The sequence below is a fragment of the Vigna unguiculata genome, chromosome 3 (genome assembly GCF_037176805.1).
Source record: "Vigna unguiculata cultivar grain cowpea cultivar isolate G323 ecotype 2 chromosome 3, ASM3717680v1, whole genome shotgun sequence".
In the NCBI taxonomy this organism is placed as follows: domain Eukaryota; kingdom Viridiplantae; phylum Streptophyta; class Magnoliopsida; order Fabales; family Fabaceae; genus Vigna; species Vigna unguiculata.
In genome coordinates, this window is record NC_140794.1 from 59,573,456 (window position 1) to 59,717,634 (window position 144,179).

Below are 144,179 nucleotides of genomic sequence, written 5' to 3' on the forward strand. Positions count from 1 at the left end.
CCATGAATTAGCCACAAAAAATGTCACTGAAGGGGTTGCAAACAGAAGCTGGTTTGGTGAAGCCAAAGTTCGTGTCGACCGTAGTACAACACACTCCTGATGTTTTAGTGGTTTCATGATTCGTGATGCAATAGGACTGGAGTTTACACACTCATTGGAGGCAACTGTACATTTTGCTTTTTCTCTGTACGACTGTACCCAAATAAGTGATACACTTCCATAGTGCAAAAAATAATGTCATCATGCATAGGCTTTGAGTGATGAGAATTGTGCATACTTGAAGAATCGGTAAACAAATACTCTAGTTTTCAACTTAAAAATCAACTCTTATTCCATCAGGTGGAAAGTAAATAGATTACACTGCTATCCCCTAACTCCTCCGACTTGAATTTTACAATGGAGAACAATAATCAAAGCAATAGATAGAAGCACAAAATGTAGACAGAGAGAAGAAAAAAAAAATGGCAGATCAAGCACAACCCACTTTCTCCATAATGGTGGAACTGACAACGTTGTTTACAAAGGCGTAAAAGCATTGCCTGCAACAATTAGGCATTAAAGTAGATTTCTGAAACTGAGGAGTATTGTCAGAATGACAGCATACTGAGCAAGAGGAGGATGTGCTGCACTTTTGCTGCTCAGAACTGCAAGCAGCCAAGATGGTATGGGTGGCCTGCCTAGCAACTACCTTGAAGGTATCAAAACCTGCATCACCAACAGTTTCGAGTGAAATACTTTCATTCAAGTAACAATTATCATTTGCATTCGGCCACATGAGTGATTATTTCTCCAGAACAAGCTGAACTATGCACACACGCTACCTAATTAAAGATCACATATGGATTGTAAAATGTGTACACAAAGCACCTATAAATATTTCAGCCAATAACGATAATGTAAATCTAGGACAAAAGACTGAATTTTGATAACCAATTACCTAATTTTTTATCTCTGGTTAAGAGCTTCAGATTCAATTTGACAAGAGACTGGATCTCAGTTTTTGCATCGCTAGTTTTTCCTGTGCTTCCATCCTCGCGACTACTAGCTAATCTCTTTTCTTCATTGGCAAGATCCAAGTCCTTACAAGAGGAGAGGTCACTAACAAACTTGCCACGCGAGGAAGCTAAATCTGCCGAAGTTACCTGGCAAGCATTTCTCTTTTCTTCACGACAGGGAGTACCACCCTGGATATTAGTAGGGACCTTTCTAGACAATGGACTTTCACAGTATCCTTCTGAATGAGTAGTATGGTCCCTTACACGGTGTATCATCTCCTCACATCTAACTCTACTTTTCTTTTTGTCTTCCAACTTTAAAGTTGAGCAATTTTTGATATTCTGGAAGAGTCTAGAATGGTCACACTGCTTCTCTTTCTTAGTGTTCCTTAAGTCCAATTCTTTCGAATGTTGATCTTTCAGTTCTGGGAAATTAGAGTGTTCAACTGATGTTTTACGAGCTCCTCTACTGCATGAGGGTCTATCTACTCCCTGCCGATTGCTGCTAATTCTTTGATGAGTTAGTTGCACCCTCTTTGCTCTGTCCACCATTTTCCAAGCCTTGTCAACATCATCTTTAATGACTCTCTCATTCAACGTTTTGCTAGAAGGACCACCTTGGACGGTGGATTGCTGCACGCTTGTGGAAGCCCCAGAATGTGAATCATATAGTTTTCCATGTGATAAGGATCTAGAATCTTGCTTTTGACTAACTGAACTGCTAGGTTGATCTGCATCACAATGGAACCGTAATGAACCACTCCTCAAAGCATTCCAGTTTTCACGAAATGCCTGTATATTACGCTGCATACTATTGACACCTTTGGCAGGACTTTTTCCTTTAAATCTACTTAACCTATCTGATAAAGGAATAGCAGAAGGAGATGACAGGTTCTGTTGTAAAGGAGATGTCCTTGGTCTTTTAACCAACCGACTGCCTGTTTCACGCACAATATCAAAGATATCAACGACTTCTCTTGGCTCAGCCTCTGGCACAACACGTTGTTGGTCTGGATCTTCATTGGCATTGGTCTCCCGTGAAATAGCACAATCGTGACAAAACCAATCCCCTTCAGGAACAGTATATCCCAGGCCAACACAGTATGTGTGTGAAGCAGTATCACAAAGATCACAAAGTAGTAGAAGATGTTCATCTGTCCCAGCACGACAAACACCACATTTGGTTTCAGCATAAGAATCGGCAGGACCAATTGACACATTCCCATGAGGATGATAAGCCTACAAACAGAAGAGCTTATTTGCATATTAACATTAGTTCATCTACTAAATAAATACTAGCTCTTCATTCTTCAAGTTCATTGAATCACCAGCTAGAATTAATTTATAAATTAAGAATTATGATTTCTTCTGGTTCAGACAGAGAATTATGATTTCTTTGAACTTTGTGATTCCCTTTTTGGTATAAAAGAAGTTTTTATACTAACATCTAATTTTGCCATTCACTTGTGACATTATTTAATAAGTTTGACAATTCGAGATGTCAAAATCCCATTTTGGTTTAAAAGAAGTTTTTATACTAACATCTAATTTTGCCATTCACTAGTGACATCATTTAATAAGTTTGACAATTGGAGATGTCAAAATCATTAAATGGTATGACATGTTAGATAATGTAAATTGTATATAAACAACCAACTTTTGGTGGGATAATGTATAGCCACAAACTAAAACGTACAATGGAATGGAATGATGTATAGGACAGTGAGGCAATAGCAGTTCCAAATTTATACTTGTTTTGATTAAGTGATGGCAAGTGGGAGAGTGGAAAAGAAAAGAAAAAAGATAAATAGAGTGCATAGTATAATGTTTGGATTATGAAAAAGATAGTGAAAAAGATAGTAGAATGTTTGTAAGTGATTATTATGATTGATTTCAAAGATATAAAGATATGTGATAATTTCTTAATTTAAACAAATATCATAGGGATTGATTTACCAAATTTCTTAATTTGGTAAAAATATTTGGTGATTAGAGCATAAACAAATACTTGCAATGACAATGAAAAGGGTTAAACATAAGAGCATGTTGGTAAGGGTCCAAACATTGTTATTTTGGCACATACATAGACATAATTGGTTATCATTAGGGCATAATCGATTATGTTCTTCAAAACATAAGCATTATGATGATTTTTACCCTGCATAATCAATTATGGATATAGCATAACTAATTATGTAGGTCTATGGTGCAACCATGAAGTGAATGAGGATGAGTATAATCAATTATGCCCCATATATAATTGATTATGATTAGGGAATAATTGATTATGGATTTAAATGTGTTTTTGGTCCATCAACATAATGCAAAATTGGAATTGGTCTCTGCTCAAAACTTTTATTCTATTTGGTCCCTGCTCCATTCTTCCTCTAATTTTCCATCTCCATTTCCATCCTCTCAATTTTTCCATCTCTTCCATCATCCATACACAATTTCATCACAGCTTCCCCCTCTAGCTATCACATATCCTACATAACCACACTGCCACAACATCCAGGGTCTTACTTTCATCTATCTTCTTCCATTCATCACCTGCATTTCCAATACTCACAACACAAAAACCCATAACACAGTTACAAAGGTACTCCTTCATAACCATCTCTATCATCCACCCCCAATTTTCTTCAATTACTTGAATTAGACCAGAATCTTCCAATTCTATCTCCATTTCCCCTTTCAGTCTCCAATATCACACACCGCCACCCAACATCATTCACAAAGACAAAAGAACCATTACAATAGGAAATGAAATTGGAAGAGGGGAGAGCAAGAACGAATAGATAGTATTCTTTGGAGCAAATCTGAAATGGAAAATATCCAAACGACAAAGCAATGCCGGTGGTTTCTGCATTGAAACTTGTTTCAGAAAGGACAAGGCAAGAACCAAGGATGGGAGATGCGGCGACGCCAACGAGACCTTCGGTGGTGGCTGACTTTGTCACCGACAGCTCTATGACAGGTAGCTGCAAGACTTAGTGCTGGAGTGACGAGCCTTGCGGAGATGGAGGAAACCCTTAGGGGTTTCATTTTGAAGGAGAAGAAGCAGCTACGAGACCAAGTGTGGCCCGTTTTCAAAATCTATTGCTTTCTAAAGTAAGGGGACCAAACAGAATCAAAGTTTTAAACAGGGACTAATTCCAATTTTGCATTATAGTTTAGAGACCAAAAACATATTTAATCTTTATACAAGAGATAGAGCCGGATAGATTAAGACACATTGGGCCAGGAACTTATTAGTCAGGCCCATACCTTGGCAAAGAGCTGCAAGACGAGAACATCTCGGTTTGAGAATGTTGATTACAATAACCAGCATTTAGGGGATTACGACAGTTAGGACAAAGCATTCATGAACATTTATGAAATGAATCTTAATGCTCTTAAAGATAGTAAATGAGACTCAAATATATAAAGGTGATTGGAACTAAGGTAAAGGATATCTTAACTTTTATATTATCACCAAAATTACCAGATACTTTTTGTTACTGACTTGATCGTCAGAATACTTGAGGTATCACTCCCCCTATTCTTTCAAGGGGCATGTTGAGGACACCTTGTATATACACGCAGAGGACATCCTAGACATATTAGCCGGAGTGATCAAGATCTTCTAGATCAGTTTGGCTCCATACACAAACATCAACATCATAACATAATGATGCTTCACTTGTTAACTTGTGTCTATAAATAATTTGGACGTTCTAAATTTGCAATAAATTCTTCAAGTGATATCAAATCCATGTAGATCCAATTCTGAGGAGTTCAAGTGATGCCGACTCACAAGCTAGCGCACAACTAGGTGTGTGGGCCCATCTAAAGGGCAAATTTATATACCTTTTGAAAAATATTTACTTTATAATCTTGTAATTTTGGTGGGTTTTCAAGATTTTTATACACCGGATGATATTTTTTGTATGAATCGGAAACCCTATTTTCTGAATAGCAAATCAAATCCTACCTTGAACTGTACGATTCATGATCACTAATTAAACATGGCTTATAAATGACAAATAACTAAAAGCATATCTCTTGGATCATTTTAACCTAAGGAAACATATGACATGGAAAAAAAAAAATTAACATAATTCCAAATGCTATCTGTAAATAAGACAATAAGACAAGTTTAAGCTATCTGATGGGCTTTCAAGTTTAAAATTGCACCCGAATTGTCTATTTAAAATAAACAAAATAAAACATAAGAAACAGAGTTTTAAAAACTCATACGACGCACTTAACTTTCTATGTGAGTTCTTAAAAACATGTAAATTTTGAAACCAGCAAGGCCCATACCCAATGCCCACACCCGACCTAGTTTTCTTTCCTTTCTTTTCTTCGTAAACCCTGAACACCCTGACCCAATGGCTGGATTTAGCCTATGTATCTCATCAGAATACCCTTGACAAAAATACATAGCCTAGGACGCAATTCAAACCGCTGATGCATAAGGCAGCTGCAATTGCTTCTGTTGCAGACTTCACTACGTCATCACACTGCACTCCCATTCATGTAGAAACCCGCAAAGTTGTGCCAAAATCGTTGAACTTGGAGATCGAAAATTGCATCATAAGGCTTCCAAATCATGTCAAATCAATAGTACCGTATGTTGATGCGTTCGATACTAACTACCATGTTTATTTTTATCAATCTAAGACTATTTTAATCATAAATATTATACTTCTAGGTAGCTCTGCTGTTGGGAGTAAGCAGTAAGATTAATGAGACATCTTTTACGCTACTGAATATGTTAAAAGCGTATCCCTATTCCCTAAATTAAGACACCGATTAGGGAAGGTATTCTTCATCATCTTCACTAAACAAAAACCATATATAAGAAAGGTATATGACAAGAACCTGGTCACGATGAGGGACCTTCACGTCCCGGGAGGAAGAAAAGACGCCATGCATGGGGAGCCTGCGAACGTTGGAGAATCTCTGGCGACAAATTGGGCATCGAGACTCATGCTTAGCCCATTCCATGATGCATACGAAGCAAAAGTAGTGGCTGCAGGAATCGATTTCCCCGGCAATCGAAACCCCTCGCTCCGCGTAGCAAATCCCGCAACAAACGCCCTCTTCGTCGTCCTCATCCTCCTCTACTTGGGATTTCGCTCTCTTCTTTGGAGAACTCAACGACGCCGACGACGACCCCATCCTCGCCGGATCTCTCAACTCCGAAGCCTGCACCACTTCTCCTTCCGATTCCGAATCACCCACTGTTCAGAACCATTGGTGAAGAAGATGACAAGCTCCACCGCACCAAAACTTTGTTGCTCTGGCCCAACTCATCACTGTCTCGTCTAACTATTGGGCCAGAGGCCCAATTTCACATATGCATGAGAGGTGGGCGTTAGAACTTGCCCAGAGTAAATTTTCTAGAAGAAAACATAGTCATATTTTATTTTTGTTAATTCAATTTATCAATTATAACTATTTATTATCTTAATTATGTATGAAAAATTATTATAGTATTAGTAATTAATAGTTAAATCATTTTGTGTACATATTTTGAAAACATAACTAGTTGTTAGTTTGGGGTTTAAATATATTTTATCTCTCAAAGTTTTTTGTTTTATTTATATAATAAAAATAAAATGTTAGTTTTTTAGTCCGAACGTCTTCCCCTAAACTTGTAGAAAAATAATTTGAAACATAAAAAATAGGGTGAAATATGTTTTTAACCTTAAAATTTTAGTTAAAATTGAAATTAGTCTTTTTTAAAAATTTTGAACCAATTTAGTCATTCATCTTTAGAAATGCATGGATTTAGTCTTTTAAACAAAAATTTTGTAAGTTTATTTGACGTTTTAAACGCGTTTTTCAGCTAATATTGAAACAAAAATGTGTCAAACGGTATAAACAAACTAAAATATTATAATGAAATATGTTCGAAACGTTAAATAAACTTAAAAGAATTTGGTTAAAAAAATTAAATCCACGTATCTACAAAATTGAGAGGCTAGATTGATTCAAGGTTTTCAAGAGAAACTAATTCTAATTTTCACTTAAAGTTCAAAGACCAAAAACATATTTATCTATAAAAAGTAAATAGGTAACTTGTTTGATAAAGAAAATGTAAAATTAAAGTAATGAGATCAAGTTGTAGTTATGAGACAATTTTCCTTTTCAAAAGCTAAAAGTATATGTAATTTTTAAATCAATATTAACTTTTAATCCAATAATGAAGTATTCATTTAAAATATATTTAATAACGTTAGAATTAATATATCTACAATCCCTCAGGTAGAAGACACGTGTTAAAGAATCAAAATAAATAAAGCAAATGCTCGAAGTGGTAGGAACCTTAGTTTTCCTTATTTAAATTGCAGACAAGTTAGATGAGCAGAAAAAAAAAAGTGTCGGGAGAATTTTATTCTTTTAAATGAGTTCAGTAATGGAGTTGTTAAATGTCGGGTTTAACCAAAGAATACTAATTATATATTTAAACCAAATCTTATATAAGTAGTAGAAAAGCTCCTTTTGGGAACACTAGCTGAGTTCACAATTAAAGCCTCAATTTACATACATGTATAAATCACCTATAATTTACTTGTAATACAAAACTGAGAGCAAAGACAAAGCAAATATGGTTAGAGGTAGGTAAAAACTAACCAAACTAAAAAATACACTACATATATATATGTCAAAATTCCTTATATATGCTTCAAACTCTGTGATTCAGTTGTTCTTGGGAGGGTGAGGTCTTGGAACATAATAATCAGCATTCAGAGGCACCAAACCAGACATACTAGAATGCCCATTAATATTCCTTTTACCAACTTTATGCTGTTTCTGTTTCACCTTCAAAACTTCTTCATGGTTGTTGCAGTTTCCAACCACACAAGTGGTTAAGCCCTTTGCCTTCAACTTCGAGTGCACTTCATTAGACATCATCTTTCTCCCAGAAAGAAACCTCGTTCTCTGATCCGTCTCAGCAACTGCTGGAACACCATGATAAACCTTTGTTGTGGAAAAAACAAATGTTGTCACATTAGTTAACTCACTGTTTGAATCATCACTTCATAGCATATATATACAGTATCATCACACATACCTCTAAGTCCACTCGACTTTTTGTTGTTTGAATATCGTCAACCACCATGGTCTTCTTACCTGAACAATATTCAACACAATCAATCAGCAACAGAAAAGAAAAGAGAGGAACATGATTGGGAAAGTGAAAAGTTAGCGAACCTTGGTTTTGGGTGTGTGCGCTGGAGAATCTTAGAGGAAGCAAAATGAAAAGAAGGAGAAAGGTGGTGGACCTTAAGCTTGCCGACACCATTATTGCGAATGGAATAACAGAACGGTAAGGGTATGTCGTTGAACAAAAAGAGGAGAGGAATCGTGCGGAAGAGAAATTAAGGGTCTTTCCTTATAGGGTCCACCTTAATAATCCACATGCATCTCAAATTCTTTTAGCTCTTTGTGAACAAATTACAGAAAAAAGGATTAATTTATTACTGGGTCGTTACTTGGGAAAAGGAATTAACGAGTAGCGAGAACAATGTTGAAAAAGGGGTTTGTTTTGTTTGTGGGAGTGAAACTAGGGTTGAAGTCAAAGTGAAGAAAAAGGTGTATGATCGCGTGAAATGGAAGATACGAGATGTTCAGCTCCTGTCGGCCGTCATGCATGCAACGAGGAGAACTTGTTCGGTCCATTTTCCATCACTCCATGCTCCACTTCCTATGAAACTTCACACACCTTTTTCGATTCCCCAAACATACAAATGAGACAAGAGATTAGTGGCTATATATAATAAGTGTTCGATTCTATTCGATTCAGTCTATGTGTAAATAGAGTTGTTTCTTAGTTAGAACCTATGTTTATAAAAGATTGGTCTCGGATTCAGCTTTTAGAGACAACCCTTTGAGTCCAATATGTATGTTTGTTTGTTCGTTCATATCAATATACTATTATTATACAGTGATGTTCAAAGCTTGAACTTTATATACAATTACCTAAAAGTGAGTGGGGATAGGGAAAATAAACTAGGGCACCCTTTGTGGTAAATTGTGTATAATGTGAATTATTATATGAAATAAAAGGTAGTTAGTGTAGACTTACAGTTGTATCTCCTTCTTGGGGTTTTAAGTATGGAGCAATCCCTTGCATATATATAGCTTTAAGCCTGTTCTCATTTTGACCAAGATTATAGGGTGCTTTGAAAGAAGTGTTCTGATTTGACCATTACCATTGGCCTACAATGTTATATAATTCAGAATATTTAATTCTTACACAACAATAATAATGTCATTACAAAAGTGATTAAATAATGACGGTGACCACAAATGATCGTTAAATATAAAAAGGAAAACATTTATTTTTGTTATCTTTGTATTGGCAGACAAGAAAGAATAAAGAAATGTTGTTTTTTCTTGCTTCGAAATTTTTAAGGCTAATTTATGTGTTTTAGTAATAAGGTGAAAATGAGGAATAATTAAAATTTAGAACTAGCATGATGATGTTTTATTTGACCCGCCTTATCTTTTACATATTTAGAACTTGTAAACCTAGGTTGTTGATAAATAATTTGTGTATTTTAGCAATATAGTAGAATGAACATTATATTGTATCCGTTTTAGAAATTGTGACTTTTGTAGTGAGTAACCTAATGCTTTCGAAACAACGTTTGGTTGTTTAGCCATGGGTGTATGTTTTAAACATTACTTAATTATTTTGTTAGAAGTAATTAAGTTTCAAACATTACTTGGTTATTTAGACAATAGTAATTGAGGTCCAACGAATATTTCTCTTATGTTAAATATACACATTTTATTAAATATAGTACCATATTTTATACACATTTTTATGACAAATAAATTCACCTTTTTAGTTAGCAAAACCTAGTTGTTATGGAAACTAATTAAAATGATCTTAAATGGTTGTTATTAAATTTAAATTGTATTTTTGAATTGATTTCTTCATTGTCTTGTTACCAGAATGATTTTCAATAACGACATTTCAATTTTAAAATTATAATTTTTTATTCAAAATTACATTTAAATATATAAAATCTTTAAAATGAATAAAATATTTAGGAGCGAAATGTAACAAAACAGGAAGAAAAAAAACTTGGGTGGTAATAACATCTTCCTTAGGAAAGGAAAGTGCCAAAGGAGAGCATTTAAGTCCACTGGACTAGTTAGCAGTGACCCATATAAGGCTTTTACTTCCTGAACCCCCATAATTTTAAGGCTCACCACTCAAATTTTTGAAATAACCACTTTTACTTTCCGTAAAAATAATTTTTGGATTATATATTTTGGAAAATTTTTAATGTTTCGAAATTTAGAAGATGATTTTTGAAATAAGATTTTTAAAATAAGATTTTCATAACATATACATTTTAGAACAAATTTCTCGAAATGGGATTTTGGAACAAACTTTTCAGAATACATGTAATGTAATTTTTTTCCGAAGCTCTTCTACATTAAATATGTTTTAATAATACTTTCCAGAATATATGAAATATGTTTCCAAAAAATAATCTAGAAGATTTTTCCTGTATTTTCTCTCTTCTTTCTCTACATTCTTTCTCTGAAGCGCAATAATAACACTTATTTAAGTCTTAAAGAAAATTATAACAACTGAATCGCCAAATACCTTTAATTGAAGGCTATAATACATATACAATAGAAAAATACATTATAAGTTTTTTGAAGATATTATTACAAAAGATTGACTTAACAATTAATTTGTTGAAATATTTGATTTATCAATTTTTAACTGAATTCTTCTTCGACGTAAGAAATATATATATATATATATATATATATAATTACATTTTTTTTCTTCGTTGATATATTGTATTTATTAACAAATTTTATTGAAAATTATATTTAATGGGATATTCTTTCAATTGTATACTTTTAGTGATTAGTGATAAAGTTGAGAGTTTAAACTTACGTAAATATGAATGAAATTGATGTAATGAAGACCAATAGCGTAAAAGGTTGAGAAAAAAGCATTTATGGATCATAAAGATGCTAATAATTATCCCATTCCATCTTTTATGAAAGAAGGAAGCAACTAATGCCACAACCAGTAACATTTTTAATGTTCCTTGAAGTGAGGGGAATCTTTCCTTCACATCTAAGTACCCTTTCTTAGGCAAATTGATATATTATAATAATCCACTTTTATTATACTCTTATTTTCATGTTAATACTATATAATAATATTACTTTAGTTTTGTTCTCTAGTATATCTTTTTTATTCCCAAAGTGAACTGAATAAAAAGATAATAGATGTCAAATAAACTCATGGAATGGGTATGGTCTAAATTCATAGACATTTTACTTTTAAAATTCTATATTTGGAAAGTATGAATGTGTATTTAATTTTTAAACTTATGTAATCTAAATAATTTATATTTATTTTTTTACATCATTTTTTTTTCTATTATTATCCATTATTAATAATGATTGTTGTAACGTCCCATTTAATTATTAAACGAAATTAAAGAAAACGTCACACAGAGATAATCAACAATGCAGTCCTGGAGTTCATAACGTCACCCCTACAAAACCAGGCACACCACGATGCCAACTAAAAGCAGGATAACCGTTTACTTAAGAGTTTACAATCTACCGACTACGAATACAGGGGCCATAGCCCTAAAGAAAACATGAAAAGAAGAAGCGTGAGATCTAGCCCAGATGGCTAAGCTGCTGGATCACCGTTTCCCTGCTGACCACGAGAACTTCGTCCATCTGCTCCCATCAACCAAGTCGATGATCATCGCAAGAAAGAACAGCCACATACATCACAACCATGCAACAAAACGGGTAAGCTAGAGCCAATCAACATATTCAACATGCAATCATATATATTCTCATCATCTCATCCACATAACAACCAAACATGTTATGACTCTTCATTCAATACACTACGACTCGACTCGACTCATCCGGATACGTATAACTCGGTCGGATTCAGCGGATGCTTGCACTTGTGGTGGATACCCCTGCTCGACCCTGAGCTGCTCGACCCTGAGCTGCTCGATCCTGAGCTATGTGTTACCAGTGTTACGATGAATCAAAAATCTCTCCCACCACAAGGTTAGCCCTTAATGAGTTTCAGGCCTCCTGCTACTCCCACCACAAGAGTCAGTCCGCTCTAAGTGAGACTAACTGGCTCCTCGGAGCGTCAGGATGCAACCTTACCTTGAATCCTTACCTAGTTATACAGATGGGGCACCACCATGAACACCCACTAGCAGGGGCCATGGAATTACGTCCCGACCACTAAAGCGCGACCCCGGAGGTCTCACCTAGAGACCCCAAGGAATTACACGCTGACACGGACCAACGTTCATAAATTAGCAATAAGAGAATATTGAATTATGTTTTTCAATTCCATATGAACCCTTGAGGTTTGATCCTCATGTCAATCACATCTCAAATCCATACCCCTGATCATCACCACCCCCAATGAGTCTGGGGTTTAGTCTCGTATTTATACCATGATCCTTGAGTTCCAAACCGCATACTCATTTCACATGCTAAGTCCCCACTACACTCATCATTCATCATTCATGAATCATGTCACGCACATATAGCAACCCATTAGGCATATATTCATACATCAGTACATGCATCTTGTCATAGCGTTCATACCCAAACAAGTCCAAGCACAAAAGAACAAATATGCAACCCAACACCGCACTGTCTCGCCCAAACCCCTCGCTCAGGCTGAAGGGTCTCGCTCAGGCGAGACAGGCTCGCTCAGGCGAGCCCCCCTTCGCCTAGGCGAGGGCTCAAGGAAAACAGGGCCTGGGCAACACGGGATCTCGCTTAAGCGAGATCCCTCTCGCTTTGGCGAGTTGCCTGCTCGCTCAAAAGTTGAGCGAGGCGCCTGGGCGACTTTTCGCACAATAAACCTAGGCGAGCTCCCTGTTTCATCTCGCCTAGGCGAGATGGACTCGCTTGGGCGAGATTAACAGGTCTCGCCACTGTTCTTCACTGCCACAACCATGTTTATCAAATCCATCAAGCATAACAAGCATTTAATCATACCAAAACGAAGGATTCATTCATGAAATCATTAACTCACTCAAGAACAGCCAAGACAACACCTAAAAGACTGAAACCCTAACTTCCCGTACCTGGAAAGCGGCTAACAGAACTTCGACGCGGAACCTTGGAGCACAGCAGCTCGAGTGATGGACCTCGGAACTGACGGAACAGCGAAGGACACGATTATTTTCGGGCTTTAATCGGTGGAAAACGAATGCAAAGCTTTAGGAGGTAAGTACAATAGGGTTAGAGTTACTTACGTGGAGCAGGAATCGTTAGTTGGGACGAACTGGTTCGAGACAAGAACAAACCCTAGCAGAGCTCTAGTGCGGAAGGGCGACGGCTGCTGATTTCTGCAAGTGTGAGAGTAAATTGTGAAATTAGGACAGACTTAGTGACTTTATACGTTGGGCCGGCCTTAGGCCCACTAACTTTAGGGCAGAAAAGTTAACGTATTTTAAATGGGCCTTACAATTGTGACTTTATTATATAAAAGATAATGATACTATTTTTGTTATTTATATTTATTTAATTTTTTTTATAATAATAGATCTTTATCAATAATTTTGAGAGGCCAAAATAATTTTTTTAAAATTAATCGTAATTTTAGTTATTAATTTTTATACAAAATTAATAGAGTTCATTCTTAAGGTATTACAAGTAGCATTAACTTGTTTATTCCTCTCACACAGTGACTACATTACCCTCTCTCATATCGCAAACAAATTATATATAAAAAAAGTGTATTATTCTTAATCACCAACAACATTGATCTCTTCTTGAAAGTTGTAAATTTCAATAATATCACGTTTTTTTTTTTGTGCAATTTTCTTTGTTGTAAAAAAACATTTAATTAATATTTGCAACAATAAGTAAATATATATGAGTGTCCCTATTCTCAAATATCGATGAAGCAAGATTTCATATCTATTAGATGTGTAGACAAAGAATGTTAATAATTTTTTACTTCAAGAATGTCACTATAGATACATACAAGTTTTGTGGATCATTGTCATCTCTCGTATACTTTTTTTTTTGTACATTTCCTAATTATGTAATTAAAATTGTACAAGGAAATATTCTCTGCAACATTAATTAAAGGATTCTGACACTCCCCTCAAGTTGGTGAGTGGATGTGATTTATTCCCAACTTGCCAACAATAGAATGAAATGTAACATGAATTAGTCCTTCTACCAATACATTTGCAAATTGTTTTATAAAGGATACAGGCATAGATATTGTATGATTATTCAATTTCTCCTTTATAAAATGTTTATCTACTTCAATGTACTAGTTCCACCATGTTGCATAGTATCATCCACGATATTTATCATTGATTTGTTATCATAATAGAGTCTGTAGACTTCTTTTAATCAATTTTTGGGTCTTTTAAAATTATCTTTGACATTAGTATTTCTTAAATTCCTAACATTTTGTTTTTTACTCTTCTAAGAGACTAAATTTTCTTCAAGAAAAGTGCAAGATTTAGGGATAGATATTTTGTCATCTATAAAACCTACATAGTCAAATTCTTCTAAGATAATTTCATTCCCCTTTATAAATGAAATTCTTTGTCCACAAATTCCTGTCAAGTATTGTAGAATGTGATGAGTCTCATTTCCCGTCAATATTTGATAAGATCGTCTATTTCCAACAACATCTTCAATTAATTTACTGGTGATTTTGTTCAATAGGTGTCTCTATTATTTTGCATTCTAATCTACTAATCTCAGATAATAAATTCAACACATGTTTTTCTTAAGTCACTTTAATGGCAAAGAAATATTTTAATTTGCCTAAATCCTTAATTTAAATTTTTTCATCGAACATATTTTTAAGGCTTCATTTTTGTCTCATAATTTCATGTTATAAGTATATAATCTACATGTATAGATAATTAGTGCAATAAATCTCCTTAAAGCTAGATGCTAAATAAATGGTGTATGGTCACCTTGATTTTGCCTGTATACTATGTTCTTCATTAGTAGTAAACTTGTCGAACCATACTCTACAAGACTATTTCAATCCATAGGTGATTTTCACGGTTTACACACATATTCCTATTCAACTTTAAACCTAGGTGATACCTCTATGTAAAAAGGTATTTGTGACATTAGATTGTCGCAAACTCCCTCGATAGTTAGTTGGTAAAAACAATAAATCACATGCACTAAGGCGTGCGAAATTCATCCACTAAATCACACACTAAGACGCACACGCACTAAGGCGCACAGATTTTATCTAAATCACCAAACACTAAGGTTTTGTAGTTAAGTATAAAAAAATATTTAACATCAAACTTTTATTTATTCACTTACTATTAATTAATAGTTCTGTGGTTAAATTGCTAATATCATATTCAATAGAAAAATATTTTTAAATTTTAACTTCAGTATTTTATTATTAATACTTTTAATTATTCAAATTTGTAAAATCTATCTATCATCTTTAAATTATATCAATATTTGACAAGAATAAAAAGTATATTTTTACTTGAACATTTTTTTTATCAAACAAGATTGTGAAATAAATTAGGAAATAATTTTTTTGTACACAATATAATTATTTACATTGAAAAAATGTAACTAAAACTTTTAGTTTTGACTTTATTATTGATGGATTCAATAATTTCTTTTGTAGTTATAATTATGTTGAATTATGTATTAATTTTTGTTGTATTAGTAATAATGATAAGATATATAAATTTCAAATATGTTATTTTGACTCTCCCAAAGTTAATGGTAGAGTGGGGTCTTTATAAACATTAAATATCAATCTTAATAAACTCAACAAATAATAGAAACACTGAGGTCCTATGATTGAACTACAACCACAAGACTAAATTTCATTTCTATCAGACATATGAGAAGTGATTAGGTAGTTGAGTATTTTTCATTAAAATATTGGTACAAACATAATTATTTCATTCTTAAAAATATTAATCATTTATCAGCCCATAGAAGTAATATGTACTCACTACCAAACTTGGCGATGCCGAGCAAGTATCAGATAGTCTCAAAATTGGCCTATAAATATCCTAGTCCATGCTTTGTAGTATACCAAACTGTGACTTGACATTGGTTTGATCAGCTCATTGAAACCAAATTTAATACGCTTTCTTAACTAACATAATTTTGGACATTTTCAAAAATCACAAAATATTATTACTATCCAGTTATGTCATTCTTGACCAATAATATGTACATCACACACAAAGAATATAAAATAGCAATAAAACATTAGGTAACTTTCTTTTATTCAAGCTCACTGAATAAAATAATATTTACTTTAACTTTATTTTTATATTTTAAATATAAAATAATGATAGAATAAAATAAGAATTAAAAGCAAAAAATTTAAATAAGTAATTAGAATGTTATAAACAAATATAATAAAAAAATATAAGTTAATTTAAAGGACCCATGCATAATTGGTGATCAATGAAATGACTAAATGGAATTAATGTGTGGTTAGATATAAATTGAAATAAATAATTAAGGAGGATAGTACGTAACTAAAGATAAAATAAAATAAATTAAAATAAACAAATTCGTGTATTGGTAAATAAATAAGATCAATGCATAATTGGAAGTAAAATAAATCAGATTGAATAAATAAAACCAATGCGTAATTGAGATAAATTAGATAAAATAGGTGTCTTGGTAATCTGTGTCCGAAGGGATACTGGTTAAAGATAATTAATATGCATTGAATCCTGTAAAAGTTTATAGTTAATTATGATATTAAACGAAATCTCACATGATAATCATTAATGCAATTTTATTTTATTTAAAGTACAAAAATGTCTGAGTGTTGTACAACTATGTTTAATATTTTATTTAATGCTCACTAATAAAAGTTAAAAAACAATTAAATAATAAAATATTTATATTTTAATGTTGCTAAACAATGAAATATAATTAAACCTAAAAAATATAAATTAACAGAAAAAAAGTGTTAAAATATATAAAAAGAAAAAAAAGAAAAACAATTAAACAATTAAAGTGTTTATTTGTATTAGAGAATTATTACTTACAATTTTCCAAGGATATTTTTGTTTTTGTAAAATTTGTTATATGCATTTATAATATTTTAATTAATGAACTTAATTATTCTAACTTTCTATGTAAAAATAATAGAACCAATGCGCATTAATTACTCGTTAACAGTGTCCTAAGGGCACCGGTTAGCATTCTCCATAAAGTAAATATACATAAATAAAGATGATAACGATAACAAATGAAATAAGTTACAATAACCATTCGCTTAAGTCTACATTTTGATATTGAGAGTTTGATGCGGATTTTATTGGTGTGTTCTTCACCCTTCAGCACATCTTACACAATTGTCAATCGACAATCTCATGTGAATGAATTGAAAATAGTTGTCAACTAATTTTACGTGATTTTTCCTGAAAATAAAGTCACAAAATTATTGATTCTAGAATTTTTCCTTTCGAGATGCGGACTTAAGGAAATGTTTGTTGTAAATTAAAGTAAAAAAATAATATATAATTCATAATAAACTCTCTCTCTCTCTCTCTCATAAATGTAGCACATGTGCATTAATGTTGTGTTTGGGTATAATTAGTATTATGAAGTGTAGACACAAAACAAGGAATTTCTTTATATATTGTCATAGATATACATATAATGATTATTATATATGTTATCTTTATAATATATCCTATTATTATAATATACATGTAATTAATATATATATATATATATATATATATATATATAATAAATCAGTTTTTATATGGACAATGAAGTAATTTAAATGTGATGAGCTGTCTTTTCCTGCATTCCCCTTCATTTTAGAGAGTGCCAAAATCTGCAACTTATGTGCAAATCTGCTCTCTTAAATCAGCGGAAATCAGTAGAACCAAACACATTCACAACTCACTTTCCATCCGCATGAACAGTACTCATACGGATCCAAACACAATATAAGTCATCTTTTCTTTATCATGATTTTCATTCATCTATTTTACAAGTCATGCATGAGTCATTATCCACCAAATTCGAGTTCATTATGACTTGTATTAAATAAAGAGATAAATCTTATCTTCTTCTTCTTTTTACTTAACTTACATTCTCTTATTTCTTTTGCACATTCTTATGCCATCTTATCTTCTTATTTCTTATATTGAAGATTAGAAGGTTCATTTAGTTAGCTTTCTTCATACATACATACATACATACATACATACATACATACATACATACATATATATATATATATATATATATATATATATATATATATATATATATATATATATATGTATGTGTGTAAACCGTGAAAATTACCTATGGATTGAAATAGTCTTGTAGAGTATGGTTCGACAAGTTTACTACTAATGAAGAACATAGTATACAGACAAAATCAAGGTGACCATACACCATTTATTTAGCATCTAGCTTTAAGGAGATTTATTGCACTAATTATCTATACATGTAGATTATATACTTATAACATGAAATTATGAGACAAAAATGAAGCCTTAAAAATATGTTCGATGAAAATCTTTTTTAAGTGTATCTATTTTTACTTCATGATAATCTTTTTTCTAATTGTTATTAATGAAAAAGGTTATCAAATTTATTTAAAAAATAATTATAAAATTTTAAAAGTAAAATAATTAATAAAATAGTTTATATAAATAAAGATAAATTTTGTAATGAAATATATACACCAAAAAAGTAGGAGTTAACAAAAACCATGCCGTTCATTAATATAAGATTAATAGAAAAAATATCCATAATTACACATTCTAAATAAATATTAATACAATAATAAGTGTATTTTATTTTAGATTAGCAAAAGTACAGGTGATATGGGGTTTATATGTTCTTATTTTTTAATTTTTATAAAATTTAAGTTAAAATCAATAAAAAATATATAATTAATTTTTAAAATAATTATTAAATATAAAAATAAAAAAATAAAATATGAACGAAATTTTTTTAAATAATTATTACATTCTTAAAATAACTTATTTATATAATAATTAAAGATAAAATTAAAATAATAAATTATGAACATAAAAGATGATATATCTTCGTAAATTGTTATATAAAAACTAAAAAATTCAAAGGTTAAGTTAAAAATAAAAATTTATTTATTTACTTAAAAAAATTACAATATTTGAATAAAAGAAATGTCAATTACTATATAATTTTCCTGGTAACGGATTAGATTGAACATTTTCTAATAAATACAAAAAAGAAAAAGTGAAAAATTAATTAATTTGTGTGGCGTAGAAAAGGAAAGGAGACACATTCAGAACGTGTGAGCAAAGAGAGCGGAACACGGTGTGCTTCCCCGTATTCCGGAGGCGAGAAGACACGGAATTACAATAGTCAGGGTCATTTCCGTCATTCCATATTGCAACCCATTATAGGCCCAAAAGTCCCACACTTTCCATCCACACCACACTTTCTTCCTCCATCAAACGACAATGGCAGATGTAACCACCTACCCCCGCCACCACCGCCACTCCCGCCACCCCGACGATGACCAAACTCTGATTCCTTTCCCTTATTGGGACTTAGATTTTGATTTTGACCCCGAATTCCACCCCAACCCTTTCTCCATCACCGACCGCGAGAACCAGGTCAATTTCGTAATGGATCTCTTTCACCAGCGCGTTGAACAGTCGCAGCTCACCGATCCCCTCTCTAACGACGCCTTTTTAGGCGTTATCGACGCCCTAGACGCCATCGACCTTGGCTTTCCAGCCGCCGACGACCTATTTGTCGGACGTCGGCTCTCCGTCGGATCTGACTCCGACGAATCGCTCTACCAGTCCGGAAACGTCGACGGCTTGTTCGGGATCTGCACGCACTCGGAGGAAGAGTACAACGTGAACGACGACGTTTCGAGCATCCCTCTCTGCTTGGAAGCGCTTCAATTGGAAGACAACAGAGACAGTTACGATGATTTCGAGTGGGAGGAAGTGGTCGACGAGAGAGAAGTTCTGAGCATGCTCGACGACACCTCCGTTTCCGTCTCCGTGGGAATCGAAGAGGAAACGGAGGAGGAAGTAGAATTTGAAATGGAGGCCAACAATTTGGGGTGGCAGGTTCTGTTGAACGGCAATTTGGAAGGAGCGAATTCCGAGCCTTATTTCGGAGACAACGAGGATTTCGTGTACGCCGCGGAGTACGAGATGTTCAGCCAATTCAACGACGTCGCCTTCATCGGGAAGCCTCCGGCGTCCGTCTCCGCCGTGAGGAACCTTTCGGCGGTGGTCGTGAGCGCTGCTGATGTGGCAAGCGAAAACGTGGTTTGCGCGGTCTGTAAGGAGGAGTTTGGGGTTGGGGAAGAGGTGAAGCAGTTGCCGTGTTCGCATCGTTATCATGGGGACTGCATTGTGCCGTGGTTGGGGATAAGGAACACGTGTCCCGTTTGTCGCTTTGAGTTTCCCACTGACGATGCTGATTATGAGCGGAGGAAGACACAGACATCTGTTATGTGATGATGATGATATGTTTACTTGATTATTTTTCACGTGTAGGGTATTTGATCAAGTATAGATTTTTTTTCTCCTGAAAAAAAATGCATGTGATGCTCTTGTTTATTATTGGAGATTTGAGTTTAGGGATTTTCTCTTCGAATTGTACTTTGGGATACATCACAGAAATTAATCATTTTTGCCTGGAATTTGTGGTTGTTGTGCTTTCTTTATGTTCTTATTCTTGATGATTCAGCTCTCTTGTGCCGTTCTGAGTCACTGGCATATTGGAGGAAGTCTCCGGCAGATTGGAGGAACTCTGGAAGTGTAAGCAGACCCTTTTGACGGATTTTATCCTCTCATATCTTTACTACTGTGTGCATTCACATTCATATATCTGAAATTACATGGAAATATAATGTTTAATTGTCATAATTCTTGCTGTGATTGGTTGGTGATGTTCAAATTTGGAAAAAGTTCTTTGCAAATGCAAAAGTAAGTATTTGGCAGGGCAAAATTTTAGGGAGTTCATATGTTTAATTTTGGATTCTGACTTCAAAATTTATTTCAAGGTTTTTCTTCAAAAAAAAAAATAGCTAAAAGTTGAAAAAACTAGTTAAAACTGAAAAAGTTGGGTTAAACTAGTGTTTATCAATTAGTTGAAGTTGCAAAATTTCAAAAGAAATGCACATTAATTTTTGAATCAATTGTAATCTAAAATTTTTATAAGTTAACATTTAGGTAATATTCATATAAAAAAAATTCATTGTAGTTTAAAATAGTTATCATTATGAATAAAATAATATTTTACTAAAACTATTTTTTTTTTTCTGCTAGAAGTCATGTCATGAAACTTAAACGCCAGAGGATTGGAAATCTTCCCTTGACTGTGATTTCGTTAATCATCATAGGGAGTCGAGGAGCTTATTTTTGAGAGAAAAATGGCTTTCGGATGGGTATTCTTTGTTCATGGTTTACCAATTAGTTTTATATATTAATAGAGGCAATGGCCAATTTTGAGCGTTGGCTTCCTGTTCTGGTTTGTTATCCATTCTTCATGTAGCTGAAGTCTTGCTGGCTTTCTTTGTCCTTCAGGAAGAAATTTCTTACCTGGATCTCTTGTGTTTTCTAGGATTCGTATCAGTACTGAGGTTAGAACACTAGAGTTCAGCTTTATGCTATCCTTTTATAGGACAAGACAGGGTGAGATTTCTACACTATTCCTCAGCCACTTTATGATATATTTAGTACTTTCTTTGTGACTTTCTTGATTGAAGTTACAGTTAAGGACGCACTCAAAATTGGTGCAGTTGCCTGAAAATGGAATAATGAGGAATGCGAAGTTGCATTCTTGTGAGAGTAACTTGAAATATGATATTTGTTATTGAAAATATTATTTTGGTTGTGGAAACGTAGGTATTCATTCCTTTCTTTTAGGGATGTTCTTGTTGAGTTGCTTGCTGTAGATTCATTTGTTAGGAGGAGTAGTCATTCTCACTTCAGTGTAGGTGATTATTGCCACGCACGGCACGCCTATGTAAATTAAATTTTAAGATAATTTGTCACGTAAACTCAATATTAGTAATAGCAATGACAATGAAGAGTGACAATTCACTTCAATATCTCCTGCTATTTTTTTCATAATGCTGCATCTGCAAAATATTAGTAATAGGTTTTATCTCATTAAATTGAGCAATAACAAAAATTCTTTTCTGTTATCTGTTGGTTAGCATAAATACTTTCACCTTCAGATTAAAGAATTAATTTATATAGTTTATTGAGATGTCTATCTCAATAAATTTCAGTTGGATAAAAACTTGTAAAATGTGTGTTAATAGGTTAAAAATCCAATATGCTTGGAAGTCAGTGATTTGAAACTCCATGTGACAATGGGATCAAAAGCTGGTGATTTACTATGCATATGAATACCTATTATAGGCAATATATTAGACTTTTAATTAGCATCTGCGCTATATAAGCAATGAATAGAGAATACCTATGCCATTGCAAGTAGCATACTTTTTATATACGTGTTAACCTTGACATATAAATGTCATCCGTGTGAGCTATGTCTCATTGTGATTGCCCACTAAATAAAAGTGATAGTCTATGATGGAAGATTCCATGGAGACGCCAGATATGCCAATTATTTCATTTGCTTTTCATATAACATGTGACATTTTATTTAATCCAAAGCTTAAAATGCTACTGTAAACAGTGTCTTCAATTTATCAGATTTCCTGAAGTATACAAAGTTATAATATGTTTCTTGGGTAGAGTGAATTTGTCTACTTTTATTTAATTTATTGTAACCTAATTTTAGGTTGAAATAGATGAAGTAAAATTTTAACGCGCATTGCCATTTTTTCTTTGGTAGAGTATATAACCAAGACCAAAAATAGGAACAAAGAACTGCAGATAGAGTCCTTAGCCAGCATTTTACTGAATTGGGTATAAAGTTCTGAGCTTATATGGCATAATTTAATTTTCTGGCTCTCATCTAGGTTAGAGAATCACTGAGTTTGCTGCTTTGTATAATTTTTTAGGCATACTTATAATCAAAAAGTCAATGGCATTGCCTTGACAGCCATTAAACCACTTTACTTCTCAAATCCCTGTCTCTAGGTCAATTATATCCCACCATTTTGCTGAACAAAACTTATCTGACCATTAGTTGTTATTAATCTTGATCAAATATGTATTCTGAACTTTCCTAGTATATAGAACCAATATTATCTACGGAACTTAACACATCTATAAATACATCGGCCAACTTAAATGCCAAGAAATTCCCATACCTACTTGTGTTCATCTGCATTAACTATCCAATATCAATCTATAAAACTTGCAGGTCGGTTAGTTCCATCTCTCATACTGAAATGAAAAATTGAGACATGGAATGCAATGAAGATGATGAACTCCCTGTAGCCCCTTATGCTTCCTTAACACAGTGCTTTCACTATCCTTCTCCAACCCAGAGACCTATCCTGACCTCAACAATGGAAACTGGTGAAGGCCATAATTTGACCCATCTGGACCAACCTCATAGTTTACACCACATTCCATTTTTCTGCTCTCAATTGCACCTTCCAAGCAACAGCCACGACCCAATTCAAATCCCACTCCATAAACCCTCTCCCAACACATCATCAAACAGTAACAACAATAACAACTCCGATGAAGCAAAGGCTCTCCTTGATGACAGAAAGAAGAAAAGAATGTTCTCCAACAGAGAATCTGCTCGCAGGTCTCGCATGCGAAAGAAGCAACAAATTGAAGTCCTGCAGTATCACGTGGATCATCTGCAGACACTAAACCATCAACTGTCCCAAAAGATCATTTACTTGCTTGAATGTAACCAACAAATCCATCAACAGAATGCTCAGCTAAAAGAAAAAGTTTCCTCTCTTCAGGTAGCACTCTCTGACTTGTTGGTTCCTGCAGGAGGTGCCGAGCAACCTCACCACATCTCTAACGGCTTCCTAGCCGAGCCTTCTTCAACTAGACCAATTGCAAGTTCTCGAGCATAGCCATATGTGCTGTAAGAACAGTTATGAGCATTTGAGTGAGAATCTGATGCACGCTTTTTGGCCTCAAGTTCTGGTTCGTTTCAGCGATGCAGTCGTATGGAAATCTAACTCACAGGTAAATATTATATGATATAGTTTTTTCCTACTTCCCAACTGGCTAATGCAGCATCAGAAGTTTGACTTGTGCAGTTGAGAAGTGGCGAATATTGCTTAATATGACAATTTTATAATATTTGTGATCCGATACTATGTATGTCCAGTAATATAATGTTGATTTGATACTCTACTACCATGGGATTAACATATATAATATACTGAATATCTGTTGAATTAACGATCACGATTCACTTCTCTTCTCTTTTACAAAGTTTGCTTCTCTTCAACCAAAAGAAAGAAATAGATGAAATTATACTACCCACTGGGAATGAGGATCAAACATTAAACCTCGTGCATATTATCCAAACTTTTCAGGCTGATTCCAGTAATTTTTTTTTACTATCCTTTTTTTTTCCATTATCAAAGTTTATACTAAACTTTATTCGGTGAAAATGAATGTGAAAGTCATGTGGTCTGAAGTTTTCTTTATTATACCTAAACATCAAATCAAGGGAATACATATTGATAGAAGATACTCTAATTTGGTACTAACGTTTACTATTTAATGCACTATACGAGACATTTTAATAATGAAAAGAAAGTTTCAGAAATAACTAAAAAGTTACACAAAAGATGTTGCGTTAAGATATAGATATACTTATCCATTCCAATTTGACTCAAGATACATAGAAAAAGATTATATAGAAAAAGTTTATAAGGTGAACAGGATGGTGTTTGATGAAATAGTTGAATATTTTGATTATATTATTATAAAAAAATGAGTAAAGTCATTGTATTATAATAAATATGTAAAAGTAAGTTGAAAAAAAAATAAAACATGCTCAAGTCAGTTAACTTATCTAACACTTCAACCCTTGACAAATTAACTTGGAATATTAAATTTTTCGGACGTCAACCTAGTTGAGTTGGTCTTTTAAACTAATCTATGTTGAGTTATTTCATATGGACCTTAGATGATTTTGACATCTTATTAGACCTAACTCATGTAATGTTGGATTGAAACAAACCCAAGTCAAGTTGGGTCTAGTTAAACCCAAATGATTTACATTAAATTAAGTTCAAATCAGTTTGGGTTGTATTCGATCTAGTCATGTTAGAATAGAGTCGAGTTTCATCCAAATTGATATATGTTGTGTCTAAGCAAGCCTATATTAAGTTAAGTCTATGTTAGGTTGGATCAATCCTAATCAAGATTAAGATAAACCAAATTTAGTTAAATTAAGTTGAACTCAAGTTTGACCATATTAATAACAGAAAAATAAAGTTATAACGGTTTCTTTTAGAGTATTTATTATTTGTGGGCGAATCACATATTTATTCTTTTCAAGAGATTTATAAATGAGAAAAATATTTGATATATATATATATATATATATATATATTTAAGGTGAGGTTCTGAGAAGATAAAGATAAAATTACCAAATGAACTTGATATTTTTAAATATTTGAAACCTTTATTTATGATAACTAATAATCACAATAACAACAACATTAATAATAATAATAATAATAATTTATGAAATATAAAATATTTAAAATTAATATTTATGAAGAAAAATCTAAATAAAATACTAATAAAAAATATAATAACAAAATAATTAATTAATAATAGTATTAATTTTTTTGTAATTCAATATTTAATTAAAATTGTTTTAAACCAATCACATTTTATTTTAAATTAGTCATACTTAATCATTTTTTTTAAATTATCCAAGTTTCATTTTAAATTAATTTTAACTAATTATATATTTTTTTATTAATTTTAATTATAAAAACAAATATATAATCTTACCACTTAATCTATTAAAACTTCTTTTATATGTCATACATCCATCAAATTATTCTTAAACTTACAAATTTTATCTTTAAACTTACAAATTTTATCTTTAAATTTCTTAACTTTTAACTCCAAATCCTTTAAAATGAATAATATCACTTTATACTCTATTCTTTCTCAAATTTATCCGCTCATTCTTCTCCAAACCTTCACTCCAAAAGAAATAGAGCCTAAATGATTTAGGTGGATTGTCTCAAGCCAATTCAAGTTAGATCAGAATAAAAAATGAATTAAAATCATGCAAAATCAAATCTAGTCATCCGCAAATAATAAAAACTATCAATGATCAATTTATAAATAACGTAAAGCATTCAAAATAAATTTACAATTTGAAATAATTTTAACGAGTCATACAATTATAGCAAATATTAATTGATGTGTTACTTTAATATTATTTCAAGACAAACCACTCTAACCGTTGTCTAGACTTTGGGGGCTTAATTCTTTTTTTTTTCAACCCCGGAAACTTATTCTTAAAATGGGGTATAGGTAAAATTTAAAGCTAAAATATACGAATATACAATTAAACTAGTTTATGGCGTAATTAAAAATTACTTATTCGATTAAGGAATTTTTATTTTCTTTTTCTTATCAAACCCTAAAGTCCCAATAAATTTTGCATCTGACGTTGATTTCGAGTAAATTGGCGTCATTTCTAATTTGCTTTTGGAATCAAATTTTCCCTAAAAATGTGTAGATAATGGTACATGAAACATCCCAATAAGGCATTCTCACACAGTAACAGTAAAGATATACACACACACGTCAAACTTATTTGACACTTATTCTCTCTATTTCCCGGTTTATTACATAATAATAACATTTCTCTCCCTCTCTCTTGCAAATTACGTGAGGTGTCCATGCATACCTCACTATATAATGCAAAACACAAACAGGAGGAATACTACGTAACAACTAAAGGGAACTAAGATAATCTTTTATCAATGCTAAAATGGGGTTGGCGTATGGATATCCTTCCAATTTCTCAAACACGATTCCGTCCATCCGTGCTTGGACTCCGTGGGAAAATGTCAAGTCCTGTAGTAATTCATTTAAAGTTCTGTCTACTCCAACCACAGAATTACCTAGACTACTCAAAATCTCGGGAAGAGAAGGGCTGGGTCTTGTGACCTCCACAACAGTAACCTGACATAGATCAAGCAAAAAAATCGAACTGTCTTGAATTGAAGTGCAAAGCATATCCAATCTACAAACAAAGGCATTATCAAAACCAACCTGTCTATCTTGAGGTATACCGGCCTTCAATTTTGCTATGGCAACAGCTCGAGAAAGGCCGCCAATAGCATCAATCAAACCATTAGAAGCTGCATCCTTGCCGGTCCAAACCCTCCCCTGTGCAACCTCTTCCATCTTCTCTACCTAGTAAGAAGTAGTTATGGTAACTTCGATATACAAAGATGAACAGAAAGACAGCAAAATAGCTTATTAATTTAAAGCATACAGTCATAGATCGAGAAAGGGCTGCTTTATCTCGAAATTGTTTATAAGCATGCTGAACAGACTTGGAAAATAGCTCTGCTTCATCTGGTCTGTATGTAGCAGAGAAAGCGAGACAGAATGATCATATATGAGTACCAACCCTCGAATCAACCAAAACTAAGTGATTAAGCATAAGTGGCAGCTAAAAAGCAAGGCAATAATGACAAACAGGCTATATAAAACGAAAAAGAAAAAACTAATTAAAATCATCATTAGCATAAAAAAAATTATATTCCAGCACTGCGAGCAAACCCTGGACATGATTAGGGTGATCTGAAGCGCCTAGAGGATAGAGGCAGCATGAATGTTCTGTGTATTTATCTTCTTTTGCCATAATCCGCTTGCTCAGGTTAAAAAACTTACATTAGGGGCACAGCTGCATTGATGACAACGAGGGCAACTCAAGTCCTTGAAAAAGTACATGTTTCATCATACATTTAAACTATTTGCACCTCTAAAGTCATTGATACCTCAATATGCTCTTTTCAGGGGGATACTGAAAAGGGAAAATATAATTGATACCGGTATCAACTGATAATACGGTAGAATACTAATCACTGAATTAAAAATAATGAGTACACTGAGCCCAAAACTGTGTTTAATGAAAGGATAATACCGCCACAAATATGGAATTTCATTATTGGCTTATTAGAACAGCACTGAAGACCATTCAAACAGATATATACATTATGTCTTCCATTCTCAAATAGACAGTGCCTCGCAGTTAGATATCATGGCACAGGGCACTCGTTAATTACAGCCCTAAAATCTTGATAACTGAACAAGAACAAATTCCATTACCTAAATGAACGCTGTTCAGCTGCCCGCAGCTCAGCATATCTACCCCTTGATATGATTTCTTTGTTGAAGCCAATCTTCTCATAGAGTTTCCCAAGGTTAAGCTTTCCTACAAAAGTATTTGTTCACATATAGTCAAATTGTTAGATTACAATGTTTCCCTCATTATTTCAGAGCTCAGACAAATACTTCCGTTTCAGCTACAATTTCCTTTGGTTGAAGTCTGTTACCATTCAAATAATACAACACACCGCTACATTTTTCTCCATAAAATGCTATATATTACCATATAGACACAACTCATAATACGCTACATATATTCCTCCTGGGTAGAGTTAACAGATTCATGCATATATACACTTCTAAGTTGATTTTCAAGAAGAGTTAAGTAGATTTGACTAAAAGGGAAAAATAGCAATAATCATTGTAGTCATCTAGCTATAGATTATGAGTCTAAATCACTAGTTTCCTAAATTTAAGAAATACCAATTACGTTTTTAATGAAGAGATCAGCAGTGTCAACCATACCAGCATGCGTATATTCGTTCGTAGTAATTCTTAAAATTTATATTATTAGTTCCAGTCAAATTTATCATCCATAAATCCCCTGTATCTCGTGCTGAAACACCAAGGTTCACCTGTGACCACTCCAATCGAACCAGTTAAGGTAAGACTTTCTGCCACAATAACTCCTGCTCCCATTGCCATGTAGTACCCTCCACTTGCTGCCACATCAGACATTGAAGCAATGACTGGTTTTGAGGCAGCCAGAAGCCTGATTTCTCTCCACATCCTGGAGATCATGACACCAAAGCTTTAGTAAACAAGCAAACAAACCAAAATACTTGCAATTAGCATTAGATTATAGTTTCATGACAAAGATCACACGTATTTCCATTTTCAATAGTTCATTAAAGCCCTCTTAATTACTCTCAAAACTAAAAGTATCATCAGAATGAAATTCTGAAGAAAAAAATTATAGTACTGGCTCTTAAAAAAAGTATTACTGATATTGTATAAATCTCTCTTAAATGTATTCAACCAACCTTATTGTATGTCATTTAACAGACAGTGAATTTTGAACAGTGGGGAATCTACCAGCACTTACAAATCAGAAGCAAGGGCATCCCCTCCTGGACTGTCAATTCGGATAATAGCAGCCTTGTATTTATTTGATTCTGAGAAAAAAAGAAGGCTCAGTGTGACGTCAAACTATGAAGATATATAACCAAAAAGAATAAAGATCAATATCGTAGTCCACATGTTTGGCAAACAGTATCATATATGAAGAATGATAGCCAATGTTATCCCTATATTTTGGTCCTACAAACAAACAGAGCAGTCGCACCTTAACATTTAATACTTAAGTAACCTAAATGAATATGATTAACTACCACTGCATACATCGTGCAACTTAAGGATGAAGATCTCATTTGTTATCTACTATTTCTCCAGTAAACAGGTTTCTGCCAAATTTATACATCAGATAGAGGAAGAAAACTATAAGCTTCATTTTTAGTTGCAAAAACTTAAAAGGAGTGTATTCCCTAAGATTGTTTTTACACCTTTTTTACAGCCATTTGTCAAAGTCTATAGAGACAGAAACCTTATTTCTTAAGCCCATTTAGTTGAAAAACTCAAACGAAGTGTAGTCCCTGAGCTTGTTCCCGCATTTTATTATGTATACTCATTTGTCAATGTTTGGGGACAACCATATTTCTAAAGGACTGCGTTTACCTTTAAGAATGAATTATTGGAGGAAGGTAATTGGGAATCACAAGGTAGTGCTAACCTCTATTGGGATGAGATGTCTACAAAAGTTAGGAAGGAATGTTAGACCAACTTCAGTGAATCAAAAAGGCTTCAAACCAAGATAAGCAATGTTGGTTATGGAATGTAAGTAGTCAAGAAGAAGGTGAGAAACAAAAATGAGTGTTTTATGGCCATATATGCATGAATGCTGAAATTAGGTAAGACATTAGAAAGACAGAAATGAGCCAAGAGACACTGTGACTTACGCAGACTCCAAAGCTTTTGAAGAGTTTTACCGAGATTTAGGGTTAAAGAATGATGAATGAAATATTATACACACACACACACAGAATAGGGAAAGAAAATCAAAAAAATTGGACCAAGATGTACTAAGGATGAAGAGGGGAAATTTTCGGTTATATATAGATGAAAATATCAAAGAGATTGAAAAACTATTTTTATCAGCTTTTCTATAATAAACAAGGATTGACCTGTAATAGGCAAGAATAACTAATCCAAATGGAAAAACAAATTTTGGTTTACTATTGATGAATTGAAGTTGGAGAGGTAAAAGAAGCCATTAAAGAGGATGGATAAATATGCAGGTTGTTGATCCTAATGGTGTTCCGATTAAGTTTGCAATTGCAAGGGAAATTAGGGTATCATTTGACTTGAAATTAATGAGATTTCAAGATCTATGAAAATGCCAAATAAGTAAAAGAAGCTATGATGCTTCTCTCACTTTTTAAAGAAGAGCAATTTGACTAGAAAGATATTCAGAATTGGTAAATTACAAAATAGATAAACTTTAGAGTCACACTATGAAATTATGAGAAAATGTGATTGAACATAAACTAAGAGATTAAGTTTGCAAGGAACCAATTTAGTTTTATGCCAAGAAGATCCACAACAAAAAGTTATTCATTGAAAAATGCAAAAACAAAGACATATAGCTTTGATTGACTGGTAAAATACATATGATCAAGGGTCAAATGAGTATTTTAGAAGGTTTCCGAAAACAAAGTGTTTGTGCGGTTTACATTCAAGCTACTAGTACACGTCTAATTTTGCAACTATTAGTATGAGAGCTCCTAGAAGCAAGACTGAGGCCATTCTATAAAGATTGATTTACGTCAAGACTTGCTCGATTAATAGTCTAGTATGGGCTTGTTAGGGACATTCAAGAATATTATCTCTAACTATAAGATTTTTTTGGGATGATAAAGTTTGGATTAAGGAATTAAAGAATTAAGGAAAGCGGTTAACTCTAAGCTTGAGATTAGTAGAAAAAAGCTTAAAAATGAAAGGGTTTTCTTTTCGATTAGAAGCAAGATAGAGTGTATGCATTCCAGTTTAAGTAAAAGAGAGATAAATTATTAGGAGCAAAATCTAGAGAGGTCATACCACAAGTTTCTATGTTTATTACAAAATGATTAGAAAATTAATAATGTCACACACAATAAACAAGATGGGAGATTAAACTGTTGAAAGAAACCAGTGATTATTTGTGACCACTATGTGTCTAACATGCTCAAAGGGAAATTCTTACATGATCCGAACAATTATACTTTCAGTAAATTGAACTTTAAAGGGGCACAACAAAAGATACAATGGGAGTATCAATAAATGAAAATCTTAAGACGCACATAAGAAATCAGAACATACAATAATGATTATACATAAAAAAATATATTACTATGCAACCTGTTAAAGAAAAAATGACAGGAAACCAGTTAAGATGGTTTGTGCATGTGCAAAGAGTGTCACAAAGGCTCCAATGAAAAGAATAGATCACATGGATTTTAACGGTATGAAAAAGGGATAAGGGAAAATAAAGATATAGAAAGAAATCATTAGATCACAGAGAATAATATCACTGAGAGTTTGATTTTTAAGCAAGCTGAATGACAACATTTGATTTTATGCAACTAACCTCATTGGGTGGGATGAGGCTATAGTTGTTGCAGTTTGTTACAGTGATGTTAAAATAATTAATAATGTGACTCTAATGAAATCAAAATAGATATTATGTAGCACTAACGAAAAGAACCATACTCCATGAAATAGTTATCGAATTAAAGAAGGTAACTTTGTATGATTAAGTGTACCTCTTACACTGCGTATCTTCTCAATTAACTTCTCTCCAATGATACCTGAGCTACGGGCACCTAGTGGACTCTCAATACGACGAATACTCCCAGAAGCTCGGATGATGGCTATTAAGTCTTTACCATCTGATAGTCCAAGAGTTGATTTCCTAACTCCGGAGTATTTTCTGCATTTGAGGAAAGTAAATATCAACATATGGCTAATGTGAGTCTTTAGGTTATTTTAATTTATAAAAAAATACATTCAGATTATTAATCTGTTGGGAAACAAGAAGCGATATAGTAAGTCTTATATTGCAATGTTAGTATCACCACTTGGGCTGCTCATTTGCAACCGATAAATGTTGGATGACTACAGTACTGATTGATAAGAACCTTGAGAGAACCACATCACAAAAGGTAGCTATCTTAGTTGGAGAGCCCAATGTGGGATTCAAGTCCAATACCTTGCAATTGGATCCTAGCAATATACTAAAATCAGTGGAATCAGATTCTGACTTGTCGTACTCAAAACCTAAAGATCAAATAAAACCTTCCCCATGATGCCGGGGGGAGGAGGGGAATCCATGGTTATAGGTTAATCTCCAATAAGAGGGAAAGAATAAAGAAACAACCATGTTTTATAAATAACATTTTTATTGGCAACCTCATTTGATTATGGAAGTTATTACAGCCTTCAAACTATAAATTTCTAAAAACGGAAATAAAATAAGACAAAGAACAAAAATTTGAACAGTCAGACAATAATTTTATTAGACTATGGGTTTGTAGAAAACTTTAAAGTTAACTTCTGTCTATTCTGAATAAATGGCATGCTTCAATGTAAACCATATTAGATTTTTAAGGACCTAGAAGAAAAAAAAATACCTGTAATCAACCATAGGCAGATTTTTATTTGTTTTTACTTGAAGTCTGTCCTTCAACCTTGTAATAACCTGCAAAACGTTCATTGTTTCTTATCCTTTTAAGCATCAGTCCACCTTGATAATATCCTTCAGAATTGTTCACCGATGTTAATTATCAATACAATACATATGAATGAAGTAGGCCTCACAAGTTAATTGAATGAAGAAGCAAATAAAACCAACAGACTGTAAATGAGCTGGACAAAACCCCTCTTTATGAGATTCTGTCATACACATACTCTATATGATTATTTAATGATGCCATCAGTTAGCAGGTTGACAGATGCAAGTAATCAGTCTTACCTCATCCTCATAGATTATGTCTGATATGAAGCCCTCCTCTTTAAGTGTCTCTACTTGATAAACACCTTTATTTATGAAGTTTTCAATATCTTCTATTTTCTTTCCTGTATAGAATATGCAGAAACTCAAAAGTTAATTTATTGATTCACGTTTCAAGTTGGTCTTTAAATACACTTGCACCTCTAGCAGCAGAGACTTTGTCCAGCCAATGTGTATAGATATTATCAAGCAATGAAGTGAGCATCTCATGATGATCTTCAGACATGGTTCTACGGGTAAGTTGATCTCCTACACTTTTGTACTTGCCAATCCTTTCTACTTCTGGTTCAATTCCAAGATTCTCTAAAACACCTAAGAGAATCAATAAATAACATAAATAATTAGTTTTAGGCTAACTATAGTCATAAAAAAACTTAAGGGTCTATTTGATTTGATAACATGCAAAAGTTTTAAAACTTTCATTAAATAATTTAGTAGTGTACAAAGAGCTAAAAGGAGAACATTAGCCTAGAAAAACAACGCATGGAAAAGCAGAATCAGCGTACCTCTGAAGAATGGAGCCTGAACAGTAAATCCGAACAATGAAAAATAAGCACTTGGAGGGGCATATATTTCTTCACACGCACTTGCAATATAATATTCTTTTTCTCGACAGGAAGGGACATAAGCCACAATAAATTTTCCTACAAGCATCATGAACTATCAAAGCTGCCCATAACTAGCGAAGATCAGAGCTTATTGACCAAAATATTAGATGATTCATAACACTGTACATATTTAGTACCACCAATTACAATATTTACAAAGCATTTAAGAAAATAGTGCAGTATGCTTCATGTATAGCTTATAAAAATAAGCTCAGTTTAGAGCTTTGACTAGATTATAAGCTACTTTGATCCAAAGTTTGTTTGTTACACGAGTTTTTTAGTAATTTCTAGCTTACACAACCTACTTCATGCAGCTTATGAAATTAAGCTAGCTTATATATAAGCTACTAACTTTCTTTTATAATTTTCATTTTTATTCACAACAATTTATTTGGAATCTCTTTTCGCCTCAAATAACTAAATATGTCCTTTTATGACATTTTTTACCCAACACTTCCAATTCAATTGGCTAGCTTATTGGTTCATTTTACCAAATACTTTCAATTGAATAAGCTAGTTTTATATACTTTCAGCTTTTCAGCGCCTAACTCAGCTTATAAGCTTCGGCTAGTTTAACAAACACACAATTAAGCCCCCACGTGATAAAGGTTAATTGAATAAGCACTTAATCAAACTTATTACTCTCATGCATCCTAACTAAAGGTGAACAAACTTCATTTCATTATTGCCTCAGAAAACATACTCATCCAAGCAATAGAAAAATGATAACCGGTTGCCACTTTAACAACTTACTGGGAAAAAAAAAAAAAAAAACACATTAAGCAAATAAAAAATTCTTTTGAATAATATCCTCTAGAGGATACGTGATTAAAAACCACACAAAGTGGCATTCAGTATATCACCATAACTTATTCACTTGACCCTGGCGGATAAATAAGATTGTAAAACAGTACGTGGTAGAACTACAAAAATAGTTATACGTAAAGCATACGTGTTCCTACATTTTTTTTCCCACCAGAACAGTAAATTCACACACCTGATTTTCTGAAATTGAAAATGTGCCTTCGAATTTCTTCAACCTTTGCCCAGCCACAATTTAAAATATCAATGTGGAGATAGATACCGGAAATTCGAGGATCATAAGCTGCCTTGATGAAATTATCACAGATTTGAGGCAGAGATAATCCCCGAGAGAACCTACTCTTCAGCTGATCCGATACCTAGAGTGAAGAACCACGCGAAATAGTTAAAACAGAAAAAGTAGTTATTAACATAATAGTACCGTGAGTGAGAAGAACTAAGCGAAAAGCGAGATTGAGAGGGTGAAACCTGGCCGCGCAACTTGATTGTCAAAACGGTGCCGTATCGGAGCCGGTGCCAGGGTAAGGCCGTTAGCATCTTGAGCTTGACGAGGAATTTTTTCCAGCCAGTGAGGGGCTTGAAATCAAAGTCTCCACTCGGATAATTCTCGACGCCATCGTTTAAGGCTTGTTTGGGGACAGACGAAGAATAAGGAGAGTGGAAGTGGAAGGGGAGGGATGCGCGCGTGAGATGTTGTAGTGGACATTGGAACTGAAAGTGTGTAACTGAAGATGAAGATGAGTTGATTGACGATAATGCGGCGTAGGTACAGCGGAAGCGGTGGACGGCAATACGAGCCCGTGACATTTCCGTCACTTTGCAGCTTCTCTGCGGCAAAACGTGGGAGGGAAAAGAAAGCCAGGAAATTTCAGAAATTTAACGGTAAAGAACAGAAGAAGTAGAAAACATTATTTTGTTACTTTTATTATAGTTTAATTTATTAAAATTTATAAAATAATCTGAATTTATTTAATTAGGAGATATTTATTTTGACCTTTTAGTCACACCAGAATGTTTTTTATTCAAAATCTAATGTGTTGACTTTTTTTAAGGTTATAATTAATTTGATGATTAAATATGTGGTTATCTCTTAAATTCTTGTTGAAAATTAAAAGTAGTTTATTTTTAAAATCTTGGTCAAATTAATTTCTTAACTTTAAATATATAATATAATTTTGTTAAATTCATTTAATTTTTATATATGATAATATTTGAGTTAACATTGAAATGATATAAATAAAATTATTTAAAAAATTTAAATAATATCATGAAATATATTTAAAACGATAAATAAATCTAACCCGATGTTACCATGAGACCTAAACTTACGCATTTTTAAGATTAAGAAAAATTAGATTGAACTAAAGTTTCAAAAATAAATTAATTATAATTTGTAAAAAAATAAAAAAATTAAAAACATATTTAATCTTTCGTTCAACTATAAAAGTATTAATTTAAATATAAATTTTTATTAAAAGATAAGATACGAAAAGAGAGTAATTTGAGATAGAAAGTTCATTAAATTTAAATAAATATTCATTTAAAAGGTAAAAACAATAAAATAATTATTTTAATTTAAAAGTAGTTAAATTTAATAAAGTGTCTGAAAAAAATTGTAAAATAATCGTTTTAGTTTAAGGAAATAGTTATTGAAAGGATAATATTAAAATATAAAAAATGTTTACACCTAGATAAAAAAATCATTTTATTAATAGTATAGATTTTAGTTATAGATTTGCAATGGTCAATTGAGTAAAATAACGAGCTTAATATCTTTAACAAAGTTACAAATTATCATATGAGATAGTAAATTATTTCTATTTTATTTTAATATTTTTATTTATTATTTATATCTTGTATAAGAATAAATGGTTCTCTTCTAAGTCTTTTATCACATAAATTTTATTATTTTTTAATAATATAATAAACATATTCCTTTTTTATTCTTTTTACTTTTAATTTTGTTTTAGCGAAGAACTTTTGTTTTGTTAAAAAAAAATTATTTAACTAGTTTTCTTCAATCTTTAATATCCTTATCATGTTATTACACTTTTAATTATATATTATTTCTCTTTTGTAAGACTTTGTTTTTATGTATCAAGTTACTTGTAATAGACACATTTAATTATTTTTATTTTTATCATATAAAATATCGTAAAAAAAATAAGAATATTGTATGAAAAATGGTGAATATTCTAGATTTTTATATTTCTCATGAATAAATACCTCGAGTTCCTTTATGAGCACATAAACATTTTCCTCCAAATTGACTACCTCATTACTAGATGCCTTTTATGAGTATATTGTGATATATGCAATAATATTCACTTTTGGAGGACATGTCGTCATCATGATCTTTGTATTTAGTTTCTTACATTAATTGATAATTGGATAAATGAACTAAGGGGAAGAATGTTGAAAATTTCCCAGATGTGATATATTGGATAATATGAGATACTCGCATAATCAATTGGTTTATAGACGTTATCCATTTGTCAATCAATTTGATAGTTGTTGTATAAATTTCAATACTATAATCTCATTAACAATTTATTAAGTAACTACTATGTGATGGACAAAAATCTTTATAAAATTCACATGTGTTTTGTGATGGGTCATCAAATATGTTATCTTCTACCATATATTTTACCATTAAAATTTAGGAAGTAAGAGTTTAAAACGAAAAAACAATTTAAAAGTTATTCCTTAATTATCCTATTAGTTTTACATGATCGTATTTATTAGAAGATAACTATAGTGATGTCAAGGTAGTTTATTGGTTTCATTTATATTTGTAGCATACATTTGAGGGGCTCAATATCCTATGTCCCAAAGATTTTTTTAAGATTTAGATAAGTAAATATATATTCAAAATATTTTAATCAATGAATGTGAGACGAGACGGAAAGTTTTTTATTCCATTAAAATGAGTTTCATAAATAAAAAAGTTTCAAAGAGAAAAAAAGAATATAAAGTAATAAAAAAGGTAAAATTATGTTTGTTTGTGAAAATAAATAAATTGCGTTTTGAAAAAGAAAATTAAATAATCATACAATTATAAAATTATCTGTATACTTATATACAAGAGAAATGAGTAAGTGATATTTCTAAAAAAATACTATTTTTATAAATTTTTCACTTGTTTTCCTCACTTTTAGAAAATAAAATATGTGATATTTAACAGAGAAGAACACTTTTATTTTTTATTATCAAACAAGAGAATTATTTTCTTTATTGTGTTTTACATTCCTATTCTATATTTTTTTTCCTCATAATCAATTGACGGAAATGAAAAAAAAAAAAAGCAATGGTTTTGTTTTGTGAAGGAAACGGTGGAAAAAAAACATAGGATCTGCTACTTTTTTTACAAGACAAAAATAAATGTATAAAGATGTTCAGATTCATCATAATTATGTTTTAGAGATAATAATATATCTTCACTTACAAGCGTACCATAATTTGTTTTGTTACCCTTAAATCCATTATAAGAGGAAGAAAAAAAAATACTTTTAAACTATGTTGCTATAATTATAATGAATAAAAGGGATATTTTTATCATAGAGTCATACATAAGATTATAGGTTTGAGATGGTAAACTTAATTAAAGGGTTAAATGTAAATTAAAATCTTCTAAAATGATTTTTTTTAGAACAAAAAGTTAAAGGAATAAACTTTTTTGAGAAATATTTTGGTATTACACAATAACTCAAACTTTTCTTAGTCCACAAATTAATTTTGAACATTGGAAAGAGTAAAGAAATTTTTGGTTTCTGGGCAATCTAACTCTCTTAAATGCATATTACTTTGGGGATATGCTTTTTCCATATCCAAATGGAAAGCGACTTTGTCTTGAAAGCATGATGATGATTTGCGTTTAACTTCTTCTTTAGAGTGACACAGTCGCAAATATTAATGGTGGAACCCAGTAGGTACCACCTAGCTATGGCTTCATTCACATGTCATCATGCACTGCATGCCATACCATACTACTATCATTCATCATGTCAAGTACCATTTTTCTTTACTCCAACCATTTCTATGTTTTTTCATACAACAAACAAACCCTTCTCCTTCTCACACATCTACGGGTTCATATTCTTTATTAATTTTTTTATACAGTTATCTGTTAAACATTAAAAGAATATTATATTAGTATTTTAAATATTTTTTTAATATATTTTAAATATTAAAATTAGTGATAATTAGTATATTATAAAGATACAGAAAAAAAATCAATAAAAAATCCAAATTCCACATTTACACAAATTTTGTATTCATTTTAGATCTTTTTTTAAATGCTGATTTCCATTGAAATTTTTAATTTTTTTTATCAGAAATGAGTCAGTAAAAAGTAATATGATGTTTTTTTAATAATTTAAGTTACTTTAATTGAAGAAAGTAAAGTAAAATTTTCCCCTCTCCATGAGATTTTTCGCGAAAAACTTATGTTGAAAATTGTCATGGAAACGTATTTTTCGGAAAATGATATATTTTTTTAAGATAAATAAAAAAAAAACTTATTATAAGAATTCTAAAAAGTTATCAAATTTTCTTGTGTTAAATATTTTTCAAAATAACAAACTTTCATTGTTAAATTTTGTTCCAATATATTCCCATATAACTCATGATCTAACTATTTTCAAAAAATTAATGTTAAATATCGTTATGAATTCTTACGTCTTAATTATGTTAATGCTTTCAAATATAACAATAATTTATCATTACATAAAAATTTATTAAAACAAAAAAAAAATAGAAACAAGACTCGAGTATCATATTAAATCGATACAAAATTAGACTTCATGAAACATAAACAAATTATACCTGCCAACTATGAAAAATATTTAAACAAATATATGAAATAAAATATTAAACACTTATACAATTCTGTATGAATAAAAGTCAAGTTAACTAATTTATTAACATAATGATTATCCTTGCAAAAGAATAAGAAACTTTGAATTATGTTTATAAAAATGCAAGCAACGATACCATTTTCCTCTAAAGCTCTAAGAAATCACTCATTAATCCAAAAAACCATGACACTCCCTGCCCTCTCCCACAAAATTGTTGCAAAGCATAGATGACCTTCATAAACTTAACATAAATAAAAGTTTGTACCCTAAAAAAAACTAAAAAGTCATCCACATGTTTATCCCGACTTCCTCTAAAGATACCAACACATGTAACTAAACTAGGACAATCCCTAATTACACAATTAGTATTCACTTTAAAGCAATTAACAAATGAAACTTATATATTATGCAAGTAAATGAAATCATTCTGCCATACCTAGTTTGATTTGAATATTAAAAATTTTCAACACAAAAAAATCAAAAATAGTATTATTCATATACTTCTTAGATTTATTCAGAGTCATATGAACCATTTCCTTATTTTGAAAAACAACACAAGTAAAATAAATTTGAACATGAAATATACTATGGTTCTCACTATTCAAATAATCTAGATAGCAACGGTAATGATAATTACTTTAAACAAAGGATTATAAGAACTTCATAAACTGAGCAACTAAATTCAAAAAAGAAAATTGCATTCATTCAACAATTTTTACAACTACGTAACAATAAAATAAGGAAATAACATGAGAGAAAGATTTTCTCACACAAAACATAAAATTACACCTTATTTCTGAATGTTCAAATCAAAAAGGTAAACAATCATATAATACTTTCAAAAAATCAAAGTTTTAGTTCGTGACATTGCATCCAACTAAATCAAATTGTCCCAATTTACACATTTTATACTAGAATAGTAAAAAAATTTATCAGCCTTTATGAAAAAAAAAATACACTAGTATCATTCATAATTCAATTAAACACCTCATTAGTCATTAAATAAAAAATTACATAAATTGATAATAAATAAATGAAAGTTTCGGTAAGTATTTATCAAAATTGAACTATCAACTCAATATAATCCTAACAAAGTTTAACAAATTTAAATATACAAATATCAAAACAAGCATTCCAAATATTAATACAATCACTTTACTTAATATTCAAAAAATATTTTAAAAGAATATCACATGCATCCTTTAATATCTTATATAAATATTTCAAAATAATAAACTTTTATTACTCAATTACATTTCTATACAAACATATTCCGCATAACTCATAATCCAGGTAAATAAAAAAAATACCGAAACCTATATAACTTATATCTTATTATTGATGATTTAAATATCCTGTTTCGAGATTTTAGTGAGAATTTTTGTTATTTGCAGCATGTATTATTAAATTATTTTTGTATAGCAAAAATAATGTATATATAGTGGTATTTGATAATTTTATTAGAGATCTACTTTTAAAAGAAAAAATGAAAAGTCCATCGTTAACAATTGTACAAACCGAACTCCACAAAAACATTGCCTGGCTTCTCATTTTTTAACACAGGACGAAGTCAAATCGGACTATTACCAAGTTCATTGTGGGTTTTGTTTTTCTTATCTTTAATTGTAGGGAGAATGAATAGATTTAGAGAAAAAAAATCAATAATGAGCCTTCAATTCTATCACACAAAAATATATATGACAAATAAGATTTCTCTTTTTCTTTTTTTCTTTTTTCACACGGGAAACATAGATATTAAAGACCACATTAATTTGATTAATTTTTGATAATATATTGTAATTGGGTATATTTAAGGCGATTTTGTTTTTAAAGTAAAGTAATATTTATGCACCACTTCACTTAAAAAAACTAAGTCATGCATCTCATACACAATTTAAGTTTAAAAATAAAAAGGTTGAAATTATATTTATCATGCATAATTTCAAATTTAAAAAACTAAATTGTTTTCATCATACAAAACTTGAACATATTAACAAAAAAAAAATCAAATTAAAAATATCTTTAATATATACTGTGTGAAGATAAAAAAAAAATCAAACTAAATTTACATTTGTCATACACAATTTTTGTGTTATTTAAAAAAAAAAAACTATTTTTGAATTCATGTTTTCTTTCACATACAAAGTCCCGAATCCTAAACGCGACTAACTCTGGCATATTCATTGTTTCTATTTTTATTTTATGTTTCTAAATTTGTCTATTTTAATAATTAAGTCACATAACAATAGTAAAATGAATCCCTACTACTAAGTACATCTGGCTTAAACATTTCTGATGTTTCCTGATTTAAAATTTTCCCAAATGAAAAAACTGTAGTTGCAACTAATTTACAATATTTACAATTCATTTATACTTATATATAAAGAACTTTTTTTATTTTGGTGTCCACATTTTTATTTTTAATTTTATCCTTTAATACATAACTATTTATTTAAAATTAAAATAATTATTTTATCATTTTTATCTTTTAAGTGATTTTTGTTATATTTAGCTGTTTTATTTATTTAAGTATTTTAATAAAAAAAATAATTATATTTGTTTTTAAAATATAAAAAAATGAACATAGATGCTCATAGATCATGTGTTTTTACTGTTTCCAAATAAAACAAATAATACTAACTAAATGTGGTATGGTATAGAAATCTATAATAATAGTTATACCACCAACATTGTCAATTATAGTCATCAAAAAAGTCTATTATTAGACTCTCTTTTACAAACTCTCCATGATATCATAGATTCATAGATAAACCAGATGTCAGAATATATAACTATAAACACTTTCTGTACCTTTAACCAAATCCTCATAATTCAAACAAAACCTTCTATCATAATTATATTTGATGACAAATCATGTTTCGCAACATGCCGAGACAGAGGGACGCCATTTATGCATAGTTCATGATCAATGTTAGTTAAGGTTTTTGAGATTTTGCTGGTGAATTCAGTGCGATGCAAGGTTGTTGATACATTGATATACGAAGTAAAATTATGGTTTCATCAATACGTAATTACACAAATAATGAGTAATAGTAGCAGTGCTAAGTTCAAGGATTATCTTAGGAAAACTTTAGCCTTGTGACAAAGAAGATCATTCTAGCATAAGAGGTTACACGTGAATAATAAATTTAATGTACTTTGTTAGGTTTAACTTTTTGTATTATGACATGTTCAATTTGTCAGTATAGTCATGACCGTGGATAGAAAACTTCTCATGCTATATGCATACACTTGGGACTCATTTCTTGTTTGTTGCCAGAACTTCTCCATCCAACTAATCAAATGCGATAAGAACTACTGCAACTTGGGGGAATCTTGTGCAATTGGATGGAGTGTGTTGTTTTGCGAATATATATCAATAGTGTAAAAATGAAATGGCTGATAGAATAAAAACAGGAACATACTGAACATATTTTAGAAAATAACCAGATAAATATATGCATCAATCCATACCCTTGAATCCTTGCATGCTGTGATTAATGCAAGTCAGTAATTGCAGCTATAAATTATTTAAGCTAAGCAACAAACTAAGGCGTGGAGCAGGAAAAAACATGCCTATTTCCTTTTCCCCACAAAGTTTCTTTTTTTCACGTTGGTACAGCCCTGAACCGGAGACTTACCTTTGGTAGCGACGAATAACATCCCTTTGTTTTCCACCTTTTTCCCTTCCATTTGCTTGTGTTGGGTTTTATTTGGCTTCTTCTCTAAGCAACACTTGGCTGCATCACATTCCTCTTCAGCATCTCGCTGGAAAAATTCCGGAAAGCCATGAAGATGACTTGGGCCAGAAGACGCATCAGAAGCCATAGAATCATCATCACTTTCATCCTCATCTTCATCGTCATCATCATCAGCATTCTGTGGATCAGTTTGAACAGCTTGGTGGTCGTTGTCAGCAGCATCATCGGTGTGGCCAGCATCATCCATAGGGGACCCAATGTACATGGTCCATCCAGATTCACTGCTGTGACATTCCTCTCCAGCGAATGGCTCCATTCGGAGAAGGAAGAAGGAGAATGGAGAATGGAGAAAGGGAATGGTAAAGCAAAGAAAGGGTATAGGTGGGTGTATCTCTTAAATAGGAAATTAAAAAGAACAAGCAGTGTCCGTTTATGGACACCTGAAAAGAGCAGCAGTTGAGTTATTGAGAAAGAGACATGGTATGTGATGATGTGTTATGTATGTGAAAAGGAGAATATGTCTTAAATGAGCATAGGGATATGTCTTCTCCACAGAACACCACCTGGAACTGCATCTAAAGACCCATTAATTCTCTGACTTACCCACCACCACACAGGTAGAAGCTGTCAATGAAAGTGAAATTAGCCTCCAGAGAGGGTTTTCTTGAATTTGAAAGGACATAGGGGTTTTTCACTCCATAATAATAACAGAGAAGATGCAATCATCATTATTTCTCTGCATACCTCATTAAATATGAAAGATGGGTTTAAATGCACAATAGGTGGCACACCCTACAAAAACTCCAGAGAATATATAACATAACATAACACCCCTTCTTCATTACCTTTTATTATTATATTCCCTTGTCCTCTCCTCATAAACAAGCGCCACTTTTCCACTTCCACTTCCACTTTTGTTTTGTTTTGTTCCTGGAGAAAACACGCGACAAGTTTGTGATGACTAGATTTTTGTGTTGGGTGTAGTAGGAGGCATTGAGGATTGCATGGTTGGATTGAGATGGTCAATCCTAGTTGCTGTTACGAGGAACCACATGCTCCACGTTTTTTGCTTCTTCTGCAAACACTGTCCCACCCAAACGGAAAATAAAATAATAATTTTGTGGTAAAAAAGACAAGAACTTCACTATGCATATGTGTATGAATAGTTGGTTGTTGAAGTTAGATGAGAAGGGAAGAGAGCATGGTTGTGTTGTGCATGTGCAGTGATAAAGGTAGAAGAGGCGAAGCAAGAAAAGGAAGCAGTGGAATAGGGTTGGAGCAGTAGCACTTTAGGGTGTTCCCCACCTTAAATATGCAATTCTTATGCTTCCATGCCTAAAATTAATTGCCCCACTTTTTATTCCATTTCTTTCTTTCTTTCTCTTTTAAATGCCTTCGCCTCTGCCCCCTGCACATTTCCTTCTTTTCAATCTACACAGTCTTTTCAACTTCATTACCACTCACCTACCTAGTGTCTTTCATTTTTTTCCTTTTCCTTTTTTAATGGACGTTTTTACTTCTGAGATTTTTAAAAATCAGTTTGGAGGACAAGAATCATGTTTTATTTATTTTCCAATATTTAAAAGTAAAATACATCAAAATAATATTTTGCTGTATTTCTTGCTTACGCTCCCCTCCTCTTCCCTTTCTGGATATATATATATATATATATATATATATATATATATATATATATATATATAAAATTTGTTTTTTTGCTTACATTTTAGATATACAGGTTTAGGAATGGTTAGTTGTATACCTTTATTATTAGTTTAACTCTTTAACTTAAATTTATACGAATATCAAGTTATGTAGTTATGTTAGAATTTCATAACTTTAATTAGGTTGCATTGCGATTTAGTTAGTTATTTTTTACTATTTTGTTTTAAAGAATATTTTTGTTTAGTTGATAAATTTGTATATGTTTTTATTAATATTTTATTTTCATTGCAATAAAACTTTTAAATAATAATTAATTTTAGTGCTAAAAAATATATTTAGAAATCAATTTATTAATTAGAGATCAATTATTTTGATTATCAAATTTTTATAATGATCAATATAGATACAAATTTTACAAAATAAAAAATTATTAATTACTAAAATAATCATTATTACGAATAAAATATTATAATTAGTTATTAAATTAGTTTCTAACTAATTTATAAACCAACTTCTTTTCGTAATAAAAAATTTTGATAGCTCATGTTTAATATTCCTTTGGTAATTAAAAATTTAATAATTAAATTTTATAAATCAATTTAGAAATTAATTATAATTTTTTATTCACAATTAACTATTTTTAACAATTAATAATTTTTTATTTTATAAATTGTTATCTTAAATTACTTACCAAAGTGACTAACCACTTTTTATTATTAAAATTAATGGTTAACGAAACATTTTCTTTGTAATGTATTAATATAAAGAATGTTAAACCTTTTCTTGTCAGGTATAGTATCTTTTGGGAGATATATACTTCAAATTTGAAATGATTTGTGTGATATGTTATCCCGAGTGAACCTGGATTTTTCATTTAAGGTTAAATATAAATATTTAAGTATTATCTCCAATTGAAATTGTTTACATGATTTTCTTTTATATAAAACAAGATAACAAATTACTATAATAGTTTATTGTATTAAATCCTGAATCAACAATTGAACAACTTGAAAATATTAAATACTTTTTAATAGTTTATTTACGTATATTTTAATCTATATTTCATATATATTATGAAATTATCGGTTGTGATGTATTTTTGTGTTAATTTTTGGATATATATTCGGTTATGGATAACCTGATGTTATTGTTTTCAATTTTTGTCACATAAAAAATAAAAACTAATGTGAAATGTTACCAAATTTTATAAAATATAATAAATGATGATTAAAATTTATGTGTTAGTCAAATATCACTACTAAAATAACAAAATTTTTTGTAATCTTTTTTAATTTTTTAAGAAATATTTTTTTTTGTAAATAATAATTTGTAGAAAAAAATTGTTACTTTTTTTGCAAAATATTCTACATAACATTTTTTACAATTTTTTTAAATACTTGCAAATTTTATAATTTTGTTGAAAATAATTATCTATAAAATAATTACTTGTCAACTAAAATTTTTAGAAAAAAATAAAAAAAATCTTTTGTTGTAAAATTTATAATAAATTTGTAAGAAAAATATAATTAAATATAACATTTTTGTAAAAAATATTATCTACGAAATAATTATTTGTCAATTAAAATTATTGGAAAAAAAATTGTAAAATTTTATAACAAATTTGTAAGAAAGATATCATTAAATATGAAAATTTATACTAAGATATGAGAGTGAATATTTATTAACGGAATAATGTTACATATTTGATTAAGAAAAGAAATGTTCATGCATGACCATGAAACTTGATGTCAAACACATACCTAGAAAATATCAATAAATATGGACCAGTTTGATTAACTCAACATACATAATGAATACGAGAAAACACAAACCTTGTTTTCGTTACATTTAATAATTTTTAATATTTTGTTTTTTACAGGAGACGTTTTCAAATACAAGTATCAAACATGTAAACCTTTACGTGATTTGATATTGAATAATTAATAATATATTATATTTTTTTGTTGTAATTTTATTTTTTAAAATTATTTCATCTTTAAAATAGCACGAACACGAGTGTGAAGGTAGGTACAAATATTCTTATCATCTAATACGAATGGAGATGCATCCCAAATTTTATATAATTTATAAGTAATAAAGATGGAGGTGTAACTTTCCTTTAAAGATAAAGATAAAATAGTTAAACCTTATGAGAGTTTTGCTTTAAAGTTAAATATTTTTGTTAAAAGAATTTTATGTGTATGTGAGGGAAGTACTTATATAATCATATTTATTTTAAATACATGTAAATAATATTCAGATATAATATATAAAAAACACCTTTTTACCATAGTTAAATTTATAACATACTTATAATTTTAATTCAAAGATATTTATTAATTTTATACTTTGTTCACTTAAATATATATATATATATATATACTGTTTAGATTAGAGAGATGAGAGAGGAGGAAAGAAATGATTTGAGGATGATTGAAGTGTTCATTTGTAAGGATTCAAAAGAGAGGAAAATGAAGGAATAACAAAATTCTATTATTTTTTTATCTCCTCTCATATGTAAAAATTTGAAGATGATTTGTATAAGATTATCGTAATATCTTTGATTATTTTTCATTTTCTTAATTCAAGTTGATTCACATGTTTTCTTACTTCTGTCCATTTCAAATAGTCACTAAAAAAAGTTCAATAAGTAAATATATTGTATTATTATTATTATTATTATACATTTTTTTAATTTACATTTCAATAATTTTTATAAAATAAATCTAACTCATCTAAATATAATTTTAAATTACTGTCAACATCAATGCCTATTTGATAATCTTATTTTTTTCCAATTAAACTTAATTTTTCATCTATCACATCAATTAACTCATTCACAAACTTTCATTAAATTTACTTTTAATTTCACTCACTTTTACCTCTTCAAATCTCTTGGGTGTGTTTGGATTTGGAAGAAGATTTGAGGGTGAGTGGATGGATTTGAGGGATAAAGAAGAGATTTTGATGTTGTTTGAATTAAGAGAAAGATGATGTGATTTGAGTGAATTTGATATTATAGTTTGTGTATATGTAATGAGTCTAATAAATTAAAAAAAATGTTTTAATAAATAAATTTAAATGATTATCATTTTGCTTTTGAAAATAAATGTGATATAAATTTAAATATAAATAGTAAAAATTATATTAAAATAAAATTTAAAAGTATAATTTATTATTATAACTATTATAATAATAATAATAATTATTACAATGTGTAGGTGCAGGAAACTTTTCTTTCAAAAGTAGAAAAGTAGAAAAGGGATTATTTTGTCATTTCATAGTGCATGTAGAGTGCATTCTTGCAAATCCCGACACTTATAGGATGAGAATATGTTACATTATTTAAATTCATCTATTCACATACCTTTAAATGCACTAAAACAAACACAATGTGTTTGTTTCTACATGTTTATTGTATAAGAAGATGAATTTGTAAATGATCATTATGTTTGTAATAGTGCATTTAGGGCATGTTTATTTGAGGTGAATATTGTTCACATAGATGAGATGATGGATTGTGAGGTGATTAATTTATTTAATTTAATGGATTTAAGGGAAGGGGAAAAGAAGGAATAAAATAATTAATTTATATTCTCATTCTCTCTTATATGAAGATTTGAATGTGATATTAGACACATTATAATTATGCCTTCCATTAACTTTTCTATTTGTTTTTGTTTTTTTCTTAAGTAATTCCATAAAGCTTAAAGTGTTGCTACCATTTTATACTGCAGTATAGGTTAACTTTTAAAAAATGTTTAAAAAAAAAACAATACAAAAAATTTAAAAGTTATTATGAGAAAATAAAGTTAAAAAAATAATTATTAATTTTATGTTTTTTTATCATAATATTTTATTATTAAAATATGTTATTTTAATTTATTCATTTAAATATTTTTCTACAATAATTCAAATTCATCTCATTGTAAATTTACACAACTTTTCAAATTAAAGATAATTTAATAATTTGATTTTTTTTCATTAAACTTAATTTTTAATTTTTCAAATCAATCAAATCTATAAAAATCTTTATTTCTAAATCCACTCGTTTTTATCTCTAAATTTCTTTAAATAAACAATAAAAATTTCATCCTTTAATTAATTCAAATTTATCATTTTCTTCTTCCTCGAATCAACTGCCTCATGTAAATACGCTTTTAAAATAAAGAACATAAACTTAAACCTTGAATTAATTTTCTCCCAAATCTCCCGATTCGATCTTCATTGATCTCCTAACATATCTGTGTTAGGAAGTAATGATTTAATTCAATGAACTGGTTATGTTGAATCTGGTAAAAAGCAGGAATAACAAAAAAGTTGATATTAAAACATAGAACACAGGTCATAATCGAGAAGCTGAAAAGTCAAAACCTTGACGTATATCTGTAAGGCATTTGTGACATTGCAATCAAAGTACACTTGTCCCATTTTAAGCCAATTGCTTTAGTGAATATGTGGCATCCAGCTGTAAATTCTCCTTCAAGAATCATATCCATTAATTACAATATACAACACCTGCCATTCACTTATTGGATATGGGTTTTCAATAAAACAAAACAAAACCAAATTAGATATAACTTTTTTTCTTATTACTTTATATCTATTAAAATATTTCCTTTATAAAATTGTTTTAGTGTCGATTGTATTTTTATTAGTATAATTTATTTTATTATTTTATTCTTTATGTTTTGTAATTATTTTTAGTTCTAATTAATTATTAACCATTAAAAAAAGTTATGTATCATCAAATTATTAAAACCATATATTTTATGATTATCTTTTACGAGCATATCTTTTAATAAATTTAATAATATTTTTTAATAATTATGATAAGAATTATTTATATTTTATTTTTTATTATAATAAAAATAGTGGACACCTATACCTGTCATATATTTTCTCTAACTTTAATTAAAATATACTAAATATTTATAATAAATATAGGTAAACATTTTTAAAATAAAACTCTGGAATAAAAATAGAATTAAGAAATGTTATTTTATAAAATATAACATTTTCCCAACCATATATTATATTCAAATACATTGTTTGATATAACTCTCGTAAAAAAATAAAAAATAAACATACATTTTACATTTAACCTTTGAAACAATTCATGAAAAACTCAAATAATAAAATTAACGAGCAAATGCTATTAGTCATAAATTTCGGGCTTGATAAGAGTCAAGTCGATTTAAAACAACAATTCAATCAAATATGTCAAGTCAATTTAAAGCAATAATTTAATCAAATTTGCAATCTCACAATTCATTCCAAAATCTTTATTACAATGTACTCGCGATACATTATTACGATATTAAAGTGTCTAAATATAAATAAAATTAGTATTTCCTACTCAAAACATAAACATTTTTACAAAAGTGTTTTTTCTTTTAGTTTTATTTTGACTATAATGGTTACATCCATCATAACTAAATAATAATATATTTAAGATCTTGACTAAAGATAAAATAAATTTTTAATATATATACGAGTACATATTTCACATTAGAAACTGATTTTGTAAGGTTTAGTTAAACTTAAAATTTACTTTTCAAAAATATTAAATTTGAACTTATCTTAACAAAATTTGTTATTTATTGAGTCTATTATGTCACCTACTATCGAACTATCCATTAATGTTTAATGTTTAATTTACGTTTGATATGTATATATACTTTGGTGTGAGAGGTATGTGTTGGAGATCTTACATCAATTAAAAATAAGACGAATTTACAATATATAAATTATTGCAAATATCGTCTTTCAAACGGATTGTGTAGGATTGAGTTAGTATTAAAATTTATTTATTAATATAATACAAATGAAAGTAAATTTTTTCTTACAAAAAATATTTTTTTTTTGTGAGATTCAATTAAATTTAAAGTTAATCTCTATCAAAATTTCTCTTAACTAAAACTAAACCCAATTATCAAATGATCTGTTGAAGGCAGGTAAAATCTACAAGAGACCAACTTTTTAATAAATTTTGATTATTTATGCACATTAAATGGTATAATAAAATTCACCAAAGTACTTATTATAAAAAACATGTGCAAAACATTTCGAGATACAAATCCTCACTGTTTTTGGCGAAAGAATATATTACTGTATGTACATGACAGCTAGAATTTCAATCGATCGACTTAAAGACGATTGTTGTCGAAACCGACTCCTTAAATTGTTCGGCCAGTATAAAGATAAGATTAGAAGGATGATTCATAAATTATCACATTAATTAAACAAAGTTAGAAAGTCATTGGATTGTAATTAAACCTCGTAAAAATTCATCAACAACATTATAAATAAAATATGTACCTGAAACATTTAATACTTTTGGACTATCTACGAACATTTATATAATTGCAAATATTCATATAAATATTTTATAGTTCTAATGCCTCTAAAATTACTGCCACATGAAAATATGATTATCGGTAATCACAGTTACAATAGAAATTAGATAGTGCGTTCATTTAAACATATATTTACGAATAATATATATATATATATTTAATCTCATATAAGTTCACAGAAAAAAAACACAGTTTATAAATGCAAGATATGATGTTTTTAAAAATAAATATCCACGTAATAAAATCACTTTTGATTATTTACCTATAGAGTCGTTTGTCAAACATCACATACAACATCTAAAAATATCACATGGAAAACAAACATGTTTTTCCACAATGATATATATACTCTTATAACACCATTCATCAAACATCACATACTTGAAAATATCGTACGAAAATGAGCAGTGAGAATCAACAAAGAAAAAAATATAAAACAGAAATGTATCGTAAAATGAGAAATGGTAACTTGATAAGGGAGTGAAAATAATATACTTTAAATTTATATATTTAATTATTATAACTAATTAATAAAATAAAATTGAATATATAATTTATATAGTTGTAATTAAAAAACAAATCACACATAAAGAATCGTCTTTCTTCTGTCAGGTTTTGGAACTCATTAATAATTGAATTGGTATTAACATTTTTAGCTTTTTATTTTTTTCAATGTAAATAATCATATTATCGATAAGAAATTCATCTACCATTTTATTTTGCACAACGAAGTAGATGTTATTTAACTATCCTATTTTTGTCAAAGATTGATTTTTTTTTCTTCTGTTATTCTTTTTGTTAGGTTTTATAGAGGAGGAGATTTTACTGGAGAGATACAACACAAGACTTAAGTCCAACTACATAAAACATTGACACCACTCTCAACCTAAAACCTTAAGACAATGGGTTTATGGGTCTTTATTTTCATATAGTGTTCTACTTTCTCATTTTTAGTTAATGTGAGACTTAGACTCACACTTGGATTCCTAACACTTTTACTGATAGTTTTCTTTTTATCATTGTCAATATAATTCAAAAGCTTTCGCACATCCTGTCCGGCCTAGGGAAATCTAGCCGACCGATTATTGCTGTTATCACTAGGACAATCGGTATCCATGTCGAGTATGTCAGCTGAAAGATTAAAGGAACACTTAGATTAAAAAGATTATCTACAAATTACCATACTAAAGTTAAGACATTATTGGACTACTATTAGAATACATTATTCAACTATTAATAACCAACACGATAACAGGAATCACAATGAGAATTATCCTCACGTGTGAGCAGATAAAAATGTGATGAATCCATATATAGAGGCTGGTGCAATGAATTCAAATTTTATGTTTTTTAGTCATGGCTTTGGAATACACAAGCCTTCATAAATATGTTTAATTTTTTTAATTTATGTGATATAAGTAATGAAAAAAAAAAATTCAGGTCAAAGCTTAAATCTAATAAATTTATAGAGTCCAAAAGTGCGGCTACTGAAGAGTGGTTAGATAATTACAGTGATTAAAGCACGCTGTATCGTGATTTTCTGCCCTTAAAAAAACACAGATTAGATCTCCTCTTTGCATCTAACGTCCACCTTTTGACGCATGCATGCACCAAATACATCAAATTACCTAAATAAAATAATTCACGAGAGTGTAACATAAGCCATAAATTATAGTTATTTTAGGGTTACTTAATGATTATCGGTTCGTAATCTAAAACATTTTTTTTTTACTACAATTGAAATCGTAGTTTATTATTAGTTACAAAATTTTCAATAATTGTAGTTTATTATTATTATTTATAGGCTACAATTATCCTAATAACTGTATATATAGATCACAGTTCTACCAATGGTTGTAGCTTATTATAAATAGACAAAAAATAGATAACCTTAAGCAGCATATGAGCTTTTGTAATCTTATCGTTGATATGCCTTTTAACATATTATATCCGGTATAAAATAAAATAAAAATACATTAATTAGGATTTGCTTATATAAAAAAATAAACTACATAAATTCTCATATATTAAATCTCAAATAGAAAACTAAAGTTTACATGTAACAACAACTTAATCTCAACTTCAAACAAACTAAATTTGTGCATATAATAAATTAATTATAGAAGAAATTATATATATATATATATATATATATATATATATATATATATATATATATATATATATATATATATATATATATATATATATTTGACAAAACTATTATTGAAAATTACGGCGTTTATGTTTAACAAAACTATATTGAAAAATAAGCGTCGATAACTTGACACTACTTAAATTTTAACTTTACTAATTTAATCAAAAACATTGCACCAGTCTAACAAAAGTAAATTATGATTTTTGAAAATAAAAAAGTAGAATGTCACATGCGTTCATCGCAACTAAATGAGAATTAATCTTTCATGTTATCACAAGATTAATGATGTTTATGGGAATTTGAAGAAATCTTTTAATAATTATGTAGACATTAGAATACTTTAACTAACATTATATGAAAATGTAACAAGTTTACCCTATATGGAGGTTTAATTTTATGATTTGTCTTAAAAAATGACCACCTTTATCCGTAATCTACTTTGGACGAATACACAGTATGATAAAGTGGATCGATCTTATCATCAAATTCAACTACTCCACAAAAGTAATAAGATATTAATCCCTCTGCACCACCTTTATTAAAGTTATAACCATTTCATTTCAACCTTGTTCATAATAAATAAAACCTTTCGTCTCCAACTTGTGTTTCTCTAGCTTTTCTTGTTACTGCAGAAGGATACAACAACCCTAAAAGAAAACAACATTCTCCAAACACTGAAAATGAGTCACGATCAAAACCAGCCTCAAGGTAATAACATGCACATTAATTTCTCTTGAAATCAACTATTTTGAAGTTGTGCAGTGTTATTGTAATACATGTTGTGTTTGGTTGGGTTTGTGTGTAGCAAATGAGTCAAAGGGCAGTGCACCAGGTCCTTATCAAGTTCCCCCACCTCCACCTGTAATAATTATGGAGGATGAGGTTGAAGAAACCAAATTCAAGGGTGATGGCTTTTGGAGAGGATGGTAACTTCATCGTTCATATATTCTTAATTTATTTACCTGTTTGAGAATTTAACAGTGAAATTTGACTAAATTATTAGTGTTAATTTTTACACAAACCATGAATGTAGTTAAAGTCAGAGTACTCATCATGGGATCACTTTTCCCACCTGAGTTACATTTTACACATTCATCATATATTCTGGAATAAAGTAAAACAGTTTCAGTAATGGATATTTCAATAGTATTATAAGGCAATAATTAGAGGTGATGGTTAGTGTAAAACATGTTTTTAAAATCTTTCTTATGAGTCTTCGTCATGACGGAGTCAGACACCGTTGGTTGACGGAGACTGATGTTAACCACGATTCTGCTAATGCTGAGAATGGAGGACGTTGAAACAGAGTTTCTTGAGTCAGGACCTTGTGTCGTTTGTAGAATGTTTTCCTAGACTTAGGATTTTTTAATTTTTTTTTAGATAAATTACATTTATAATCTTATAAAAGATAAGTAAACAAATAAAATGATATGTAAAATAATTTCAAATATAAATGAATAAATGGAGACATATAAAGAAAATTTTAAAACATGCTTTAAACAGGAAAAATCATTAACAATTACCTAAATTAAATTAGATATCACAAAGTTAATCATATGTACTCGTCTGATAAAGTATTGTTGGATAATAATCTCACGATAACTATTTGTAATATAAAATATGCGAATGTTGTTTTATAAAAAAATACAAAAAAAATATAAATATATATTTTAAAATTATATAGATGAAACATGATGAGTGCAATTTCGTTATAAATTTAATTATTTCATTCGAATATATATTGCTTATATTTATTTTATTTAATTATCAACTGAGTTAAAAGTTTGTGACTAATATATGTTTATTTTATTTAATTTGTTTGCAGTTGTGCTGGAATTTGTTGCTATTGTTGTTTGGACATTTGCTTCTGAGATATCGGGAATACTATGCATATAGTGTATTATATATCTGAATAAAAGTATATGTTTATGCGTGTAATATTATAAAGTTTCAGTCTCTATGGAATCTGCATGTATAATTAAACTAAACTTTATATAATTTTTATACATTTTATTGTATTCTAAAACTTGTAATTTATAGTTTTATTAAAATAAGTGTAATTTTTTTTTAAATTTATTAAAATAAATACATTTTAAAAAATTATATGCATAAGTAAATTATAGGTTAAATAATTTCAGAGATCCTAATTTTTGTAAAGAAATCTTAACTAGGTTCTCTTTTTTTTATTTGACTCAATTTGGTTATTATTGTGAAAAAATCGTTGCAATGAGGTAATTTCCGTTAGTAGTACACTAACAATGTTAATTATGTGTTACATGTCAGCACATGATTTTTTTATTTTTAATTTTTTTAATTTTTTTTTTAATTTTTTAAAAATAATAATGGCCACAAATCTTACATATCACGTGAAAGAAAAAGTGTGATGTGGTAGCGAAAGTCCTCAATATGGTATTTGTATTTGTTATTTTATTTCAATTTAGTTTCAATTTTTTTAAAACTAAATCAATTTCATCCCTATACTAAATTTAATTTTTATATAAATTTTACCATAACATTTTTATTATAATTAATATTATAATTGATATTTTTAATTAAATTAAATTTATTTAAATGTATATTTTACATTGAATTTTATTTAAATGTCACAATAATATAATTGAAATTTGGTTAGGATGAAGTCGTGCTCCACAATAGTTGTACGGTTAAATAAAAGTTGTGTTTTAAATACAGATTTCCTTTTTCTTCTACTTATACGTTCTAAATGAATGGTGAGTGAAACATACAAATTCTCCTTTTTTTATATTGTTTTACAATTAGTCTTTTTTATTTCAGATAAAAAAAAACACCCACTATAAAATAAAAAAAATAATTGATCAAATTATTAAATATATTTTAAAATAAAAATTATGTTTATATAAAAATTTAAAAAACATAAAGAAGAAATTATACTATATATGTATGAATTCTATAAAACCAGAAATAAAAAATGAATTTGTCTTGTTAAATCATGATTTCCATAAAAGTCAAAGAAAATTAAAAAAATTATGTTTTTAAAGTACGACTTCTTTTTTATTGATCTAAAATCTTGTTTAGAAAACATAACTTCTTTTCAAAAAAATGACTTATTTAGCTGTGTAAATTTTTAAAAATTTACCCAATTTTGATGATTTTTTGTTTTTTTTTTTAAAAACACCTATTTAACAGAATAACATGTAACTTATTGTAAACATTAATCAATTGCACGGATTCTAAAATAAATATGACTTTGGCAATATAAAAATCGGAAATATATAGGATTATTGATGCTTGGACAATTCACATTTTATACAAATAGAACAATTTTATCTTAAATTACAAAAGTGGGTAAGTTTTATTAAAAATATTTTGTAACATAAACAAAAAGTTGCATTTTTAAATAACAACTTCGCTTTTTTTTTTTAATTTAATTTACATCTGTAGTTTTTCACCTCACCACTTTGTGTTTTAATTTAATTATATTTGATAACTTTTTAGGAATTATAAGTTTGCTTCATAATGCAAAATCAGTTACATTTTGGGCGGTCCTGCTTTATATGACTGCTAGTTTTTGGTCTTGATAACTAGTCTGTATAAATTAAAATAAATATATTATTTATAATTTTTTGAATCATAGGTTTAAGTAGTTTTTAAAAATAGAGTCTTAATTCAAATAAAATAATTATAAAAAATTAAAAACTAATATTTTCCTGTTTACTGTGTGGAGAAAAACACATTATGAACAAAATTAAAATATATCAAGAAATAAAATTTGGATTTAGACTTATAAATAAATTATACTAATAAATTATTGAATTTAAATGTTTAGTTATATTTAATACAAAATAAATTTTATATTATTTAATTTTAAATGTGTTTTTAATTCAAAACTACATTTTTAATTATATAATTTTAAATATATTTTGAATTATATAATTCTAAAAATATATTTTTCAAATACATTTTAACTTTTTTAATTTAAAATGTATTTTTGGATATAGAATTATATTTTTAATCACATAAATATATTAAAAAAAAGAGTTACAATGTATTTTTTTACTTTTTTATATCTTTTTAATGAAAAATAATTTAAAGTTTATGAGTGGTATAGGAGTGCATGAAATAAAAAGAAAGAAAAAAAGAAGAAGGAGGTGAACAAAGGAACAACTTGATCGATTTAAATGTTCAGTCCATTTAATACTTTTTTTACAATAAACTGTAGTGTGACCTTCTTGTTTTGTTTCAGACTCTCATCATTACTTTAACGGTAAAAAAGAAAGTGAAAAGAGTTATGAATAAATAGATGAAATTTAAGTAAATAGGATTTATATATTAACAGTTAATATTTATAAGTAGAAAAATACAACTTAAGATTTTAATTTATTTTTATTAAATATTATTTACTATCAAATCATAAATTATCTAAATACTTGATAATTTTTCTACATAATTATTCTAACGAAAATATTCTTTTTATACTGGTGTCAATCCCTTATGTGATTAGACTTATGCTCATTAGTATTAAATTTCTCTAATAATTTTCTTTTGAAAGATCCTAACAGAATTTTTATGAAAATGTCCAAAATAAGGTTTATGATCGGTTGTGGAAGATTATTTGTTATTCATTATATAGTTGATGGTCTAGGAATGGACGATAACTATTACATCTGTAAAGATTATCTCATGATTTTAGAGGTACATCTTACTAGAAATTGAATGTATTATTGTGCCAATTAGAAATGCATAAACAATTTCTAAAAAAAATGTCTATTTTCTTTTCTGAGACAAGCCATCTTCTGTGGAATATAGGTACAAGTACTTTCATGACAAATACAAAATATTTTTAGTTTCCAAAATATGTTTATATATATATATATATATATATATATATATATTTTGCATTTTATTATATTGTAAAAGTCATGAAACATCGCACATATAATTATCTTATATTGTTTTATATACTGTTTAATTCACGAGTAATTCATAGAGGGAGGTGTTGGGTTAGGTTTCTAATTATGTGTCTACAGAAAAAGACTTAAATCAAATCCATTGTATCTCACTTAAGTCGAGCGGAGAGATCTTTTTGAGATAAAAAAAATGTTATTTTTTGTAACATTTGGGAGAAAGAAAGTACAAAAATTTGTTCGTATAACCAAGCAACATATAATTATTGTTCCCGCAACTAAACTAGATAATCAATTGGGAGGGTAGAAATTAAATTTTGATATCTATATCCAAGTCAGATATTAGTAAGGATTGAGTCTATTCTTCCCCTTGAGATGAACCTTCGTATATATAAGAAAACAAAGGGAGTTTGCATCTCAGATTCCCACTTTCCCCTTGAAATTTGAGGGTGGGTAAATTATTATTACATCTGGTTTTTGGGCAGAAAATTAATATTACAAGGAAACGTTTTATATGGTCTTTTCGAAGGTATAGAGTTTGTGATTAGGCTTGAAGTCAGCCTACATCCTTTCTCGAAGTCAGTCCAACACCATTTCCTTGTTTGACTTCTTATTTGTTGAAGTCGACTCATAACCTTCCTCAAGGTCCAACACCCTTTTTTTGGTTGAACTCTGACTTAGTCGGAGACTATTCAAGCTTAGGCCTATAACCTTCCTCAAGGTCGGCCCAACACCCTTTCTTTGCTTGGACTCTAGTTTTGTCGATGTTTCTTTAGGTTTGGACCTATAACCTTCCTCAAGGCCGGTCTTCTATCCACTTTAGGACCGACCCAAATCTTGGAAAGTCACCTTGGTTTATGATAGATCTTAATGAAACTCATCGTTTTATGACAAATCTTTATCGAGTCGAAATCAAAATGATCATATATTGATGTCAGTTATTCCCTAGACAGTACAATTATATAAATTATTATTACTATTTCTTTCATTACTAAGTTAGGTTGAAAATTGGATAGAAGTTTTGTGACATTGTTATTCACTTTAACCGTTAGAATTATGAAGTAAAAGTTTTGGTCGAAAAAATAAGTTTGTACAGTTGCTTTATTTTAATACTTTTTCTTTATTATTCAAATTTGAAATCTTTATTACTTTGATATAATGTCTGGTTATAAATACTTGTTCGTGTATTTAATCTAATTTTCTTGTATCTATATTTAATTTTAGTAAAGTAAAGCTTGATCGAGTAGTTTGTGTTTGTAATTTTTATTTTTTGTGAGAATCTTCTCACGTTAAAATATTGATGTCTTTAATAGTTATTGTTTCTATTTTTTTTTATTGTTGTTTTTCCTCCTTTTAGAAAGATTAGTATTTTGGTTGACATTTTTTTTTCTATTTGAGGGGCATAATGTCTCTTTGTTTTAGGCTATATTTTTTTATTTGAGTGAAGTCAAATATTGAGATGAAATTGCATGTGAATATTCCAAGATAGAATAGTGTTACAATAAAATTTGAGTGTTATTATCGAAACAAAACATGAAACATTAAAGCATTTAGGTCAGAAAATAGTTTTTCCTGACCTTGAGAGTTAACCTTTAATTTATAGACGAAGTAGTTACAAAAATAATAACTAACTACCAAAATAGCTCTTTTATACAAAATATCTTAATAAAATATCAACTAGTAACAAGACAAACTTAGGTCCAATTCCTTGGTGCACAAACTTTAGGTCAGTTTTGGGACCTCTTATCCATCTTCATGAATCAGGTCTGGTCCTGAACGACCAGGACGGTACACCTTTTGTCGTAACAATTGGCACAACCGTGGGGTCGGTATCGAGGTTCTACATGCAAACCGTCGGTCCCTTAAGTCCTCCAATGGGGATGACCTGCTCATTTCCCTTAGACCTCGACTAGGGGCTTATGTTTCTACCGCATCCAATAATCCCACATCACTTAGAAGTTGAAGCCTAAGACGATTTAATTACCTCTTCCTTTTTCCACCCACTGAGACGTCTTTTAAAGACAAAACTATGATAGAGTCTCACTCCAAAGCGGACAATACTTCGGATGCATGGTGATATACCCTAAACAATGTCACTCGAGTGACATGGGATCAGAACAAATAGAAAAGAAAAGAGGACGATAAATTTTCACACATGTAGTGAAAGAAGGATTGAAAGAGAAAGTGCGCGACGAAATGCTGAGTTAAAGGCTGAACACGAGCATAAAGAAAAGAAAAGGCAGGAAGACAGGGATCTTCCTAAAGAACTTGGTCATCCAACAAATGAGTAGAACCTTTTTGAAAGGATATTTTGGCTCTAGCCATTGGGAAGGTTAGGTGAATAACATGAGAATTCGCCGATAAAAGGAGAGAATTTTTCTCTTTTTAAAGGACTCGTGTTATAAATGATAGGACTTTCACAGATAGAGATATTCTCTTTGACAGTAAAAAAAAAACACTAATAGATTGTACGGAGAATTTTAAGTTATAGTTCTGAGATAAAATTCTAAATTTCCTTACTAAAACAATAACATATAGCCCAACTCATAAGAAATTAATATTGTTTTGGATTCAAAATCTTAAAAACAATATATTTATAAATTTTTTTCTTACATGTTTAACTTTGACATTTTATTTAACTGAACTTAGACTTGAACTTAAATTATTTCATACCTTTAAAAAAATTCACACAATTAAGGATTTCAACATGAGATAATCTAATTTTAGGAGACAAGGATACATCAGCAAGATATACGGAGGACAATCAAGTATAGATATCAAGGTTACAATAAACCAAATTATGTGTAGACATTAGGAATGATAGATTAGTTTTAAACGGAATTTGTATTATAAATTAGTTTTTGATGTGACTTTCATTAATATAAACATTTGTTTTCATCTATATAATGCACACAGACTAAATTAAGAGAGTAGTTTTTATAAATTTGAAGAAATTTAAAACTTATTTTTATAATTTTGCTGATTAGAATAAGCTGTAATAAAATTTGCTTATTAATTATAACCAAACATTATCATTATTAAAAAAAACATATAATTTCAATTCGCCAAGAGTCACAGCTCCATCATGAATTGGAATGATCCACGGCACGGCAATAAAAGGTGTATGATCCTTTTATATATAAACTTACAATACTTACCTTAAATATGTATAGAAAGGGAAAAAAAGGTATGAACATTTTGAAGACAGAAAAAACAAGAAATATTTCACTGTAAAAAAATATCATAAAATTTTATTTTCAAAATTAAGATTATATTAAAAAAAATATAATATTATACATTTTAATTGTAACAATAAATCTGTAACACAAATAAATTTAATTATTGCCAACGAATTAAGGATTGTTTAAGGATCAGAGAGATTTGCTAGCAACAATATATAGTTTTGTACAATTTCATAGAAAAACATTTAACACTTTAAAAAAAAAATTAAGAATATTTTCAAAATTCACGATATCCAATATTATGTTCATTTTTAGCCAATTTCTTTTCCATGTTCATTGAGTTCATTAAAGGCGTCTCAATCGACTCTCGGTTAAGACAACTTTATATTACAGAATAAAACAGATGATTAAAAAATAATTCAATCTCATAAAAGATAAAAAATATCTTTCACTTATATATTATATTTTATTATTATTTTTAATGCACAGGACACTTGCATCTTCTTTATTTAGAGCTCTTTCATGTAAACTCAAACAAAAGCAAACAAAATAAAAGAAAGACATTAATTCATAAAATCAGTATAAGTAGCTACATAACTATCTTTCTTTAACAAACATATATTAGATACACTTTTTTTCTTATAACACCTGTAAATTTTTCTCTTTACGAAGTCGTTTGGTATAGAAACAAAATTTTCTGACACTCAACAACTATAATTCATAAGAATAAATAAATTTTGTTTGGTTAGCAAAAAATTTCTTAAAAATATTTATATAATTTCCTTTTAGAAATCAATGCAGTATTTTCATTTTGTTACCACATTAGAAACTAAACTAAACATGAAAAACTTACTTTCCCAGGTTGGAGAATTAAAAAAGAAAAAAAAAAAAAACTATCTACCAAAGGTCTTCTAATAAATGTGATGTAATATTGAAAAAAAAGTTTAATAGCTTCTTTTAGTTCTCTTATTATGATTTTTTTTAATTTGATTTCATAATTTGTAACGATTTGGATTTTTTTTTCTTAAAACAAGTTAATATAACTTTTTCTGTTAAATTAACGGTAAGGATTGTTCAACAATAGCACAAACCATAAAAAATAAATAATAAATTATGAGTTTCAAATTGATTTATATACTAAAATGACACATAACAGAATAAATATCTCATATCATTGTAATAATCATTACCATAAATTAGGTGAAAAGGATCACTCAGTTAGAAAAACAAAACCAAATCAAGAACATGAGAAAATAAAAAAAAATTATTTATAACAACAACAGAGATTGAAATGGTGTGAAACCATGAGAAAGAATGAAGAAGAAGAAGAAGGTGTGAGAGATGCAAATGTTTGAGAGAAAAGTGAGGGAATGAGAACAGATACGAAGAACTCACTGGTTGTGAGTGGAAGAAGGGAGAGGCTTGGCCAAATGCGTGGGGTGGTGTTCTCCAGCAACGATTACCAAAATGTTGGGTCCTTCTTCAATTTCTGTTACTGCTGCGGTTACTCCTCTTCTCACGTTCATCTCACCCTCTCTACCAGATCTTCGACACCGCGAACACACCACCACCACCAACGCCAAACCAATCACTCCAAAAATCGGTGCAAGACCACCGTACAGAAACGAAGCTGAAGAGTTCCAGCTCCACTCGAACTTCCCCGTCTCATTGTTACCCATCGTGTCGTTCATTTTATCTCTCAATCCTCAAACATTTTCCGCACACAAATACAGATTCAACTCCACCTATATATTCTATATATATATCTACTCCACCAGACTCTGTTTTTTCTACACAACTCAACCAACCTTCTATGTTCTATCTTTAACTTTTTTTTTGTTATTGCTCTGGAAATAATTATATAGGTGGTTATGGAGACCGATTATTTAATTTCAATCTAGGGTTCGAACTTGGAACTTGGAACGTTATTTTTGCGTTCTTGAAAGACTGTGTATGGATTATTATTTTTTAAATGTATGGAATAGAATCTTCGTATAGTTTATTTATAATTTTGGTTCGACTTTAAGGGGAAAATAAAGGTTAAGAAAATAAAATAAATCCGTTTATGATTATATATTGGTACTTTTCTTCTTTGTATTTATAATTTGGATGATGATGGCGACCACGTGGGTTTTGCCTTATCATAAACCCAAGAGACGTTGATTTGAACATTGGATTGGTTACAGATAAACCTGGTTTTTGTGATAAGGATAAATTTAAGCATTTATTTCAATTTCTCAACGTTGTCCGTTCAAAATATATGGATTGCGAAATTCCAAAACGAAAACTGTTTGTGTATATTTATCACTCAATTTTATGTTACCTAGATTTAATCATATTGAGACATTTAGTAAAGAAAATATATCATAAAATACGTAAGAAAATCTTGAGTGATAAATATCACAAAATAATGATAGTTAAACGGTGTAAAATGAATAAATAAGTAAAATATATCATATATTTAACATCTGATGAGTAAAATTATTTTACAGTGAAAGTGGAAAGTTGTTTTACTAAAATTCTTTGATGAAAGGATTCCACACACACACCTTAGAGTTGTTAGAAAACTGAAGCTAGAAAATAAGAGTTACATGATCTAGAATATTACGACTCTATCAATGAATCGTGGGTCTCAACTCAATAATAAACATATAATGATGAATAAAATTAGTAAATATAAAAAGAATTGCTTTTATACTGGGATTCGTATTTAGCCAAACGAGGAATGACTGCAATCACATCCTCAGGTAGTAAGCATCATCTAAACTCCTAAGTTTCCATAAAATACTAAATTTAAACACTTTTTTGCTAAACTCTGAGAAGGGATACGATGTCCATTTGAAAATTCTAAAAGTACGAACCTAGTTAAGATAATGGTCATTTTTACTTGTCACTCACAATGAATGTCTTTAAAGAAATGAATGATTGGAAATAAGTAAAACTCCTAATATATATATATATATATATATATATATATATCACTACACACTTTTTATTTTTTATTTCTTGAAATTGTTTGATTTTTCATTAAATTTATTCGCATTTATGATATATTTCTCATCTCATCATAATCTTCATATATAATTATGTTCAATTGATGTATACCAATTAAATGTTTTTTTGTGTTTCACATTTGAATATTTCTATTATTTTTAAATATTTTTCTTTATGTATATTTTTCTTTTACATGAGAACGTTTAATACTCTCAATTTAACTATTCAACAACATAAACATTTCATTTATTAGATAATATAAAAAAATTATCTTCTTTACTCTGTTATTATTCATTTTTAGTTCATTTGAGGAACTCTTTTGTTTCGTTAAAGTAATTTTCATTATTTCTAAACCATTGACTATGTTGATTTGGAAAGTTTTCTTAAATCTTTCAAGTATTTTTCATCTTATCATATCCTTAATTATATATTTGTTTTCATTTTTGCGATTTCATTCAATAGTTTCTCAAATTGTTTCTAAGACACACATTTGATAATATTTTAATATTTTTATTTGTTGTTTATTTTTATCATATAGAATATTATTTTGATAGATTTTATATATTTTTTTGTTTTATAACTCATTATCATACTGTAATTTTGTCACTATAATTGTATAAATAAATTTGATATACTATAATATAAAAATTTAATGTAAATGTCATAATTTTTTTATCACCATCCAACATATATTGAAGTTTAAAAGATATAGTGTATATGTTATAATTTTATTATTATTAGATTAATCTTTGTTCTTTGTGTATAATTGTATAAATAAATTTTATATACTATAATATTAAAATGTAATGTAATTATCATAATTTTTTTATCACCATCCAACATATATTGAAGTTCAAAAGATACAATGTATATGTTAAAATTTTATTCTTATTATTAGATTAATCTTTGTTCTTTACGTGATTTTGATCAAGCGATGTATATAACTTTGATTAATGTATGAAAAAAACTCATTTAAAAAATTGTAGTAAACAAACATTTAAAATATATTTTAATTTAAATATTTGTTTTCCTTTTATATTTTTTATAAATATTTTTAAATTTTATCAATTAGGTTTCATTAATGTTTGCAAATTTAATAAATGTTTTGGCTCTCATGAAATTTTATTTGGTATTCTAATTTGAAATGTATACAGTTATAATTTATTTATAAATATTTGATATTGAAGAAACGATCATTCCTCTTATTATTGAATATTTGATAATATTATCTTTCCTTTACCGTAATTTTTTATTATTTTACTAAAAATAATTAATTAATATTAAAACGTTTAAAAAACGGGTATGTACAAGTATATATACTCATTACTCAATAAGGATAAGAATGAGACAAAAATTTAATACCAATTAAATTTAAGTATAGAAATGATAATGAACTTTTTCTATAAAAATGAGTATGGAAAACTTCACAATTTTGTTAGAAAAAATATACCTAAAGAGTTTGTTGTGTCAAAAATAATGTAGAAGAATGGTCTGCGGTTTTAAAAGATCTATGTGAGATATTTTGTACATTAATGGATTGATAATACATACTCAATATATTTTGTTCTTTTTAAACAATTTAATCTTTTTATCAAATATATTTCATTGGCTCTAAATATGATTATAGTTTTATTTTATTTTATTTACTAATATGATATTTTACTAATCTTATCTATTTTAGATATGCTAATATACTAGTGGGGTGGAATTCAATATTTTGATATTTTATTATGTTTACAGGTATATATAATTGTTTTCACCGATTATATTTTATTAAATTTGAATATATTTTACTTATGTTATATTTGGATTCGCATGAATACTTTTCATGTAGATGAGAAGTGAGTTGAAGACGTGTTTGGTTTTATTTATTTGTGCTGATTTGAGATGACAGATTTGTACATAAGTTAAAGATTTTAACATTTTCTAAAATGAAGAGAAATACAAAAAAAAAAAAAAACTCATCATATTGTCCCTATGCTTAATAATTTAATTCACTTTTATACTTGTTACTTTCTTTTATATATATATATATATATATATATATATATATATATATTATAATTATTATACATATATATTCAATTAATTTTTAAAAATATTATTAATAATAATAATAATAATAATAATTATAATTAGTATTATATATTATTATTATTATTATTTTATTATTCAAATAAATATTTGTAAATGAATTAGTTGATATTAAATAAAATAAATTTAAATAAATGTGGATATATAAATTAAATAGTCTATTTTATAAATTATTTCAAGTTATCATTGAGAATAACAATAATTTATTTTAAGTTATTAATGGTAATATCAATAAATTATATTTTTCTAATTTTAAATAATATTTTTAATTTAATTTTAATATTATTTATTCTATTTATATTGAAGGGCAAAATGGTAATCATACAGTTCACGCTATTAATAATTATAATTTATTAAATTTTATCAATCACATCATATACAAACTTTTCACTTATATTTACTACAGTCATACTATCTTTCTCATGATCCAAACAACCACATTTTTACTAACAAATAAACTCAAATTTACGTAAATTTATTCCCTCAAATTCACACCCTAGTCCAATATAACATTATTATTCTATCTTGTTCACTAGTAAATATTATTTGTAAATTAGTTACCATAAAGATAAAAATATTTTAATTTTATAAGAACAATCCCTTTACCTAATAACTGGAAAAGGATTATATATTCTCGTTATATTTAAATTAAACTTTTACTCATCTTAAAATATTTAAATTTATATCATTATTTATTTTTTAATTAGGTTGAAAGCAAATTTTAAATTTCTCCATTCAATCCTGAAATGATCTACTTTTGTAAATTTATCAAATAAATTATAAAGACTTGAACTTCTTCCATTCCACTATTTTTTTACCACCAGTTCATTCCGGAATGAACTTTGTGGGTTTATTATTTGGATTGAAGAGAGAATTTGAAGGAGAGATAAATTTGAGAGGATGGAGAGAAGATTATAATATGTTTAGATTAAGAAAGAGGTAATATGATTTAAAAAAATTTTGCCATGAAAGTTTTTGAAAATTTGTATACGTATGATAAATTAAAAAAAATAATGAATAAAATTAAATAATTATTATTTTATCTTTGAATAAAAATGTGATACAAATTTAAATATAAATTATAGAAATCAAATTAAAATGATTATTTAAATTAAAAAATATAATTTATTATTATTATTGAAGCATGAAAATTCATGGAAACAAAATGATGGGATCAATGGAAACAAAATGATGGGATCAATTCCACCCTCTCCCTTGTAATCCATCTCTTCAAATCATTGCAAATCCTTTGATGCAAATAACATTCTCACTTGCTAGTCCTTCTTTACCAACAGTTCATTACTGGAAGCAAACATATGCTATATGTGAGAAAGGTGATGTCAAAACTAATCCGACTGGTCAGTGAAGACATGTAAAAAAGAATTATATATATATATATATAATATTATTCATAATAAATTTTATTAAAATCAAACAAATAAAATTATCAAATAATTCATAATTATATTTTAAGAAGTATATATTTCATCAATTTCGATTTATATAAATAAGATATCGAATAATTTTATTTGAATATAATTTATATAAAAGAACATATATATAAGGAACAAATACATATAAAGAAAGAAAGTGAATAAATAAATGATACATAATATTTATTGATAAGTTGTGAAGACACAGGGAGATAGGAGATTTGATTACAAAAACAAAATTATGTAGAAATGACTGCCTAGACTACCACCAAAAACGAAGATACATTATAAGATTAACTCCGTCAGGCGAGGAACTGCTGTTGCTTTTTTCTAACCATTAACATATAACCGGACAGTAAATGCACACCAAATCTTTAAATGACTGCAAAATATGTAATCTCATGCACCACTTTTCCCTTCTCTATAGTAACTCATTGGGAGAACTTTGCAATCAACTTATCCACATGGATGACGATATCATCTATTCGGGGCCTCATAGCAGCCTGGGGCTGAAGCATCCATGACACGAACTGGTGAAAAGCTTCTGGATATGGAGGCTTAGGTCCAGCTGGCCATTTCACCTGAGCATTTACGATAGCCAATTGCAGGCTTCCACCAGACTCTCCCAGTGCATATTCAAATGGAGATACCCCATACCTGAAAATTTCAACCATCAACATCACCACCATATAATTCTAACACAACACCCACTAAGAGGAATAAACCAACACATTTACAGATAAAAATCATCATGATGGAGCTTAGGAACGTAGTTCGTTCAGCCAAATCAATGAAATATGCGAAGGGAGCATGGCTAAAAGCATTGCTCCAAATCAATAGCCTATGCAGAATATCATTATGTGACAAGTTTTTTAACTTTCTTTTACACAAATACACCACAATTTTGAAGCCATAGCTCTGGCTAGCAAGTATGATTTGCCGATCAACCCAAACAGCAGTTGACTTTTAAGCAGTTACACAACTATTACGGCAAGAATTGGCCAGGGCATAGCAAATAAAATAACTTATTTTCCCACTCTCCCTTCTTTTGTCTTATTTTATAGGTCATACTCAAGCAACAATAAAATGTGAATCCACCATATGTTGTTTTTTTCACTATAAAACACCATATTGCAATTCCATTTAATATTATATCGGTGGGTGATGGTAATAGAATAGCTAAGAAAACTACATAAAATATACAACCTTCCTCACGCTATTTAAAAAATTCTAATACGTTAATTTGAAGAATCTGTATGCACATCAAGGGTTCCAAATCAAATACATTGCACATTGAAACATGATTTTGATGAAAAGAATAAAAATTTAAAGAAAACCCGAAAAGAATTACCAAAATATGGTGATCATGCTGTATAAAGGCACAATTAACAAACGTCCTAACGATAAAAGTTAGCACACAATCACGTAAACGAAGGATTAGTACTCACATTATTGCATATAATGTGCATCCTAGTGACCAAATGTCAGTCCTCTCATCTATAGTAGCTTGGCTTGGACAATCCCACAGCTCAGGAGCTCGGAAAGGTGCAGAGCAGTGTTCAGCTGCCCATTCCTACATAGGAAGATAAGCAGCAATTAGCAGGTTAGAAAATCCTAGCCAGGTAACCGAAATGTAACTATGATCCTTCAAATTTGTAAAGCTTGTTCAAAACATAAAAAGTACTAAAAGAATTTAATATTGTCAAAATGGGCACATAAGCTAAGCAATTGAAATTTTTTAAATGAAACGTAGAACCAGTTAATGTACAGCAACATGTATATGCACCTACCATATTAGGTAATACGGTTCACAAACTTTAAATGTAGCAAAAACAATTAAAAAATTCTAAATTAATATATACTTTTAATTTAAGGACAGCATATTCCTAACTGTGCTAAAGAAATTATCAGGATTAGTGGAACTGCCAAGACATTAAGATGGAAAACAATTTTATCAATAAACCATATTAGAGTATAATGCGTAATATTAAAAATATAACCTTTTTATTTTTCTTTTTCGCTCAAGAATATTCTTTTGTTTGTTGTGCCAGCTGTAACAGTTTATTATTCTGTTGTCAGCTTTTGCACATCTGTACCCTAAGAAAGAGGCGCTTCTATAAACGCTCCCACTGTACTCTGTTCCCTGTTAGCTAAATGAAATAAAAATATTCGTTTATAACTTTTTTCTCTTTCAATTTCTCTAAGATGGTATCTTAGCCATTGATTCTAATGGTAAACCCTAATCTTCCTTGAATTTCTTTTTTCCCTATGACAACATCAAATTCCATCCCTTTCGCGCCTCGCCCTTTTGCTAACACTGCCAAAAAAACTCGATGACTCGATGAACACCTAATAAAGTCGCACAAGCTTAAGAGGTTCATTGTTAACCCATTGAGTCCTCCTGGAACCTCACCAATTCAAGATTCCGAATATCAAATGTTGCTTGCCCAACTTCAATCGGTGTTGATCTTTGTGAGAATTCTCTTGATAAACCTATACTATCAGACTCATCATCACTCTTGCCCTCACTAGTAATTGGGAATTATTTCATTTGAATGTGAATCATGTTTTTCTTAATGACTTCTTGGATGAAACAATTAATATGGTGCAAACCTCATGATTTGAAGTTGAAGAGAAATCCCTTGTTTGTAAACTAAACAGGGCCCATTATAGGCTCTCTGATTCTGCTATCTTCTTGGGCATAACTTGATTTTTGGTGGTCAAGAAAACAGCAGGTTACAACCAGATCAAACACACAAGCTGAATATGGCAGCATAGCTCAAACCTCAGCCGAGTTAACATGGGTTCAAGCTTTGTTAAAGGAACTCCATGTTCCTTTTCTACCCTTGTCCTGCTCTGTGATAATCAGAGTGCAGTAGCTATTACTCACAATTCTGTCTTTCACAGTCGGCCAAAACATTCTGAAAGTGATGTCTTCTATGTCCGAGAGCATGTTCTATCCAAGTAGCTTTTGATCTATCACATTCTATTTCCGAATCAATAGGCAGATATGCTCAAAAAGCCTCTCTCTTCAGCCAGATTTGACTTTCTTACAGGCAAGCTCAAGGGTTTTTCGGACAAATGTCAGTTTAAGGGGCACAGGAATTAGAGTACAATACATGTTAAACGGAAACTATTACTTCTAGAATATTTGTCGTTCCATCTATAACAGTTCATTATTCTGCCTTTGCATAACTGTACCCTAAGGGATGCGCTTCAAGAAATGCTCCCTCTCTGTATTCTGTTTTTGGTGGGTTAAATTAAATGAGAAACATTTACAGTTTAACTTTTTTCTCTTTGAATTTCTCCATGAAACAACTTATAAAAAAAGGGGGAAGGGAGAAAGAAGCACCTGTAACTGGAGTGCCTCTGATCTGTTGGTAATTTGCTTCCTTGCAGGACGAGCACTGCCAAAATCCATCAGTATGGCAAGAGGTGGCTGTCCTTTTCTGTGTGTTAAGAGAACATTACCAGGTTTGACATCATTATGTGCATAAGGAGGATCAAAGCTGTGCATGTGCTTGAGTCCTGCACAAAGCTGTTGATTCACAGGGTTGAAAGAGTGAGTTTCGGAACGAAACTAATTCCGTTTTCTTCTTCTACAATATAATTCTTACAATAGTAGATAACCCCATGTCACAAGAATTGCTAGGTTAATACGAAAATAAGTTGTGTAAGTATATATGAATCCAAGAAAGGTTATACGTTAAAAAGAGATCCAGTGCTAAAAATACTGAGCTTCAACCATATTGCATAATAGAAAGATGGTTCATACCTGACGAAATATTTGAAGAACATCTGAGGTGGAATAGAATTCCTTGTTGGATTTCATTACTTTGGCATTGTCTAGCAATGTTCCATCCATATGAACTGGAAACAGCAAGTATGCTTCATGGTTCCAAGACGTTTCTTGGGTAGGCTGTTAGGATAAAGTATATTTTCAACGTAAATATAGATCCAGGAAATGACACTGCAGAAGGAATAGCATTAAGCCAGATCCTTCCCAAGGAAATGAGAAAAGCTACACATTCACTCATTAAGAATAGTTTTATTCCTACTACACTATCAATGCCACATCACACAACATCCACAATTCGCAACCATGTTAAGAAGACCTAGATTTTGAGCAGTACCATTTGCTACAAGTCCGGTAAAAAGAGTACCATTACTGGACACATACGGAACCTAGCAGATCAACAGAAACTTAAAAATTGACAGCATGTATATTGTACTCGATACCTGTTTCTATTCAAATAGATTAGCAGTGACTAGTGACAACATACTTTCACAAGATATATTTACCAGAAGCAAAATGATTACTCTTACAGTATTTATCAAATTAAAATTGTAGAATAATAAACTGGGATCAATTTGGCCACGACATGAAAAAAAATTCACCCTCTACCTACCATATAAGTTGCAATGGTGCCTCATTATAATATCTTCAAAACCACATCTGAATAACATTATCATTGAATTGAGTCTCGCCAAGAAAATTACATCATTGTAGCCATCCAATATAAGTAAAACAGATAAAGAAAAACCATCTTGGCCAGAAGGCTGTTCAGTCCAATGAAGATACAAGGGATATAACATTTTGCATTCAAAGAGAATATCATAAATTAATATGTACTCATCTTCTATGCCAAGATATTTCAGTGTTCTAATAAAGCTCAAACGTTCAATCACAACAAACAACTATATCATAACATGAAATTAAGATGGTAAAGTACTATTCCCCTCAACAATACAAATCCTAGAAGCAAATGTGGTAGAGCCAAGAATTCAGGAACTTTATTTAAGAAACAAAGGCCCTGTCTGATGCCAATCGTTTTTATTTTGAGTTCTGAAAACATGTTTTTAAAACAAGAAAAACAAAAAGATTTGAAGATGATTTTTGAGGACGTGTCACGTTTCTGTGCTTCTTTGTACCCTTGAAGACCATGGGCTTCTCCGTTCCACGTTCAAATCAAAACCCAACAACGATGCACACACCCATCAGCATCATGGTTCAGGCACTCAAGCTTGATTTGGTCACCATTGCAGAGGCTTTTTGAGAGGGTTGTCATGTGGGTTTCAGGGTACAAGAGTATGTGTATGTGGTCCGAGAACATGGAGCAGGGTAACCCATGTTCGAACAAGGATGGGGCACCTGGGGTCCAGATTTTCCAGCAGGTGGTGCTTGGACTTCACAGCCTCAGCGATGCAGCCCTTGGTTGTAGCAGTGGGGGCAGAGGTGAGGAAACACAGCATGGGAAGTAATGAGATCAGATGGAGGTGTGCCAGCTGGAATGGTGGGCTCACGATGAAGCGGTTGGACAAGATAGTGTGAAAAATTAGAGGAAGAAGGGTGGTGGTTGTGGGAGAGATTGGTGGTAGAAGCGGGAGGTGCAGGAGGGTGGTGCGCAAGGCAGATAGAAAAATTGTTAATGATTTTTTTTTCTTTGTTCAATTTTCAGAAACCATAAAAAACAAGTTCTAAGAAAAGTTTTCAAAACTAGCTTTGGAAAACCTCCAAGTGTATACAAGCAAGGCAATTTTCAGGTAACATACAATACGGCAAATTACAATGTTGTAGTGTAGTCCAGGATCAAATTTTAAAAAGTGAACATCCTGACAGATAAGGCAAGTGTCATAGCTGAACCAGTAACACTCTTTAGTTAACCAAGGGGAAAAAAAATCTGAACTGTGATGTAATAAACAGAGGAATAAGTTGGCTACATAAACTACTTACCTTAACAGAAATGATTGCATGATCAAGAAGTGGGAGCAGATTGGGATGATTGAACAGTGACGAAACACGGATCTCCTCCCTGACCAACTCCAGCTGTTCATTGTTCTGAATGAGGACCTTTTTCATAGCATAAGTCCCATCATCTGGAAAAAAGAGATAGTATAATTAATGAATTAATTCAACCACAGAACCTTACGTTGCCACCTACTTAAATTTTATTTTAAAAAGACCACCGAATAATTTTAGTTTCTACAATAACGCTCCAATTTCTTCTCACTGATAATCGAAATTGAACTGACACCACCATCATTGCATAATAACCCAGAATCTCCTATTTTCAATTGCTGAAAGGAGTGGTTAAATTAACCTCCCAATCAATTACCACCACCACCACAACGACAAATAGGACGTCCAACACATCCTATCTAAGGAAAAATTGCGTTAAAAATATCTCAACAAATAAGCCATTGGCTCCAACGCGTGGATTCAAACAAGTATTCAAAAACAACAAGCTCGATTCATAAACTAAAATTACTTTCTAAATATCCACAAAACAAGACTAAGCAAACGCTACATATCAACAGAATTGCATAACACTATCCACGAACAAGCCACATCCTCCAACTCCAGTATTCCACAAACATTCCAAAACAGCAAGCTCGAATCAGAAACTAACTGAAACAGATCCGAAATTAAATCTCCACGAATAACCGAGTATCTCAGTTGGCCGAGGAAATGCCATCACTGATCAATAAAAACGCATGTAAGAACACAAAAAACAACACAGATCACACAGATCAGGATACAACAAGTCAATTTCAGTAGAAAAAAAAACGAAACACAAAAGACAGAGAGACGTGAAGGAATGAAACGAACCAGAGATATGAGAGGAGTCTTTGAGCTTCTTGGCAAGGCCACCGGCGGCGGAGTCATTGATAAGCTCCTTGACGAGGTAGACGTAGGCGAAGCCACCTTCTCCGAGCTGGCGCACGATGCGGAAACGATTCTCGTTGATCCACGCATCGCCTCCGCTGTTAACGGAGTCGTACAGCGCGTTCAAACCGGAGAATGAGCACCCCATTTGGTTTTCCCTCTTGCTCGCTCCCTGCTCGAGTGGGTGTTGGTGTTGCGTTGCGTTTGTGTACAACAGAAACAATAATTAAGAAAAGAACTGAAATCAGGTGTCCAAAATTTGATTTTCGAATACCTGATTTCACGTTATTTGAGTTGGGAGCAATGAGATTCGTAATTTGCAAGCGTCAACCCTCCCCTTCCTATAAATTATTCCGCGTGGATTCGTAATTTTCTTAAGAGCCAACACCTCTCTTGGATCCCTCCATTCTCAGCCCAACGCCTGTCTCGTTTATTTCAGGCACACATTTCATCCATACATTTATCTTCTAATTAAGAATTTACTTCAATTTCCTTGCCAGATTCTACACATTAATAATATTAATTCATTGTTAATTAATCGGTAAATACTTAGTTCCTACACTGATATTCTAAACGTCAACTAATAAAAAATCACACTACACGGCATTTCCAAAATTATCCTTCTCAAAATTTATTTAAGGATTAAATATATATTTTTTCTTTATTTTTAAGTAAAAAAATGAAAATAGTTTAAACTAGAAACTTTGTTTTAACTTAGTTTTTTAATTTAGTTTCTTAACTTTAGAATTTATATAAATTTAATTTTTTTTATTCAAATTTTATTAAATTTTTTTCAGATTTCAAACATATTTTATAATAATATTTAAATAATTTATAACAGTCGACCCATTTTTACTCTGATATTAAATATACTTTGTCAAATTAACTTTTTTTCAAAAATTATATAGATGCATATTTAAAAATAAGAATTAAATTAATCTATTTTGGAAAAAAATTAATTTTAATTTTTAAATTAATAAACTAAAAATATATTTAACTTGTTAATTAAAAATATTTTTTTCAATTTCACAGTAAAAAATCAGACAACGTTGAAGAACTCAACTATTTATTGATCAGGTAAAAGTTTGCTCGTATATTTTTTTTACCGTTATCATAAACTTAAAATTGTTTTGAATTATATAATAATTTATATCGTCAAATATATTTTCAGTTCATTTTGATTAAACTTTTAAAATATTGTTTTGATGACACTTGCCCAACTTAGGTTTGATCCCAATGTCAAAGAGTGAAATCAATATTCAAATTGATGGTGTAAAATAAATTAATAATAAATTCAATTAAACTAACTATGGACATCCACCTAATTACCTAGATGTGGACATTGCAGTTGAGTGAATGCATATGAGTGGCTTGAATATGGAGAAAACAATGAGAGAATTTCAACAACTAATATTTTTCTTAAAAACGGCACCAAAATAACAAAGAGCTTAGTTGAATGATTAATTAATTGTGCGTAAATAAATAACTAAATGAATAAATATATCATTACTTTAAAATAATTAAAATATTTTTTTAATTTTTGTTACAGGACCTTCTTAACTTTAGTGTAATGGTTAAGTGTGAGTGGTTTATAAAAATTATGGGGTTAAAAATTGTAAAAATTGAGAATTAGAAATAAATATCTCAAATATTGGATTGGAATATTAGTTTGCCAATGATTTTTTACTCAAACTTTGTTCAAGATCAACTTTATTATGAATTGTATTTTTTTATCATGATTGAGTTCATTTGTTCTTTCTTTTTGAACAATTGTCCTAATGAAAATTAAACATGTAACTTTTAAATCGTTTATAATTCTTGGATCAAACATTTATTATCTAGGTTAAAAGTTATAATTAATAAACGTTAAGATATAACTTTATCTATTTAAAAATATAATCATTGGAACATATGTTTATTTTTAATGAGATGTTAAAATAACTTTTAACCCAACTCACTGTTAGAAATGTAAAACTGATTTCTAACACGTGAATCGATGCAATTCATTACTAAAAAGGCCAAAATGAATTTTAATATGTAAATCAATATAGCTCATCACAGATTCAAATTAGGTTGGGTTGAATTGAACTTAACTTACTAAACTTATAGATTAAACAGAGTCGAATTGAAAGTGAATTAACTTATAATCCTCCAACAACAAAATTTTATTAATTTTTTTTTCAATTTTATAAGTTTTTTGATATAATTATTTAATAATTCTAATTATATAAGTTTACGATTTGATTTCTCTAACTCCTATAATGTTAATAATGTTTAAATAATTTAGATATTTAATTTATTTATTTTTCAAAGTATATACTTCTTATAATTTTGAATTACTATCGTTATTATAATATTTAAATAATTAAATAAATACTTTGATTCAATTACTATAAAAAAACGAATCTTGTTAGTTCACTTTCTTTGTATTTGCAACAAATATATAGAATATAAAATAAGTTACAAAGATAAAACATTTATAAATAAATCAACAAACTAATCGATCAATTCATAATAAATCGAGTGAGATTACAAACTTACTCACATAAAAGTGAATCCAACTTAAACATATCATTTTTTTTAGTTTTAATTCGTGATAAAACAATTTGTGTAAGTCGAGTTAACATCCTACTCATCACCGATTCAAATGAACTAAATTAAAAAAAAAATTAGTTTTTTTTTTTAAATATGAGACCCGACTCAATTTATGGATTAAATCGAGCTCGAGTAGGATTAAAGGGTTTCTAATAATAAAATATGGCAACTTCTTTCTGGACCTCATAGTTTTAACAGGCACCTCTATTTTTTTTATATTTTAAATATTTCATGTGAAATACAATTTTTTATTTCAAATTATATATCCTACAATATAAAATAAAATATATTTATAATTATACAATCTAAAATATATTTATTCTTCATAATATATTACTTAAAATATAATTTTTGTATTTTAAATTGTGTATTTCAAAATTAAAAAAAAATTTCAAATTGTATATTCTAAAATCTAAAATTAAAAATAAATTCTAAAAAAATGCTAAAATTTACTTTAAATTAAAGAGTCCTTATGGAATCACAATTAAAAACTACTGAAATGCAAGAAAAACATATTCATAAGACATGGTAAGAAATTTCTACAGGGCAAGGTAAAGATATAAAAAAATAGACATCTTTACAGCCTCTACAAATTCACAATATTTTTTTTTTCACACATTAACTAATACAAAACCCAAAAAGCACAGTATTTGATTGAGACATTTCGAGATATCTTCCAACAGGTGCAAGTTTAATTCGGAATATCAAAATTTTGTTATTTCATTTCTAGAACTACACAATGATCTGCACTGCTTTTTAATCAAATACTTGGTGCCTGAACGCCAAAAACCACCCAGGATCATTCGTTTTCTACAACTTGGTAGCAAAATAAAAACTATTATTCCTTTGAAAAATAAGAGTGAAATAACTAAATTTTATTTTAAAGAGTAACCACGATATCCCGATCTAAAATAAATAATCAGGTTTTATTTTCCTTGGTTTTTCATCTAAATAGCATACACTTCCACCCAAGCTGCAACATACTTCTCCTCATTTGGAGTAAATAGTCATTCTGAAAACCTAAAAGCATCAATACAACAATACCACCTGTCAATGAATATTGACATGGCGGCTGATTAAACTGCTGGTTGTTGCTGAGTAATGCAGTGTATATTTCCACCGCCCAAAACAATCTCCCTTGAACCTTCAACTCCCACAACCTAATAACCCACAAACATTTGAAAATGTGACTCAGTAGTAATGAATTTAGATTCTCTGGTTTCATGTCTTGCTTCTACGTGCTTTCAAAATACACTGATTAATATTAATTTTGAAGTTTTAAAATATATTAAAAACATTTTTAAAGTACCAACATCAAATATATTTTGATAACACAAACAAATTCAGAATCTGGACTCATCAGTGATAAGAACCATGCAAAATACTGAACCGAATTTTACAGATTTATATATACTAAGAGTACAATATAAAAAATTAATATAATGCTGCTACTACCACTATTTTTAACAAACAGTTTTACTTACTTCATGATGAGGGAAGGCATTAGATAAGACTCGGATAGCTTCATCATCCCACTTTTTATCTCCAAATTGTGGTGCAATGATAGCTTTATTTGCCATGTAAAAGTTTACGTAGGAAGCAGCAAGCCTAGTACCAGGAGGTCTTGGCTTAGCCTCACCCTCCTAGCAAATATAAAGTTATAACATAACAAGCATTAAATGGAAGTTGAATCTATCTGGTTCATAATTCATCATTAAACAGAACACAACAATCTTTAACCGTATCATCAGGTATCGATGTTGCGTTGAGCTCAGTATGTTCATCTTCACATTATCAGTATATATAGCGCCATAGCCATTATTAGAATATCACAGTTAAGCATACAACCGACTATTGCAAATCACTGTTACTAAAAGTTGTTTGAAATATTTGTACTTGGTGATGTTGATGAAAAAGTCTATATGGAGCAAGTCATTTGATATGGTATGTTGTCTATGCAGGTTCATAGTCTATTTATTGTCATTCTTCCCAAGAATGTGTCTATCTCATTGTATACATGGACCACATTGTTACCATAGGCAGCGATAACAAGGCCACTGTACAACTAAGTTAAATTTATTGTATTGACTGTTTTTTCTTAACTCAGTCTCTCTTTCTTTTTTTCCTATAGTTTAACAACAATTACTAATGAAAAATATAGGGGCAACATGATTGAAAGGAAGACTGTAGAGACACGGACAAAAAAAGAATGAGCTGCAATATGACATCATAAAATTCCATAATTGATGACCATATTTAAAAACTCATTCTTTTAAAACACACTCTCAACTGCCTTAGTTGCTAAAAACGTAAGCATCTCTCTTTTCTCTCAACTCCACTTCAACCCAACGCTTTTCTGCTTCTTTCTCATCTGAATCTTCATCGTTTCTTGAATTAGAGACAATTTTTGAGTTCGTAGCGGAGTCTTCTTCGAATCCACCAAATAATTTCTTCCTTCGTGTAAGGTAAAAATATAACTTTCTTCTTCTTTTAGTTTGGAGTTTTTGTTTCCACCTGAATTTTGATCAAAGCCTCATTTTTCTCTATGACTCCTTCGATTTGGCTTCTCGAGATTGATTTGGGATTTTGGTGCTCAAAATCATCTTTGGGGTTCGTTGTTTCAATATTGGTCTACATTCGAGGTGAGAGAAACTATTTCTTTTGATGGATGTAAAATTTGTCTTGTATGTTATAATTTTATAGATTAAATTGTTTTTTTTTTATGTGTTGAATTGATGAGTGCATGTAAATTGTGGTGGTTTCTGTTTTCTAGCTTTACATGTTGAGAACAGGTGAAAATCTACTATTTTAGCTTAAGCAAGAGCCCCTGTCGCTCGAGCCAAAGAAATCTAGCTCAAGGAAAAATAGCTCGAAGTTCACTTTGTTCTCTGTTTGGATTTTAGCTTAAGCGAAAATCTTTAACTTAAGCGAGAGTCCATGTTGCTTAAGTGAGAATCTCTAGCTTAAGCGAGAGCCTCTGTCGCTCAAGCAAGAATTTGTAGCTCAAGCGAGAATGTTGCAGAATTTTAATTCCTTATTTTTAACATGTGATTGACTGAGTTAATTTAAAAAATATGATCTATGAAGCTATGGATGAATGATGTGGTATTTTTAAGACTTTACTTGGTATGTTGTTGGAAAATATGTGATTGTTTGATATTTGGAATTTGAGATGGAATTAGTGATATGTGAATATGAAAACATGATTAATGATGTATTTGATTGTGACAATATTCTTATGGAATTGTGATGATGATGAGTTTGTCAATATTTATATGAGCATTGTATGTGTTTGACGTAATTTCATGAGTCTCATGGAGAGATTTTATGGTGGTATTATTTTAGTGTATGCATTGGATTATGAATTCAAGTAAGGTGACATCCTGAAGCTGTAATGATCACTCACACTTAAATAGAGTAGAATGGTTCATGTGATGAGAATAGCAGGAGGTCATAGTTTAAAACAGGATAATGACCTTAGATGATCATGAATTAATCTTGTGTGTGGTAGGATAAAACACATTGGCAATGGCTAGAGCAGTAGAGGCCACCACAACTGCAAGTCTCCCATGATTCCAATTCCTAATGCATGTATCCGGATAATTGAGTTTAGTGTCAACTGTCTATGAGCAATTATGTGAATTAAGGAAGTTTGTTTATGTATGACTTATAATTGATATGTTTTAATGGTCTTAAGATAACTCTTTTGTATACTAGTTTACCCTTGCACAGGTCTTGTGTTGTTTTCTTCTTTTGAGATGATCACCATTTTGGTGAGGCAGACGAAGAGGCATGTTTAGAAACACCTTTGAGGGATGAGAAGTCTTTAGTTAAAGTTGTGAGATTGCAACAAATGTATGAGTGGTGTTGTATATTTAAAGGTTTGATGTTGTTGAATAAATGGTATATTTTTTTAGTTTGAACTCTAAAAGTACTATATTAATATATTTTTTATTTCATAAAATTTGTCTTTAACTATTATTATGAAATGTCTTATTTTATTAGTTCTATACTACTAAAATGGGATATTACACCATACATCAACAAATTATGCATTGTAAAATTTAAAGATTACTTCTGCAGTGATGGGGTCAATATGATAATTATTTCTTAATTTTAATGAAATGAAATAATAATGATAAAAGGGTATTTTGTTTCTCATTGTTATTATTTTCAACCAAGAACAGAAAAACTACATGAAAAGGAAAAAATGTTTACCTGGGAAATCCCAGCAGACTCGCTCTCTGTCATATAGAGTGGACCGGGAACATGGATTTTAATGATTTCAAACTTTCTACCATGAGCATCTGTTTCACTTGAAAGCAAAGAATAAGCTTCTATAGATCTTTCATACTGAGGATCAGTTTCATCATCAACCCAAGACAGTATAACCACACCAGGCCTCACAAAACAGCACATGTTATCAATGTGACCATTTGTATCATCATCCCCTGCATAAAAGCAGTATATTAGAATTTGGGGGATAGATAAAATCTACAAGCCACTTTGAACCTATGATATGTACTCTAATACTTCAAGCTCATCTCTACGGAGGGACAGACATGTGCTCATAAAATTTGCAGCCTCAAATGGAGTTAAAGTGCAAAAGAAAAAAGTAATTAATGAAGTTAGCAACAACATAAGGATCCCCAAAGATAGAATTATAAGAACACCATAACAAGATAAAATATCTATCGGATTGTTGTTACTTTCTATAGAAAACTAACTGGCAAGATTAAGGCAAAAATTCCAAATTTCTCATTACTAGTGTCCAGGTGGGTCCTCCCAATATTTTGTATTAGCTTTCACCCAAAAGACGGAAATTTTTTTGTCAATTATACCTTAATTTCAGTTTCATTATCATACAAGTATCATTATGTGGTTCTACAACCAATTATATTGCTATCGTGGATTCTAAGTAGAACCATATATTGATCCATTGTTCTATTAGTTTTACGCAAAGTCAAGGTTTTAGCATGTATTGAATCAAATTAATCTTGCTAAGAAACACATCTACAATTCTGCATCAAACCTTGTGAAACAACACATGATTGCTGGTGCAGGGGAATTTTTTAACTAACTTACATTATAGAAAGATTCTTAATCTACAATAGAAATGTCAAGTTTATATACCATATAATCCACGAGGCAACCATATAACCTTCCTGACTCCAAGATATGCCTTAAGTTCATCCTCTATTTGGTCCTTACTCAAGTGAGGGTTCCTGTTCTTGTTCAAGAGGCATTCTTCTGTTGTAAGACAAGTTCCTGAAGGAAGAAAAAAAGGCTGAAGTAAACTGAAAAAAACTAGTACAATTTATAACCAATTCATTGAGGCATCAAGGTATAAAGCAGTAAATCAAAGTATATACGATCTGATTGACAAATTGAAATGAAAGACAAGAAATTAACAAAAACCACATTCATGAATACAGCAAGAATAAAATGCTGCCTTGCACAGCTGCATGGTATCCTCGTTATTGAATAAATCAGCAGTAAAAGTGCATTCATTTAGAGATGATTATGTGTCAGATAACATGCATGTAGTACCCAGTCAAATTCTACTTTGTATACAAAACTTGTTTAAATAAGGCAAAATTTGTATGCAGTTCTTTGGGTGTTGCTGAGGTTCTGTTCTCCAATCAAAATTGGATTTCCACCTTGGTAATTTGCACTGGTCTTTAATGCAAGCTTTTTTATGCAGATTACAGGAGTCACTCACACCACTTCTGATTAGAAAACAACACCAACGACATCCAAGGAATTTCATTAGGTACATAGACTTACAATTTTATATGATAACAAAAAAAATAAAAAAACAATGTTTTAGTAGCTATTCTGGAAGAAACACCAAAGAGATACTAAAAAACATAATATGAATACACAAAAAATACAAGTGGTGATCAAGGGAAGGCTTAAAACATAAACCACTGATTAGGATACATTATCAAAATAAATTTATCAAAACATAGGACAAGAATATTTGACTTCAAAAAAATTGTATCACCTTGTTTAATTATTTCACAAGATCTCCATTGACCACATCATATAGAATTTTGTCCATCTAATTATTATTATTGCATGAATAATTGACTAAAAAGTAACAGCAGCAGCAGGCTGGCCATTGAGCAAATTAATAAAAACAAGCACCTCTACTTCACCAAACAAGGCTACGTTATGGTTATAGATTTACTAGTTCGGACATCTACATGAAAAAATGTACCTTCAACATGGCAAATAATCACTATATAACTCTTACCTTCTCCATCCACATGGATACTTCCACCTTCAAGCACAATTGAATGCGAAAATATAGGAATCTTCTCAATTCCCAAAATCTAGCAAACATGAAAACAAAATCGGTAAAACAGTTCGCATGGCCAAACAAATAATAAATATATAAATAAGAAAAATGTGGAACATTCCAAACCTTCTTAGCCACAAGCAAATCAAGACTCCAATCACTATAACATCCATCTTCTAAGCCTAAACAGTTCATAAAACTCCATTAGTGAAGGAACCAACAATCAACACAGAATAATAAGATCATATTATATCCCCTAACAAACCCTCTTAGAATAAAAATATCTGAATATCAAGTCAAGAGTCCTAATGCTTACCACCCCAACTATTAAATTGCCAGTCTATCCCTGCAATTCTGTCAACTGCACCACCAGATTCTGTTGTCGAGCTTCTTCTCACAACAAACTACCAAACAAAACAAACCACAAAACATGCTTATACATTATACATCCAAGCACACAAGGTCGATTTGCACAATAAGAGAAACTCACAGTGGGTCCAGAATCACGAAACCAAGAATCGTTCATACTCATCTCAACCACCCTGATATGTTCAGGTAACTGACTTCGTGCATTCTCCCACTGTTAAACAATTCAAGCAACATCAAACAAAACCGCAACAATAATGTCCATTAATAAAAATATCGTCTAACACCATTAACTTACCTGCGCAGAGCTAACACAAACAGTAACAGACTCAAATTTTGAGATGGCAGTTGCCACCCTCGCAAACACCTGTTGGGCGGGTGCAGCGCCCTCTCTCCAGTTATCAGGGCGTTCCTGTTACACTCATCGGGCTTGTAATAAAAAAATGATAATAATAATAACAATAATAAACTAATAACAGAGTTTGGATGCAGTGCTCACTGGCCAACCCATCCAACACTGAGTGTGGGTTTCCCACTCAGCAGGCATGTGGAATCCAAGAGCAGATGGTGTTCCGTGGAGCTGCATCACGAAATTCTAGCTTCGGTTTTCTCTGTGGTAATTCAGAGCAACAAAAAACTTAGATAGTGAAGCAGAAATGTTCAAGCCTGTTTACTAGACCATGGGGCAGTGTTAACGCAAGCCTAACTAAATCTGTTTACGAGAAAAAATTAATGACTTTGGTTATATCCACCCAGCATTGGTGCCCACATATCTTGGGAAGGAAATTCACAGTCTTTACTGACCAAAATGGGTGCTTTATCTATAATTAATGAGGACAGAGAATTGGATGGAATTTCAAGACCATTTTGACAAGATATCAACAAAATTGTATAGAGGCCCACAAAGATCCAGAGTTAGAAAAAAGCAGAACTGCTTTGGTACATGACTCCAACTCACATAAGCACCACACATTGAAAAGTAATAGGTTCCACTATAAGGGAACGTTAACTTCATGGATCCACCAATGGGAGGGCTAGAACCTATAGAAGAAAGGTTCACCGCAAGAGGGCATGAACCATTTGGCCTTTTGAAGCTCAATGTTGAAAAAACAAGCTAAAGTGACAAATCCCAAATAACGTGAACAATTCCGTGAGAACCGGTCTAATGCACCCCAAAAATTTTCTCGAGACTTTCAAGGATTTCTATATTATAATCCAAAATGACAAGAAAAAAATAAAAACCATAAAGTATTGATATTGAATAGAAGAAGAAGAAGCAGAAGACGACCTATTATATTAGAAGTAAATCACAGAAGAAGCTGAATATCGAATCCTATTACATGCAAGCATAGTGAGGAAATGATGAAACGACGTGAAGGGTTGGAATAACTACTTACCCTGATGAAAACGAAGACGAAGATCCTCCGCGAGATCCAATCGAATTCAGAACACCGTAACGTCACCGCCCCCGAACTTCCTTAAATAAGTACAATCGAAGGTAAAGGCAGAGCAGACAGAGTACACAGAAGATGGTACGATGATAGGTTGCCATGTACTCCATTATTACTCACCCAGATTCTCCTCTGTTAACCTCTCTCTTTAATTTTATAAAAAAAAAAGAAAAAAAAGTATATAATCATTTACGTTTTTATTTTTTTGTTATTAATTCTCTTTCAAAAAGCATTTTAAGATGGATTTCGGTACTTTTGACAAACTTTTTTATAAAGTTTTTATTATAACACACTTTAACATTTTTTTTCTTTACTGTTTAAATTATATTAATTTTTTTTATTGAGGTGTTATCACGTGTGTTTTGTTAAAAATTTGTTTGATAAAATTTTATCGAAAATAAATTTTCTTTTAAGAATTATGTGCTTGGAGTAGGATGACAATGAAACTAATGAAAATGAATATCACATTTTATTTAACTTTGTTTTTTAAAATTTAAATAGATAAAATAACCGTATCATTAAAAATATAAAATAATTTTCTAAACTTTGATTTCATATATTTTAATTTTTTTTTTAGATATTTGATATTGAAGTTATTTTGTAAAAGATTTATTTTTAAAATTTATATTTTAATATAACTTAGTTAAATTTCCTTTAAAAAATAAATTTATTTACATTTATATTTTATGGAATAATATTTCGATTATTTTTTATCTAAGTTTATATTTTTGAATTTTTTTAAACATCTGTAAATATCTCAACAACTGACAGACACAACTGACATGATTCATTGTCATTGTCTCTTTAAATTTTTAAATATATTTCTAAAAAAAATTAACGATGAAAATTTTAACATTTAATTCTACAACTAAATGTAATTTTATTCAATACTTTGTAGACAGTAATTTACCTATATATTTTTTATTTATACTGATTTCTAATAATGATTTAAGGATATATTTAAATTTAAACATTAGAAACACCTAAGATGTACATTTAAATTTTAAATAAATAAAATTATTTTTATAAACATATTTAATATTTTTAAGAATTTTGTACATATATAATACGCATCCTTATTTTTACCTTTAACCTTGTCCTTTTACATATTTCCAGGAATTACTTTTATTTTCATTTATAAATTTCTCTATTTTAATTAAAAAGATTTCTTAGTAGAAGACAAATTGTGAAATAATTAAAACATTATCCTAAATCCCGTATGCAGCAAAATAAAAAATAAAAAAATCACAGTGACACCTTTTGGCGGGAACTTATGGTTGATAACTTATCCTTCTCAGCTTCTCTTTCATCCAAATGCGTTTTGTGATAGAAAGTGACATAGTTTGATTCTTTACGTTATATCCAATTACCTGCAAAAATTTAGCAACATGTTCTTCAATTGTTGACCTAATCACACCATTCACCATGTTAGCCATGTCTTCTTCTCCTAAATCATCAATGTCATCTTTCTGTCACGTTAAAATTCTTTATACAAGTATAAAATTTTCTATACATAAAATTATTAATCTCTAATTAAAAACCTTACACATAATTTAATTCAAATTTCATACACATAAAAAATAATAATTTATATGTTAGTTTATTGAAGATAATAAAGGGTAATAAGCATGGAAAGGACGTATAGCTTTCATTGATCAACTCACTCTTACAAAAGCAGAAACTTAGTTAATATAGAACTAAGTTCTGAAGAAAATGAAACTGAAAAGAAACGATTTTAACAACCCATAACAGAAAGTCAGAGACTGTACTCTAATACCCCCTCTCAAGTTGGGTGGTGAACATTGAACAACCCTAACTTGGAAATAAAGGAAGAAAAAGGTGCAGGATACAAAGATTTGTAAAAACATCAGCAAGTTTATGTTTGGAAGAGACGTGAGAAAGAACGATCAGCCCATCAACAATTTTAGCACAAATGAAATGGCAATCCACTTCAATGTGTTTGGTCCTCTCATGAAAGGATGGATTCTTTGCAAGCTGTATAGTGGATTGATTATCACAGTAGGTGGAAAAAGGCAGAGGTATATCTAGAAATAAGGCATCAGAGACGTATTTTAACCATTGAAGTTCACAAGCAACAGTAGCAAGAGCCCTATATTCAGTTTCTGTGGAACTACGGGAAATTGTGGATTGCTTTTTGGACTTCCAGGATATTAAGCAGCTGCCATAGAATATGCAGTATCCTGTAACAGATTTCCGTGTAGTGTTGCAGGAGGCCCAATCAAAATCAGAGAAAGCTTGGAGTCTGTGAGAGTTGTGAACAGGATAAAAAAGACCCAGGCCAGGAGCATTCTTGAGGTACTTAAGAATATGAATGGCAGCTTGAAGATGAGAGGTTCTGGGTGCTGTCATGAATTGGCTGACTTGCTGCACAGCGTAGCTAATGTCAGGTCGTGTATGAGTGAGATACAATAACTTGCCAATGAGCCTGCGGAAGTTTGTAGGATCAGAAATAAGATCTCCATCAGTATTATTCAACTTGATAGAGGGGTTGGCAGGAGAAGAAACAGGTTTACAGCCTGTTAAGCCAAATTCAGAAAGAATGTCAAGACAATACTTTCATTGATTGAGAATTAAGCCTTTATGAGAGCGGGCAACCTCAAGCCCTAAGAAGTATTTTAAATGACCAAGATCTTTGATGTGGAACTGATCATTGAGATAAGACTTAATGTGATGACTAGTGTGAAGATTATTCCCAGCTATGACTATGTCATCCACATAAATCAAAAGAACAGTAAAGGCAGTGGGGGTTTTCTGAACAAATAAGGAGTAATCAGTTGTGCTTTGAGTGAAGCCAAATTGGATTAAGGCAGAAGTGAGTTTGGCATTCCACTGACGACTGGCATGTTTTAAACCATACAAAGATTTATTAAGTTTGCAGACTAGTTGTGGAGAAGGCAGAAGCATGCCAGGAGGGGGTTTCATATATACTTCTTCATTAAGGTCACCATTGAGAAATGCATTATCAACATCTAGTTGATGCAAAAACCAGCCAGAGGAAATGGCAATGGAGAGAAGGAACCGAACTGTTGTGAGTTTAACAACAGGAGAAAAGGTTTCAAAGAAATCTACCCCCTCTGTTTGTGTGAAACCTTTAGCGACCAAACGTGCTTTATACCGTTCGATGGAACCATCAGCCCTGAATTTGGTGTGGTAAACCCATCGACACCCCACAACTTTCTTTCCGGGAGGAAGAACAACGAGAGACCAAGTTTTGTTTCGATCAAGGGCTTCCAATTCAGCTTTCATAGCTCTTTTCCAACAATCAACTTGATTTGACTCCTTGAAAGAGGTGGGCTCATATGTACCAGAAATAGACAAACAAAAAGCAGTGTGAGATGGTGAACAATTAGAATAGGAAAGATAAGAATGTAAAGGATAAGGAGTGCTATATGTGAGATGAGATGAGGCAAGAGTGGGACAATGATAGTCAACTAAGTAGTTTAGTGGCTTCTTTGGACGAGTAGAAACTCGTGATATACATTCAGTGGTTTGTTGTGACTCATGTGATGCAGATTCTAGACTGACAATATCATTAACAGTGGCAGATTGCTGTAATGAGAATTTAGAATTGGTATGCAAAGAAGGAAAAAGATTTTCTAAGGAACTAAAGCAATCAGACTGTTCATTAGTTATGCTACTGGTATGTTGTGGTTTGTGATATGGAAAATGTGATTCATAAAAAATGACATTACATGATATAAAGATAGATTTGTGTGTGATATCATAAAGAATATAACCTTTGGTGCCGGGTTTAAAGCCAAGAAAAATGCTTTTGATAGCACGTTTGTCAAACTTGGTCCTGCCATTAAGTATAGTAGAAGCAAAAGCTAAACAACCAAAAATACGTAAGTTTGTGAAATTTGGAGGATTGCCATGAAGTAATTCATATGGAGATTTGAGTTTTAAAAAGGGAGTGGGGAGCCTATTGATTATGTGTGTAGCATGTTTGACAGCAAAAGACCAAAAACAGGTTGGTAGATGTGCTTGAAATAACAATGCTCGACTAACATTTAATAGATGTTGATGTTTTCGTTCAACAATGCTATTTTGTTGGGGAGTTTCAACACATGTTGTTTCATGAAAAATACCTTTATTTGAAAAAAAATCATGTAAAAGGAATTCCTTTCCATTGTCAGAACGAAGACGTTGTAATTGGATATTGAATTGATTTTCTATTTGGAGAATGAATGAGGGCAAAATGGTTTTTACATCAGATTTCAATTTTAAAAGGTGTATCCACGTAAAACGGGTGAAATCATCTACCACAATATTTGAAACCATCAATAGAAGAGATGGCAACAGGGCCCCATATGTCCACATGAATTAATTCAAAGAATCTAACACTTTTGCTTGTACTATGAAAAAAAGGTAATTTCTTTTGTTTTGCAAAGTGACAGGTATCACAAGGTTGAGTACAATAAAAAAGAATGTCATTATGTATGCTCGATAAATGTTTCAGGATTTTGTTGGATGTATGCCCTAGTCTAAGATGCCATAACATGGGCTTATTTTGAGAGATAGCAGTAGCAGACTTGGGTACAATACAATTAGTATTAGAATGTGAATCACATGAATCTAAAGCACTTGGATGTTGAAGGTAAAATAAGCCACAACGTTGCTTAGCTGCACCAATCATCTGAAATGTTGATTTATGTATAATGGCACAAGTTTTATCACAAAAAACAACAATGTAGTCAGTATAGGAAAGAAGTTTAGGAATGGAAATAAGAGAAGCAACAAAGTCTGGTACATACAAGACGTTTTTAAGGGTTAAATTGCCAATAGAAATGGTGCCAGAAAAGGAAGCAATAACAGTAGTATTATTAGGCAATTTAATATGTATTGGTGTAATAGGTGTTAAAGAATGGAAAAGATTCTTGGATGGACAGATGTGGTCAGTGGCACCACTGTCCAAAATCCAGGGGGAAGAATTGGAAATGCTACCTGAGGAAGAAGTAACAGAGGTTTGGGCAGTGTTGACAGAAGCATAACCAAGGTTTGATTGTTGAAGAAGAGCTAAAAGAGCATGATATTGATCCTTGGAGAAAGTAAATTGATCAGACGATTGTGCTTCAACCACTTGAGATTGCTGTGGGGCATGATCAGAGTCAACTTCTGCCAAACTAACAGAGGAATTAGATCCGAAAGAGGTAGCACGTCCAGTCTTTTTATAACCAGCAGGAAATCCAATCCGCCAAAAACAAGTTTCGATGGTGTGATTGGTTTTCTTGCATTTTTCACAAAATTTAGCATTTCTGGGTTTGTTCGAATTCTAGGGTTTGAAATTTGCAGTGGATGATTTGTTGGAAGAATTAGGTTTAGAAGTGTCATTGGATTGAAAAGAAAACGCAACCAGATCTTGAGATGATGTAGTGGCAAGGGTGGGGAGAAATTCTCGTTCATGTTGGAGAATCATGGAAAAAACCCGAACAATAGAGGGCATGGGGTCCATGATCATAACCTGAGAACGTACTTGGGAATAATCATCATTCAATCCTCTGAGAAACCGAATTATACAATCATCCTCCCTTTCTTTATTCAATTTGGAAATCAAACCACACGAACAAGAAACGGAGCAAGTGCAGAGAAGAACACACCGATGCAATTCAAGTTCTTTCCATAAAATTTTTAAACGTGTGTAATATTCAGAAACGCTAGAATCACCTTGTTTGCAGTTCAAGATTTGATCTTGAAGATCAGCCACCCGGAATTTGTTAGGATGAGAAAAGCGCTCCTTAAGATCGATCCATATATCGAGAGCAGTATCCATCCACATGACAGACTGTTTGATTGAAGCACTCATAGAGCGTGTGAGCCAAGCCATGACCATGCGATTGCAGCGACGCCAGGCATCGTGGAAAGGATCGCTGATAGGAGGGCATGGAAGACTGCCAGTGACAAATCGTTCTTTGTTCTTGGTTTCGAGAGCCACCATCATTTCTCTTTGCCATTGATGGAAGGTGTTTTCTGTGAGGGGAGATGAAACAAGAACAAGGGCTGGGTTTTCACCCGGGTGGAGATATAAAGGGTTTGCCGGATTTAGAAGATGATCTGGAGGATTTTGGCTGGGTTGAGCCATGGTCGATCAAGAAGCAGAAAGAAAGAAAGCGGAAACGAAGAAGGATATTACCAAACTGATACCATGTTAGTTTATTGAAGATAACAAAGGGTAATGAGCATGAAAAGGACGTATAGCTTTCATTGATCAACTCACTCTTACAAAAGCAGAAACTTAGTTAATATAGAACTAAGTTCTGAAGAAAACGAAACAGAAAAGAAACGGTTTGAACAACCCATAACAGAAAGTCAGAGATTGTACTCTAATATTATAGTTTAAAATAGTATGACCAAGTTAATTTATTTAACTGTATTTGAAATTAGAATTCATGTTTTAAACAGTTTAATCCATGATTTTAATTTGATAATCCACACTTAGAAAACTATTAAATACAAATTTCAATTGATCGTCCCTAATTTCAATATTAAATTTGTGATTTAAATAACTTTCTACAAACTAAAAGATTTACTCATGTATAGTTTCACGTTTCATAACATAATCTACCTTGTCATCTACCATGATCATTTTAAATTCCATTCATGTAAATAATAATATATTAAATATATTTTTCGTTTTCAAACTATTTTAAAAAATTGTGTTCGTCTCTAAACAAAATGTATATTTATTTCATCCTACATTTCATTCCAAACTATCTTAATTACAACAAAAGCAATGAATCTAAGAACAACTAAAGGATGCAATGAAACTCTTAGCAACAAAAGGTATCAAGCAACTAAGCAAAGGAAAAAGGAATCAAAGCAAGTGTCAAGGAAAAAACAATGGTTCATGATTTTTAGTAGGGGTGATCATGAATTGGATTTTTAATGATCCAATCTACATATATTTTGGATCCAAATAATTGGATTAGATTTTCGACCCAAATCTATTTTTTCAAAAAAAAAGTAGATTGTATTTTTTTAAAAATTCATATCCAAAATATTTAGATCAAGTTTAAATCCAGATCTAAATATTTGGATCAAGTTAAAAATCCAAAATTTATTTTTCATAAAATAAATTCAAATTTATTTTTTTAAAACTTGTTCCATAGGGCTGACACCATAAAATTTGGCAAATTTTTTGTCAGGGCCAACTAGGCCAAATTTCAGCATGGGATGAACTTGGATGACTTTCGAACGAATTTCGGTCGGAGACGACGTGACCAAATTTGGGCCAAGGTCAACTTGACAAAATGTTACTCGAGATCGACTTGACTGGATTCTACTGAATTTCGACCAGGGACGATTTTGCCTAATACGACCAAATTTTGACCAGAGCCGACTTAAGCCAAATATGACCATATTTGGGTCAGGGCCTGATCAATCAAATTTCGGTCAGGGTTGACTCCACTAAATTCGTCGGCTGGGACCGACTTGACTGAACATGGCTAATTTTCGATCACAACTGACTAAGTTAAATATAGTCAAATTTCGTTCGGGACTTACTCGACCGAATACGAGTAAATTTGGGCTAGTGTCGACTCGACCAAATTTTGATCATGACCAACTCGACTGAATTTGGCCAAATTTAGGTCAGGATCGACTCGCCTAAATATGACCAAATTTCGGTTGCGATCGACTTTGCTGAATACGACCAAATTCAGGCCAGGACCAACTCAGTCAAATTTTGGTTGAGGCCGACATGACCGAATTTTGACCGGAGCCGACTCAACTGAATTCGACCGAATTTCAGTCGTGGCCAACTCAGTTGAATACGGCCAAATTTTGATTGTGACTAACTCATTTGAATATGGCCAAATTTCATCCTAGGCCGTCTCAGCCGAATACGACCAAATTTGGGCCAGAGTCGACTCGGCCAAATCTCAATTGGGGCCAACTTGATTGAATTCGACCGAATTTTGGCTGGAGCCAACTAGGCTAAATACAACCAAATTTTGGTCGCGATTGTCTCGACCGAATACGATCAAATTTTGTCCAGGTCGACTCAGCCCAATGTAGTCAAATTTGGGTCGGGGTGAACTCAACCGAATACTTCCAAATTTTGTCTAGGACCAGTTGGGCCAAATTTTGTATAGGGTTACGCCAACTCAATCAAATACGACTAAATTTGGGCTAGTCTGTCTCAACCTTTAGCCTAACCTAACCAAAAATATAAACTGAAATTTTGGATTGGATATTTTGGATTATCCATTTTGAAAATCTAGATTTAGAGTATGTATATACAAACCATAAAATATATAAAATGTAGATCAGATTGATATCCAAATCCAATAAAACGGATTGGATTTTTAATAAAATAAATATTAAATGGATTGGATCATAGCAAAAATGGATTGGATCATGAAAATTGGAATTTTTGCCCACCCTTAGTTTTTAGTAGCAACCTCCTCCTACAACTCTCTTGGTTTACATTCAATAAGGTCAAGTGGTGCTATATTGTAGTTGATGGTCAAGTAAGATTTCTGTCATTAAAAAATAAAGAATAATATCATGTAATATTATAGTGGATGTTAGATTAGAAAAAAAAAGAGTAAAAGTTATTTACATGTCATTTCATCTCACAATTGTATGTATGAGGGTGAGAATAAAACTCTTCCACAAATTCGTCGTCACAAATAACTTCAAATAAGCATAAAGAAACATGTAAAATCCACCCTTTTCATTTTATGCACATGACGTGGAAATAGAAAGAACATTAATCTTAATCTTGTGTCTAGACAAAAAATTTTAACAATTCCAAGAAATTGAAATATATAGTATTTGAATTACTTGAATTTTTTTAACTTTTTAAATAGTTTGTTTATATGAAATAGTTAAAATATCTTAGATTTCAATTTTTTTATTTGGATAAATCAAATTTATATTTTAAGCCTAACTCAAATCAATCATTGCGTTCGAGTTGAGTTAGCTCGACCTTCGATCTAAGACGATTCGTCTTTGTTTCGACCCGGATCAACTCAGTTCGACATTTGACTCAGGTTGATTCGACTTGACATTTGGCTTGAGTTGATTCGTCTTGACATTTGGCCTAAGTCGATTTGGCTTGACATTTGGCCTGAGCCGACTCAGCTTGACATTTGGCCTGAACTGACTCAGCTCGACTATCAACCTTGGTCAACTCGACTCAATCTTCGACCCAAGCCGACTTGACACTACCTTCGGTTAGGTCAGCTCAACTAGATATTCAACCTAGGCCAACTCACCTCAACATTCGGCCAAGGTCGATGCAACTTACTTTTGACCAAGACTGACTCAATTCGACTCAACCTTCAACCCAATTCGACTCAACCTTCGACCCAATCCGACTTGACACTACATTCGATTAGGTTGGCTCAACTAGATATTCAACCTAGACCAACTCACCTCAACATTCAGCGAAGATCGACACAACTTACTTTTGATCAAAACTAACTCAACTCGATATTTGATCCAAACTATCTAGGCTTGACCTTAGCCTGGACTAACTCAATTTGACTTTTGCCTCAGGCAAACTTAGCTCGATCGGTCTGAATCGACTCAGCTCTTTATGAATCAACTTCTTAGACTTGTGGACTTATTTGCATAATGACCAATGAGATATTCCACACTTGTGAAATTTGAATTTTCTTTTTGTTTAATAAATTTCAAATTCTATTATTTTAATTATTTTTAATACCTTCTTAGAATTTTTCAACTTTTTTTTTTTAATTTTCTCGTCTAAACAAATCAATTTACTTAAAAGAATTCAAAATTTTCAAATAAATAAACTGTTCTTTTAAATTTTCTGATCCAAATACAATATAAAGTAAATTTCCGAATGTATTCCCCTTTCTTACACTCCTTCCGCACATTTGTACTCACCCACTCTCACCCCTATCAACATCTTTTCTACACGCTCTTTCCTTCATATTCTATCATTGTCTTTCAAGTCCTGATACATTATCTCGTTCTCTTTCATTTTCACTTTCTCTATACGTTTTTCTTAACAACTTGAATTTGATCTATCGTAATGTCACGGAAGCCATAAACTGAAATGTCAACGGCTAAAATTAACAAAATAATGAACAAATATGCAAGTTCAGTATTCCACTAAGTGGACGAATTATTTAACGAGAAGAAATATTCAGAAGCTTATACATTGAGTAATGTTACACGACTCTATTACGTCTTAAGTGTAAGCCAAAAAGGTCGTCCACTACTACTACTACTTCATGTAATTGTTTTCAGTAACCCTTTAAGCTTTAGTTATATTTACGAGGGTCCTCTCATAAATAGGAAGAAACACATATATATTACTATATCCTACTTTTGGGATGTCACACCCTTCAACAAAAACACACCAACAACACCAACTACCAGAGTCAGAACCATAGGGATGGCAACAGATTCAGGTTCACGCATTCTACCTGTCTGATTTGGTCTTCCAAGGCGTGACCGTTCTCCTAAGTATTCATGCAAAAGATTGCTCAGAGTGTCTAGTTGATGCAAGATTTGACGTTGTCCTCGTGCAATAACTAACACCTATTTTAAAAAATAATAATTAAAATAAGAAACTAAATATGTCTTATTGCTCCATGCAGTATTTCAAAGTAGAAAATTGTGATTGATGTTGTCTGAAATGAAGAGAGATGGGAGGTACTGAATGGAAATGTTTGACAGGATCACTTAAAATCTAACATAATATCCAACTAGCTTTTAGGATGATAAGTTCACACCCGCATAAATATTTACTCCTAGTTTAATTATTTTTTTATTTAATAAATCAATTTCTATTTTAATTGAATAATTTAATTTAATATTTTATTATTACTTAGAATTGCTAAAAGGTTGTAAAGTAAAAAGTGGGTGAAAATCATTTTTTACTATAAGGAACCATATATGTTGTTCAACAGAATATGGAAAATGGGTAAATGACATTATTAATCTTCATTAAATTATTCCTAATTACTTTAAATAATATTTAATGACTTGGATTTTAAGACTATAAATTGTTGTATTTTTCATTTAAAAGTATCTAAATATATTCCTCAACACGGGCAAGACTACATCTCAACAATACCTTATACAAATTTATCTTCATCTTTATCTTTTCCCATCCATACGAAGTTCCTTCACATCATGTTCTATCTCAGTTGAGACATAGTACGCATCTTTACACTCAGTAGACACATGCACAGTATGCATATGATATGTGTAGTGTAGCATATAGCACTATCATGGTGTGTTTGGAAGGTATGAAATTGGGAGGAATGAAAAGAGAGAAGGTTTCTTTCCTTTCACTGATTTTTAGCACTTAAAAAAGGAAGGAAGGAAAATAATTGACCCATCTATATAGTCTATCCTTCTAATTAAAGAAAAAGAAACTTTTGAAATTAAAAGACTAATTTATTCATATCTTTAGGTTCTCAACCTTTATTATTATGGCCATTTGTTTCATTTTATTATTTAACTTTTTTTTTGCCTTCCGTCTTATTTCCTAAGAAAAAATCTACAAGATCTTCTACTCTTTCTCTTTCTTTCATAAACCAATCATGTCACGTGAATTAAAAAATCAGGGGACCAACCTCGTCCATCAGGGGAGACTCTTTCGCCAATTGAGAAGAAGATGAAGAATTAGGCAGCAATGATCCAGTCAATGAACCATTACCTAATCCAGTTACAAACAAGGAAGTGGGGCCTGAGCCATTACTGGCCTCAGCCTGTGAAGCCAAGTTTTGTTGACTGGCCGAAACTTTTTTGCTAGCAAACTTTGAATTCAATTCTTCAATACGGGAGGTGAATTCATCCATTCTTTCATTTAATGTGGAAATTTGATCAGAAAGTTGAGTGATGACCCCCTAGAAACTCAAAAGCAAATATCAGTAGATGAATCATTTAGATGGATAGAAAATTAAACTTCATAGCCACAAAGGCAAACATTTATTACTTGTAACACCTATATGCCAAAACACCATGTGAATATAATTTCCATAAAATTTTAATATACATCTTTTTTTGAAGTTTCTGGCCAATATTCACTACAAATATATCTTTCAACATTTCTTTCTATGGACTCAACAAGTACTTTTCCATGTTCCACAAAGTAAGACACAACAAGTGATACATTGATAAATGAAGAGGCTAAAATGATTGCAATTAAATGATTTTTCAAGGAAAATATATATATTACATTGTTAGCAATCGATGCAGGAGATTCAAGAGTTCTTCCATCGAATCTTCTGTTATTTATAGCAAGTTTAGTCAGCTTAGGTAGAATCTTGTCCCTTTGAGTCGAATATGAGTGTGAAATACCACTACAGAAAACAAAATGAGAAGAACATGACAAAAACCTTCCTTTAACATTCTTTTAATCAGATTCTGAAATTCTTATTCCAAATATGAAAAACAAGTAGAAGTAATACCATTATTCTTTTTAAGAGAGGACAAATACGTAATGGAAGTTAATAATTACCGATTAAGATACTTCATCCTTCTATCTGCAGAAGCTCTGGAAAGGGCTTCTTTGGGGCTTGAAACTACGTCATCATCTATGCTGAGTTTTGACTTAAGATCGTCTGGCAATGCCTGCAGTTTGATCAGATTAGAGATTTAGTGTATAAACATTAAAACAGCAAATAAAAAGGTTAAATGATGGCTCATACCATCACATCGTTCACAAGCTTTTCTAGCTGAATTTGTTCAATATAAGTGCGAGGAACATAGGAACCATCCAATCCCAGTTTCTCTGCTACAAACTTGCAATAGATCCTGTCTTTCCCTTGCACCTTGAAAACAGGATAAATAAGTATTTAGCGAATGACAACAAAAAGAAACAAACACAAACATTTAATAGGCATGGGCATGTGTCTCGACCTCCATGCACCCCCCAGGCCTAGCCAAAAGCATTGAAGTGCTTAGGCTTAAATAAGTGCCCGAGGGCTGGAATATGTTACTGTGTTAATGTTATGTTTAAACCTAGTCCAGGACCAACCTAATACCATCTAACAAGGACACATGGGACCAACAAACACTAGAAAATAAGTTAATAAGGATACGTGAAGGATATTTACAATAAAACACAATAACAATGCCAACGGGAAACAAATAAGACGATCATTTTAATAGATACATTTGTTATTATTAATCTTAATGCAAAGATAACATTTTGTATTGAAATGATATGCTCTAAAACATTTTATGCAGATTCACATAGGAAATAGGTGAGGGCAAATGGTAAATGGAATTATTATGGTCTCTGATGGAAGTAGTACCTTTTGACAAGGTTTGAAAACGAAGGTAAAAAAAGAAAGAATAAGACTAACAGTAAACTATTATAGCAAGGTAACATTAAACTTAGATGAGAACAATTTTGGTCTGTTAGTCTTGTACTGTCACCTGACTGTATGGCAATTTATTACAAAAATTCTACAACTAATTAGACAGTTTTCTATAATCGCTATTCTTAGGATGGACAGTTTGAAAAAGCTACATTTGTAAGTATATTAACTGATTTGCAGCCAAAAATCTACCTTTTCTTATTGTTAGCAGACTTGGACCAGATCAGTCTGTTGAACTGATTAACCTGGTATCCAGAGTAATAACCAGTCCGGTCCATGTATTAAATCCAGTTCTTCTTGTATGTATTCAACCCATGCTGGCCCCATCAAAATGCTTGAAAATTGGACTCAACCTTGATGAACCATTGATCCAGTTCTTCTTTAAATACTAGATTTTTACACTTGATATTCAACCCTGATGAACCATTGATCCAGAGTAATAACCATGTATTCAAACCATGCAGGCATCATCAAGTGCTTGAAAAACCATTAAGAACCACTGATCCAGTTCTTCTTTAAATACTAGAATTTTGTACTTGCTATTCATTTACTGCCTTGCACACCACACGAAATGGCTTGCCCTCTGCTCCACAGGACATTGTGATGTTGAAAGGCTTCTTAGAGAAATGACGAATTTTAAAAAACTGCAGTGTGCTAAGGATAGTTTACCGGGACCACAGGATATTTAGGCGAAGAACAACCAATATTTAATACTTAATATAAAATGGTTCATGCAGTTCAATTAGCCACCAGTCCCATTCTAATAACGCTGCCTTTTCTACTCTTGAGATCATGATTCGCTCTAACAAGCCCAAATTTTACTAACAAAATAGGTCATATATGAGTATACTACTCTATTGTAAAATGAGTGTCATTAGTAAGTTAATGTACCGGTTGTCTACAAACCAGTGTCACTCATCTATTGGAGTTAGTTATTGTGTAGCTGTCTATTGACAGTTGTCACTAGTTTGTTTGCATGTATAAAAGCTTTTGCTGTAACTGCTCAAATGTAAGTGATTCGTTTTTCCATTCATTCAAATACAAAACTTCAATTTTACTTTCTAAATTCTTTTCAACTTCGATGATACCAACAGTTTGCCAATCCTAGATGAACAAATTTTCTTCATTGCATTTACCAATGGCTGCTTCTCCTTAGTAACCTTCTCACATTCAATTCCCAGAAAACTTGATGAGAAAACTCTCTCCTTTGGTGTAAACGTGTAAAACCTCTAATCAAACCATGTCATTATCATTTTGTCACTGCTCCAGATATTCCTCTTCGTTAGTTACTCTGGCAAATACAGATGCTGGAATTCTCAATTTTACATTCGTTTCTCAGGGAGTGACGATATGACTATTTTCAAAAATAAGCTCAAGCACAAACATGACACATGTTCCAGGTTGCATTCCTTGTGTAATACCTACCTTTGAGCCTAACATTAATTACCTACCTATTGCCTTGAGAAAAGGAAGATGTTTTGTACTAAGTATCCTATTTCTCAATTTATGTCCACTAAACACCTTTTTGTACAAGACCAAAGTTTCTCTCTATCATTGACAGAATTACAATCCCCACATCAGTTCAAGAGACATTCAAAGATAAGAATTGAGATCAAGTCATAAATGAAGAGATGATTGCCTTACAAAAGAATAAGACTTGGAAGATTGTTGATTGACCACAAGATAAAAAGGTTGCATTCAGGGGGATCTACTCAATGAATTATAGGTTTGATTACACTAGATCTGTACGATGCGATATTAGTTGCAATAGGATATACTAATACCTATGAAGTTGATTATTATGAGACGTTTGTTCCAATGACAAAGATAAATACACTAAGTGGATCATCCTCTCATTGGCAAAACATTTTGAATAGGAGCTATAATAGTTTGATGTAAAAAATATTGTTTGGCATGGACATCTAGAAGAAGTTTACATAGAGATCACACTAGGCTGTGGATCTATCCAAAAGAGGAATAAGGTACACTAGTTGAAGAGAACCCTACATCGATTCAAGCAATCACCCTATGTTTGATTTGGGAGACTTACTTAGACTGTGATTTGGGAGACATAGGTTATGTTGTGAGTGTGGTTAGTCAATTCATGAATCATCCATAGGAGCGATATTTGCAGGCTGTCAATAAAATTCTTCAATACTTGAAGTCAATTCTAGGAAAGAGATTGTTGTTCAAGAAGGACGGAAAATTAAATATGGAGATGAATATTGATGCAAACTATGTTCAGTTAGTTCTTGATAGGAGATCCATCTAAAAATATTGCATGTTCTAGTATAAAAAGTGAATGATCTTAAAGTGAAAAGAGAAGAATCTATGACTCTCTTTTGTGATAACTAATCAGCTATTAGTATTGTTCACAATCTAGTCCAACATGATAGGACCAAACACATAGGGATAGAGATTTATTTGCAAAAGGAACTTTCCACGAAGCAGTTTCAAGATCTTACATGCAAGCTGTTAAATATAGACATCCATTCATCAACTTGAGGAGGAGTATAGAATTACGAGGAGATACTTAGTTATTGTGACTATTGAGACATTGTAGGGATACGATGAGTTATTTATTACTAATTATAATATTTATTTGTAGGGTGGTAGAGTTTTACATAATGAATCCTCTTGTACTGCTTTCATCAAGAATTTGAATAAAAATTTCTTCTCTATTTTTAATCTCTTCACTAACTTTTTCAAGAGTAAGGAAATATAAAAAGTTAAGACTACTTGTCACATAACAATCAACAAGCATAAAAGGTATGTAAGGAATGATACAAACAATATGTTGTTATACCTGAACATATGTGCGATTCAGTTGTTCTAACCAATCAGTTTTTATGGTCACTTTATCATCACGAAAGATATGGCTGCTTCTTTTCAGTATAGATGCAATTGTGTACCCTAAGGCCATCAACCCTCCAAGAAGGCGCACACTGACCTCAAAAGTAATTCTAGGAGATATTATGAATGGACTATCTGTCACCCATTCCTGAAACAAGAATGCATTACCATTACAGACGTTTTTCAGTAATTTTGCTTCTAGGTGCAAAATTGTCAGCAAATCTCAAGCTCAAAAGGAAGGAGGATGTTGAAAGATAAGATCTTCAAAGCCCTGAGTTTAAAAACTTCAATGTCAATACTATCCTCCACTGTGAACAACAATTTTTTCAAATATTTGTTAATCTTCTTGAAGCAAAAATCACATTCCTTTTATCCACTGTTTTTTAGAAGCACAATATGCATATATGCATAAAATGTCACAACAAAACCATAGCTAAAACAAAAAAGAGAAAGAAAAGAAAATAATTCCTCACATCATTAGAAAAGGCATCAACTAAATAACAGGTTTGAGACAAACAATTTACTGAAGGCAGTAAAAGAAGGAAAATATGTGGGAGTATATGTTTCATTAATTTCAAGAACTCAATTTGCAAGAAATCTGTTGTAGGTATGTACACTGAAAAACATTTTGAAAGTTTAAGTTTTGAAAATTTATCTAAGGTTTTCTTTTTGTCTTTCATAGCTCATTTCTGATAGAACCACGAAAAGTACACTGGAACAAGACTCTGTCATGTGAATCTTTATTGCTTTATTTCCAATTCTGCACCTACCAATGTAGTAGGCACAGAAATGGCATAGAATTTTACAGTGTTTCCCCCACTGAAGTTGTTCGAGAGAACCTCACTCTCCACAATTCTCCTGAATATTTTCTTTTCCCCGAAAAACCTTCCCACCCACAACTAACCCTGGAATATTCATAATAGTCTGTTACAGCTGGCACACTCCCTTGTTTATTTCTTCTCTTATATACTATACCAAACCTATCAATTTCATTAAGTCACAATACCATGAAGTTGTTGTACTGCAACTATGCAAGAGGCTAAATAGGCTATTTTTTTATTATTATAATAGGTTTTTAAGAAAATTGTAAATAAGTAAACAATATTATTAGTGAAATATTGGCATAAACTAAATGTCCAAAGTACACATTTAGTTAAAAAAACTTAAGAAAATATTTAACAAAAACTTATTCATAAACTTTCAATATGACGTTTACTAAATTAAGCTCAAAGAACTTATTTTTATCATCTTTTCCCTGAAGCTTATTGAAATAGTTTAAAAAAAAATTATAGGGACCATAAACATAACATCTTTCACAAGTTCAATTAAGTTTTGTATGAGTTCTTACAACCCCTTCAAAATTATGCCTTGTTTGCTAGACATTCTCTTAAAAATTGATATAACTATAACAATCGGATAGTTTTCCATCACTTAACCTCAAACATGAGATTGTACTTTCCATCACGGTTTCTCATTCTCAAATATGATTGACAAGCTTCAGGGTCTTCCCCAGGCGGTAGAAGAAATATATCATACGTCTCCTCTTTGGTTTCAGTATGCTGTGCAGCAATAATTTCCTTGATTTGATCAACTGTCACAGTTCTTGCTGACTAGAACAACCAACACAATGTATCATCAAGAATTCACTTAAAAATATAAAGTACCTTACTATGATAGCATAGGACATCACCTTCAATATGTATGTGGGATTTTGAAATCCAGAGAATGGATTAAATTTGTTAATGATTTTTAGATGTGCTGTTTGGAGATCTGGCTCAATATAAGCTTTATACATAGGATATACCTACAAAGGGAAACAAAAATGATTGGTCTTACATTATGCAAGTTTTCAACACTCCTAAAAACTAACATGGGATCAGTAAAAACCGTTTCAGAGATTTGGTGAATTATTTCTTCAGGCTCTTGACCAGCACGGTGGATGTCCCGTAATACACGCTTAACAAGGTCAAAATGAACTCCACCCGTGACAGAAACACGAAGATCAAGCAAAGGCCTTAATTTTTCACTTAAGGCATAGATGCCTTCTATGATTACAATACGAGAGCTTGGGACTTCAATAGTCCTGTAAAGAAAATAGTAGAAAAGAAAACAACGAAATAAACATAAATGTAACAAGATCTGGGGTTGGAATAATATGATGCTAATTCTAGTACTCATGTGTCTCCACATTTACATATTTTCTCCTGTGCCTCTTGCGTGTCTGTGTGGATTTCCAAAGGTAGACGCGTACATAGGTGGCCATTTACACATGCTAAGCGATAACAATGGAGAGAGAAAAAAGAGGTGCTAAGGGTAATAATATAAGAAGAGGGACCAGGGGTGGAGAGAAAACTACAATATATTGTTTGAATGTGGACTATTTATTGAGCGGGTGTTTGGCAATGTTTCCAATAAGAACCCCTCTTGTTATGTTTAGTGTTAAGTGATTTCATTTATACTCAAAAATCACCCTTTATAAAAATAAAAATAAAAAGTATATTTTTAGAACTTTGCTTATTAACATCTCTTATTATACTGTATCTCTAAACATCCTTAACAAATCTAATAACTTGATCCATATAAACATTGTTGAATATCATTAGCTTTGGTATTCTCTTTTCCACGTTTCTCTAATTTGTGAGAATAAACCTAGATAGAACAACTAGAAAATAGGCAATTGCACATCATTAAAATGATAAAATTAAAAAGGTACACAACCTGTATCCTATGCGAGAACTAGACTTGAAATCATATACTGGAACTTGAACAGGCTTCCCTGCTTTAAGACCCTGTATATTTTCAAGCAAGGTATCATAATCCGTCAACCGAGGGTCTGTTTCAAATAACAGTGACATTAGAATCTAGTGTTTCATAACATTCCTTCCTATTTCTTGAACATTGACTAATAAGATTACCATGTAAAACTATTGCTTAGAAACGAAAATAATAAATTAGATTAGATATTACGAGAAACATGTCCATATTGCCAATAATAGATGATAAGGCTGTCTATATGTGTGTGTGTATTACGTGAAGGATGCAAAAGAATGAGTAATTGAGTAATATTTAGAGAAAATTACATTGGGATACCATGAAGTTTTCTCAAACTACACTTACACTATCTATTTTTTTTCATCATTACCATGACTTCCTTAAAAAGGGTCCATGTATAATGTAACGAGGGGAGACATGTGTAATGGTTTTAAACGTAAATGGGTACATGGGTAAAGTGAAACGGGGTGCAATGTAATGCCTTTTAAACAATGAGGAGGTTTGTGTAGAATTTAAAAGGAAAAAAAAAAAAAACGGAGTGTCAATGTAATTTGAGTAAAACTCAAGGGCTATTAGTGTAATTTACACTAATATATTAGGCCAGCAAAGGAGACTTGGAAATTATGACAATGTATTTGGAGTCTCCACAGATGTCAATAAATTTCAAGATTAAAAATTTGTTTTGTCTAAGTCTGAGCTTGGAAATTGATTATGAATGACTTTTGTACATCAAAGTGAATGCTAGTAGCACTAGCTTTTGCGCTTTTCACTTCATGAATGTGAATTTTAAGGTGTTTAACGAGTTTCCAAGAACACTGCAATTGAGGTGAAATGATTATAGGATTATTAGGCAAGCAATATTATAGAGATAGCCATTGACACACCTGTTACCGTCCATAGAAAACCTGAATATTAAGCTGTATATTTGAAAATTGCTAAAAAATAGCTTGAGATTGACCTTGGAAAAATCAACAAAAACGTGCATGAAATCATTTGTGGACTTGGAGAATACCAAAAAAAAAAAACATAGATTATTGAACGTTGCTTTAAAAGAATACAATACATCTAATGAAAATGAAAGTATAAGTTTATAACATTATAGTTACTACATAATAGTCATACAAAGAGCATAAAGAGAAATAAACACATATCACTTTGTTTTCTACTCTGAACCCTATTTTTTTCCCTCTATTTCTTAAGTAAGTTTATGTTTTCTTAACTGCATAGCAATTGTGCAGCAGCAGAAATAACTTTGTTAATAAAAGTTCTCACTCATACTCACGAGTAACACGAAGTAACACTCAGTAACACTCAGACAAAATAATAAAACTCTGCAAAATCCTAAGTGAAACAAGAAATATAGATGTACACAGTCATCATAGATTACTTAAAAGTAAATAAATGAAGAGAACTCACCATCAAAGTTTCCATCAATAATTCTACTAGAATCGTTATAATTGTCCATTGTTATGACAGCTATGCTTGGCATAAAATTGAGGATCTTCTCAGTGAAAACAGTTTTCCCTGCTCCAGATGGACCTGCAACTCCTACTAATATGATTCCATCGTTCTTTTGAGCCAGTAATTGGCACGCACGAATGAATATGAAAAATCCTTTCTCAAATGACAGTGAATCTTGGATAGGAACAATTTCATAGCGATCAGAATCCTTTCTTTTAACCACTTGAACCTGATCTCGCAATAGACGTCGTCGAGGTGAGTCAGCACCAAAAACAGTATCTTGTGCCATTACAGAAACCAGAGATGTTTAAGCCATATGCTGCAAAAAAAAGGGAAAATGGCAATGAAAGTTGCTCGGAAAAATACAAACCAAACATGAACAAATAATGACTCAGAACTGCATAAATTGCACATGGAATCAAGAGATGGAATTTGACAATTCCAAACACATAACACAAACAAATTGTCATTCTCATACTACGTTTTTACCTTTTCAAAGAAAAAGGGGGAGAAATACATATTTCCACTAAAATATAACTACAAAATGCATGAGAAAAGAATACTGAATCAAGATCCTAAACCTTTTTTCTTGGCCCAAAATTTTAGTACCCAAGAAGGTTGAAAGAATCATAAAGAAACACAATGATAAAAAAAAAAGGCTGAAAAACATTACGGGAATTGACTTCAAATATTCAACCAAAAATAGCACATGGAATCAAGAGATGGAATTTGACAATTCCAAACACATAACACAAACAAATTGTCACTCTCATACTACGTTTTTACCTTTACAAAAAAAAAGGGGGGAGAAATACATATTTCCACTAAAACATAACTACAAAATGCATGAGAAAATAATACTGAATCAAGATCCTAAACCTTTTTTCTTGGCCCAAACTTTCAGTACCCAAGAAGGTTGAAAGAATCATAAGAAAACACAATGATAAAAAAAAAAGGCTGAAAAACATTACAGGAATTGACTTCAAATATTCCACCAAAAATGTATTATATAGGACCATAAAATTGAAGTAAATATGATGAAGCAAAACGGTGAAGAAATTTGAGGACAAACATCTGTAAAAGTACCGGTAAATAAAATGAAACAGAGAAATCAAACCTCTGGAAAAGTGAAGGAATTCGGAAACTTTGTTATCATAGTGTTTTTTTACACTAGATTTAAGTACCAGCTAATTATCATCTGAACCGTTATATATAGGGTGTTATCCATTTAGTAATTTCAACAATTTTATCATTTAATAAATGAAAAATAATTTATTAAGTAAAATAGATAATTAAATAAGTTTTTTATTTCAAAATGATTGAATATTTTTTTTTAAATAACGAATACATAATCTTTTAAATATTATTTTACAAAATTATATATATTTTTATTTTTTATTTTGTTACGTTTTTAATTAAATTATTTTATAAAAATAGAATATTATAAAATTACATGTATATATATATATATAATATATACATATTTTAATATAGTCAAAATATGAATATAGTTAAATTTTTTATTTCCTTTTTTCCTTAAAGACTTTTAAATAAGAATTAAAGGATTTCCCGCGGCAAGGTCAAGGTCTTTCAGACGTAGCTGCTTAATAGTTATTCCGTCTTGCGCCTTTCTTTGGGTGGGTCCGGCGCGGCGCTACCGCCTGGTTCTACCTTTCTTGAAGATAGTCAACGTGTCAGACCCATTAGACTTCTAAATCTGTTTCTCCTTTTTTGTCATTTCTTTCCAATCTCTCCCTCTCATTTTTGTAAGGATAATAATCCTAGTCAGGTTTTTATCAACCCACATCTCTATCTATACTATTATATTAATTAACCTATTAACCTATTACTACTAATCTCCTTCTTATCACAATTCTCATATATCTGTATTTATATCTAACAATATCATTTGCTATTACTAGCAATACTTATGACTTAATTAAACAAATGCACAGAACAATTTAAGAAATTAATTAACTATCTTAAATTTAACTATATACTTGATTTAAATAAGTTTCTTTGGGTGTGACAAGATTATAAAGATTCCCTAAACTACTTGGTGTAAGTAAGTACAGTTTTTTTTAAATATTTGCTAAATTAAAACCCAATTAATATATTCACCAAAAACACAAAAACAATTAGTGCGGGTGGTCCAGGTGATGGAGAAGGCAGTTTCTTTTTTTCTTGCAAACAGCACAAGTGGTCTAAATTAAAACAGCTCAGCAGTTTCCTTTTAGAGAATTCTATACTCTTCCGAAACAGCAGCCCCATTTACAGCTTCTACAACGATCATGTTGCTCGAATCTTGCACGTTGTTATTCACCAGCATCACACCAGAAGTTTACGTATAACTAATTCAACGCGTTTCACACGATTCAACTAACAATAATATCTACTCCAACAAATTCAAAACACTCACGGTTGCAGTAATTATTTCCCTCGTCTTAAACCTTTTGGTCCATTTCTTCCATAAGTGTAATTTAATTTGAAAATCACAAACTATTAACAAGAGTAAGAAAGTAACTAAACTCACAGAATCATAGAGGAGAGAATCAAACAAGTAAAACAATCCAAACAATTAGAACGAAAATAGAACCGTGCTATTACCAGCACAACCTCATCAAAACTGAGACATCTTCTTCCGTACCTTGAATTTTCAGGAATTGAAATGTAACAGGCTCCTCTTCACTTCACAGGCTTCGAACAGAGCACTAGCAACTAGCAGATGGAAAAATAGAGAGGGGAAGTTTGAGATGGGAAGAGAATAATGGTTTTGGGAGGAGAAAATAAGCAAAGAGAAGACGACAAAGAATTTTGACGCGATACTCTTTCTTCCTTCAGACAGATGAAGAGGGAGGACAAGATATTTTGTCCATTCAATGTGATCTAACGGCTTCAAATTCGTTCACCCTTCTCAGCCTTATTTCACAGTTAGCTGGTTATATGGGCCTAGAGCCCAGTGACCAAGGAGAGGATATTAAGGGCCCAAAGCCAAACTCGGCCCGTAGGAGAAAATAACAAACAAAAAATGGTTTTTTTTCCTGCATTTTCATACTTTCAACTCTATTACATACATTTTTTTATGTTTCAGATTATATTTCAATTTATATAATTTAAAATAAAAAAAATAAATTATACATTTTAAAATACAAAACAAATACATTTTTATTTTACATTTCAGAATATAAAATAAAAATAAAAATGATTATAAGAATTTTATATTTTAAATTATACCATTTAAAATACAATAATATATGAAAACATATCATATAAATATTTTGTGAAATTTAAAACATATATGTTTTTAATAAAATAATAAGAATTTTATAAGTTAAAAAATAAAATGTTTATAAGTTATATAAAAACAAAAAATATAAATGCTTCGGATAAAATAAAAACTATGATCTGAAGAACATATACCTTTTTGAAAACATTAACGTCATGTTTATTAAAAATTAAAATGAATATTGTTATTGAGTACAAGTGCATATTCATAGGTATGTAAAAAACATAAACAAACATTTATGCAGTAACTTACTTCTTAAAATAACATAAATAAGTAATTATGCAATGAATTTAATGTTCATCCTTGGAAAATAAAAACATTCAATAAATAGTTCATATAACCATTTTAAAGTTTTAAATAAAAACACTGAATAAATTGTTCACCAAAGTAGACTGCGATTTGATTCAAGTTTTAAATCCTGAGGGTTAATGTACCTACCCAGCATTTTAATATATTGGACACCTTTCAATTACATTTTGAATGGGTCATTATCAATAATATTAGTAAATAACCATACAAAACAGACATGGTAACCACTTAGTTGTATTTTAATTAAATGTGATGCGGATCACACCTGACAAATAATTATTTTATCATTTTTCTTCTTTTCTTTGTTGTCATTTAAGTAAGAATCTCTGTAACAAACAGTAATACCTTAATTTATATTGACTCTAGTACTTTCTATTACAATTTTTTTATTTTAGGTTAAATTATAATTTTGGTCTCCATTTTATAGTAAAATGTCAATTTGATCCCTCTATTTTTTATCTCAATTTGATTTCTATGACTAAATTTAGTCATAGTTTTTAATTAAGTGCAACAGTAAAATGTTGTTAGTGTATTTTTGTTTTTTGGTTAAATTATATTTTTAGTCTCCACTTTCGTAGCAAAATTTGAATTTGTTCCCTCAAATATTTTTTTATCTCAATCTGGTCCCTATTTTGATAAATTTGACCCAATCAAGTCCTTTCCGTTAGTGGTGTAGTAACGGTGTTAAATGGGGTGTCACATGTCAGTTTCTGAATTTTTTGAATTTTTTATTTTTCAACTTTTTTTAAAATTTTTTGATTTTTTTTATTTTTCTAAAATATTAAAAAAAGTTACCACGTGTCAAGCTGACATCGTGCCACGTGGCAGTGACAGTGTCACATGTCACTATTATGCCAGGTGTCATTTTTTCATTATCAAATTAGTCCCTGTATTTTAATTTTTATCTCAAATTAATCCAAATTTTTGTAAAAATTGTGCAATTTTGTCCCCCTCCAAATTGAAACAAAAATTAACTTTTATATAAATGTTATACAAAATTTTTATTAAATTTGATTTTTTTATTCAAATTGATATTTTTATTATATATTTTTAACAAAACTATGACTAAATTGAGACAAAAATTAAAATACTGAAATCAAATTGAAAATAGGGAAATGACACCTAGCTTAATAATGACATGTGGCACTATCATTGCCACGTGGCATGATGTCAGCTTGACACGTGACAGATTTTTTAAATTTTTAAAAAATAATAATAATAATAATATCAAAAATCAAAAAAATCAAAAAATTCAGAAACTGACACATGACACCCCGTTTAACACGGTTACTACACCAGTAACGGAAAGGTTTTGATTGCATCAAATTTTCCAAGGTAAAAACCAAATTTAGATAAAAAAAAATTTGAGAGACCAAATTAATATTTTATTACGAAAATGGGACCAAATGTATAATTTAACTTTTATTTTAGTATTCTCAACCTTAGTTGATTATGTCATTTATAAGTGATCATACATTTAATTAGTGATCATGTGTTGAAATCAAGGTTATATCTTCTTACAATAAACTTTTCAAAGATTCAACCCATTAAAAATTCATCCGAAATGTTAAAATCTTAGTAAAAATAATAGTATTCAAAAATTATGAAACATTTTAGTTATTATCGTTACTAATCTCATCCACTAGCGGAACATAGACATGACAGAGGGGAGCCATGGCTCACCCATTGATTTTTTTTTTTACTTTATTTTTTACATGTTTAAAAAAATAATATTTTTATATTTTTATTATATTTATATTAATTTTAATGATTTTTATTTTATTTTATTTTTTATATATTTTGAAAAAATATATTTATATTTTATTACTTTATTTATATTAATTTAGTTTGAAAAAGTTTTTTTAAAATTTAAAAATCACATTTTTTCTCTCTATTATATTTTTTTTATAATTTTTCATTTGGCTTTTATCCTTTTTATGTCTCCATCTCTTTTTTTTTTTTTTATTTCCGTCTCAATTTTTACCATCAATTCTTTATTATTTTCAAAATCAAATTGTACTACGGCAAGATTGAAGAGTTAAAGAACATTTGGGCCGAACAATTTATTCTTTTGAGTAAGTTCATTTTTTATCTTTTTTTTTCCGAAGCAATATATTTTCTTCTTATATGAGACTTTTCTATGCTCTAGGCATATCTCAATCTCTTAGAGATCATAAAATCATGCTCTAATTGTTTATCAAACTCTTATTTATGTAGTTAAAGTTATTTTAGACTTTGAAGTTGTGTAATTGAGAGCAAGATTCGTACTCTATTATAAGGTAAGGGAAGCTAATCAATTATTAGTTTTCTTAAAATATTAAGTCTTGCTTTTAAGATTTAATTTGGAATATTCATAATTTTATCTTTTTGTAAATAGGTGAGAGGTGACAAATTTATATTAGAAAAATTATGGCAAAGAGTAGAATAATTGATTCTTTTTTTTTTCAAGAGAAAGAGTTGTGATGAAGATGAAAAAAATGCATCTACGTTATCTAAAATTGAGAAACTTTATGAAAATCCAAAACTTAGAAAAAACGAAAAACAACTCTCTAAGGTTCCTAAAATTACATATAAATAATTTGAAAATGCTTTAGAAGGTGATCACGTCTTCCAATTTGGTAATACATATAAGGTAACTCTTTTTTAATATATTATTGTTGATGATAAATTTTATGTTACTCTTTCATATATATTTAATATATTTATTGTCATATTGTTTGGATTCTATTGTCATGAGTGTTTATTTTGAATAAAAAAATATCTAAAAAACTGAAAATTTTTAATTAAAAAAAATAATTTATATATAACAAATATAATTTGCCCCCCCTAAAATTTGTGTTCAAGTTCCGCCACTGATCTCACCATATCTTAAATAACTTAAATATTATTATATAACATAATAAAAGATTGTAAGTACGGTAACTTATTGTTCCGACCACATGTGAGACAACATGGTTAGAATCAATCATTGAGTTTCAGAGATATTGTTCGTTTTGGAATGTGGATATCTGTCATAGTTTTATCTTTAAAAGACATCTTAGGGAGGAAGGAATGAGTATTTAAATTACATTTAATCTTAACTCCTAAGTGACCTAGAACTTATGAACTTAGTGGTTTTGTCGAAACACTTATATTATTGTTATTCGTCATATAATTAATCTTTTATGTTATTTTTTAATATTTTATTTATTAGTGTATATTTAAAAATTAAAAAAATTCTGACAATTGTAAATATCTAAAAAATGGTATTTTAAAAGTAATAGTGATTTAAAAATAGTAAGACTTAATTATTTAAATATTAAAAGGTTTTAGTATAATTAATTTTGTTATAGATGAGTTTCATTATTTTAAAGCACATTATTTATATAAAAAAAATAAAAGACGAATCTCACCTTCCCAGTTTTAAAAAAATATTAACAGAAAATTACGTTTATCCGTCACGGGCTTAAACAATGGCATTATCGCACCTATGTGTCTCTATTTTTAAAATATTTATATTGTATTATGAGTTAATGATACATGTAAATTGATTAAGTTAATATGTAAGAGAAAAACAAGAGTAGTAAGAAGTAGGGGTTTTCATTTATGAAAGTAATATGACAAGTTTCATCTGTTGATTGGCTTAAGGTGAATGGGCAAGTTAAAGGTTGTTTTGTTTTAGTTTCGTGTGTTGGTATTTTTAAAGAAAGTGGATAAGAATTGGATAAAGTTTTTTTTTTTTTGCTTTTTTATGGGTCATATATGCATTAAAGCATGTTTGGTGCGAGAGTTTTCAAAGGTTTTGGTTGGTTGGAGAATGATACTTCTTTAGTATTATGGTTTTTTGAATCAACATGTGGTTTTCTCTTAGAGGGAGATGACATTGATGCTTGCATTTTTGTAAGTATATGCAGTTTAAAGTTTTTCATGATTTTCGTAAAAATAAATCATTGTAACAATAGTTAGCTAATTTAGTTTTGGTGCATAGGAACAATTTAAGTAATTTAATGCTCTATCTACATGTATTTGTTTATATTTTGTTCATAATACATATAGTTTATTTATGGTTTGTAAAGTGTAATTTTTATCACGAGTTTTGAGTTGTTATCCATGTTTTGTATTTTTTTTATTTTAATAAATTTTCATGTAATGACAACTGATTAATGGACTATGGGAATGTTCACATATAACTCATATGTAAAAATTCATAATAATATCCAACATGACTTAATTGAGAAGAAGTAACTGTCAACGATAAAAACTACAAATACAATAAAAAGTAAAAATAGAGAAATAGTAATTAAACGTGTAGCAATTTTATACACAATATTTTAAAATAGCGGCTACTCTTCAAAATTTAGTTAACAATTATATTTTGAGAAATTAGTTAATAATGATATTATAAAAGATAAAATAATAATAAAAATTGTATGCTCACAAATAAGTATCTATCTATATATATATATATATATATATATATATATATATATATATATATATATATATATATAACTAATTGACTGCAGGTTAAGTGAAAAGTGAACGTATATATATCTCATATATACAAAGGGACCCATCTATAAAGAGATTTTTTTTTTCTGCATTTGTTTTTCAATTTTATTCTTTAAATCAATTTTAAATTAAAATAGTTATTTTATCAATATTATTTTTTAAGTATCCGTTTTGTTTAGACTATTTTTTCAATTTCACAGTTTTATTTTAATTGAACTACTTTTTATTTAGAAAATGATCTACAAAATTAATAAAAAACTACTTATAATAAAATTGCAAAATTTATTTATAATTGGACTGATAGCAACAATAATACTTTTTTTATCTATCTATATCTATACACGAAGGAAATTTTTATCTTGATGTCCACATTTATTTTCTAATTTTACCTTTAAATTTTTTTTAAATTAAAATAATTATTCTATCAATATTACCTCTTAAGTAAGTAATCGTTTTCGTTTGTTTAAATCTATCTGTTTTTTCATTTGACTATTTTTTTAAACTTAATTATTTCTTTAAATAAAAAATTCTTACAAAATAAATAAAAATTACTTATAATAAAATCATAATATATATATATATATATATATATATATATATATATAAAATTTAAAAATATAATCAAAAGAATAATATTAATTTTATCATTTTTTGATTTCTATAAAAAAAGGTATGTGTGTGTTTTAACTAGTAAATAGTAAAGTCATTTAATGTATTTTCTTGAATTTGGAAATGAGTTAAATAGAATAAAAAATCTAAAAAATGTAACACTCGAAAAAAAAGAAGAAGAAAGGAGTATTTCATATTTTGTTAGGAGGTATGCAACACGAAGAAAACGAATTATTGAGTTATTTTGAACTTTGAAATGGACACATACAAGTAAACAAATTTTGTTTGTTAAAATTTTGGAATTTATATAATTTATGCTATTATATAAAGAGAGTTTCTTCTACGTTAATACATCTTAAAAAAAATAAAATACAAAATAAAGGATGTTAAAGACACAATTTATCATCAAGTTGGCAAATGATTGATAAATTATAATGTAACATCATAATTAAGAAGTCAAATTTATAATACTTAACATAAGTTTGTTTGGAATAAAAATAATCTGTGACAAAGTTTTAGTTAGAAATATAATTTTAAAGGTTCAAATGTTTTATAAATAGGCAATGTTGCATTCGTTCCATGGATAAAGGAGTGTGCATGTATTTTGGAGGTTTAATTACTCGGATGGTACCACTTTGGTACAGGTATGTCAATCTGGTACCTGCTTATAAAAAAATATCAATTGCATCATAACTTTTGAAAAAGTGCTTTTAACGACGTGCCACGTGTCAGTTTGTGGTTTTCTTGATTTTTTTTAAAATTTTTTAAATTTTAAAAAAATAAAATAAAAGCGTCACATGTCAAGTCCCCGTGTGTGACATGTGGCATTGTCAGTGACATTGTCATTGCCACATGACATTGCAATACTACGTGTCAGTGTCACTGTCAAATGTTGATTTCGATTTAGTCCCCATATATGTTTTTTGTTTCAATTTAGAACCTAATTGAAGCATTTTTTTAAAAATTGGATGTAATTAACACTTTTTTAAAAGCGTGTACCAAATTGACACACCTATACCAAAATGGGTAGCATCCGAGTAATTAAACCTATTTTAGAAACTTGGGTTGTGCGTGTAAAATTGAAAACACTTGGTGAAAGATAAACTTTACACGCTTCAGTAAATAAATTTGGTATTTTAGCAAAGGTTACAACAAATGACATCTCCAATGAACCACAGAACATAGCATCTTCTTGTAACAAAATCTATTTTGTTTCAATTCATTTTGAACATATATTTCCATAAACATCATGATACCAAGATCGGCTATTACAATTTAATTAAAATTATAATTAAACATAATATAAAGAGACGATTTAAATGTGATATTTTACATTTTTTTAAATACATTTTTGTTGTACATAATGAAGCGAGAAAAACAATAATCACACAACAAAAATAATTTTTAAAGTTTATTATTCACAATTAAAAACATTTTCTTCAAAATATTTTTATCATTAAAAATTTGCGTGTGAACTTAACAAATTGCTATGAACAAGAAGCCCAAAACCTGTTTCTCGTCGGCCCTGTGTAATGGATCCGAAAATAAACAACGGCCCATATAAATACCTAGGAAAAGGTTTTGGGATTCCGAACATCTCTTTCTCCGTCGTGGTTGCACTCACTCACTCCGAGACCAAAACGGCGCCATGCCTACCGTCAGCGTGGGGCGGGATCGCCTGTTTGCGGCTCTAGGAAGAACTTACAGTGAGCTTCCATTTCTCAATCACTTTGTCAAAATATTTATCAAATTTCACTTCGACTTCACTGAATCGACCATTTTGTTGTTTTTTTTTTTTCTTCAGCGCAAGAGGAATTCGAAGACTTGTGCTTCAGTTTCGGGATCGAGCTCGACGACGTCGTAAGTATTTCACCTTCATTGTTATCGTCTAAACATGGAGCTTCAACCACTGCATTTTAAATATAGTAATAATAGGAATTGTTATCAGCATCATCTGATGAATTCAGTGTGATTATATCAGACGACGGAGAAGGCAATTGTAAGGAAAGAAAAGCATTTGGATGAAGAAGAAGCTGATGAGGACGAAGAAGTTATCTACAAGATCGAAGTTCCCGCCAATAGGTACACCGCTGTGACGTCTTTGATTTTTTTTTTGTTGCATTGGGGATTAAAGAAAATGTTTTAATTCTGTGAAGAATGTTATTTAAAAAAAAAATTTCTTTGTCGGTTCTTTGACTCCTCTGGTTGTCTTTACTGAGTGTTTAGTGTGGGTAATTTACTAAATTTATCGATTTTTCTTGCTAATCTTGTTCTTGTATCCGAGATTCATACTCTATTGCATTGCGAAACCGGATTTTTATACTTCAGTGGAAGATTGACAAGAAAATTCAAGCATGTTGATTTTTCAATAGGAATTAATGTTAGCTGGATTATATGTTGTATAAAAAAAGTTACACAAGTCAGAATGAGTGATGTGGTTCACTATTTTCTCATTGCAATTCTCAAATTACTGAATTTTATAATATGCTTGTTTTTAAATAACTTTTCAAAGCATGGAATTACAGCATGTCACCTTTTGTAGTCTGTTCTGTCAGATATATTTCCGTATCGAAAAATTGGTTCTAATTTCCTTTCTTGTTCCATAGATATGACCTCCTCTGCCTTGAAGGGCTTGCTCAAGCCCTCCGTGTTTTCTGTGAGATTCAGGAGATCCCCAATTATAGACTGTCTGACATTAGTAAGAATGAAATGCTGAAAATACATGTGAAGCCGGAGGTAGTCATGTAACGCATGTTGTTTTGTTAGTATGGTTCTTTTGGAAGTTGAAAATGACATGTTTCTTTTCTCTTGAATCATCGAAGACTTCTCTGGTTCGTCCATTTGTTGTATGTGCTGTATTAAGAGATGTAACTTTTGATAAAGCAAGATACAACAGCTTTATCGATCTCCAAGACAAGCTTCACCAAAACATATGTCGGTAATGTGATTTGCTTTCTTCTCTACCAATATTGAGCTGAATACTACTTGTCTCCGAAGTCTAACTAGAACAGGTTTCAAATTTCAATGCAATTCAAGTAATGTGTTTCTTGTTACCAAGTTTGTGATGAACTACTTCCATACATTTTAGGATATAAAAAAAGTCTGTGTTATCAGAAGAGTTTAGTTAATGATATTGTAAGTTTTATTTTGACTCTTTTATTTTGCTAATTTTATAGAAAAATTTCATAGAAAAATTATGATACTCTTTTTCTCCATTAGTTTATCTTTATGGTGCTTTTGGTCATCTCATGTCACGAAATACCTAAATTTTCTGAATGAATTTTCAGTTAAGTAATTTCATTCCTTTCTAATCTATATTTTTCAGGCGAAGAACACTTGTTGCCATCGGAACCCATGATCTCGATAAATTGGAGGGTCCTTTCACCTATGAGGTTTCTTTCATCGAATTGTAGATCATGAAATTTATAGTAATGTGCACTTTGGATAGATAGATAACCTACAAACGTTAGGATTGAGATAGACATCTGGGTACTATGTTTAAAGAAGTAGGAAACCTACAGCTTAGTGCTCACTAGAAGCGGAAGTTTTTGCCTGGCCTCCTTCATTAATTACATCACTGACATATTATTGTGCTCCGACTCAGAACTTATTGGTATCAAAAGGAAGCACAGTGAATCTTGACGTGTTTTACTGCTGTTTATGATCCAAATTGTATCTGAATTTTTCTAAAACCAATTAACGAGAGACCTTAATAGCTGATGACCATTTTCTTGTGTAATTTAATTATATCTATTTATTGTACATCATCTGTAAAGGTAACTTTGCTCATATGTAATTTCCAGGCTTTGCCACCTTCAAGTATAGCTTTTACGCCACTAAAGCAGGTGACATTACACTACAGATAACATCATGTGCTGGACTTCAAATTTTTTATGTCAACTGCCAAACTTATCTTGTCTTCTTTCCCCCTTTTCTTTTTGCATGATAGGAAAGGAACTTCAGGGCTGATGAGTTGATGGAGTTCTACAAAGTGAGTTTTTTGTGTGATATTTTCCTTGTTGTATTTATAAACATTTATTAGGAACCTAGTAGAAGAAGGCTGACTAGTTATTACATGTCTGAATACATGTTGGTTCGTTTGACAGTCAGATTTGAAACTGAAGAAATTCTTGCATATAATTGAGGATTCCCCTGTTTTCCCTGTATTATATGACAGTAAGAGGTATTGTGTTTTCATAGTATCCTTATATTTAGATTTTTAAGGATGTGAAATCTTGGCTCTTTTCTGTGTTAGGCTACAAAAAAGTGCCATCAAAGATGCTATTTTCATTTATCCTGGCATTTAAGATTGGTGAAATTACTCATTTTCTCCCTATACTTCAACAAACTTTACCTTTAGTTCCATGCTTAAAAATTATCGAATTTAGCTGTTAAACATATCTTTTGTAGTATTCTTTAGTCTCTATGTCTCTAGACGGTAGAAACTAAAAGAGATTAAAAATGGTATGCATATTAGGGACTAAAAGGGATTAAAATGGTATTTTGGTAGGGACCAATGGATAACGTTTGGACCACTATAGGGACTAAATGAGTAATTAAGGATTTGAAATCATTTATCAGTCATTTGCATTGCGTTATGCAGTTAGATTTTTGTAGAACTCTATGGGTAGTATATCTTGCTCAGAGTGATAAATATAATTAAAATAAATAAAATCATGTATACATATTATATTTCTGGTCCATTTCACATTTTTTATGGGGATGGCAAACCAGTGAGGCGCCCACCATGTAGGCAGTTCGGAGAGTGTAGATGCATGTAAATTATCCTCAAGTTGCTGTTTCTAGGGGTGGTAAACAGTAACTATAATGTTTGTCCAACTGCCAGTGCTCACCCTCAAATCTGAGGATAAATTCGGCTAGAAGTTAAAAATGTGTGTAGAAAAAGTTCAGTTAGAGAATGTTAAGGGTAACTATTACAATTATGGCATGATAGGAAAAAAAGATTCTCTTGACAGCTTGTCTCAGTTATATTTTGATATCTTATTGGTTTGGATTCTAGTTTATAAAAATTAAACTGACAGGTTTTGAGCATAAAATATACATATATTGAATTCAATGTCAACACATACGTGCACACTAACAATTATATGGATGCATAAACTGAAAACTTTCATGTTTTCTTCAATGAGATGCATTCCCAGTTTCCCGCTAAAATTTGATCAGGTTAACTTGCTGGAATTCTTTTAATAATTGGTCCTTGTAAAATTCTGTTGTTTATGCTTTTTCTGAACAACTAACTGCTGATTCTTGATCAATTTGCTCTAATATTCTACTTACTTGCAGTTGTTGAATTAAACTATATTAATATGCTGGAGTATTTTGACAGAACTGTGTTATCTTTACCCCCAATCATTAATGGTGCTCACTCAGCCATCACTCTGGAGACAAAGAATGTGTTTATTGAATGTACTGCTACTGATCTGACAAAGGCAAAGATTGTTTTAAATACAATGGTAGGGTAGTGAGTTTGTTGTATGTTTTTCCATTTGCATTTTGTAAGCAATGCAATTGTTTTAGATGATGATGGAATATTTCATATTTTCTTAGGTAACAGCCTTCTCAGAATATTGTGCGAACAAATTTGTCATTGAACCAGTTGAAGTGATTTCTTCTGATGGCAAGTCAAACATATACCCCGATTTATCTGTCTACAATATGGAAGTTTCTCTATCTTACATTAATGGATTGATTGGGGTATCATTGGAGGCAGAAGAGGTAATTATTTGCTGCTTCATATTGAGTGACATGTTCCTGCACTTGATCTTAACATATTTACCGTATGATGTAGAATAATTTTGGATGCTTAGCTGCTGATTATGAATGTCTAATTTTGTAGCAATGTTCCTTAATTATTTGAATTCCCGGTTCTAACAGAATTGCTTTCAACATTGTCGTCAATTTGGGTTGATTCTTGATCTTGGTGTGAAATTTGGTAAATGTGGGCTTTGAAATAGAAATGAGTGATTAAATAATTCCTTAAAAATAAGGAATAATTAAAGGTTAAGCTACCAATAGATTTTGACATCATAAATAACTTTTTATAGGTAATTTTGTGTCCATATTTTATTTTTGTGTTCAAAAGATAGCTTAATCTTTCTTCTGTTTCATTTGAGACATTCACATTAGAATAAAAAACTCAAGCAAGACAGACTGTTGGCCTTGTTTTTTTTTCTCTTTTTAGTTTTAATTGTGATTGTAAGTTTCCATATTAATATATCTCAAGGATTTTTTTGTACATGTTATGAAAACATTTTTTACATCTAGTTTGGGTTATTCGTTTGTTCGTGTTAAATTTCCTTAATTTTTATCTTGTTAGTCTTTATGTTGCTGATGCTCATCTCTAGTGCAAGATCAGTGCTCTCCTATATTAGCAATGTCAAGTGAAACAAATATTGTCGAACTTACTGATTCATAATCTTCCCATCTTCCTTCAGGTCACTAAGTTCTTAAATAGGATGCAATTGCATGCCAAGCAGTCTACGTCTGCTAAAAAGCAGTGTAACTTTATAGTGTCTGTACCTCCTTCTAGAAGTGATGTTCTTCACCCATGTGATGTTATGGAGGTATTGATAATGACAGCCTTTCTCATTCCTGAATGCATGTTGGATCTAGTGTGTGGTGTGTATGTTTTACTGACAAGGCGTGGTTTTTTTATCTTCGGTTTTTTCTATCTATAGGATGTGGCAATTGCTTATGGATTCAATAGTATTAAGGATAAAGCTGTAGCAGATAATAAGGGCTCAAAAAGGTTGGCTGGTTCCCTGACTCTACTTCCACTGAACGAGATAAGTGATCTTATCCGAAAAGAGGTATAAAACAAAATAACAGAACATATTATTCTTGTGATTGGAGAAGGTTGATGTTTCATGCATAAATTTCCATAATATGTGTTGATCATTTTGTTATCTTTGATTAAGCTGATCCAATAGAATTAATTATTATTGCATCACATATTCATGAAGGTTACAGTTAATTATTTGAAATCCCTAACTATCTGAATCTACTATTCCTAACTTCTTTTCAGGTTGCATTGATTGGGTTTACAGAGGTCTTGACATTTATACTCTGCTCTAAAAAGGAAAACTTTGCCATGCTTAACCGCAAAGATGATAAATCTAAAGCAGTTATCATCGGAAACCCCAGATCTTCGGACTTTGAGGTTTAAACACTTTATCTTTCTTTTCTATGACACTGTTAAGCTTTATAACTCTATTTATTTAATTGCAATGAAAATATAGGATCTCTTAAAGTGGCCCCTCTTCACATTGTTTCTTTCTTTAGCTGTTTGCATTGTTCTTGTAAGTGGTTTTTAATTCTTTCCTGTCAGCAAACAGTTCCGAGTTCTTGTAGCCTTTACTTATGTGGTTATGTTATTGATTCATTCTTTATTTTCATGATCTTGGTACTGTTGTTTATACATGCCTATTTTTTGTTAATTGGAAGAGGAAACTATACATAGATACCCTAATAATGCTAATTTTAAATAAATGAAATTATAAAATAAAAACATGCTACAGTATGCATACAAGAGGATATCAATGCGGATGCATCCAGCTGGCCATCTAGAAATCAATTCACAAAGCATACTGATTATCGTGGATTATCTTTTCTCATTATATCACTGTTTTATTTTCTTTTTTTTTGTGTACCCTATATTGAATTGGAAACATCAGTATTGATATTCTCCTGTTTTTTTATTTTTTAGCTTAATTTTTTCTTGAAGTCATATACTGTAATTTTTAAATCTTACCTGTATTCAGGCTGTGCGAACTAGTCTTATGCCTGGCATTTTGAAAACTGTTGCTCACAACAAGGATCATCCAAAGCCTATAAAGGTATTATTTTCAGTTCTTCCTTTGGGTGTTTGATGTTTTTATCATAAATCTTTACAACCATATTTTCCTTTTTTGATTTAGTTATATATTTCAATCATACATTTTATTCTATTGTCCAAATCATTATGTTATTTTAACATTGAGCATGCCCTGTTAATGTGATTGTATTTAGAGAAATTGATCTTTTTTATTTGTGATATCATTTTTAAAGAAAACAACAATAAATGGCATATACATAATCGGAACACAGTAAAGAAGCCTTAAACTGGCTTGTAATGTAAATCAAAGCTGCAAATGAAAGGAAAAGTAAAAGTAAAAAGCAATTGGAAGTTGGAACAAAGGATATTTTGCGGTGTCTGGCCACATCTTCAGTGCCCTTATAAACCCTTATTATGGACAGCTGCAGAAAGTACTGTGTAAGCAGTAAGCACTTAAACTATCTCATCCCTTGAATTTGAGTCTTTTCCCCACTCGGTCTGTCTTCCTTTGCCATTATTGAATAATAGGGCCTTTATTAAGTCATTTGACTTTGATTTCCTCCTCCGAAAACTGTAAAATTGTTTGTATTGTACCCTGCCATGATGTTATAACATGTATCCAATTACCTTTTGTTTAAAACTTCCTTTTAGGCGCCAGAGATAATTGTTTATTTAATAATTAATTAGCTTATGCAACTTTTACTGATTTTCATTCAAAAATATTTCAATGCATGGTAGTGTCTTCTGAAGATTCAAACTTTCAAAATTATTGTTTATTCTTCCTCTAGTGTATGCATTTCTATTTTTGTTTTTCTTTTTTTGTGTTGCAAGTTTGTAAGAATACGTATCTATCTTAAATGTGTTTCAGATTTTTGAAGTGGGTGATGTAGCACTTTTGGATGATACTAGAGATGTTGGTGCAAAAAATCTTCGCCAACTTGCTGCTCTGTACTGCGGTGCTAATGCCGGATTTGAGGTATATGACGCTTCATTTGGTTGTTTGGTCTTTCTTTCAATACACAAGTTATTAGTTACTTGATTGACCAGAACTGCGGTACTGCTTAGAATTTAAAGTAATTTTCAACACAAAATCATATCTAAAAGAAATTACTGTTCTTCACTTGCAATCTATTATTCCTAGACATGGTAAAAATAAATTGGATGACTGTATTTCAATATATATGCAGATAATTCACGGCTTGGTCGACAGAGTAATGGAAAAGAACGGTGTTCCCTTTGTTTCACCTGGTGATAAGTCGGGCTATTACATCGAGCGGTCAGATGTAAGTGAATAACACTGCATAGGAGTTGTCTTTTTTATTTTGTCCTATTTTTGCGATATTAATTCTGCTTAAGATAATTTATGTATGACTCATTTTCTCATTGAAGGAACCCGAGTTTCTGGCTGGTAGACAAGCTAGAATCATTTACAAGGGAAAGCATGCTGGCACTTTTGGCATTGTTCATCCCGAGGTACTTTTGATCGCTAAAATTATGTCATCATCGTCTTGTTTTAATGTCCAAATGTTAGTATATAATCATGTCATCGATTGATTGTTTCTTACTGCCAATACATTTATCTGTTCCCCTCACAATTTCTTTTTCCTATGTTTTTCCATACAGTGATATCATTCTTTCAGAACGAAATATTTTGGAGTCATATATAGTACAACTATTAATTGTATTTGTTATATATACTTTCAGGTTCTCAACAACTTCGACATTCCTGATCCATGCTCCTTTGTTGAACTTAACATCGAAAGCTTCTTGTGAAAGATTATTTGTATTAATTAGTAAGTGTCATCCGAAACTTTTTCGTGTTAGTTTGTATTTTTTTCATACTGTGTCACTTACCTCTCTTTCCCGAACTGCTACACCATCTTCTTAGGTAAAATTGTGGCTTGGCTGATATGGATTTTTATGCAGGTCCGCGTTGACCCAATCACTCTTTTGAATACATAGATATTTATCAAACTGGGAATCACGATGCAAACGCTTTCTGCTCCATATATGTCTGGAATTAGAACTACGCTTGCTGGGAAGTGGAATGTAACTTAGGGTGTTTTGTTCATTATATAGATGTATCATTTTTTGCTTAGTTTCGTCGTTATTACATGTTTAGAATATCTGAAGTTACGAATTTGTTAATAGGTATAATCTCTATCATATTAGTTATTTTTGAACACGGTTGATTTTGGTTTTAAATCGAGACTGCAAGGATATTGATTCCTTTGCAAATTTTGTTAATACAAAAGGAGTCTGCTGCTTGGGCTGTGGCAGTTTTTCTTGCTTTTTAGACCATTAGATTATGTTTGATCCATCTATTTGGATGTGGCAAAATTTAGGGTCCTAAAAGGATTTCTCATTATTTGAAAAAAAAAAAATGGAAACTTAGTCTCAATTAATGTGTTGGAATAGAAAATAAATTTAATGTTTATAAACGAGCTAAATTTTACCCTTTTAAAATAAATGCTCACTGTAATTGGTAGAATTAATTGAAAAGCTAAAAATTGAAAACCTAAACTAACAAATTTGATGAAATTATGTTTGAAAGAACAATGTCGTGAAAAGTTATTAAATCAAATCTTAATTCTAGGGAAGTATTTATTTTTAATAATTATCAATTCACATTCATTAATTTAGTTTAAATTTTATTATCTTAGTTTTCTATAAATTAAATTTTAAGTAGTATTTGTGTCGAAGTTTGTTTTTATTAACTTTCAAAACAGTTATCATTTCTCAGTCTAATAAATACTTTATTTAAAGTAATACAATAGTTGGATGAATAAAAATGTATAATTTTAATCAATAAATAAGATTTGAAAATTAGAGTTTTCTATTATTATATGGAGTAAATGGTAAAATACAAGTTTCATGTGAAAAAATTATTTCAATCATTATTTTGAATACCTTCAGGACGAAGTAAAAGTTAAAAAACTACTTTGCAAATACAAGAAATAATTTTTATCCAAATTTAATCTATAATCTAGATGAAAAGGTGTCTATATTTTGTCATATTTCCATAAATTTATATAAATAATCACCGGTCCTATTTGTGAGATTTATATTAAAATATTAACTTTTTTTAAGATAACATAAAAGACATATAGGATCCTGTATTAACATTAACAACGAAATACTATAGAAAAATCACTTCAACCCAACTCTTGCATCCAAATGTCACAGAAATTACATCACGGTCTATTGCAAAACCACTTTTATTATAAAAGGTTAAATATGTTTTTAGTCCTTCAATTTCAGGAAAATTTGGAATTAATTATTTTTTAAATTTTTTATTAATTTAATTTTTAATCTTAAAAAATGCGTAAATTTAGTTTTTTTAACTAAATTTTGTTAAGTTAATCTGTCGTTTCAAGTGCATTTCATGATAATATTTGAATTGTTTACACCGTTTGACACATTCTCGCTTCAATGTTAACTCAAATATTATCATAAAATGTATTTAAAATGTTAAATAAACTTAACAAAATTTAGTAAGAAGGATTAAATCCACTCATTTCTAAATATGAATTACTAAATTGGTATAAAATTTTATAGAGGAACTAATTCTAAAATTTACTAAAACTTAAGGGACAAAAACATATTTATTCCAAAATTCCACAGAAATTCCAAACGGTTTATTCCAAAATTCATTTTCACATCTTTTACACATATGCTTAGCAATGATTATTATTAGGGATAATTTCACTTTTTCGGTAAAAACATTCCTAAAAATATTTACATATGTACGTTGCAAATCTAAAGATAATTTGTAATTTTTATCAAAATCATTGTCATCACCACTTTAAACAATGTAATAAATATAATGCGTAATCCAGAAATAAAATAACATTTTAACTAAGAATTAGTATTTTCAACTTATTTTTTTAGAAATTTGAATAAAAATCATTCCCTAAAAATCTTACTTCATTCTCCAATTTCCTCCGTCAAGAAAATTAAATTTGTTTCCTACTTTTTTAAAGATTACTCCAACGTATGTATTAATTAAAGTACGACATTTTATTTTATTTTAATTATAGGAATTTTTTGATTTACATATGTATGATATTATATTAGTAGGTAATGATATTGTAATGTTATTAAGTTAATATATAAAATAAAATTATATTTATTAAAAAATGGAATATATCAGAAAAAATGAAAAAATAATGGTTGATAAATAGGAAAAAAGAGAAGAAGCATAGATAAACGATTTTATAAAAAGTTTGTAAAAATAAAGATCAATTTTCAAAAATTTAATAAATAATTATATTTTAAAGGGTAAAATTGGAATTTTGAAATGTGAACACAAAATTGGGAATCCTCTCTCTATATATTGTTAAAGATAATTCACAAAAAATAATCAACATTTTTCAAATCTTTATTCAAAGTTTATATCATAAAGAAGTATTTATAAATTGTAAAACAAAATGTTACATATACTCTATAAAAAAACTTATAATTTGTATGATTTGAAGATAACAAAAACTAAACATGATGGAATAAAACATCATAAAAAAAGTCTAACTCGACATCCCATCTACAACTTTCACATGAATTTTTAATATTATCATCATCATCTTCATTGTCTACTATTTCCCATGAATGACATTTCTTCATACTCCAACCATTGCATTGTCTCTTGGAACATAAAGGACTTGGATTGCGTATCAGTGTTCCATAAGGTTTTCTCCATATTTTACCCAACAAATTTACTACCCTGTTTCTGCAACTTACAACACACTTAACATTCCTCAGAAATTGCATATGCTCAACTCCTTCTTTTCTCAAATCATCATCGTATGAGCATAATAAAATTAAACCGTATACATATTTTGCTTCCAGGTGACCCTTTTCTGCAGCCATCTTCAAGTCTTTAATGCCTTTTTCAATATTTCCCTCGTACCTAATTATTTCTTCTAATCCCTTTCTATAGAAAGCTTCAATATTTCCGCATTCCTTACAACTTTGCATGAAAGTATCAAACACCCTTGCTTTTTCTTTACATGACCATGAATGCAAAGGAAACTTTTCTAAGGAAATTTGTTGCCACATGTAGTTGTCTTTTGATGCATGCAAAAAATCTCTACAACATACTTTCATGTTGTAATGATCAATACAAGATTCAGAGCTTACCCTTGCAACCACATTGACCAACAAATCCATGGGGAGTGATTTTATTGGAACAAAAGTAGATTTGTCATGTCCAAGACGTTGCCTCCTGTTGTCTCTCTGAACGAATTCTTCCATTACAACCAAATGAGCAGACTCATTGTTTTCATCACGTTGCCTCTTCTTGCATTGTGTCTTCTTCACTGTAGTCATGTTTGCTTGATCTTGATATTGAGATTGAAATTTAAAGGCTCAAAATCAAAAGTTGTATGTTAGTGAATGATGAAATATGACTCAAGGTGTACTTTATATAGATAAGAAGTTTAGAAAACTTATATAAGATATTTTGTATATCAATAAAATATAATAAATAAATACTAAATATATTTTTTCTTTTTAACCGATCTTATATTTTTACAATTTATTTCATTCTTGATTATAATTATATTTTATCTTATCTAATATAATAATTATGAGTGTGATTTTAAAAAATAAAAAATAAGCTTATTGTTTATTCTAAAACGGATAAAGATGTGAAAATATATAAATTTAATATAGTATAACTCTAGCCAAAACAATAGATCTTGCTATCTATTTAATCTTATTTACCAAATTAATATTCTTATAACATTTATCTTATTAGTTCTAAAAATAATAAATAGATAGTGTAATATATTTTAATCTTTTTACTACATTCACCTTTATCAATATTATGTTATTGATTATGAATATAATAAATAATTTTGTGTGTGTATTTTTCTCTTTATCAAAATAATATTTTTTTTATATTTATTTTATCGATTCTAAATATGATAAATAAAATTTTTATTTTATGCTATTTTGTTTTGCTGTCTATATTATCTAAGTTACCAATTTAATTTTATAAATATTATCTCGTTGATCTAGACAAATAATATATAAATATTTTAAAGTAGTTTTACATTATGTATCGATTTAATTTTTATTATTTAATTTACTCTATGATAAATAGATAATTTATCTTTTTGACCAATTTAAAAAATTTACCAAATTTCCTTTATTGAATTTGTATATTAATCGATTTTGGAATTTATTTTGTGTTATTTACCCATTAAATCTTTTTTCTAGATAAATAATTTTTTTTATTTTTGATTTTATTAGCCATTTAGTATTTTATTAATATATATATATATATATATATATATATATATATATATATATATTATTGAATCTCAATAGAATAAATGGATATTTATCCTATTGTTCAATTTAATCTTATTAATCATGAACATGATTAGTAGTTCTAACAATATATTTTATCTACTTTATCAATTCAATATTATATCAATATTATCTTACCAATATTTGAAAGTGACAAATGAGTGTTTCTATTAATTTTATAATATTTATAATTTAATCTTTTATCATTGCTGATGATGATTTTATTATACTATTAGATTGCATATTTTTATTATACGATCTTATTTTAAGAAGTTAACTTAAATATTTATTTTAATTATATATCTATATCTATATCTATCTATATATATATATATATTATTTTTATATGTGAAATGTAATGAACGAAATGTTATAGAAACTATATAAAATATAATTTATATGAAAGAGGGAAAAATAATACTTATATGTGAAATGATGAGGTATGAAGTTATTTTAAATGGATAGTTAGTTTATCTCAATTTTCTTAATTTTAGTTATATATATCTTATTTGAAATTAACATATATTTTATATTTTATATTTATATTTGTTTATCATATGATAATAAAATAATAAATATATTATTTATTGTACATCTTATTCAGGTTGTATCTATAACAATATATAAAGAAGATTTTCTCTTTTGTGTTCACATGTCATAATGTCACTTCTACTCTTTATAACGTAATCTATAACAATATATAAAGGAGATTTTCTCTTTTGTGTCCACATTTCATAATGAGGATTTTCTTTTTTGTGTTCAAATCTCATAATGTCAATTCTATCATTTATAATATAATTATTTATTATTTTTTAAAAATTATTGGTTATTTTTACCTATTTTCTATAAAACTGTTTTTCTTTTCTTTTTATTCGTCAAAAATAATTTATCTATTCATTTCACTTTATTTTTAAATTTCTCTATTTATTTTAATTTATTTTTAATAAATATAAATTTCTTTTATATTAACTTAATAACATACATTATTATCACCTACTAGCAAGCGATATAGTTACAATAAAAAAAATTGTAATTATATTAAACAAAACATTCTAAACATTTACAGCGTAATTATACTAAGTGAAATGTGGATTGTTTTGTGTTTTTTTTCATCTTCCCAAGAGTTATTTTATTATCACGTTTTAGTTTTTTTTCTTCTTTTTTTTGTTCTCTCTTTTAATTTTTCTAATAGGTATATTTCTTTTTAAAATTTTAATAGTGACTTTAAAATATTATTAAATATAAAATAGGAAAAATTGAGCATATCAAATAAAAGAATTCTTATTAGATATTCCTATAATTACTAATTTAATTATATTAACATTGTTAGATTGATTAAAAATAAGTAAATAAATATTTCTATGCATTTTTATATTAAATAGTAATTTAATACTTTTTTTAGTAATACTATCTTGCTGATAGTGAACATGATAACCAGAGATTTTAACTATCAGAACATGGATAATAGATCTTGCTATCTATTTAAATTTATTGACCACAATAATCTTTTAATAATATTATCTTATTAGTTCTGGAAATAATAAATAGATCACGTTATTTCATTTAACTTATTTATCAATTTCATCTTAGCCAATATTATTTTATAGATTTTTTAATACGATAAATAAATTTTCTGTATATTTTTTGCCTTTACTAAATGAATCTTTCATTATATTTATTTAATTGATTTTAAATATGATTAAGAGATATTTTATTTTACAATATATATATATATATATATATATATATATATATATATATATATATATTATGATTTACAGATTTATTTTCATAAATATGAAATATTTGATTCTCTCAAATAGAGATATGGGTATGGAAAATACCTTACCTTTTTAATTGGTATGGGGATGGGATGGAAATGTACATATTATTTTTGTCTCCATTCCCTTATTCACCGTAATATTCGTCCCCCTTGTCATCTTTCTGTCTTTGTGTAAATTACTAAAATATTATATATATATATATATATATATATATATATATACACTACGCACTTTTTATTTTTTATTTCTTTTAGTTATTTGGTTTGTCATGAGTTTCATTCGCCTCTTCAAGATATTTTTCGTCTCATCACAACCTTTATGCAATTATGTTCAAATGATGTATGATAATTAAATACTTTTTTAGTCTCACATTTAAATTTTTCTACTCTTTTTTAATATTTTTAAGACCATCGATTTAAGTGTTTAATAGCATAAACATTTCATTTACTAGGTTATTTAAAAAAATTATCTTATTTATTATTATATTATTATTATTATTATCATTTAAATAATTCTTTTGTTTCACTGAAATAATTTTCGTTATTTCTCAACAATTGAATACATTGATATTTGAAAAGTTTTATTAGATCTTTAAAGTATCTTTCATCTTATCCAACCCTTAATTATACATTTACATTTTCCTTCGTGCGATTTCATTTAATAGTCTCTCAAATTGTTTATAAGACATCCATTTGATATTTTTTTAATATTTTTATTTGTTATTTAATTTTATTATGTAAAATATTATTTTGATATTTTTTATATAATTATTTTTATTTTGTAACTCATTATCTTACATGTAACTTTATCACTATAATGATATAAATAACTTTATTTACAATAATATAATAATTTAATGTAATTGTCATGAATTTTTTTTACTACCATCCAACATATATTGAAATTCAAAATATGAAAGATATATCTTAAAATTATATTATTATTAGTTTAATCTTTGTTCTTTGCGTGATTTTCATCAAGCATTATAACTTTTATTAGTGTAAACAATTTTTTTTTATTATAATTTAAAAAATTGAAGTAAACAAAGATTTAAAATATTTTTTAATTTGAATATTTGTTTTCCTTTTATATTTTTTAAAAATATTTTTGAATTTTATCAATTAGGTTTCATTAACGTTTGCAACTTTAATAAGTGTTTTGGTTCTCATGAAATTTTATTTGGTATTCTAATTTGATATGTATACAATTATAATTATTATTTTTTTATAAATATTTGATATGTAAGAAATAAAACTCTTTTTAATATTGTATATTTGATAATTTTTTTCCATTACCGTATTTTTTGTATTATTTTATAAAAAATAATTAATTGATATTGAAACCGTAAGAAAGTGGGTACTGCTTCGAGTAGATACCCTCATTTGCCAGTGTGGATGAAGATGAGACAAAAATTTGATACCCGTTAAGTTTTTGTATAGGGACAAGGATGAATTTTTTTCAATGAAGATGGGTATGAGATAGCGAAACTTATCCTCACCCCGTCCCATTGTCATCCCTAATTAGGGATGTCAACAGGACGGGTAGTAATTCTCCTGTACCCTATTTTTTCCGTATCCGTCCCCATAGTACATGTATCTGTTATGCGGATACTCATATATTTTTTTAATATCCACGGATATACACGTGTACCCACAGATATATAAAAAGTAATAATAATAATAATAATAGTATTTAACAACATATTTTAACCATAATTTCAAATAAAATAGAATATATAACATTCATAAATTTCAAATAGAGTCAAAATAATCCATTTAAACTGTGTTTATATTTTATTTGAATGGATTATTAACACTATTTAAATATTACAAAGAAAGAGAGATTATATTTTAAAACTAGTTAATAAATATTAATTCATTCAAAATCGATGTATTAATATTTTAATCATGTTTTATTTTATAATTTTTTTAATTTAAATTAGAATATAGCGGGTATTGATATCACGAGTATGAATACTATGATACTCGTACCCGTCTCATTAACATGCGGTATAAAAATATTCGTACTCATTATCTGCAGGTACTCATTTACAATCTCAATTTTCTCTTTGCAAATTTTATCTGTGAGTAGACGTGAGTACAAATTTTTTTTACATCCCTATCCATGTATAACGTTTAGACCTCTATAGGGACTAAATGAGTAATTAAGGATTTGAGATCATTTATCTGTCATTTGCATTGCATTATGCTGTTATAGTTTTGTTGAACTCCATGGGTAGTATATCTTGCTCAGAGTATTTTGGGTAGTTTTTAAAATTTAAATTTAATAAATATAATTAAAATAAATAAAATCATGTATACATATTATATTTGTACTCCATGTATGGGTGGTAAGCAGTAATTATAATGTTTGTCCAACTGCCAGTGCTCACCCTCAAATCTGAGGATAAACTCGTCTAGAAGTTAAAAATGTGTGGAGAAAAAATTCAGTTAGAGAATGTTTAGGGTAACTATAACATATATGGCATGATGGGAAAAAAATATTGACTTGACAGCTGTCTCAGTTATATTTTGATATCTTATTCCTTTGAATTCCATTTTATAAAAATTAAACTGACAGGTTATGAGCATAAAATATACGTATATTGAATTCAATGTAAACACATACGTGCACATTAACAATTATATGGATGCATACTCTGAAAACTTTCTTGTTTTCTTCATTGAGATGCATTCCCATTTTCCCACTAAAATTTGACCAGGTTAACTTGCTGGAATTCTTTTAATTATTGCTCCTTGTAAAATTTCTGTTGTTTGTGCATTTTCTAAACAACTAACTACTGGATCTTGATCAATTTGCTCTAATATTCTACTTACTTGCAGTTTTTGAATTAAACTATATTAATATGCTGGAGTATTTTGACAGAACTGTGCTAATGGTGCTCACTCAGCCATCACTCTGGGGACAAAGAATGTGTTTATTGAATGTACTACTACTGAACTTGTTGTATGTTTTTCTATTTGCATTTTGTAAGCAATGCAATTGTTTTAGATGATGACAAACTATTTCATATTTTCTTAGGTAACAGCCTTCTCAGATTATTGTGCGAACAAATTTGTCAATGAACCAGTTGAAGTGATTTCTTCTGATGGCAAGTCAAACATATACCATGTTATTTTCAATCCTACATTTTATTCTGTATTGTTAATTATTGTCCAAATCATTGTGTTATTTTAACATTGGTACCATTCCATGACCAGAGATGATAACATTGAGCATGCCTGTTAATGTGAATGTATTTAGAGAAATTAATCTGTTATATTTGTGATATCATTTTAAAGAAAACAGCAATAATAATTTAGGCTTCTCAAACTTATTTAATTACCACTTAACATTTTCAAAATACACATAGTATATAAATACGGCAAATTCAGTCCCAATTAAATTTGTAGGTAATTTTAAGATACTGAAATTGCCACAAATACAGGATTAATTATATAATGGCTAAAACACGCAAAGTCCAGTCCAATTAGATTGATGAAAATGACAAGTTCACATACTCTTCATGATACCTACAAATTCTTCAATGTCGTCTAACTTCTTATTTGAGAGTCCTGGAAACATGAATAATCAATTAAGAATCAGAATAGAGTTTAGCTAGCAAAAGTTGATGCAAGTTGCACTACAATGAATGAAATTTTGGTTACCTTTAGCAGAATGTACAGCAGATAGATCCATTTCTGGGCTATAGATACTTTTTGTTTTCATTTGGTCAGTCTCTTCAATCATGCTGGAGTTTAACTTTCCCAACTTCGTTCCAAGTTCTGAGGCGGTGGTCACAATCTCTGTAGCAATCAATGGTTTATATAAAGATCTGTCAACTCACACACTTAATATGATATCAACTATGTTTGACAATAATTCAACCAGAAAATGCATTTTTCCCCCATCATATTGTTTACAGAGAACAATATAGAACACCTGAAAATGTTGTTAGAATTATTTGGCAGGACCTTAACATCCCAATGCATAGGCACCAATTGTTGTGCCCCTGAATAATTGGTGTGGTTTTTAAGAAGCTGTAAAGAATTAAAGTAACCATATTGACAACTGTTTTGTCAAATTCTATCAGATAAGAAACGAAGTATAAAAAAATCAGAATAAAACGACGAATACGAACAGGAATGTACAGCATTTGATAAAATGACCAAGGTAAGTAACTTAAAAAGACAGAAGAATAAATAATGGGAAATGCTGTTTCTGAGAATCCGTAAAAAGGATTTTCTTAATAATCAAATCACGTTCTATTCTATCTGGATTGTACATAACCTAAGAATTCAATGTTCTTTTGCTTCACTAACTGCAAATCAAGAGCAATATGCAGGTGTTGAAACAGATACCGTTTAGAAATCGAGTATCCCCTGCTTAATTAAAATGGAAAGCATAAGTTTGCAAGAAAAAATAGTTCAGCGGGACTGAATTTTGAATGCTGATGGTCAAGATATAAACAAAAAGATGAAAAGCTCTTTAATTACCCTGAAACAACTCATTCATAGAGTTTTGCTCATATAATTGTACTGCTTCATTGATATATCCAGCATTGACAGTAGAATTTCTTTCTAATAGTTGAATTTCTTGATTAAGCATTTCAGAATCCTTCGCAACCTGGCAGCATATCATTACCAAGACAAATCAAACAAGAATCAATTCTCATCTATCAACTCTCAAAAAGAAAGAATTTAGCAATCAGCATTCTTATTACCTCAGTTAATTTTTCTCTCAACGAATCTAACTGAGCATCTGTATCTGGATCAAAAGGAGCACCTGGATCAGGGCCACTCTCAGTTGATTCATCCTGGATGTACACATTCCATCATGGTCAGACAATCAACCAAGAATGAAAATTAATACTGAGGAAACAATATTTCTCAACCAGCACATATATTTGTCATTTAAAATTGCATACATACCAAAGCCCACTTCTTAACACTAGTCGTTAAAGTAGCATGGAATAATGCAAATAAAGTTACTTATGGATTGTGATATATTTTCTATTTTCTATGTATGTCCCGTTTAGGACTTAGTTATAAAGGCCAACACGCACAAATAAAAAATCAATTAATACTGAACTTCAGTTAATAAATAATGCTTAAAATCAGTAACACGTAATGGAAAAGGGGATATTTAAGAAGCAATTGCAGCAGAACATACGGTGTTTGGCAAACGAAAACCTCGGGGAAGAGAAAAACAGTGACGGAGGATGTAATTCTCCCAAGCACCAAGCTGTTTGTCCAAAACAGATTGAACTCTCTGACGAATGCAATCAACACCCTTTCACAACACACCAATAACACCACACTGTTATAACTCATTCTTAAGATCAATTGCCCTAATTTTTGTATCCAACGCAATAAAGAAAGAGAGACCTTTTTCAGATCTTGGGACTTTTGGGAGCCTTCGATGTTCAATTTCGTGGATGCGTCCCTGCAATTGAAGCTCACATCGCATAATTTCCAGAACCATATTTCAAAAAAGTAATAGAAAAGAAAAAGGAAAGGGGTGTTACTGGTAGAAAAAATTAAAAGCTTCATCGAGAACATCGTCGACGTTGTTGAGAACTTCGTTACAGAAGAGTTGTGGGTTCAGATTGAGAGCATCAAACACCCCTTCACTCTCACTCCCTTCCATTCCCGCCAAATTCCCGATTTGCCTTTCAAAAACGTCTTTTGATGCTTCAAAGTGATGCCACACGTCACGTTTATAAATCAAGCTTTCTTCCAAGATTAATTTTCATATTTCTTTTATACACATTTAGCAATGATTATTATTATGGACCAGTTAAACCCGTGTCTACACTTTTTTTATTGTATAAAATTTTATTAAGCTATAAAATATTTTTTATTAAAAATAATTTGTATAATTTTTTTAGGTTTAATTATGCCTTTGGTTCCCATTTTGGAGTCAAAATCTCAAAATGGTACTCAAAAATTTTTAAAAGTCTCAAAATGGTCCCTTTTTTGTTGAAACGTCTCACGTTTGTCCTTCCCATTAAGTCAAGGTTAACGCCGTTAGAGGGAGTGCCACGTGTCAGTTACTCAATTTTTTGAATTTTTTTATTAATTTCTTTTGAATTTTTTTTTATTTTGAATTTTTATTTTGAATTTTTTTAAAAAAATTCAAAAAAATTGCCACGTGTCAAGCTGTCATCATGCCACGTGGCTAGTGACAGTGACACATGTCAGTATTATGCCACGTGTCATTTTGTTAGTCTCAATTTGGTCCCTTTATTTTAATTTATTTCAATTTAGTCCCAATTTTTGTAAAAATGAGCAATTTTGTCCCCCTTCAAATTGAAACAAAATTTAATTTTATATAAATGTTATACAAATATTTTTATTAAATTTGATATTTTTATTCAAATTGATATTTTTATTATATATTTTTAACATAGCTAAGTTTAGTTAAAATTATGTTTCACATTCAACTTTACTTAAAATTGTTTTCAAATTTTAAATTTATATGTGTTTTATTGTAACATGAACTAGGTAATTTATGATTTTTTTTCTATTAACATTATTTTCTATTAACAACTTTTAAACCATTTTAAATGAAGTTCAATGTAAAATATTAATTAAATGAACTTAATTTGGTTAAAAATATTTACTTGAAATATCAGTTTTGATGGAAATATTTGTGTACATTTATACAGAAATTAAATTTGATTTCAATTTGGAGAGGGACAAAATTGCTCAATTTTTACAAAAATTGGGACTAAATTGAGACAAATTAAAATAAAGGGACCAAATTGAGACTAACAAAATGACACGTGGCGTAATACTGACACGTGTCACTATTACTGTCACGTGGCACGATGACAACTTGACACATGGCAATTTTTTGATTTTTTTTAAAAAATTCAAAAAAAAATTAAGAAAAAAATTTAAAAAATCGAGGAACTGACCGGAAGGGCAAACGTGAGACGTTTCAACAAAAAAGGGGACCATTTTGAGACTTTTAAAAATTTGTGTACCATTTTGAGATTTTGACTCCAAAATGGGGACCAAAGGCATAATTAAACCATTTTTTATTATATAAATAGTTTTTATTATTTAAATATTATTTAAATTTTAAAAATAATAATTAAAAGAATAAAATTAAAAAATTATTTTTTATTATGATTAATTGTGTAAATTTTGAAAAAATAATTACGAAAAGATAAAATTGAAAAAGAAGATGTGAATGCCCATAAAATGAATCCTCTGTATAATAGCATAAGTGTATAAGTATAACAGTATATATTATTATTATTATTAGTTATGATAATAAAAAATAATATAATTATTATAATTATAAAAGTATATCTAAATAAATTATAGTTTTATTGCAGGTGATTTTTAGTTTTCTTTTGTAAATAATTTTTTACCATAATTAATTATTTTAGTTTAAAAGAATAGTTAAATTAAAAAAAATCAAAATAACAAAAATGGTTAAATTTAAAAGAAAAACTACCTAAAGGATAAAACATGTAAAATAATTACTTTTGATTTAAAAAATACTTAAAAGGTAAAAATAAAAACAAGATGTGTAAAAGAAAATGACATCTTCTTCTTTATATAATAATATAAATATTTTATTTCTTATATAAAACCAATTTCTAGAAATATTTACAATTTGCAAATCTAAAAATAGTTTCTTATGTTTATCAAAATCTTTATGTTATTAGGATGACAAATAGATTCATACTTATGTATATTATTTGAATTTATCTTTGTTTTTATAAAATAATTTCTTGTTAATTGGATACGGATATAAATAATATCTAATTTTTTTAATTAGATATGAGAGCAAATAATTATGTAATTATTTGTTCCATTTCATTCTAGTTCTCTTTCTAATATCAATTTTAATGTATATACCCATCTTCATCTCATATCCATTTAAACTACTAAAATATTCATAGTTCATCAAAAAAGTTATAAGACTTTTATATCAATTTTCACCTATTCTAATTGTTTAAATTGATTTATATCCCCTCACATCTCCAAAGTGTTTTCCTTTTATCACAATTTTGATTATTATAATTATGTTAAAATCGTGCATTATAAATTTCAATGAATCAAATATATTTTATGACTCATATTTAATCAATTTAACTCATTTTTTATATTTTTTCAATCAACTATATTTTATGATTATTTATATTCATATTTATTTTTCTCACGTGATACTTTATCAATTTAAAATGATTAATTGCATAAGCTTTTTTGTTTATTAGGTAATATAAAAAAACTTATATTTATTCGTTTTAATTCAAAAATTTTGTTTTATTTATAGAACTTTTTATTTTACTTAAATAATTATTATGATTAATCATTTGTTCAACATTTAAAAAGATTTTGCATATCTTATGAATACTTTATATTTTATCATATTTTTTATTATACATGATTTTTTATGTAATTTCATTCATTAATGTATCAAATTATTTCTAAAACACACATTTAATTACTTTTTTAATATTATTACTTTTTTTTTTGCGTAGAATGCAATTTTAATAATTCTTTATATAATTACTTTTATTTTTTAATTCGATCTCAGAAATAAAATTTTCCATCGTAGTTCTATAACGACTTTTCATTTTTTATAATATAACAATTCAATGTGATGGTTAAAAATAAAAATTTAATATATAAATTTAAATTATTATTAATTACATTTTTTAATGTGTAATTTTATTTAAACATTGTATTATAATTTTTATTAGTAATAAAAATTCATCTTAAAAGTTTAACGTTTATGACAAAAATTAAACATCCTAAACTTTTTAAACGTAATTGTAGTAAGTAGAATATGATTTTTTTTTTCAATCATCGTAGGAATTTATTTTCATTATTATTATTTTTTAAATGTGATACAAGGTGAAAAACAAATTATTAGGTGAAACCGTCATAAATTAGAACTGATACAGGTGATGTGGCGTATCCACAATCCACCACGTGGAACACCAGACAATGACAGATCGGATATCCGTTAATTACACTCGCATCCCTCCCACAGTTACATTAAAAACTGCTTTTGTTTCCGCTTTTAAAACAGTTACTATTCCATCAACCTTCATTCTTCAACCTTTGGCTAACTTCCTCGTACTTTGCTAACATGTTCCGCATAAGCAACACCGTTGTCGGCGCGCTCAACATCCTGTCCTTGCTCCTGGGCGTGGCCGCCGTGGCCTCCTCCGCCTACATCCACATCCGCGGCGGCTCCGACTGCCAGAAGGTCCTGCAGGTGCCGCTTCTAGTCGGCGGCATCTTCGTGGTTCTCGTCTCCGCCTTGGGAATCGTGGGGTCACTGTGCCGCGTCAACACGGCGCTCTACGCCTACCTCTTCGTCACGTTCGCGCTCATCGTGGGCCTCGCCTTCTTCACCGTCTTCACGCTATTCGTGACGAACAGGAAGGTGGGGCAGCATGTTTCCGGCAAGGGCTACGGCGAGTACAGGGTGGCCGATTTCTCGCACTGGCTGCAACGCTACGTCGTCAACAACAAGAACTGGGATGAGGTGAAGAGTTGCTTGATTGACGCGCACGTGTGCCAGAACCTCGCCATCAACGGTGGCCGCAACAACGACTCCCTCATTTTCAAACACCTCTCCACCACGCAGGTTTTACATCTCTTCTTTCTTCTTCTAATCTCTTGTCAACTTCATTAATTATTAAGAAATAAAACATGATCGCGGTGATTAAATCACGTTATTATGGCTACGGTTGTGACATGCAAATGCATTTGAATCACGTACAGTGATTGAATTACGTTATAACTTTTTTGTATTTTTTTTTTCAGTCTGGTTGTTGTAAACCACCAGCGTATTGTGGGTTCATAATGAAGAATGGTACGTTCTGGGAAGAGCCAAAGAAGGGTCCAGCAGTGAATAATTCTGACTGCAACACTTGGAACAACAGAGAAGACAAACTGTGCTACGATTGCAATTCGTGCAAGGGAGGAGTTTTGGCAAACATAAGGAACCAATGGAGACGTCTCACTGTGTTCAACGCATGCGTGCTTTTGGTCGTCACTGCCATATATGCCTTGGGCTGCTACGCCATCAAGAACAACAGATTCGATTCACAGTGCAACCACCCCAAAACACCATCTCCTTGATTCCTCTACTGTTCTTGCGTGCATCATATGGAGAACTAGAACGTGTCCTCAATATCTAGGTTAATTTTTTAGTTAAGTTATTATGTTAAGTACATTGTTTAGATTTCAGTTTGTGTGTATTTTATGTATGGTTTTGTGGTTTCGTAATGCTGGATATTGTTATTCGATTTCTTTAATCCTTTTGTTATTCGTGGCATTTTAGCGTTTAGATCTGTCAAATTTGTATTGTGTTAATTTCTTTAACTATTTGTTCGGGTTTCAATCATCAACACTTGATGATGTTAGCCTTCAGATGTTCCTAATATAACTCCTCAGTCATGTTCTCCAGTTTCTTATTAATTTTAATCATTTATGTCTACATCGAAGTTTTATGATTTTAGTAGAGGGCATGTGTCAAAAATATTATTAAATTTAAAAGAGATAAATACAAAATTTAAAGGATAAAATCAATAATAAAATGTGTACTAAATCACGGTTATTAATTAGTGTATAAAATTTAGATATCAATATTTTAGTTCCAAAAAAATGTAGTTATTAAACGTTAGTTATTAAGATTTTTTTATAAAAAAAAATTGTTTTTAATTAATCATAACATTTTATTAATAATAGTGACTATTTTAATAATTAATAATTTTTTATTTTATAAATTGGTATTTTAGCAGAAGATTATCTACTATTATACGAAGAGAGGATTTCTTTCTTATGTACAATTGTTTTTTTTTTCGATTTTACTTTTTAAGTATATTTTTTTAAAACTAAAATAATTATCTTATTAATTTTACTTAGTAAGTATATTTTTTCTGAGACTTTTTTAAATTTAATTAACTTTAAATTAAAATAAGTATTTATAATAAAGAAGTTACTTGAAAAATAAATAAAAGCTATCTACAATACAATTACAAAAATTATTTATATTTATTTTTATAATAATAATAATAGTAGTAGTAGTAATATATGCATTCTTTTTTGTTATGGAAAAAAGAAAAAAAATTTGGACACAACGTTTCAATAGTTTTACTAAGATAAGGAGAGTAAGTGTTATTTTTTTTTTTAAAATTGTAAGTAAAATCCAAAGATGGGCTGTCCAGAAAAGAGCTATGTTGTTTCTTCCTGCACCTCGTCAAATCTGACCCTATCACAGGCTTCTGGAAATTTTGATCCGGGACAGATGTTTTATCACGTAAAGAGTCGTAGACTCGTGGTATTTACAATATCTTTGGTCTAACTATTGATAAATTGACAGCATAAATAGTTTTGTACTTCAACTACATATTTGTGTGCAAAATTTATTGACAATTCAATAATAGCAATTGTACTAACAGTGACAATTAAAATTATTTATTACGTTATTAATTTTTTAGTTCAATTGTCAACAGACATTAATAGTAAAAGTTTTTAATATTAATAAAACAACCATTTTTTGTGTGTAAATTTTAAAACAATAATTATAAAAATATTGTGAAAATTTGAAGACGGGATAGAATTTTCACCCTGCTAAGAATAGAGTTTTTCACGTTGCACCTCGTGATACTTAAAAAGGAAATAATCAGTACAATTTCAATATTTATTAAACAACTGAAATATGTGATAGATAAAAAAATAATGCCTAAGATGAGGTTATTTTGAAATAATTACGCTGACCATTCCCAATTCACACAGTTGTTTTGACAAAGTATAAGACAGTAAACATTTTAGCTCGCTAAAACAAAAGTGCAGCTTGATCGCCTAATAAATTCATCTCCTAATAAAACGTTGAAAGAATTGATGCTCTACTTCACTTGAGAAAAGTACAAGCAACGAACAAGAATGTATAAACTACCAATGACGTTAGGAGTTCAAGTGTCCAAGTTAGGCGCAGCAACACAGATGGAATATTGGGTACCAGCACTGAACCAGACACCCATCCACCCACAAGAGCTCCAAATCTATCATAGTGCAAAAACAAAACAATGTAGACGGTCATGGCAAATAGGAAAAAAATCAGAGGGAAAATATAAGTTGGATGCTCTAGTCACTTACCCAATAATGAATGCTCTACCCAAGCTCTTTGTCTTTTCGTTAAGAAAATATATGCAAGCAGCCAAAGAGATCGCCACCTGTAGCAGCAATACGATAGTTCTGTCAACAAGCAAGTATTCATGCCACGGGGCAAGCGGGAAGAGGAGAGGGAGGGAGAGACAGAGCAATGATATCTAATTCAAATTCTTTAATAATGTCCCCCGATGGTGACATGTAACTCCAATATTGCATGAAATTCAGATAAAATGTAGCTTCTAGAACACACAATCACCTTAAAGGATAAGTAGACATGCATTGACAAAGGTAATATTTAATATTACCCATGTCTTAACTTTAAGACTCTGACCATGTAACATCAGCATGATCCTATGAAAGTTTCCTTCCCTATAAGTCCCTAACATGGGAGATGCTCTTGGAAAAACAGACAATATTAACATTTTATTAAAATACTGAAAACCTTAAAAGTGGGAATGGCCAAGGCGAAAATTTGATTAAAATCATGGTTGATGGTTAAAGTACAGAACACGGTAACCTGAAAATCCGATAGTCACAATGATTGGAAATTTCTATGGAACCGTAAGTAATAGTCAGGAACAGCTCAAGTATAGCCTTTGAAGCGAGGCTACAATCTAGAGATTGGTAGTTGACTTCACTTCCCGAAGTTTGGATAAGGACTGATACACATATGCTACATGGCTTGGGAAGGTAAGGACTAAATGAATATATAATTCGGTTTTCTTTTTTGAAATCTATGGGCCTCACTCTCCAAATATTTATAGAAAATGAAATCTATGAAGTTTTTCTTTCTGAAAAATAGTTTTATTCTAAAAAATATGCATTTAGGTATACACCAAACAGAAGAGGAAAGAGAAAAAATGCAATTCAAAGCAAACCTGAAAAGCAGGTCCAGTTTCAGCCGAATTCATAATACTCCAGCCACCCATGAAGGCAAAGAGAAACAATCTTCTGAGGATGATTTCAGGCGGTGGAAGTTCAACAAAGTTTAGCAAGTTCTTCACCCATGGTGGAGACTCTTCTACTTTCTTTTTTAACTTGCTTTTCAAATTAATTTTCGTTTTCCTCCTCTGTACGAAACTGGCCATCAATAATTTTTCAAAAGCCGCTTCAATTGATTCTTCACTCCTCTCATGCCCAGCATATTGTTGCAACAGAAAATTTCTTGATCCCCAAATTTCTTCTTCAGAAGCATCAGGGCTAATACCAAGACGACGGTAAGGATCCCAAACATTGATTCGAGGGAATTTCTGGACATTACCTGCATATAAGAATGATATATAAATACACATTAATAGTTAACTCAAAAGGTGGAAAATGATAGACAGAGAAATGCAACTAAGAGCATAAATGCAGACTTTACAAATTAATATGAATCATGATCTAAGTCAGTTAAACTTCAGCTGGGCAATAGCCGATGATATAAAAGTTTGTTACTAGGTACAAAAGATATCTCTCAAGACAGGA

The 144,179-nt window shown here is 30.1% G+C and overlaps 13 protein-coding genes, 1 long non-coding RNA gene and 1 pseudogene across 19 annotated transcripts in view; 5 read left to right on the forward strand and 10 right to left on the reverse strand.

Moving 5' to 3' along the window:
• Positions 1-305: 305 nt before the first annotated feature.
• LOC114176433 (uncharacterized) lies at positions 306-6,283 on the reverse strand. The gene is made up of 3 exons (XM_028061476.2): positions 5,862-6,283; positions 938-2,234; positions 306-705 (listed from the first exon to the last, which is right to left on the reverse strand). The coding sequence occupies exons 1-3, from the start codon at positions 6,159-6,161 to the stop codon at positions 470-472; spliced, it is 1,833 nt and encodes a 610-aa protein (XP_027917277.1). The 5' UTR covers positions 6,162-6,283; the 3' UTR covers positions 306-469.
• Positions 6,284-7,446: 1,163 nt separating this feature from the next.
• LOC114179587 (uncharacterized) lies at positions 7,447-8,919 on the reverse strand. The gene is made up of 3 exons (XM_028065985.2): positions 8,202-8,919; positions 8,062-8,120; positions 7,447-7,967 (listed from the first exon to the last, which is right to left on the reverse strand). Exons 1-3 carry the CDS (start codon positions 8,290-8,292, stop codon positions 7,686-7,688), a joined length of 432 nt encoding a protein of 143 aa, XP_027921786.1. The 5' UTR covers positions 8,293-8,919; the 3' UTR covers positions 7,447-7,685.
• A 10,461-nt stretch (positions 8,920-19,380) lies between these two features.
• Positions 19,381-20,700, forward strand: LOC114177817 (RING/U-box superfamily protein). Its single transcript, XM_085671370.1, has one exon. The coding sequence runs from the start codon at positions 19,496-19,498 to the stop codon at positions 20,513-20,515; it is 1,020 nt and encodes a 339-aa protein (XP_085527496.1). The 5' UTR covers positions 19,381-19,495; the 3' UTR covers positions 20,516-20,700.
• Positions 20,585-24,355, forward strand: BZIP75 (basic leucine-zipper 75). Of its 4 annotated transcripts, none has more exons than XM_085671374.1 (3): positions 21,329-21,447; positions 21,624-21,694; positions 23,343-24,355. In XM_085671374.1, the coding sequence occupies exon 3, from the start codon at positions 23,386-23,388 to the stop codon at positions 24,019-24,021; it is 636 nt and encodes a 211-aa protein (XP_085527500.1). In that variant the 5' UTR covers positions 21,329-21,447; positions 21,624-21,694; positions 23,343-23,385; the 3' UTR covers positions 24,022-24,355. The 4 variants fall into 4 exon arrangements, with proteins under 4 accessions (XP_027919174.1, XP_085527500.1, XP_085527499.1 ...); XM_085671373.1 differs by having other exon boundaries at positions 21,398-21,530; XM_028063373.1 differs by lacking the exons at positions 21,329-21,447; positions 21,624-21,694 and adding an exon at positions 20,585-20,818.
• Positions 24,356-26,607: 2,252 nt separating this feature from the next.
• Positions 26,608-35,685, reverse strand: LOC114176494 (serine protease SPPA, chloroplastic-like). Its single transcript, XM_028061547.2, has 13 exons — positions 35,279-35,685; positions 34,986-35,169; positions 33,887-34,024; positions 33,522-33,692; positions 33,342-33,445; positions 33,001-33,068; positions 32,134-32,300; positions 29,382-29,451; positions 28,912-29,066; positions 28,277-28,382; positions 27,438-27,525; positions 27,212-27,355; positions 26,608-27,121 (listed from the first exon to the last, which is right to left on the reverse strand). The coding sequence occupies exons 1-13, from the start codon at positions 35,615-35,617 to the stop codon at positions 26,891-26,893; spliced, it is 1,965 nt and encodes a 654-aa protein (XP_027917348.1). The 5' UTR covers positions 35,618-35,685; the 3' UTR covers positions 26,608-26,890.
• A 7,388-nt stretch (positions 35,686-43,073) lies between these two features.
• Positions 43,074-44,690, reverse strand: SOB5 (suppressor of phytochrome b 5). Its single transcript, XM_028066246.2, has one exon. It carries the CDS (start codon positions 43,681-43,683, stop codon positions 43,243-43,245), a length of 441 nt encoding a protein of 146 aa, XP_027922047.1. The 5' UTR covers positions 43,684-44,690; the 3' UTR covers positions 43,074-43,242.
• Positions 44,691-54,097: 9,407 nt separating this feature from the next.
• On the forward strand, positions 54,098-55,575 carry LOC146887980 (uncharacterized). Its single transcript, XR_014993331.1, has 3 exons — positions 54,098-54,257; positions 54,355-54,475; positions 55,375-55,575. It is a non-coding gene; the product is annotated as an uncharacterized LOC146887980 (long non-coding RNA).
• Positions 55,576-68,280: 12,705 nt separating this feature from the next.
• Positions 68,281-75,267, reverse strand: PK3 (serine/threonine protein kinase 3). Of its 2 annotated transcripts, XM_028064558.2 has the most exons (7): positions 75,077-75,267; positions 74,746-74,974; positions 73,870-74,012; positions 71,911-72,054; positions 71,488-71,673; positions 69,584-69,708; positions 68,281-68,792 (listed from the first exon to the last, which is right to left on the reverse strand). In XM_028064558.2, the coding sequence occupies exons 2-7, from the start codon at positions 74,948-74,950 to the stop codon at positions 68,567-68,569; spliced, it is 1,029 nt and encodes a 342-aa protein (XP_027920359.1). In that variant the 5' UTR covers positions 74,951-74,974; positions 75,077-75,267; the 3' UTR covers positions 68,281-68,566. The 2 variants fall into 2 exon arrangements, with proteins under 2 accessions (XP_027920359.1, XP_027920358.1); XM_028064557.2 differs by having other exon boundaries at positions 74,746-75,201.
• Positions 75,268-78,251: 2,984 nt separating this feature from the next.
• On the reverse strand, positions 78,252-85,652 carry EMB1873 (porphyromonas-type peptidyl-arginine deiminase family protein). The gene is made up of 11 exons (XM_028059961.2): positions 85,465-85,652; positions 84,567-84,678; positions 84,366-84,479; positions 84,192-84,281; positions 84,018-84,105; positions 83,828-83,883; positions 83,657-83,735; positions 82,531-82,665; positions 81,616-81,848; positions 78,882-79,040; positions 78,252-78,557 (listed from the first exon to the last, which is right to left on the reverse strand). The coding sequence occupies exons 2-11, from the start codon at positions 84,651-84,653 to the stop codon at positions 78,474-78,476; spliced, it is 1,125 nt and encodes a 374-aa protein (XP_027915762.1). The 5' UTR covers positions 84,654-84,678; positions 85,465-85,652; the 3' UTR covers positions 78,252-78,473.
• On the reverse strand, positions 84,924-91,618 carry LOC146887981 (uncharacterized; annotated as a pseudogene).
• Positions 91,619-95,610: 3,992 nt separating this feature from the next.
• On the reverse strand, positions 95,611-108,839 carry LOC114177332 (inorganic pyrophosphatase TTM1). Of its 2 annotated transcripts, XM_085670949.1 has the most exons (12): positions 108,583-108,839; positions 105,891-106,254; positions 104,421-104,535; positions 103,590-103,785; positions 103,393-103,506; positions 103,139-103,312; positions 101,656-101,850; positions 98,175-98,297; positions 97,985-98,097; positions 97,703-97,826; positions 97,098-97,370; positions 95,611-96,054 (listed from the first exon to the last, which is right to left on the reverse strand). In XM_085670949.1, exons 2-12 carry the CDS (start codon positions 106,222-106,224, stop codon positions 95,836-95,838), a joined length of 1,980 nt encoding a protein of 659 aa, XP_085527075.1. In that variant the 5' UTR covers positions 106,225-106,254; positions 108,583-108,839; the 3' UTR covers positions 95,611-95,835. The 2 variants fall into 2 exon arrangements, with proteins under 2 accessions (XP_085527075.1, XP_085527076.1); XM_085670950.1 differs by lacking the exon at positions 108,583-108,839 and having other exon boundaries at positions 104,421-104,491; positions 105,891-106,196.
• Positions 108,840-116,177: 7,338 nt separating this feature from the next.
• Positions 116,178-124,754, forward strand: LOC114178759 (tRNA synthetase beta subunit family protein). The gene is made up of 20 exons (XM_028064836.2): positions 116,178-116,336; positions 116,435-116,490; positions 116,612-116,712; positions 117,237-117,366; positions 117,453-117,568; positions 117,956-118,022; positions 118,434-118,475; positions 118,580-118,621; positions 118,737-118,813; positions 119,978-120,104; positions 120,199-120,366; positions 121,086-121,214; positions 121,329-121,460; positions 121,676-121,810; positions 122,412-122,486; positions 123,333-123,440; positions 123,652-123,747; positions 123,854-123,937; positions 124,169-124,257; positions 124,391-124,754. Exons 1-19 carry the CDS (start codon positions 116,279-116,281, stop codon positions 124,235-124,237), a joined length of 1,812 nt encoding a protein of 603 aa, XP_027920637.1. The 5' UTR covers positions 116,178-116,278; the 3' UTR covers positions 124,238-124,257; positions 124,391-124,754.
• A 9,201-nt stretch (positions 124,755-133,955) lies between these two features.
• On the reverse strand, positions 133,956-136,275 carry MIS12 (minichromosome instability 12 (mis12)-like protein). The gene is made up of 7 exons (XM_028065516.2): positions 136,088-136,275; positions 135,948-136,005; positions 135,733-135,852; positions 135,284-135,376; positions 135,057-135,186; positions 134,229-134,366; positions 133,956-134,135 (listed from the first exon to the last, which is right to left on the reverse strand). The coding sequence occupies exons 1-7, from the start codon at positions 136,207-136,209 to the stop codon at positions 134,074-134,076; spliced, it is 723 nt and encodes a 240-aa protein (XP_027921317.1). The 5' UTR covers positions 136,210-136,275; the 3' UTR covers positions 133,956-134,073.
• A 3,333-nt stretch (positions 136,276-139,608) lies between these two features.
• Positions 139,609-140,888, forward strand: LOC114175929 (tetraspanin-11-like). The gene is made up of 2 exons (XM_028060781.2): positions 139,609-140,181; positions 140,361-140,888. Exons 1-2 carry the CDS (start codon positions 139,678-139,680, stop codon positions 140,676-140,678), a joined length of 822 nt encoding a protein of 273 aa, XP_027916582.1. The 5' UTR covers positions 139,609-139,677; the 3' UTR covers positions 140,679-140,888.
• A 1,407-nt stretch (positions 140,889-142,295) lies between these two features.
• Positions 142,296-144,179, reverse strand: part of CDF1 (cell growth defect factor-like protein (DUF3353)) — a 3,210-nt gene continuing 1,326 nt past the window's right edge. The window contains exons 3-5 of the mRNA XM_028060556.2: positions 143,591-143,973; positions 142,698-142,774; positions 142,296-142,603 (exon numbers count right to left, since the gene is read on the reverse strand). Coding sequence (XP_027916357.2) covers positions 142,453-142,603; positions 142,698-142,774; positions 143,591-143,973 — 611 coding nt within the window. The 3' untranslated portion in view covers positions 142,296-142,452. The remainder of the gene's footprint in view (positions 142,604-142,697; positions 142,775-143,590; positions 143,974-144,179) is intronic.

Excerpts from the sequence above, each read along its gene's own strand:
- LOC114179587 (XM_028065985.2), bottom strand. The coding sequence starts at position 8,292 with ATGGTGTCGGCAAGCTTAAGGTCCACCACCTTTCTCCTTCTTTTCATT. Across the intron at positions 8,121-8,201 it reads CGCACACACCCAAAACCAAG|GTAAGAAGACCATGGTGGTT; the intron begins GTTCGCTAACTT and ends AATATTGTTCAG. Across the intron at positions 7,968-8,061 it reads AAAGTCGAGTGGACTTAGAG|GTTTATCATGGTGTTCCAGC; the intron begins GTATGTGTGATG and ends TCCACAACAAAG.
- LOC114176433 (XM_028061476.2), bottom strand. The coding sequence starts at position 6,161 with ATGGGGTCGTCGTCGGCGTCGTTGAGTTCTCCAAAGAAGAGAGCGAAA. Across the intron at positions 2,235-5,861 it reads AGGTCCCTCATCGTGACCAG|GCTTATCATCCTCATGGGAA; the intron begins GTTCTTGTCATA and ends TTCTGTTTGTAG. Across the intron at positions 706-937 it reads AACCAGAGATAAAAAATTAG|GTTTTGATACCTTCAAGGTA; the intron begins GTAATTGGTTAT and ends TTGGTGATGCAG.
- PK3 (XM_028064558.2), bottom strand. The coding sequence starts at position 74,950 with ATGGGGTGCTCATTCTCCGGTTTGAACGCGCTGTACGACTCCGTTAAC. Across the intron at positions 72,055-73,869 it reads ATGCAATCATTTCTGTTAAG|CCTACCCAAGAAACGTCTTG; the intron begins GTAAGTAGTTTA and ends TTATCCTAACAG. Across the intron at positions 69,709-71,487 it reads CAGAGGCACTCCAGTTACAG|GAATGGGCAGCTGAACACTG; the intron begins GTGCTTCTTTCT and ends CTTCCTATGTAG.
- LOC114177817 (XM_085671370.1), top strand. The coding sequence starts at position 19,496 with ATGGCAGATGTAACCACCTACCCCCGCCACCACCGCCACTCCCGCCAC.
- LOC114176494 (XM_028061547.2), bottom strand. The coding sequence starts at position 35,617 with ATGTCACGGGCTCGTATTGCCGTCCACCGCTTCCGCTGTACCTACGCC. Across the intron at positions 34,025-34,985 it reads TTTCAATTTCAGAAAATCAG|GAAAATTTATTGTGGCTTAT; the intron begins GTGTGTGAATTT and ends TGATGCTTGTAG. Across the intron at positions 28,383-28,911 it reads TTCGATTGGAGTGGTCACAG|GAAAGCTTAACCTTGGGAAA; the intron begins GTGAACCTTGGT and ends ATACTTTTGTAG.
- SOB5 (XM_028066246.2), bottom strand. The coding sequence starts at position 43,683 with ATGGAGCCATTCGCTGGAGAGGAATGTCACAGCAGTGAATCTGGATGG.
- LOC114177332 (XM_085670949.1), bottom strand. The coding sequence starts at position 106,224 with ATGGCACAAGATACTGTTTTTGGTGCTGACTCACCTCGACGACGTCTA. Across the intron at positions 98,098-98,174 it reads AGCTTGTGAACGATGTGATG|GCATTGCCAGACGATCTTAA; the intron begins GTATGAGCCATC and ends ATCAAACTGCAG. Across the intron at positions 96,055-97,097 it reads AGTCTCCCCTGATGGACGAG|GTGTTAGTTATTGCACGAGG; the intron begins GTTGGTCCCCTG and ends TTTTTAAAATAG.
- LOC114178759 (XM_028064836.2), top strand. The coding sequence starts at position 116,279 with ATGCCTACCGTCAGCGTGGGGCGGGATCGCCTGTTTGCGGCTCTAGGA. Across the intron at positions 117,569-117,955 it reads CTTCACCAAAACATATGTCG|GCGAAGAACACTTGTTGCCA; the intron begins GTAATGTGATTT and ends TATATTTTTCAG. Across the intron at positions 121,461-121,675 it reads GTGATCTTATCCGAAAAGAG|GTTGCATTGATTGGGTTTAC; the intron begins GTATAAAACAAA and ends ACTTCTTTTCAG.
- EMB1873 (XM_028059961.2), bottom strand. The coding sequence starts at position 84,653 with ATGCAGCTCCACGGAACACCATCTGCTCTTGGATTCCACATGCCTGCT. Across the intron at positions 84,480-84,566 it reads AGTGTTGGATGGGTTGGCCA|GAACGCCCTGATAACTGGAG; the intron begins GTGAGCACTGCA and ends TGAGTGTAACAG. Across the intron at positions 83,884-84,017 it reads GCAATTTAATAGTTGGGGTG|GCTTAGAAGATGGATGTTAT; the intron begins GTAAGCATTAGG and ends TGAACTGTTTAG.
- MIS12 (XM_028065516.2), bottom strand. The coding sequence starts at position 136,209 with ATGGAAGGGAGTGAGAGTGAAGGGGTGTTTGATGCTCTCAATCTGAAC. Across the intron at positions 135,187-135,283 it reads TGAGAGAAAAATTAACTGAG|GTTGCGAAGGATTCTGAAAT; the intron begins GTAATAAGAATG and ends ATATGCTGCCAG. Across the intron at positions 134,367-135,056 it reads TATGAATGAGTTGTTTCAGG|AGATTGTGACCACCGCCTCA; the intron begins GTAATTAAAGAG and ends TGATTGCTACAG.
- BZIP75 (XM_028063373.1), top strand. The coding sequence starts at position 23,386 with ATGGAATGCAATGAAGATGATGAACTCCCTGTAGCCCCTTATGCTTCC.
- LOC114175929 (XM_028060781.2), top strand. The coding sequence starts at position 139,678 with ATGTTCCGCATAAGCAACACCGTTGTCGGCGCGCTCAACATCCTGTCC. Across the intron at positions 140,182-140,360 it reads AACACCTCTCCACCACGCAG|TCTGGTTGTTGTAAACCACC; the intron begins GTTTTACATCTC and ends TTTTTTTTTCAG.